This window comes from Carcharhinus amblyrhynchos, unplaced genomic scaffold (assembly GCF_965287045.1).
Source record: "Carcharhinus amblyrhynchos unplaced genomic scaffold, sCarAmb.v2.hapA scaffold_38, whole genome shotgun sequence".
Taxonomy (NCBI): Eukaryota; Metazoa; Chordata; class Chondrichthyes; order Carcharhiniformes; family Carcharhinidae; genus Carcharhinus; species Carcharhinus amblyrhynchos.
In genome coordinates, this window is record NW_027649779.1 from 6271281 (window position 1) to 6415459 (window position 144179).

General features: G+C 43.4%; 1 protein-coding gene and 1 gene segment (V, D, J or C); both read right to left on the bottom strand.

Moving 5' to 3' along the window:
- Nucleotides 1-4362: 4362 nt before the first annotated feature.
- Nucleotides 4363-8891, bottom strand: LOC145362422 (putative G-protein coupled receptor 139). Its single transcript, XM_080218458.1, has 3 exons — nt 8780-8891; nt 7222-7317; nt 4363-5261 (listed from the first exon to the last, which is right to left on the bottom strand). Exons 1-3 carry the CDS (start codon nt 8889-8891, stop codon nt 4363-4365), a joined length of 1107 nt encoding a protein of 368 aa, XP_080074584.1.
- Nucleotides 8892-27589: 18698 nt separating this feature from the next.
- On the bottom strand, nt 27590-115894 carry LOC145362423 (Ig heavy chain C region-like). The segment is given in 7 exon segments: nt 27590-27981; nt 29213-29521; nt 30518-30823; nt 31795-32103; nt 43633-43856; nt 105239-105389; nt 115810-115894. Coding segments are annotated over 7 exon segments (1776 nt in total).
- Between the last annotated feature and the right edge of the window lie 28285 nt (nt 115895-144179).

The following is a 144179-nucleotide window of genomic DNA, read 5'->3' on the forward strand; positions in this document are numbered from 1 at the left end:
AGGGATTAAATCCTGTCTCGAAGAACTTTCTTCAATAATTTCCTGACCACTGACGTAAGGCTCACTGGCCTGTGCTTACCTGGATTATGGTTGCTATTCTTCCTAAACAAAAATCGGCTATTCTCCAATCCTCGTACTTCCACTATAGCCAGTGATGATACAAAGATTTCTCTCGAGGCCCCAGCAATTTCCTCCTGGCCTCTCTCAGTATTCTGTGGTATATCACATCAGGCCCTGGGGACTTGTCTACCGTAATGTTTCTCAAGAACCCCAATATCTCCTCTTTTTTGCTCTCAACATGACTCAAACTATCTGCGCATCCTTTCCCAGACTCATCATGCACTAAGTACTTCTCTTTAGTGAATACTAACATAAAGTATTCAATACCTCGTCATTTCCCTGGCTCCGTGCATAGAATCCCTCACCTGTCCTCGGGTGTGCCAACCCCCTCCCTGGCTAAACTTTTGCCCTTTATATATGTGTAAAACGCCTTCGGATATTCTTCCATCCTGCGGCCAAATAATTCTCGTGACCCCTTTTCGCCCTCTTTACTCTTTGCTTAAGTTTCGTTTTACTTTCCTTGTATTTCATAATTGTTTTGTGCCTTCCTAGGCTAGAAAAAATCTTTTTTTTTTCCACTTTGACGAGGCTCATAATTTCTCTCGTTTTACAATGTTCCCGAAATTTGCCATACCTACCCTTCATCCTCATTGGAATGCGCCAGTCCGGAATTCCTATCAACTTGCACTTGAAAGCCTCCCATGTGCCAGATGTTGATTTGCCCTCAAACATCTGCCCTAATCTACATTCTTCAGTTTCTGCCTAATGTTGTTGTAATTAGTCATCCCCGAGTTTAGTGTCTTCACTTGAGTATTACACTTACTTTTCTCTGTCCGTACCTTAACACTTATTGAGTTGTGCTGTCTGTTCCCCAACTGCTCCCCCACTGAAATGTCGACCACCTGTCCAGGCTGATTCCTTATTTCCAGGTCCAGTTCAGCAGCATTCCTCGTTGGATTACCTACATAATGTTTCGGGAAGCCCTCCTGGATGCTCCTTACAAACTCTGCCCCATCCACACACTCAGCACAAAATGAGTCCCCGTCAATTTTGAGGAAGCTAACTCTCCCACCACAACAACCCTGTTACTTTTCCATCTTGTCAAATTCTCATTCATATCTCTTTCTCAATCTCCCGCTAGTTGTTGGGAGGCCAATAGAAAATGCCGAATCTTGTGAGTACACCTATTCCTGCACTCTACCCATACTGCCTCGCTGTATAAGCCATGCGAAGTACATTGGGTGCAGTCCTCCTGCAGTACTGCTGCAATATTCTCCTTACCAGTCTTGAAAATGTCCTTCCCCTGTTACATCACTCTCTATCCTGCTTGAATCATTTGTATCCTTGTACGTTAAGCTGTCAATCCTCTCCTTTCCTTAGCCAAGTCTCTGTAATAGCAGCAACATCACAGTTACAAGAACAAATCCAAGCTCCAAGTCCATCAGCCTGACCTGTTACACTTCTTGTATTGAAACAAATGCACTTCAGCCTGCCGGACCCGCTTTAATTAGGAGCCACACTATTTCTGCTCTTTCTCTGAGTCTTACTGGCCCTGTTCTCTAGTTCCACTTCAGCTAATTCACCTTTGCTTTATTCCCCTCTCCCTGGTAGATTTCCTTCCCTAAAGGACATTAGTGAAAGAAATTTGTCCTTTCGACAATCAAACATGGTTTTATGGTCATCAGTAGATTTTTATTTCCAGACATTTTTTATTTAATTCAAGTTCCATCAGCTGCAGTGACCGGATTCGTACCTAGAACATTAACAACATGAGGAATCCTTCCTGAAGTTATGACATCAGTAGGAGCTACTCAGAAAATTTCCTCAGTTTTCCTTTCAAAGACTTACTCAACAATCAGCTGCTTCTGTTGGTCCCACGTCACTTTCTGAACTGTAATACCTGATAGACACCTACCCAACTGGACATTGCAGTATGGACCGGGTAGTAAGGGACACAAGACACAGCAACACCTCTCCACCCACTTCCCTAAACTCCCACACTTACCACAACTCTCAGCGTTTCACTCTCTGCAACTTACAGTCTGTGGAGAGCCCTCAATAGGCAGATTTCACAGGCCTCAGTTCCGAAGCACATACTTGGTCATGCCCAACTCATTAATCAATTTTAAGTTATTACACCCCTCCCCATCTAGGTCTGAGCAACCGCCGAGGGCTGACGGGCTTGGAAGACTTTTTTTCTGAAATTTCACTGCTGGGTCTGGTTCCTCCTGCTCAGCCTCGGAAGTGAGTGGGGTTTAGCAGACCGGAGCTCGCCTATTCCACCATGAGCGTTGTGGCCCGAGTTACCTTTATCGGGAGACAATGTGGCCGAGAGGCTAAACCCGCTGTGTCCATTTCAGACTCCGAGTTTCTCACTGGTGGAGATGGAGAGCAGGAGCCGGAGTATCTGGAATTCTTTCCAAAGTTCCGGGTGTGCCGGGAATTGATTTTCCCTGCATGTCTTGGGGTTTCATGGATTGTAGATGTTTGAAACATTCCCATGGGATGGTATCTCCAAAGCGGACTTGAAAGGAAACTGGACCTGCTCCTGACCTGAATGTGCCTCATAACCAGCGTATCCATTGCCATGCTTCTTAACTAATCGCCTAACAACTGCCTTTAAGGGCCTGTCCCAGTTGATGGAAACGGCACTGGGTGTCAGCTCCCGCTTTCAGAGGATCAGACTTAACTTTAGGAAGAGTGATCATGAGCAACTCTGCTTCAGCTATTCCATTTGTTGAACAGGGGAGGAGAGTGGTGATTGTGGGGATGTTGTCCTGTAATTGAAGAGCAATTTGGGTAGTGTGGTGTCAAAGGAGGCAGTGGTTTTTTTTTGAACCTGTTTTTACTGTTTGGGCCGCTCTTTCTGCCAGGCCGTTGGATGATGGTTAATATGGGCACTGTACTAATGTGTCAAATTCAGTTCAACTTCATGCAATGCACAAAGTCCTGGCTCATGAAGGGTGGCCCATTTTCAGAAACCAACAGCTGTGGGATCCCCGGTGTCAAGAAAGAGGAGTGAGGTCTCTCCACTCTTGTCCTTGTGTTTGATGAACTCACCCTCTGTACGGCCATCCATTGTGAATCAGCATCTACCATTATCAGGAACATAGGCCCCATGAACGGTCCGGCACTGTCCAAGTGCAGCCACGTCTACGGCCGTTCCAGCCATTCCCAAGTGTGAAGAGTAGTGACTCGTGACATTCGTCCCTTGTTGATATTGTTAACACTGACATTATCTGCTGCCTAGTTGCCCATGTTCAGAGGGCAATGAAGTGTCAACCACATTGCTGTGGCCCTTCCCTGGGACATTGATAAACACAGTAAAAAGTCTGACAACACCAGTTTTAAGTCCAACCGATTTATTTGATAGTAAATTCACTAGCTTTCGAGGTTACCCACTTCGTCAGGTGAATGGAGAGTTCTAGTGACAAACATTAACTGCCTCAACCAGGGAGCTCATATTCCAAAGCTCCACCTGATGGTTATCGTTAAAGTCCTTAGATATATCTCTCTACCTCTTTCTATGTTTCTTGTGGCTCTCTCTCTGTCACTCTTTCTCTATGTCTCTCTGTCCCTCTGTCTCTCTTGGTGTTTCACTGTGTCTTTTGATGTCTCTCCACCCCTCCCCCACTCTCCCTCTCTCTTCCCTCTTCCTCTGTCTCTCCTCCCCCCCACCCACCGTGTCACTCTCCTACTCCCACTTCCTGTCCCTCTTTAACTTACTTGTCTGTCTGCCCCCCCCCCCACGCACCTTGCTCTGACTTTTGCTCTTGCTTTGTCCATTGTGCTTTCTCAGTCTCACTCTTTCCCATTTTCTCCTGCTCTGTGTCTCTATATCTCTGTTTCTATCTGTCTCTGCGTATTTCCTTCTGTGTCACTTTTTGTCTCCCGTTTCCCTGCCACCCCCCCCCCCCGCCTTGTCTCCCTCTCCCTCTCGTATTACAAACTCCAATCTGTCTTCCTCTATCTCCCTTTCTCATTCCCTGTATATCTCTCTCGCCATTTTCCTCACTATTTCTGTCTTTCTCGTTCTGTGAGACTCTGTCTTTGTCTCTCTTCTATCTCTCTGTCTCCCTGTTTATTTTCCTGTACCTGTTAGAAACTCTTCCAAATTCTGTTGCTCTCCAAGTCTTTGTGCCTTTCCCTTTCTCTGCCACTCTCTGTCTAATAATCTCGCTGTTGCTAACATTGTCCACTCGCTCTATCTGTCACTCTTTCTGTCTCTGTGAGACTGTTTGGTGATTTACAGTTTGAATGCCCAATAGGGAGAGTCAGAGGTCTTGTTGTTGGCATTTCCTCTCAGGCTGTATTGAGTCGAAAAATTGCAGTAAGGGGATATTTCAGTAGATTTTTCAGCTGCTGCCTGAACTGAGTTTGTGTCACAGCATAAATAGCAGTATTTGTACAGCAACTTGTGAGTTGCAGCATGAAGCCCAATTCCATAACATAAAAATCTAATCTAAAATTAAACCCCAAATCATGCATGCGATTCCATACTGAATAAACCATGAATGTTGACCATAAGATAATGAAATTGGCTGAGATAACAAATAGGAAAATGATGGATTTCCTTCGACTCTCCATCTCTGGGTCTCTGGGATTGTCCCCGCTGCTGTGAGCCCGGAGTCTCCTGCGGGCTCTGCTGCTCACTAAAATGTGTCTGACGGTGAGAGCATTGAGCAACAGAATCAGGACGAATGGGGCACACGGGTTTAGAATGTAATGGAGGAACTCGATTGTTCCCCAGACCAGAGAGTACATAACACCAGTTGTGAAGTGACAAAACCAGGGGAGGTTCTGCAGCCGATATGTATTTAATAACATAAAATACCAGATAATGTTCTTTAAACAGCTCAGCACTGTCACTGTTCCCAGAACCACAGACGCCGATTTCTCAGTGCAATATTTACTTCTCAGCTTGGGGCAGCAAATGGCCACAAATCGATCAAAGGTGAAAGTGACGGTGAACCAGACAGAACAGTCAGTGGCTGCATAAAGCAGGACAGCGTGGATGTTACACACGGGGAATGACAGCAGGAAATAAAAGTGTTCCCAATAAACAATGGGAATGTGTCTCAATATCAGGTCAAAGATAATGACAAGCAGATCCCCCGCTGACATGGCAACCAGGTAACGAGTGACACATTTGGACAGACCACAGTTTCTGCTCGTCAACGTCACAATTGTGATTATGTTCACTGTCATGGAGGGAAATACAGAATAAAATTAGATGTGATTCAATGGAAGGAATTGCCATTTAGACTTACGATGGGTCTTTCTTTTAAAAAAGTACATTACCACAACAATTGGAATACATTTTTTAAGCCAGCACGTCTTTCGAAGTGTGAGGGGAAAGTAGAGCATCTGGAGTAAACCTGTACAGACACAGAGAGAATGTACAAACTCAACACAGACAATGACCCAAAACTGGAACTGAACCCAGGTTCCTGATGCTGTGAGTCAGCAGTACTAACCACTATGCCACCGTACTGCTCCTTGGTAGTGACACAAAGTTAACATTTGGGCGAGAGCTTTCCAGGGAGTCCTCAACATTATCCCTCACTCAGCTACAGGTACATATCACCTCTGCCTGTGAAGGATTTGGAGGGTAAGAAGGATGAGACAGTAAACCCTAACAGAAGATGCGGAGTGGAGTCCTGTAGGTGGTAATCTGTTGTCTCTCAGACAGCTCACTGACAACTCCCACAACAGAGCTGGTACCAAACAGTGTTGGTTTGACCCTTTCCTCTGGGCAATACTAACAGTTGGCAGAGGGAGATCCTGATGCCCTGAAGCACAGAATCTCTATTAGATTTACATCTCCATGAGTCCTCTCATGGCAGGAATGTTGTCAATATATGCACCAGGTAAAAACTCAAACAAAGGCCAGTAGCAAAGGAAAAGCCAAGCAAGCTGCCTAATGATTCTCATCCTGTGACTCCGACATCCAATATTATGAAATGCATGAAAAGGTTAGTCATGGCATGAATCAGTTCCGGCTTCCCAGATTTCCTGGATCCACTACAGTTCACTACATCCACAACCGGTCCAAAATCCCATCTCTCTGACACTACAGTCAACCCTGTAAAACCGACGCGTGTTTTTCGACGACAGCTCAGCCATTAACACCATTATTCCTATGCATGTGTCTGTGTGTATGTGTGTGTGTGTGTGGGCGTGTTGTGTGTGAGCACCAGAGTACCTGATGAGTGCTTCTAAGTGTGTGTTATTCCGGAGGCTTACAACAATTTTGGCTTCTGAATTTGTGTGTGAGTGGGAGTAAGTGTCTAAATCTGATTGCTTCTATCAGTAAATGTTTCTATTAATACATGTATGTTTGTGTTTCTGTGACTCCAGGAAAGTTTGTGGTTGTACAGGGGACAGTGTTGTTGCCTCATAGCACTAGGCTCCCTCGTTCAATTTCAGGCTTGGCTACTGACTGTGCAGAGTCTACTCGTTCTCACTGTGTCTGCGTGGGTTTCCTCCAGGTGCTCCGGTTTCCCCCAAAAATCTGAAAGTTGTGCTGGTTTGATGCATTGGCCATGCTAAATTCTCCCTCAGTGTACCTGAACAGGCGCCGGAGTGTGGCAACTCGGGGATTTTTATAGCAACTTCATTGTAGTGTTAATGTTTGCATACTTGTGACATTGATGAATGAATTTCAATACGAAACATGTTTTCTCTTGAGATCCTGCTGTGCAAACATGATCAATAAAATGCATTCTGCAGCGTGGTGACTGGGTGGGCAATTGGCAGTGAGCTGGCGTTACATGTAGATGGTAACAAACGATTCTGCTTTATATTTTTCTCACAAAGGATTAGTGTTAGGTCACATGTCTATGGATAGTCACAGCACACAGAAGACACCCTAGCCCATAGGCCCTGAGACAATTGTCAGCGGCTGAAAGAATTAATAACTGGATATAGGGATTCAACAGGAACAACAAGAGCAGCAAACCCAGTACAGTAAATGACAAGGAAATCAATACAGTTAAACAGCCTTTCTAGAATTAGGAACTGGGGACAGAACTTTACAGCCTCACTTTTCCGAAAACTGCAAAATCCTACCCATGTTCAACAGACCTTCCCATGCTCTGACCCTTGCCTGCTCCAATTCCAGTGGCAGTCAGACTGGTACAATTCCAGACAGGGACTTACCCGGAACTCCAACAATCGCCAAGATGGGATAGTAAACGTACTGAATCACCTTCAGTAGACTTTCAATCCGATAAGCTGATGGCATCCTCCAATCATCTAAGGTAAACAAAGAAATCCAATAGTATAAACCGTTGTCGATGACTGGAAACTTCCAATCCATTGTTCCCAGATTCTGATCAATTGTTGGAACATTCTGGGTCATTGTCCCCAGATTCTGATCTCTCCTCTCGCCCCCTCTCTCTCCACAGCCGCTGATCGCTGTTAGTGTTGGAGTTGTCGCTCCCGCTGACTCAATGGGACAACACACTGAACGGAATCCCTTATTATTAGAAGGGGGAAATCCCTCCAGGCACACTAATCAGATCCATGGAGACTCACATCAATTACAGTCACTAAACAAACAGCCTCACCTCACCCTGTTCAATCCAACACTTTTTACACGCAAAGAAGAGAATTTACAGCCTAGATGCGGCGTTGAAGTTCAGGGAAGTATGGGAAGTTGGAAATAATGGAGAGGCAGACATGACAGTGCAGAAGGAGGCCATATGGCCCAACGAGTCTGTACCGAGTCTCCGACAGACCATCCTACCCGCATTGGAATGATCATAGTATATGTTTCCTTTTAAGATCAATGTAAAGGTTTAAGTGTGGAGACCTGAACGCACCTCTCAATGCACAAATATTATTGGTTTCGAGATAATTGACTTTAGCATTAACATAAACCCATTTATATTATATCAGGATATGCCCGCAAATATTACCGTAAGGATAATATACATCATTGAACTTTTTGCCATTCATCGCCTCCAATAAATTCGTGACTTGATTCATTAAGCGCTAAAATCATTCATCTTTTTTTCAGGCTTTAGAGTAAGAACAAAGAAAATTACAGCACAGAAACAGGCCCGTTTGGCCCTCGAAGCCTGCACTGACCATGCTGCGTCGACTGAAGTAAAATCTTTCCCCTTCTAGGGTCCATATTCCTCCGTTCCCATCATGTTGTTGTCAAGACGCTTGTTAAAAGTCACTACCGTATCCGCTTCCACTACTTCCCCCGGCAATGAGTTACAGGCACCCACAACCATTTTTGTAAAAAAAATCTGCCTCGTAATCTCCTTTAAACCTTGACCGTCGCACCTTGAACCTGTGCCACCGAGTAAATGAGTCTTCCACTCTGGGAAAAAAAAGCTTCTGACTATCCACTCTGTCCATCCCTCTCATAATCGTGTAGACTTCTATCAGGTCACCCCTCAACCTCCGTCATTCCAGTGAGGTCAAATTACGTTTTTCCACCTCTTCTCCCAAGTCTCCAATCAATCCTGATCTTGTTGTATCCTCTTATGGTCCTAACCGTCATCTGCAAATCCAAAAACTTTTGTATCATCCGCAAACTTGCAACCTTTCTGTCATACACAATGTTGCAAAGAGCAAAGTTCTCAGCTTTGATCCCTGAGGAGTGCCACTTGTCATAACCATCATTCAGAACAAAAACAACCTCCCACTGCTACGCTCTGTCTTCTTTGACCGAGCCAGTTTTGTATCGACCTTGCCAGCTCACCTCTGATCCCATGCGATTTCATGTTCTGCATTAGTCTGCTAAGAGGGATCTTGTTAAAGGCCTTACTCAAGTCCATGTAGATAACATCCACTACCTTCTCCTCGTTAATCATCTTATTCGAAAACACTCGATCAAGCTAGTGAGACACAATTTCCCCTTCACAAAACCACGTTGCCTCTCACTAATACGTCAGCTTACTTCCAAATGGGAACAGATCCTTCTCGAAGAATCCTCTTCAATAACTTTCCTACCGTTGATGTAGGGCTCATGGCCTGCAATTAACTGGATTGTTCTTGCCACTTGAAGTATCGAGAGCAAAGTCACTAGCGGCTGCATTGTGGTGGCACAGTAGTTAATAGTGTTGCCTCACAGTGCCAGGGACCAGAGTTTGAGTGCTGGCCTTGTTCACTGTGTGGAGTTTGTGTGTCCGCCCCTGTGTCATCACGGGTTTCCTCCAGGTGTTCCGGTTTCCTCCCACAGTCCAAAAGACCTGCTCGTTAGGGTGCATTTGCCATGCTAAATTCTCCATCAGTTTTGCCCGAACAGGCTCCAGAGTGTGGAGACACGTGGATTTTCACAGTAACTTCATTACAGTGTTAATATAAGCAGACTTGTGACATTACTAAAAAAACTAAACTCCTCGTCTCCATCCAAACCAAAGATATATTCCAATAACCTCAGCATAAGTTAGGGAGGAAATGGCCTAGTGGTATTATCACTAGACAATTAATTGAAAAGTCACCTCATGTCTGGTGGATCATTGGGTCGAGTCCCACTACAGCAGATGGTGGAATTCGAACTGAAGGAACGTGACTGTCTATTGCTCTCAGAATCTGAGGCATTGCTGTCTATTCTTCTCAGGTTTTTATCCAGTATTGGAACATCGTAGCATATTGATCTCAGATTATGATCCAGAATTGTAACATTGCAGTCTATTGTTCTCCAGTGCTGCGGAATTTTTGTTATGAAGTGAAGTTGAATAGACTGGGGAATCCGCCGCCCTTTCTTATTCTGGCCTACATATCACTCCAAATCCTCATCACTATGCTTATTTCATAACTATCCTGTAAAAGAGTTAAGCAAGCCATTGAGTTGATTGGTAACTAGACACAAGCTACAAATGCTAGCCCAGCCAACGACATCACGTCCATGAATGAATGAAAATAAAAATAGTCATTCACATTGTGTTTGCTTTCTTGTGGAAAATGATGACACATCTGGTGTATTATTATTATTTAAAATGGGTTTCCTTTACTTATTAACCTTACCTAACCAGTGGATTGGTGTGATGTCTCACAGCACCAGGGACCTGGGCTCGATTCCTGGCTTGGGTCACCATCTGTTCAGAGACGACATGTTCTTTCCGCGTCTGGGTGGGCTTCCCCCGGCTGTTACGATTTCCTGCCAAATTCCAGAGATGTGCGGGTTAGGTGGATTGGTCATGCAAAGTTGCCCCTTATTGTCAGGGGGATTAGCGAGGGTAAATGCGTGGGGTTATGGAGATAGGGCATGGGTGGGTTTGTGTTCAGTGCAGACTAGAATCGCCTCCATCTTCACTGAAGGATTCTACGATATTCCCTATGTTATTAAGGCAGGTGTGGTTCAGAACGGGAAAACTGAACAACCTTTACCCAAAGACAAGACATTGCACATATTACAAATGGCATTTCACAACAGAACATTTTGTGAAACTGAGGGAAATGGAGAGCATGTTTCATTTCGGTGGTTTTTTATTAGGAAGAATTCAGATATTTAGGTTTTTTCTAACCAGTGCAGAGTCAGGGAAAAGACAGAGGGAGAGGAAGAAAGAACAAATGGTCTTGTGATAAGAGGGAAGGCTGGAGTTTTTTTTATTATTTGACAAAGGGAATGATGCTAAGAGACAATAAGAAATCTCACAACACCTGGTTAATGTCCAAAAGGTTTATTTAGGAATCACAAACTTTTGGAGCGTTGCTCCATCCTCAGGTGAGTGGGACCTGGACGAACAAACACAGCATATATATACTATAAACACACACAGATGCAAATGCAAGTAAGTAGTTGGAATGCGAGTCTTTACAGGTAATTAAGTCTTTAGAGCTACAGAAAATGCAATTGTCGAGAGGATGACTCACAGGTTAAAGATGTATGAATTGTCTCAAGGCAGGATTGTTAACAAGATTTCACAAGCTCAGGCCAAATACTGAGAACGATATGCAGTATAGCAAAAACTCAACGTTGAGGCCGTCGCAGAACTTGGCTATCAGTTTCTGTCCGGTGATTTTGCATTGCTGTGTGTCTTGAAGGCCACCTTTGCAGGACACTGACCCAAAGATCGGAAGTTGAGCGGGCTTGACTGCTGACATTTTCCCCGATCAGCATTGCATCGACCTCCTCAGAATTTAAACACAGGACATGACCGACACATTATCCTTCATCACCCAGTACTTTCCCGGACCAGAAAAGCTATGAGATCTTCTTCGGAGCCTTCAACATGTCATCAATGAAGACGAACATCTGGTCAAGGCCTCCCCATACCCCTATCACTTGCCTTCAGGCAACCACACAACCTCAAGCAGACAATTGTTGCAGCACCGACCTAGCCTTCAGGAGAACAGCGGCCTCGACACCACACAACAACCTATGTAGGACGTACCGGATCATCGGCATGGATATCACCATCACAAATGAGGACACAATCCAGCAGGCACACGATACATGCTCATGTGACTCGGCCTACGTGGTCTACCATATACACTGCAGGAAAGGATATCCCGAGGTGTGGTACATTGGTGAAACAATGCAGACGCTACGGCATTGTATAAATAGATACTGCAGGACAATCACCAGGCAGTAGTGTCCCCTTCCTGTGGGAGAACAGGTTAGCAGTCAGGGGCAATTAACTTCTGACCATTGGGTCAGCGTTCTCCAAGGCAGCTTTCAAGACACATGACAACACCAAATCACTGAGCAGAGACCGATAGCCAAGTTCCACATGTGTGAGGATGGTTTCAACCCAGATCTTGGGTTCATGTCACGTTACATTTAAACCCCAACATTTGGCCTGAGCTTGCAAAATTTTACTAATTGTCATGGTTTGAGGTAATGCATACTTCTTTAACCTGTGATTATCTCACCCTCCATTCGCATTTTCTGTAACTGTAAAGACTTGATTACCTGCAATTCTGTCGATCTCTATAGGCCCTGTTTGTGAACTCTCCATTCACCTGATGAAGGAGCAGTGCTCCAAAAGTTCGTGCTACCAGATACAGCTGTTGGACTGTAACTTGGTGTTGTGAGACTTGTTTCTGTGATGACTCCAGTCCAATGCCGGCATCTCTACTTCATGGCTATCACCAACAGCACAAACCATCGGTTCAAAGTGGAGAGGATCTTCAACGATATCACCCACATCTACACAGACATCATATTCCTACAAAATGCAAGATAGCAAACAAGGTCCCAAAAGGATACAGATCACGAACTCAGTCAACACGGCCTACAATACAGATTATGTCTAGAGACGTTGCTGTTGCATCTCTCTCACACTCCTCACCCACCTTGTACATTACTCTACAGCGGATGTCACAGCCTGGAAACAAAGATAGAGACAATATTGAAGGTGGCAGTGCAAGTGGAGAGTGTGGTGAAGAAAGCCTATGGTATGTTAGCCTTTATAGGAAGGGGTATAGAATATAAGAGTTGGAGTCTCATGTTGCAGTTGTACAGAACGTTGGTTAGGCCGCATTTGGAGTACTGCATCCAGTTCTGGTCGCCTTACTACCGGAAGGACATGGAGAATCCGGAGAGAGTGAGAACATAAGAACATAAGAAATAGGAGCAGGAGTAGGCCATCTAGCCCCTCGAGCCTGCCCCGCCATTCAATAAGATCTTGGCTGATCTGTCGTGGCTCAGTTCCACATTCCCGCCCTCTCCCCATAACCCTTAATCTCCTTGCCTATCAAAAACCTATCAACTCGCGTCTTAAAAATATTTAGCGAGGCAGCCTCCACCACTTCAACAGGCAGAGAATTCCAGAGATTCACCACCCTTTGAGTGAAGAAGTTCCTCCTCAACTCCGTTCTAAGTGCAGAGGAGGTTTACCAGGATGTTGCCTGGTATGGAAGGACTGGGGTATGAGGAAAGATTGAAGAAATTGGGGCTCTTTTCCCTTGAAAGACGGCGACTGAGGTGGGATCTAATAGATTATTATATAAGATTATGAAGGGTATAGATAGAGTAAACAGAGGTAAGCTATTTGCTATAATAGAGTCACGTAGGACAAGGGGCCACGGACTTAAGGTGAGGGGGGAGAGGTACAACACAGATATTAGAGGGAGGTTTTTCACACAGAGGGTAGTGGGTGTATGGAATGCTCTGCCAAGTAAGGTGGTGGAGGCAAACACGCTAGAGTCCTTTAAGAGAAACTTAGACAGGCACATGACGGAGTTGGAGATGGGTGGATATAGGAGATCCTTTTAAATAAGGGTCATTAGCATTGGGGCGTCCCTGGTAACGTAAATGGGTATAGTATGATAATAATGTATTTTCTCTTTTCATTCACAGGTTTAAATCGGTCCACCTCGTGTCCAACGAGGGGCATACACGCGATGGGTCGTACTGGGGCTGCTCTTGGTTGTTCGAGATTGGCCTAGTGCTTCATGTCGTTCGTGTGTGCCTAAACTGGACCAGATACTGGGCAAGACGACAGCTCAGTGACTATCACTGATTGTTGTGCAGACACATGGATTTGGGCCGGTGTCTGTGGGAGTTTGCATATTCTCCCTGTGCTTGCGTGGGCTTTCTCCGGGTGCTCCTGTTTCCTCCCACACCCCAAAGAGGTGCTGTTAGGCTGATTGGCAGAAATAAATCATCCCTAAATCAGTTTCCCTCAATCTTGGTGGCCATAAAACATTAGACAGGGGTCGTGGGTAGAGAGGTGGACTGGTGGTGTTGAGATGGCAGCGCAGGCTCGTTGGGCCGGAGGGCCTGTTTCCCGGGCTGATTTTGTTCTTTTTCTTTGTTCTTATTCTGAACTTGTGCTCAGGACACAGCAGACCAGAAAGTACAGGCCACCAAACAGACAAGACAACAAAACTACACCATCTGCATGGACAACAAGAAGATGAAACTTGAGAAACTAGACATTCCCACCAGCAGCAACCAAGCCTCCCCCATACCACAGTGGAAAACAGTACCAATACAGTGAAGTCCATTGTCAACTTGCCGGACTACACCCTTCAACCAGATGAAATCGAAGTTCTCAGTCGAGGGCCCAATTTCTGCCCCACTAACAAAATGGACCCATTGGTCATGCGGCAGAAGGAGAGAAAAACATCAGTCGAATGAGGCTCAGGCAGCCCTTCGACAAGCCCCTTGAGGCGAACAGCCAACCCAATGAGACAACCAGATTATCACAGCTGATGAAGGAGCAGCCCTCCACAAGTTCACAATCACAAATAAAACTACTGGACTTTAAGCTGGTTTAGCAATCAAATATCTGTTTGACTGAAAAAGTCGTTTAGCAATCCCGCCTCTGATTGGCTGAGGCGGTCGCTCTACGTTCCAGTTTCTTACATGATGATGCGGTCAGTTATGGAATTAGTCTCTGATTGGTTGAGGTGTCTATTTAGCCAACTGGTCCCTCATTGGCCGAAGCAGTCCTTTAGCGATCTAATCTCTGATTGGCCGAGGTTGTCGTTTAGCATTCCCGTCTCTGATTGGCTCTGGCAGTTATTAGAAATCTAGTCTTTGATTGTCTGAGATGGTCAGTTATTGACACAGTCTATTATTGGCTGAGGAGGTCAGTTAATCATCCAGGGCTTACTTGATGTCACTCAGTTTTCTCTCTTCATTAAATTAGTAATTGCTGTAACCGGATATTTCACCGCGATTCTGATCTCCTCCCTGAACTTGGATTGAGTCACTGCATAAATAAATGTGTTTGTGCAGCAATTTAAATCCCGCAGGATAAATCCAACTGTTTGAAATGTATATTCAGGAATAGTGAGGTAAACTAATCCTCTCACATCTGCATAGAAAAATTTTACAACATAAACCGACCAGAGCAGAATGAATGCTCCGGATATGCTAAAGAGTAAAATCATTGACTTCCTTCTGCTCTCCATTTCGGGGTCTCTGCGATTACCTCCCTTAGTCTGAGCCTTCAGCCCCTTCCGCACTCGACTGCTCACTAAAATGTGACTGACTGTTAGAGCATTAATCAACAGGATTAAACTGAACGGGAGCAGTGGGGTTAAAACCTGATTAAACCAGTTAAAACCAATCCACCCAGGATCAGTCCAAGCGCTTGTCTTGGGAGTACAGCCCCACTTGGCATTGTCGATTATCAGTCGATGTTCATATACAAAGTAGAAGGGAATGTTTTTCACAGAGAGCAGCATGCCAAATGTTGCCAGCACTACAGCTGCAGTTTTCCCAGTGCAATATTTAGTTTTCAAGTTTTGGCAACGAATGGCCACAAATCGGTCAAAAGAGAAAGTGACGGTGAACCAGACAGAACAGTCTGCAGCTGCAGTCTCCAGGACAGTTTTAACCCGACATACAGATGTGAGGGTCAGGAAATTCAGGGGGAAATAATAATAATTTATGTAGTTGAGAATGGGGTTTATGATGATGAACAGTAGATCCACCACTGCCATGGCCACCAGGTAGCGAGTGGTGCAGGTGGAGAGGCCACACTTTCCCCGACTCAGGATCACAATTCCCGATAAATTAACTGTCAGAGAGAGAAAAAAAAAACAAGAAATAAGAACCTGAAAATTAGTGAGAAAAAATCTGAATATTTTTCCATGTCTGAACCGACAATAAGGAGAAGATTTCAACATCAATCCAATGGGCAGGAGTTCCCGATGTGGCGCAGTTGTTGGAGGAGTTCAGTTAGAGATTAACATTGCAGACTGGTAAGTGCCAATGTAACACTGCTGGTTAATTGTGACAGGGGATCAGAAAGACATGAATTACACATCTATCAACGTAAATGGAGCAAATCTGCAAATTCTGATCAGGCAAATATTACTGAGAGGTTCGATTTCTCATCTGATCTGTTTTACAGGGTTAATTGACGGGTTTCCTAATTGAAGCCGAAATGGACAGAAGTATGTCAGAGATTGGCAATATAATCTGCTATCCGTTCCTGCACCCAATTGTCAAAGACCCAAGAAGATTGAACACTTCTCTCGACAGGTCAACTGATGGATTTTGATGTCACTTCAGGATTGCTCGTTCCCTTCCCAAATCTCTTCCTCATTCTGTTTCTTTTTTCTCCCAGCTTTTTATGATTGTAGTTTCCAGATGCCTTCTTCTCTTTTTCTTTCTTTCCATTATTCTCTCCCTTTCTCTACACATCCCCCATTTCTTTCCTAATCTGACTCTTGCCATCTTATTCCTTTCCCTTTGCAGTTTTCTTCCCTGATCTCCAGGTTTCTCTCCCATCCAATCTCTTTCCATTCTTAACATTCAATCTCGCTTTCACCCCTTATTTATCCATTTCCCTGCAATATCTCTCTCTCCCACTTTTAATGTTGAATCAAAAAAGAGGAGGAGGCTATTTGGCCCTTCGAGCCTGCTCCACCATTCATCACAATCATGGCTGATCGTCCAACTCAATAGCCCAATGCTGTTTTCTTCCCATATCTTTTCATCCCACTCAGCCCAAATGCTATGTCTAGTCTCCTTTTGAATACACTCCACATTTTGAAATCAACTACTTCCTGGGGCAATAACATTCACAATCTTACCACTCTTTGGGTGAAGAAATGACTTCTCATCCCTGTCTTTAATGGTCTATCCTGTTTCCTCAGGCTGATATCCCTGGGTCTGGACAGTCCCACCATCGGGAACATCTGTTCTCAGCCTGTTAGAATTTTATGAGTCTGTACGAAATCCCCCTCATTCATCTGAATTTCAGCGAAAACAATTCTAATCGAACCAATCTTCCCTCATACATCAGTTCCACCACCCCTGGAATCAGCCTAATAAACTGTTGCTGCACTCCCTCGAGAGCAAGAACATCCTTCCTCTAAAAAGGAGACAAAAGCTGCACGCAATATTATAATTGTGGCCTCACCAACCCACATTGTAACCGCATTCCTGTTCCTGTACTTCGAAGCTTCTCACCGTGGAGGCCCACATTTGCCTTCTAAACAGCTTGCTGCCACTCAGGTAGTAATCTGCCTTCATGTTTTTACTTCCAAAGTGAATAATCTCACATTTATCCAAACTATACTGCATCTGTCATTAATTTACCCACTCACCCAACCTGTCCAGATCATGCTAATGGATTTCTGCATCCTCGTCACTCTTCTCCCTTCCAATTTGGCATCAACTGCAAACTTTGAGATGTTATATTTTGTTCACTTGTCAAGTCAGTAATATATGTTGTGAATAGCCAGGGCCTCAGCACGGATCCCTCTAGCACCACACTACCTTACTGCCTGACAATTTGAAAAGAACCAATTCATTCCTACTCTTTGTTTCATCATTGCCAAGCAGTTGTCTAACCATCTCAATCCAATTCACCATCTATTTAATTTAATCCTGAACGATAATGTCTTATCGGGGACTTTGACAAACGTTTTCTGAAAGCGTTTGGACTGGCTCCCCCTTGTCAGTTCTACTCACGATACATTTAAGGGCGTTTCTCCCCATCTCTCTCTATCTGTCTCAAAAATTTCTCTCTCTCGCACGCCCTCTTTCCCATTCCTGTTCATCTCCCCCAGCATCTTTCTCTCTCTCTCTCTCTCTCTCTCTCTCCCTCACGCAGTATGGCAACACACTGTGTCAATTCCTTTGGTAGATTGTTTCAAAATAAGGCCCCCTGTGCCTAATAATGTGTTAGTTTGTTTATTTATTTATACATTCCTTGCTGTCTGTCAATCCCGGAGGGCTGTTGCGGATGCTTTTCTCCAGAGGCAGACAATTGGGCAACCTGGAGAGCCCAGATACTGTGTCACTTCTCAGCCCCTCGCAGCAATTTGATTTGCGGTTATTGGCAAAGATGGTCAGAAATATTGCATCGCTTCTTTGAAAACAGAGTGCATGAGAGGCAGGGAATGTTGCAGAGATACAGACAGCAAGAAGTACGTAGAAGGAGGATAAAAGAAGAGGTAGTGGGTTGGTTGGTGCGGGGATCACGACCTAGATAAGAACATCCATCTTCACAATTACAGAGAGTGAGCGGAAGGTGAAAAAGGAAGAATGTAGGTGAAACAGAAAGAGGTGGAAGCTAAATTTCAAAACAGAGAAAGGAGGAGGAAGGTGAGGGAGGAAGTGAAAGAGAGGCAATATGTGAAGGTCTCCAGGGTATACTCGCTGGATGCAACTCCAATCACACCCTTTCAGATAGTCTGAACTTGTGGAAAAAAATCCTGGGAGAGTGATTTTAGAAGTGTCAGGAAGGAATCTGCAGCCCCATCCCAAACTGAGAGAGGGAGTTGAGTAGGTTCTGGATGCTGAGAATGGGACAGGAGATGGGGGTGGGGGAGGACGAACATTTTATTCAGTTTTAGAAGATTGTGTTTGGAGATCTCTATCTTTTTTTTCCATTTCAATTTTCTGCCTGATTTGAAGGAATGGGAGAAATGGGACAGTAAGGAGACAAAAAACAGAGAGGTATAGAACGATAGAATCACACAGCGCAGGAGCACTTTGCCCAAATGTGTCTGCACCTGCACGCGATAAACAGTTAAAATCACATTTAACCCCATCTGCCAGCACTTGGCCCATAGCACGCAAGTGTGAAGTGTTCATCCAGATAATTTTTTTAAAGTTTGCGAATCAAATCACTTCTACCAATCTCCAATGCAGGGCATTCGGTACTGTCATTACCTACTGGGTTAAAAAAAAATCTTCACAACCCTCCTTACCCTCACCTTAAACCTTGTATCCTGTGACTGACCATTCAACTAAGGGGAACAACTCTTCCTTCTCCACTCTGTCCCTCTGTCCCACAATGTTGGACAGCACGATCAGATTGCACCTCAGTCATTTCTGTTCCAACAAAAACAACCCAAGCCTATCCAATTTTTTAAAAATAACATTGATATTCCATACCAGGCAGCATCCTGGTGAATCTCCTCTGCATAAGAACATGAGAAATAGGAGCAGGGGTAGGCCATCTGGACCCTTAAGCCTGCTCCACTATTCAATAAGATCATGGCTGATCTTTTCATGGACTCAGCTCCACTCACCCAACCTCTCACCATAATGCTTAATTCCTTTTCTGTTCAGATATGTATCTATCCTTGCCTTAAAAACATACAACGAGGTAGCCTCAATGGCTTCACTGGGCAGGGAATTCTACAGATTCACAAACCTTTGCGTGAGAAGTTCCTCCTCAACTCAGCCCTAAATCTGCTTCACCTTATTTTGAGGCTACGCCCCTACTTCTAGCTTCACCCGCCAGTGGAAACAACTTCCCATCTTATCTATTCCCTTCATATTCCTATATGTCTCTGTAAGATCACCTCTCATTCTTCGGAATTCCAATTAGTATATCCTCAGTCTCTCCTCAGAAGCCAACACTCTCAACTCTGCAATTCACCTAGTGAATTTCCTCTGCACCTTCTCCAGAGCCAGTATATCCTTTGCCAGTACATCCACCTCGTGCAATCACATCCCTCCGAAAAAAGTAGCGACCAGAAGTGCACGCAATACCATAGTTGTGGCCTCAGTCATGTTCTATACAGCTCAACATGACTTCCCCGCTTTTGTAATCTATGTCGTGAGTGATAATGGTAAGTGTTCCATACTTTTTCACTACCCAACTAAAATGCCCGTCTGCTTTCAGAGACCCATGTCAAGGTTCCTTTGTTCCACTGAACTTCCTTGTATCCTACCATACCTTTTGTACTTCCTTGTTAAATTACTCCTTCCAAATTGTATCATCTCAGGCCTTTCAGAGTGAAAAACCATCTGCCACTGATTTGCATATTTGACCATTCCGTCTACATCTTTTTGTAGCCCAATGCTCCACGCACTGTCTTCAGCATCCTTCCGTTTTTGGTGTATACAGCAAAATTATTAATCATACCCCCGACAGAGTCATCAATGTGTTATTTGCATTAATTCCGAATAATAGGGGGGCAACACAGATCTCCACTGTACACCACTGGATGCTGGCTTGGAGTTACTAAAACAACTTTTTATCATCAGCCTCTGCTTCGACAACTGAGTCAATTTTGAATGCATTTTATCAAATTACTCTGTATCCCATGTGAATTAACATTCTTTACATGTCTCCCACGTAGGACTTTGCCAATGCTGTGCTGAAATTCATATGAACCAGTTTGTTTCTTCTGGCATCTTACTGAACATACATACTGGCCTACAATGCAACGCTGACCACACTTGATAAAAAATAGTTACAGATGCAATCACATCCTTCCGACAAAAGATGCGACCAGAAGTGCACATGCCACTATAGCCATTCCCTCACTAATGTTCTATACCCAGAACATTGCAGACATATAATGTCATAAATAGCTGGATACTTAGATCAGATATTCCGCTCTGCTGAAAGAACCTCAAACATTACAATTCGACATTGACAAATAGACCGGGTAATATTTATTCACTGGGGTCATCTATTCGATATGCAAAATTTCAATTTATTCTTATTTCTATAAAATTCAGTGATCACCTTCACTGAGATTCAATCTCTCAATGTACAAAATAAATTTAAGTGCAGTAATTTCATTGATCAGTGAGATGGTGAGTTTTATTTGTTCATGAGAATAATTAAAATCATAGACATAATACAAGACATTTAATATAAATAAATTCCATCATGTACCTGGTATATGTAGAGCAGTGAACAGAAGATCAGCATGGGGCATTTTCATTCAGAATTTAAAATCAGAAAGCCGTTCATACACATTTTGACGTGACTTGACTGGTTATCGTTACTTACCAGGAACGCCAACAATGGCAATGATTGGGTAGATTATTTTCAAAGCTTTCTGAACTGGATAAAGCATTCTCAACGTGCAGTAATGAGTCCCTTTGTACTGCTCGCAGTCCCTCTGTCTTAAACTGTGAGGTTTTCCATTCCCAAAGCCTTTAATTTATACACTATAGAAGCACCTGAGGGACATTGAGGTAGAGCCATGTTATTTTTTAATACATGAACAAACAGATTACAACATTCAGTTCAGTGATGGAAAATATTTATTTGTTAACTGACTGACCTCGTTCAAAACACTGGATTCCATTGATCACATTGTTCAACGAATAACGAGTGGAAATACACTATCTACTCAAACGCCATCAGGCCCATTCGAGGTCTCAGTTTGTTACAGTGATATCTGGACTGTGACCATTCAGTAACTAAGTTGCAACTGTTACCACGTCTCTCACTGTGTGATGTTTAACTGTGGGTATTCAGTTTAATGGCTTAAGTGGGTTATGGGTGACCCTAAATTCCAAAATTCTACTAATCAATAATCTGGAAGTATTAAGGTGCAAAGAGAATTATTTTACCCCTAAATTTAATCCATCTGCTCAAACTGAGAAAACAGTAAGAAACAACGGGACATCACAAAAAATTCAGACAATGCAATAGATACAGACACATCACCTCAAAGTAAAAAAAACAGATTTAACCATGACAAGTAATGCACAGGCTCCAGCTGATATTTGCCTCAAATCTCATCCACAACCTTATACAGGGAGAGAACCGGGTGAAGATTATGAATGGACAGAACTGAGAGAAGGAATCTCTGAGAGATGGAAACGAAAAAAGAGGAAGATAAATTGAAATATATAGGGAGAGGGAGTGTGGGAGAGATTCTGTGGGGATCAGATATTGTAAGAGGAATGGTGTCTATGTAAGTATCTTATACTTGAGGGAATTCAGCTCCATCTTAAATAGAACATGGGACACAGTAGAGGCCCTTCGGCCCACGATTATGTGCAAAGCGTTGTCTAAATCCAAGATCAAGCTATCCCACTTCCTATCATACTGGTGTGCTCCATGCGCCTATCCAATAACCGCTTGAAAGTTCCTAAAGTGTCGACTCCACTATCACAGCAGATAGTGCATTCCACACCCCGACCACTCTCTGAGTAAAGAATCTATCTCGGACATCCCTCTTATATCTCCCACCATAAGCCTTCAAGTTATGCCCCCGAGTAACAGCTAAATCTACTCGAGGAAATAATGTCTGCACGCCAACTCTATCTATCCCCATCACCATCTTATAAACCTGTATTCAATCACCTCTCGTCCTCCTCCGCTCCAAAGAGAAAGGCCCCAGCTACCTCCCCTCAACCTTTCCTCATAAGACCTACCCTCCAAATCAGGCAGCATCCTGGTAAATCTCTTCTGCACTCTTCCCAATGCTTCCACATCCTCCTTATAGTGAGGTGACCAGAACTGCATACAACATTCCAAGTGTGGTCTCACCAATGTCCTGGATAGTTGCAGCATAACCCAATGGCACTTAAACGCAAACCCCGTGTTAATAAACGCTAACACACTATAAGCCTTCTTCACTGCTCTATCCACTTGAGTGACAACCTTTATAGCTTTGTGGATGTGAAACCCAATATCTCTCTCTTCCTCCATATTCCTCAGGATTCTGCCATTGACTCCGTAATCCACATTCAAGTTTGGCCTACCAAAATGACTCGGTGCAGTGCTCACGTTAAATAACTGGGCAGCAGTGGAAGAGTGAACTTTTAAAAGCTGTGACAAGTAGCTTTCCTCAGGGATCAGTGCTTTTCATAATATATGAGTCCCGGTAGCATCCTAGGCAATCTTTTCTGCACTACTTCTAGTTTAATAATATCATTTCTATAATATGGTGACCAAAACTGTACATGGTGTTCCACGTATGGCCTTACCAATACCTTGTAAAACTTCAGCAAGACATCCCAAATCTACATATGGAATAGATAAATACCAGGACACCGAATCACCGTGTCTATTCAGTTTTGTCAATGAGCCGGTGGGAATGTTCATTTTGGCCTCTGGATGAGGGTCCTTAGTTAGACAGCAACGGGGAAGTGAGTTCAGCCAAGATGGGAGTCAGCCTCCGAATTAAATGGACGAATGAGATATTATCATATCGGATTGTAAAATGCGCCTGGCTGAGCACCTTGGCAGACACTATTTTTGATGTGCGTTTACTGAATGAAATTGTTTTTAAGCAAATATGATGCGTGAATGATCGGTAAGAAAATCTGTAATTGATCTGATATTGATTGTACACATTAGATGAATCAGAAAGGTTCTGTTGCTCTATTTCAGAGCTACTTAACATTTTTGGTCATCTCCGAGCAGCTGTTTGTTGTGTTTTTGTTTTAAACGAATGTTATACAGAGATATCTGCCCCGTGAGTTTGTTACTGTCTGTAGTTAAAGATAGCATTGGTCATCGTAAATTATTCCACAATACTACTCATAATTGGGAAATTTGTAATCGATAACGTGCTTATGTGAAACAAAAAAACTCCTCAGTCTCTTCGTTTCACCTCATGGTTTGCACCTATGTTCTGTATGCGTTGTTTTTTCCTTGTTGCTTGCCTGTTTGGACGTATCTCATCGGAGGATATATCGAGAGATTCACTCTTTTAACCTATACAGCAGCAACCTTGATAGTGTTCTTTAAAGGTCAGTGTAAAGGAAACTGTTTTGTCCTGCTTCTGTCTCAGAGCCTTTGCTGTTTCGAATTAACTGAAACTCGGTCAGTGACAGACCAGTTTATGAGTGAAATTACCGAGGTTCTCCTCATTCTTGAATCATTCTGTCTCTGGATTTTATCAGACGAAGGCAAAGATGAAGGTGTCTTTACACGGAAGGGTCACTGGGTGGCGCAGTGCCTCTTTCACGAATGGCTTCCAGTTCAACCACATCCCACACATGGCTGAGGGAACATGCCTGTCTGGGAAAGGGGGTGCGGGGGGGGGGGGGGCGGGGGGAATAGCAGTACTTTAGGAAAAATGGAGCAGAGTTGATGGGTTTGGAAAACGGAATTAAGCCAATCCAGAGATGGTTAAATTTTTATTCAACAGTTATTTCAAAATACTCAGAGAATATTTTACAGCGAAATTATTTTTTAAGTTAGAAAAATGATTGAAAACAGCACAGGGGATCCGTCAATATTTGTACATCTGTTACATACACCAGAAAGAGAAAACAATACCACAACACAAATGTGAATTAGCAAATGTGAATACAGAATGATTGTTTTCTTATTTACACATGAAATTTAAACTATGGGGAAATTATTAAGCACAATTACCTTATAACAAAAAATGCCTCGTACTTTTTACATTAAAAACTGTGATTATCTCAGTTAGAGATTCAGAATGATGCACTGAGAAAATTTTACTGACAGAGTTAGAAAGGACAGATATTATATTTGAGCCATACAGAGATCTTGATAATCAGCTGAGGGAAATCTGCAGCGTTCAACATTCAACCCATCATTTGATCTGTAAAATAAAAGATAGAATAATGAAGCAGATGTTTATGATGCGGGACATTAATGTTAGAGGTTTTAACCAGTGAAACATTGAGAGATTTTTCAAATCCATTCTGCCAGTTTGAAATGTGAGTGAATTGAATCATCTCACCTTCACCAGAGTGACAGCAGTGCTGTAGAAAATGCTCAGGACGAACAGGAAGATGAATGTGGAAGCGGTTGTCCAGATGTTCCTGTTATCATCCTCATTGTCTTCAATCCAGATGCTGTTGGTGGGGTCTACGGGGCGGAGACCAGGAAATGAAATTAGATTAATTTATTTATCCAGGGAATCTTATTGCTATTTTTCTTTCCCCTCTTCTCCTTCATAAATTGTGAATTTATTCTCTATAATTTCCAATATACATCCACTGTCACATTCAGGACACTCAGTAACCGACCTGCAGAACTATTTTCACACCTGATATTTATTGATATTCCCTAGACAATCCATGTCACAAAGCGCTGAAGACGTTTTCTTGAGTTCAGCACATTTTTGAACAATTTGGCGCTATCCATCATTGAAGACATTATGACTGATAGCGAGAAACGTTCACTGATCAATGATATTTTTCACAGATGGTGACTGAGTTGTAAACCATGAATACTGCTGTTCATGAACTGGAATGTAATTTCTGATCCTTTCTTATTTATGGTGGAAAGGTTTAGTATATCACTTGCTTAATTCAGTTTCTCAAAGCGCTTTCAGTGCATTGTACATTGGGATACTTGTCGGTGGATATGTTCATTAAAATTCGTGTTTAAATTTCACTTTCATCATTCACCTAACATTTGTATTTAAGATTTTGCATTTGTGTGCGTCTGCATCAGAATCTCGTACTCTGCATTCATCTTTGGCTCTGAGTTAATATGTGTGCAAGAGTGTTAGTGTACGTGTTCATTTGTGTAGTTGTGTCTGCATCTGTGTGTAGATTTTATTCTTCTGTCATTATATATGTCTGGCTTATTACAGTGTGAAGTCTATGTATATTTATTAATGCCATTCTTAATGGATACACATGTTTTATGTCTATTGCTATGTATTAATTGCTGTCATTCTAGTAATGTTTGTTTTCCTTTCTGTGCGCATCTGTTGCTCCGTGTCTCTGCGTGCATACCTGTTCATACATCACTGTATGTATATCCGCTTTGATAGTTCTTTATAACAGTGTGTTGAAGTATGTTTGTGTTTTGATGTTTATTAATCAGTGGTCTGGTGTTCTGTTCTGTACGAACATGTTTGCGTCTACATGTTTGCGTGTAAATGTTTTGCTGTCTGTTCATCTGTATGCTGTCTGCTTTTTTTATGTGCATTTCCCTGTACATTTGTTAATGTGCATAAGAGTGTGTCTTTCTAGCCATATTCCTGTTAGCGTGTGTGTGTGTGTTTGTGTGCATATATGTGTTTACTTGAGTCTATGTAAGTGTTTGTGTATTTGTGTGGTCTGCATGCATGTGTAACTGTGTTATGTCTATGCATTCATGTGTTTATGTTTGGATCTGTGTATTACTCACATATGTGTATCTATATGTACTTGTGTCTTTTCTGTGTATATGTGTGCGTTTGTATGCATTTGATTACGTGTGTTTGTTGTTGTTTTAGTGCCTGTTTGTACAAGCGAGTGTCTATATGTCCGTTTTACTGTGTGTGTTTGTGTGTGTGTGTGTGCGCGCGCGAAAGAGAGAGAGAGGGAGAGAGAGAGACAGGGAGGGAATGTATGGGTGCCTATGTATAGTTGTGTACGGATGTTTTTCTGCATGGATGTATTTTTGTGTGCGTGTATTTGTGTCTGTGTGTATTGATGCAAGTGTGTATTTTTTGTTTGTGCATATGTTGTCCATGAGTGCATTTGTGAAGGACTTTTTTTCCCCTGCAGCTGTCTTTATTTGTGCAAGAATTAAGTGCACCTACGGTGTTTGAAATTGTATCTGTGATTTCGTGTGCATGTGTATGAGTTGTGGATTTGTGTCTTTCTGTGTCTGTATTTGAGTGTGCCTGTCCGTATTTCTGTATATGTATGTGTGTGGCGGTATGTGCATGGTTTTTTTTGAACATTTATTTGTGTTTTTCTGGATTTGTGTGCATATGTGTACGTGTATTTGTATATGTATTTGTGCATTTGTGTGTGTGTGTGTGTGTGTGTGTGTGTGTGTGTGTGTGTGTGTGTGTGTGTGTAAGCCTATGTGTGTATTTATAATTGTGTCAGTTCTGTGCATTATTGCCAGTGTGTGTATTTTTTAAGTGTTGCTCCAATTCTCACCGGCAATCATTAATTGAACATGATTCAATACGAATAATGGAGAATATTTTCAACCTTTCCTTTGTAAATTTATTTCATGTGAGTGACACAGTGATAAAAGTAGAAAGAATAAAATACTTCAGTGATGCATCTCATAAATCTTAGGGACAGAAGGGTGAAAAGCGGGGAGGATTCTATTATTTGTTTAAATTGTATTATGGGAAACAAATGACAGAACATGTATTAACTGGAAAAAATAATGTCGAATCACTTTTGTTTTTAATTGTGTTGCATAAATATATGTGCATTTCAATGATTAAAATAATGATACTTCAAAATCTGCAGCGAATAAACCGGAAGCTAATTCGTGCTGTTGGCAATTGGGTCGTTATAGTAGAGAGCTGGTCCCTTCCAAACAGACGACCTGGTGAGAGGGGGGAGAGTGAGCTCATAGTTTACCTCTCTCTACCCAGAAATACAATGCCTCTGGTGGTTCTAATCAGTGAGGGGGTGGAGGTGACTGGATCAAACAATGACAATCCTCCTCTTTTCATTGAGGAAGTGGTGGTACATGGGTTAGCTATTGCTCCTCCCCTCTCTTTGTTGGGTGAGTAGGAATCCGGTAGGTTAACAATTTCACTCTCCCTCTCTCTGATGGGGGGATTGTTGTTCCATGTTTCTGTGTGACCCTCACTTCAGTTCCCAGTGGGTGTGGTGTAGCAGCTGAAACCTGACATCATGGATAAAGGCATGGGCAATGAGAGAAGCAGGAACACCAAGATATAATGTTGTTTTTGTTTGTCAGAAATGTTGAAATTGTTGGATTTTTCCTCAGCGGGAGGAAAGTCAGTGAAGATATCTTGCAGAATCCTCTGATGAATGTGCTCTACTCTGTCACTAACACAGGGTGTATCTGAGCAGGGAGCATTGGTTCAACAAGACTTGGGTCTGAGACCTGAAAATATCTGACTCAAACTAAAGATATGCAATGGAAGTAAAACTGAAAAAAAAAATCAATTAAACAATTGGGTATTTCATTTATCATTAGAGGGAAGATATTTTATTCTTTTTATTGAAGTTTTTAATGTAACCGAGTGATACTCATTGACATGAATTAACAGTGTCCATCAGTGCAAGGGAAATGTTCACAAAACTGGGTTTACCGCTGGATTTGTCAACTGTTCTGTTGATGATCTTCAAGGGGATGGCTTCATGTCCCACCACACAGGAGTAAGAAGCGCCGCTGGACCATTCCTCTGCTGCAATGGATAACAGGCTGTACATGAAGAAGGAGCTATTGCCGTTCTCCGCCATCACCTCGGTGTTCCTGTAGTTGCCGGGATTCACCGGCTTTTCGTTGACGGTCCACTTGACGAAGATCTCTCGGGGGGAGAAACCTCTCACTAAGCAGCTGAGGGAGACGAAACTCTGAGCGGAGACTTCTTCTGCCGAGGGCAGGAGGACAGAGACGACCGGTTCCCGCGGATTTGGATCTGCAGAAAATGTACAATAAATATCAATAAACTGGAGAATTCTGGAGGCAATGAAACCGCTGGTTAGATCTCAGGAAAATGTGCTTCGATTTTGATTTTAAATGTTCCCATTTTTGACTTCCAGCTTGGAGGAGAGGTGAACACAATTGTTTTCTCAAATTACTCAGGGGGGCTGACTGGGAAGTTTCAGAAAGTTTACAGCACAGAATCAGGCCATTCGGCCCAACTGATCTACTTTCCTTTTTGGTTTCCTAGTTTTGATGCACCACATCAGACTCCCCCCCTCTTCTTCGATCTAAACACAGTAACATCGACTTCAGTTCACTTTTCATTCATCAACACATCAAACTCCCCATGAAAATATCGATCGGCCCGTAATCGTTTAGTTGCAGTTTTTTTTCCGTTCAGGGGAGACCATTAATGCACGGAATACTAAATATTGACTTGTACACTTCCACTGGAGATAGCCACAGTGATGCATTTACATAGAAACATAGTATAGTACAGCACAGTACAGGCCCTTTGGCCCTCAATGCTGTGCCGAACTATGTCCAATCCTAAGATCAAGCTATCCCACTCCCTACCATTCTGGTGTGCTCCATGTGCCTAACCAATAACGGCTTGAAACTTCCTCAAGTGTCCGACTCCTATCGCAGCAGGCAGTGTATTCTGCACCCCACCACTCTGTGAGTGAAGAATGTACCTTCGACATCCCTCCTATATCTCCCACCATGGACCATAAATTTATGCCCCCGAGTAACAGCTACATCCACCTGAGGAAATATTCTCTGCACGTCCACTCTATCTATACCCCTCATCATCTTATAAACCTCTATTACGTCACCTTTGATCCTCCTCTGCTCTGAAGAGAAAAGCCCCAGCTCCCTCAACCTTTCCTCATAAGACCTACCCTCCAAACCAGGCAGCATCCTGGTAAATCTCCTCTGCACTCTCTCCAATGCTTCTACATCCTTCTTATAGTGAGGGGACCAGAACTGCACACAATATTCCAAATGTGATCCGATGTAGTTGCAGCATAACCCCACAGTCTTAAACTCAAACTCCCGATAAATAACCGGTAAAACACTACCGGTCTTCTTCACAGCTCTATCCACTTGAGTGGTAACCTTTAGAGATCTGTGGATATCAACCCCAACACCTTTCAGTTCCTCCACATTCCTCAGAACCCTGCCGTTGACCCTACATTTATTGTTTCAGTCTCTCAGCTCACCTGTTTCCTTGTGGATAGATGTTCTTAAAGGAGTCGGCAGATCCTGATGGCTCACCACACACTCGAACACAGCCGCACTCAGCCAGGCTTGTGTCGAGATGTTTAATTTGCTGATCACGCTGTCAGGATCCGCTCCGGGCTTTTCGGCAATCTCTGATTTCAAATACTTCCTGTCTCGGATCCAGGACACGTTAACTCCATCAGGAGCATTAGAAATGATGCAGGTTAATGTCGCGGTCGCCTCCAGCAAGACCTGTTCTATTGGTGGTGGCTGTATCTTCACTGTGGTATCAAGGCACTGGAGAGGAACTGTGAATGAGAAATGGAAATCAACCCTAGTTCCCCTTCAGAAGCAGGACAGCAGTCTTCAGCCTGAAGGAGATGAAGTCACCTCCAATACATCAATCTCTAACTATTCCCTTTCAACATCAGTGGACGATGAAAAACCAACTTGTTCTATGAACTTATTCCCTTTATTAAAGTATTGTAGCAGCGGTACCATTTTCATAAATCAACATTGCAGGATTCCCAAACAATACACCATCCTGAACTCAGGGAAAACAGTACTGGGCGTTAGTTTATAAATAGGGTGGATGCACTTTCCGAAATTTTACCCCTATGCTGTGACTTGTGAAAGAGTTCGATCCCCACTGTCTCTCTCTAAATCTTACCAGCTGCCTCAGGGGAAAAAAAAGTTGACATCAAGGCCATCTCTCTCACTATATTACTTCAAAATGGAAGGGGGCGCTCTTTCAGGGGAGGCAGGGACATTTAAGAACATAAGAACATAAGAAATAGGAGCAGGAGTAGGCCATCTAGCCCTTCGAGCTTGCCCTGCCATTCATTTGGTGTTATCAATGGGCTTGTAATCTAGTGCAAAGTTCTGGGGACACAGATTTGAATCCCATCATTGCAAATATTAAATCTGAATTCTATAAAAATGTATAATTAAAAGTTGAAATGATTATCATGAAGCCATTGCTGTAAAACCTCTTCAAGTTCACAAATCCTCTTTAACAAATAAATCCGCTGTCTTTATCTGGCCTGGCATGCATGTGACTCCAGATTCACAGCAACGTGGTTGACATTGAAGTGCCCCCGGGTTTGGGAAATAAATGCACCTCTCATGAAGGGATAACAAAAAATTGTTTTTCTGATGAAATTCTGAATGAGATATTGTCCTAATGCAGCAAACTACATGACAATAACTTGCAAGTTATTCTATGCGTTGTACCAACATTAATAGATCCCTAATTCCGGTGAACATCGGAATGATATATTTTAACCTTTGTTTGAGTCTCTTACTCTGAGATGCGCTGATGTTCAGACTCTGAGTGTTTCCTTGGTGAGTGACCTGGCAGGTATAGACCGCTTTGCTGAACCATTCCCCAGCGGAGACTGTCAGCCGGCTGCTGGCCGAGAAGTTCCCGTTCACTTGACAGGCGGGAGAGGTGACAATTCCTGAATCCACGGGTTCCCCATTCTTCAGCCAGTTCACCGTCAGTGACTTTGGCTGGAAATCGATGATTGAACAGACGATGGTTGCAAATTTGCTGCTTGTGATTTCTTCACTGGGACTCAGGGTGAGGATTACGGTTGGGGGGATTTCACCTTCAACAAACACATGTTTAGACATTACTTGAAAATTCAATTGACAACAATTAAAATTAGTTATTTTATTTTAGCACCAGAGCTGCCGATTTAAGAATTGTGAGCATGGTTTTGTTGAACTGGCAGGGAAATGGCCAATAGAATTCAACCATCAGAAGTGTCACGCAATGCAGTTGCGGAGGGCAAACAGAGCAAGGGAATAGTCAATAAAACAGAAGGTTGAGAGAGATTGAGGAAATGCAAGACCTTGTACTGAATGTCCACTTTTTTTTAGATGGTAGGGCAACTGGACAAGTTGATCAAGAAAGCGTTTCGGATTAATTCCCCCAATGTGTGAGGTATTCAAAACAAAATCAGTGATGTAATGATGGGGCTGTATAGCACACTAATTAGGCCACGTTTGGAGTTTGCTGCATAGTCCTGGCCACCACCTTGCAGGAATGACGTAATGACTCTGGAGAGAGATGAGGTTTACAGGAATGTTGCCAGGGCCTGAACATTGCAGCCATGAGGCGAGATTGAATAGGCAGGAATTGTTTTCCTTAGGATAAAAGAGGAGGCTGAGGTGTGACATAATTGTGGTTCACAAAATTATACGGGACGTAGGTAGAAATAATTCATTCTCCAAGTGGAGGGTTCAATTACCAGGGGGCATGATCATTTAAAATGTGTCTGTATCTGTATCTCAAGTGCTTTAACCGACAAGGCTACGAAGCAAGGACTACAAAGTGGGCTTAAAATGAATGGTTAGTTTCTTTGTTGTCACTTTTGGACAGCACAGACATGATGATCTAAATGGTCTCCTTCTGCACCGTAACATTTCGGTGGTCCTCTCGTTCTGAGTAACTTGTCAGTCAGTAGATATTTACCTGGATTTTGCACAAATTACATTTTTCAAATTGCTACAAATCAGTTATAACTAAGACCTTATACAGTTCAATCACAGCGCCCCTCTCTTACCCAGGTTTCACAACACTTACATGGCATTTCAACGCTCTTGACTGAGTCACGGTGTTGAACCTCACAGTCAATTCTGGGGCATTCTCCCGCTGAGTCAGTGATGGTTAACTGGCTGCTCTTTGTGTAGGTCCCCTTCGTGTTTCTCACTGACGGGTAAGTTTTAAACCCACTGGTGATCTTCTGCCCATTTTTCTTCCAGGTCAGTTTGGCGACATCTGGAAGGTAACCCATCGCCAAACAGCCGTAGGTGACGGAGCCGTCGGAGTTGTGTTGCTGACAGGAGGAGACCAGGCCGTAGAGAGTGGGCGGAGACGGTGTCGCTGGGAAAAAATAGCCGATTGAACAAGTTAGACACTCATTTGCGTTTATTAAGTCATCAAACATGTTGTTACAAATATGTTTCTATATTAGGTGTAGCTCTTGGTGTTATATAGGTTCTAGTTATGATCAGGATATTGATGAGGGATATGGGTAATAGGTATGATCAGGATATTGATGAGATCTGACCAAAGTGAATGGCGGAGTAGGCTCAGAGGGCTAAACGACCACTCCTGCTTCTATTTTCTGTGCTTCTATCCCGAACATTGATTAGAATTATGAACTTATCCCTATATTTCCAGATTTAATCCTATATCTACCTTTCAGATTATGTTATTTCTATCAATTGGGAAAAGTCATCTCTGAAGAAACTCACATCCCTGTCTCCACCTCGAGCAAATTAAGAAGAAAAATACATTCATATAGTGTCAAAATGGCATATCATTCATTGGATTAACAGAGAAGAGCAAAGTTTGTCTCAATTGTTGCAGCAACTATTTATTTCTCAAACAACAACACTTTGTGATGAAGAAGTTGTCTCTTCATTCAAATCATCCACTCACCTGATGAGGGAGTTCCAACAGCTTGTGATTCCAAATAAACCTGTTGGACTTTAACCTGGTGCAGTGAGATCCTTACTGTGCCCACAACAACCTCACTCCGGCATCTCCACACTAGTTTTGGAAATTGCCTGTGTTCAAACTGATTGATGCCCCTTCCTCTCTCCAACTCACTGCCTCTCACTCCACAAAACGGAGATTAATGACTTTGCTTCAAAAATACCTCCGGAATGAGTACTTACTGAATGATCAGGAAACTCTAAATGTGATTATAAATTCAAATAAATGCAACATTGTCTAATTAAAGGATCATACATTAATAGCAGGAGTTGGCCATTCGGGCTCCATCATTCACTGAGATTACAGATGAGCTGATTGTGGTGCTAGCTCTATTTTGAACCTCCTCACTCCGCCCATCCATCACCCGCTCTCTGCCCATTTCCCCCAGCTCTTTGCCCTTTCCACTGGCACTCTGACATTCACGGTGGCTCTTTTTCCATTTTATCCGGCTCTCGGTATTTCCACCTGGTTCTCTACACTTCCCTCCAGCTCTGTGCCCTCTCTCCCGGCTCTCTGCTCTTTTCCTCAGCACCCTACACTTTCCCTCAGCTCTCTGCCCTCTGCCCCTGCTCCCTACCCTCTTTCTCCTTTCCCCCAGCTCTCTGGCCTTTCCCCCTGACTCTCCTGCTCTTTCCCCTGGGCTCTCTGCCCTTTCCCTCAGCTCCCTGGCCTTTCTCCTGCCTCCCTGCCCCTTTTCGTGCCTCCCTGCCCTTTTCCCTGGTTCTCTCCCCTTTCCCTGGTCTTTCTGCCCGTTCCCCCATCTCTCTGCCCTTCCTTTCGGCTCTCTCCCCTTTCACTGGTCTCTCTGCCCTTTCCCCCTGCTTCCTGTCCTTTCCCCTCTCTCTCTACCCTTTCCCCTGGCTTTCCGCCCTGTTCCCCGGCTGTGTGCCCTTTCCCCCGCCTCTCTGCCCTTCCCCCAGCTCTCTGCTGTTTCCCCCGGCTCTCTGCCCTCCCCACACCCCGCCTCTCTGCCGTTTCCCTCGCCTCCTGTTCTCCCCTGACTCTTTGCCATTGTCCCTCTCCCCGAGCCCCCCAGCGATTCCCTCCAGCTCTCTGCACTCCCAGGGCAGCTCCCACCTTTGAACACCAAACTGCCGCTTGAGATCTTTCTTCTCTCTCGTTGCAGACCCTCCCCACACAGATTTAGTGAATGTGAGTGAGAGAATGTGAGTGTGTGAGAGTGAGTGATTAGATGAGTGAAAGTGGATGAGTGATGGTGCATGTGTGACGGAAGGTGAGTGAGTGAAGTTCTTTGAGTGGCGATGAGTGATTCAAGGTGAGTCAGTGTGGGTGAGGGTGAGACAGCGTGAGTAAATGAGGGTGTGTGAGAGAGGGTAGGTGAGTGAAGATGGCTGAATGTGATGAAGGTGGCTAGATGATTGTAGGTAAGCAAGATTGAAAGAATGAGGGAGAGTGAGTGAGGACATGTGAAGGTTAGTGGACGTGGGTGAGTGAAAGTGAGTGAGATTGAGTGAATGAGGGTGAGGGAGTGAATGTAACTGAGTAAGTGACGGGAGAGACTGAGTGAGACAGGGTGGTGTGTGAGAGTGTGTGAGGGAGAATGAATGTGGATGGGTGGGAGAGTGAGAGTGAGTGAGTGAAGGTGTTTGATGAGGATGTGTGGTTGAGGATTTGTGAGTTAGGGTGCGTGAAATTGAGTGATGATGAGTATGTGAGGGTGTGTGAGTGACTGTAAGTGCGTGAGTTTGAGTGAGTTTGAACGGGTGACCTGGCGTAAGTGAGAGAGAGAGAGACAGGGAGAGGGTCATTGAGCTTGAGTCTGTGGGGGAGAGTCTGGGGGATTGAGGGTGGATAGGTGAGTGAGTGAGTGTGAGTGAGAGTGAGTGAGACTGGATGAGTGAGGGTGGGTAAGTGGGGTGAGTGAGTGAGTGAGAGAATGGGGTGAGTGAGTGAGGGTGAGTGAGACTGAGTGAGACTAAGTGAGTGAGGGTTGGTAAGTGGGGTGAGTAAGTGAGAGTGAGTGAGACTGGATGAGTGAGGGTGGGTAAGTGGGTGATTGTTAGTGAATGGGTGAGTGAGTGAGGGTGAGTGAGACTAGGTGAGTGAGGGTGGATTAGTGGGATGAGTGAGTGAGACTGGGTGAGTGACAGTGGATTAGTGGGATGAGTGAATGAAGGTGAGTATGAATGTTGGTGACTGACTGAGGGTCTAAGTCAGTGAGTGAGGTTTGAGTGAGGTTGAGTGAGTGATGGTGTAAGAGTGTGGGTGGCTGAGTGGCAGTGAGTTAATGAAGGCGCGTGAGGGTGAGTGCGTGTGAGGGAGTGCGTGTGAGTGAGTGAATGTGGGTGCGTGACTGAGGGTGTGAGAGTGAGTCAATATGAATGAGTCAGTGAGGGTATGAGAATGAGTGAGTCAGGGTGTGTGATTGAGGGTGAGCGAGTGAGGTTGAATGAGGGTTTGTAGGTGAGTATGGGTGAGTGAGTGAGGATGGATGAGAGTGAGTGAGCGAATATGAGTGAGTGATCGTGAGTGAGTGAGTGTGTGAGGGTGTGAGGATGAGTGAGTCAGGGCGTGTGTTTGAGTGAATGAGCGAGGTTGAATGAGGGTGTGTGAGTGCTTGTGGGTGATTGAGTGAGAATGGATGAGAGTGAGTGAGCGAATATGAGTGAGTGATTGTGAGTGAGTGTATGAGGGCGGCTGACTCAGGATAATCAGGATGGGCGAGTGCGTGAGGGCGAGTGAGTGAGGGCGAGTGGGAAAGAGTGAGTAAGGGTGAATGAGTGGGGATGAGTGAGTGGGGATGAGTGTGTGAGTGGGGATGAGTGTGTGACGGTGAGTGTGTGTGAGGGTGAGTGTGTGTGAGGGTGAGTGTGTGTGAGGGTGAGTGTGTGTGAGGGTGAGGGTGGATGAGTGAGCATGGGTGAGTGAGTGAGAGCGAGTGTGTAAGTGTGAATGAGAATGAGTGAGTGAGGGTGAGTGATTGTGGTTGAGTGAGTGAGGGTGAGTAAATGAGGGTGAGTGAGTGAGAGTGTGCCAGCGAGAGAAGGGGGTAAGTGAGGGTGAGTGAGTGAAGTTGTTTGAGTGAGGATGAGAGATTGAGGGTGAGTGAGTGAGGGTGAGTGAGTGAGAGTGTGTCAGTGAGGGAAGGTGGGTAAGTGAGGGTGAGTGAGTGAAGTTGTTTGAGTGAGGATGAGAGATTGAGGGTGAGTGAGTCAGTGTGGGTGAGGGTGAGAGAGTCAGTGAGCCACCTCCTCCTCTCCCTCTCCATCGATCTTTTCCCGATTCTCTCCATTGATCAGCTTTCAGTAACAGGGCTGTGTAAAGTCAGGAATCAGTGTAGATCACCGGGCAGCTGCTTTAATGTCGGGGCCTTTCTTTCAGAAACACGGATCAGTGAACAAATAGACAGACTGAGGGAGCTGGAAGGGAAGCTTCCAGCAAAACTAGGGTCACACAGGAATCAAACACCAAGTTTACACCAGTATTGGGGAGCCAGGCGGACTTAGTCTCAGCCAGATCCCTTCTTATTGATTGTGTCTTTGTGTCCGGTGTAACACATGGAAATCCCTACTTCTGACCTCATGTTGGATGAAATGTGTCATTGATGAAGCAATAGAAGATTGTTGGTCCCAGAACAGTCCCCTGCCGAACTCCTGCAGTCAGATCTCAACTTAGATGTTTGACCTCCAACAGCCATCACCATCTTGCTTTGTGCTAAATATGACTCCAAACAGAGAAGAATTTCCCGCTGAAACTTATTCACATGAGTTTCACTCGGGCTCCTCGATCAGACCCTCATTCAAATTTTATGGCGGGGGTAGGGGGGGTTGGTGGTGGCAGGTGGGGGGGGGGGAGCGGGGGAGGGGGGCGGAGACACAGTGATTATCGCTGCTGCGTTACAGTTCAATTCCCGATATGAGTCATTGTGTGTGGAGTTAGCAAGTTCACCCCTGTCTGCTTGGGTTTCCTTCGGACGCTCCTGTTTCATTCGAAAGTCAAAAGATGTGTGGGTTCGCTGGATTGGCCATGCCAAATTGCCCCATTAGTTTCACGGGACTAGTTAGAGTAAATACATGTGGTTTTGGGAATAGAGCTTTGGTTTGATTCTGTTGGTGCAGACTCGATGGGCTGAATGGCCCCCTTTTACACTGTAGGATGCTATGATTCTATTCTATGAAGTCAAGGACAGCCACTCCGACATATGTGAGATGGAAAGTGTGTGAGAGTGTGTTTCTGTGTATGTACGCACACATGTGTGTGTGTGTGTGTATCTGTCTGTCTATATGTGTGTGTGTTAGAGAGAGAGAGAGAGAGAGAGAGAGATGGGTGTTCAAGAGGAACTGAGAGAGTGTATGTGAATAAATGTGAGACAACAGCGTTGGTGACGGAGTGTGGGAGAGAGATTGTGTGTACGAGAGCGTGAGGCTGTGCTGATGTGAGTATGTGCGTCTGCGTGTAAGAAAGAATGTGTGAGGGGAGTGTGCGTGTGAATGTTTTTGTGTATGAGGGTATGATAGACGGATTGAGAGAGCGAGAGTTTGTATTTGTATTTGTAGCGTATTTAGACGGTGAGAGAAAGAGAATGTGTATGGGTGTGTGAGAGAGATCATACCAGAGAGAAAGTAAGTGTGCACATCTATGTGCGCATGTGTGAGAGAATATGCAAGTGTGTATGTGTGTATTTATGTGTGTGAGAGTGTGTGATGTGTGTAAGTCTCTATCTGGCTGATTCAGTCTGGAAAAGCACCCTCACTCCGCAAATACTCACCCACTCACACAGTAAGTGGGAGTGACAAGTGAGCACGATATGGACTGCGGGACAAGGGCTGGAAAAACATTTAAATCTTTCACAAGTCAGTCACAATTAAATAATTTCCTCTTTCCTCAATGGCCGAAATTTTTAAAAAGTCAAGAAATTTAGCACAATCCAGGACAAAGCCATCCACAAGATTACCCGCCCTCTCATTCACTCTATTCACTCTCTCCATCACTAACAATCAGTGTCAGCACTGTGTGTATTATATACAACATGCACTGCAGAAACTCACCAAGGCTCCATAGATTACACTGTCCAAACCCGCTGCCTTTACATCCTAACAGGACAAGGGTAGCAGCCACATCTGAACACTATAACCCGTAAGTTACCCCCCAAAACACACACCATCCTGACCCGAAACAATATCTCAGTTCATTCATAGTCACTGGAACTTCCTGCCAAACAGCACGGCGAATGTCTGCAGCATACGGACTGCAGTCATTTAAGGACGCTTCATATCAACACTTTCTGAAGGAACAATTAGGGAAGATTAAAAATTCTGGCCGAGCAATTGACACGAAAATGCCTTTAGAAGACTAAAACTAATGAATTTGACGCTTCAACTGTCAAACGAAACAGTTCAGGGGCTGCTGTAGTACGGAGCACAATATAGTAAATCTCACTTTGTATTTGTTCATCGAACATTCCCAAGGCCGGTACATCACTGCTTAAAAATCTCCCAATTCTCCCTCTACAGTGTGAAGTTACTGCTCTCTCTGATGGTTACAATATGCTTTAGGGATCTCATTTCTGAGACGCCGAATCAAACATCAAATCAAACTGTCACATTTTTCACAGATACAAGTGTATTGAAGAAATAATTCAAATTTCACTCCCTGTAATTCAGCAGAAGGGACCAGAAGATTTACAACCATTCAGATAGATTCCTGGTCCCAACACAGTGACCACACGCCCAGAAACAGAACAGACACAAACGGTGCAACTGCCGAGTTCCCAGCAGAAAGATCTGTTCAATCTGTCAACTTCGTTCAAACTGTGGATTTTCATTGATCAGTGGTCAATTTACAACAGAAACAACAATAACCTATTTTAAATTATACTCATATTCATTTCAAAACTCCTTTCGACTTTCAATTATTTCTTTGTGTCACTTCTCGAAAACTATGTAAAAATGTAACGCTGCAAATGAGCAATCTCAAATAACAGGCTCAGGATAGTTCAATGTCCCTGACGGAGATGCAGTGACACAGTAACATTCAATGTCCCTAACAGAGATACGGTGACACAGTAACGGTTCAATTTCCCTAACAGAGATGCAGTGACACAGTAACAGTTCAATGTCCCTAACAGAGATGCAGTGACACTAACAGTTCAATGTCCCTTGCAGAGATACAGTGACACAGTAAAAAGTAAGCAAACCAAGAAATATTTACATTGAAAATCATTACTTGATTCAATCTCATTTCTTAAATATAATCTACAAAATAATCAAGGCAAAACACTTTATCAAGCTGAGCACCGTTAAGTAAAGAAATGTTTTGTTTTGAATTCATTTTCGATATAATTAAATATTCCCTAAGACGGATGATATTTTGCACACCAGCGCAATATTCAAAGTATTTTGTTTTAAATTAATTAGCACCAATATTATATTTTATGTTATTGCTAACTGCTACTTATTTCTCCTGTCAGCTGATTTGAACTCTAATAAAATTAGTTTTCAATCATTCTAAACGTGTTTCTGACCTCCGACATTGCCAAATAATTAGGTTATAATAAAATCTTTGACAATGTTAAACAATAATTTCATATCATTAAATGGAAACTTTCAAACAGCTGTCATTCATTTACTTAAATCTAATCACATTGTAATATTTTACTTTTTCACTTTTACTACAAATGTCTTATTATAACCGACAAACATCTTAAAAATGCATATTTCTGAGTTTGTGTAGACTGTAACGGCGTGACTATTTGAAATCAATTTCAAATAATTGAAATCTGTTTCCTAGATTTAGTAATTCAGACCGTCCATATAACTTAATTACTGAACACATTATTTAATTAAAGAAGTTCTGAATTAAACAGTGCAAACACGAAGAGGGCAATTGATTCAAATCCTTTGTAACACTAAAACATGTTGCAGAATATAAGTCCAGACGTTTTCTTCACTATAATATTTAATAAAAATTCAACATAAAGTTCAGATAGAATCAATTCTCCTGTTCCGTCATTTACTCTTCGCGTAATTCTATACTGTGTTCAGCAGAATTGGGAGACATGATGTTATTATTAACTGCAAATCTGATATTATTTTTATAATATTTATAATATTATATTTTATATAAATTAATGTTTTTGAATTTCAAGCATTAACTTGTCCCTCACTAACCATTTGCTGTTGACACTTTACTACAGTTGAAACACAATCATATGAACAATTAATTGAGTTTCAGCGAATTCCATGTGTTCAAAAACTCTGTTAGCTCTGTCTATCTTTTTTTCAAACTGTTTCATTGTAATTGATCAAAAGTCAAATTACAGCAACAAGAATGTCAGTAAAAAAATTAAATTAATCTGATGTTCATTTCAAAACTCCCTTCGCCTTTTAATTATTTCTCCCTGTCAGTCTCAAATCCAAAAAAAAACTGGGCAAAAATATATTTTTTTCTCTCTGAAAATGAGCACATCACATATAACACATACTTGGTAGTGTAATGTCTCTAACAGACATACAATGACGGAAAGAATTGCAATTCGTGATTTATTTTAATATCCAAGCATTAGTTAACACGGATAAAAGCTGAAACATCTAATTATTTTGTTTTTTTCTGAAATCTTTTTGCTTTGTCCCGACAAGAATTTTCAAACGCTTATTTATTTTCATTTAGCCTTAAAGCGTGTAACTGCTCAGTATCACTGAGTTGAACCAATACAGAAACAATTGAGAAACACCAAGCCATTTCACAAAATTTGAGATGAGACTAGTAATTAATTATCTCGGTATTGAATTACAAATTACTTGGAAGGGATAATCTGATTGCAACTGCACAGAAAAAAAAACTAATATTCGGATACAAAAAATGCCAAAAATAAAACTCGTATTCAAGTGACTGCGAACTTAATCTGGAATATAACGACTAATGGAAAGTATCTTGATGAATTCAGCGCTGCTGTGGAAACAGCGTGTTACCACTAAAATAGTTTCTGGAATTATCACAAAATATTTTCAGCCTAGAAACTTTTCTGGTCATTTTAATTGTGTGCAAAGCACAGCAGAACTACTCGAGGCGATTAATGAATCATGATATTAATACAGAATAATGCTTGGTGAATATGGAGTTATATTAACGATCAATAATTGTTTGATTTATATTAATTTTATTATCAAATTTGCTAATGAGAATTTTGTGATTGCAGCAACGACTGAATGTCAAAATGAACTTTGTAAGTCATGATTTGTTTTAATTTGTAAACAGTAGTTAAATCTTAGAGAAAAACGTTGTGATATCTTTATTTCATTTTTCCTCCCAAAACCTGCCTGTTTTCTACTACAAGGACTTTCAAACTTATAGATTCTTTGCATTCATTTAGAAAACGTGTAACCGCTCGGTGCCACCAAGTTTAAACAATGCAGAAACAATGCCGAAACACCAAATCACTTCGCAAATTTTAAACATTCATAGCGGCCGAACCACAGAAAATCCTGAACAGAAACACAACAAAGCACATCACTGAGGGAATTATTCCGGTTCACGAAGAAACAGCTCAATTATTCAGTCAACACAATCAAATGCAACATTGCAGGAAAATCTCAATATCGAATCCAGCAAAACAGCTCGTCACCAAATGTATCAATTATTAAACAAAACAGAAATCTGGAATAATTGCAATACCATTGCGAAGAGATAGAATATATCCAAGAATTAATATGGAAACTTTACCACATTTTATTCATATTGGATCATATTTCAAACATATTTAAACGTTTGGATGGTAAAGGCTGCAGCAATTACTCAGATTAAACATTGCGGGTAACCCAAATAGTGAAAGCAGAGGCAAACTATATTCTGAACAAACAGCGTAAGCTGTGATTTAGTTTAATCTGCTATTATCAATTATGATTTTCTAACCCACCAATGGAATAAAGTCCTCCTGATTTCAGCCTATAATAACGCGTCACGTAGTTTCAGACGCGAAGGGTTTTTTTTGTATTCAATCACTAAGTATGCACAGCTCAGTGTCACCGACTTTAAATAATGCAGAACCGCCAAACCATTTCAAACATTTACTTATTCAAAGTCAGCCAGATCCACAATCTCCTCAGTAGAAAAAAAGCATTACTGAACCCCGCTTCATGCAGAAGCAGCTCAATTCTACACACACTTTGAATCTCAAATTTATATCCAGCCATTCCACTCATCACCAAACTAGTCAATAATTCAAATGAACAGAAATATGTCAGAACAACACCAGCATTGTCAGTAAATGGAATATGATCACTCAATTAATACAGAATTTTTTAACACATTTTGTCAATATTGGGTTAGATTTCAAATGTGTGTGCAGTAGACAACCCGCAGCCACTAGATGTCACCGTGTTTACACGTTGCAGAAACGTCGAACTGTTTAATAGAAGTTAGACATTAACTTTTAAAGTAACCCAGCCAAACAATGTCCTCAGCAGATAAACACCAAAATACAACAATCAAGGGCTGAATCTCTAAGCATTGCCTTGTCAATAAACAGTAGAATTTTATAACACCCATAATAAGCAGAGTCACATGAAACATTGTTCAGAATGTTAGTACAAAATCTACCCAACCACATTTCAGTGAACGAATGAATTAATAAAATCGATTTAAAAAAAAACAAAAGCACAAGTAAAACAGTTATTAAATATTGCATGTTCTTACCTGCAGTCACCGTCACCATGGTCCCTTGTCCCCACCAGTCACAGTGTCACATTCCCTTTGCTGGGTCATACAATAACCGCCCCTGCAAAATATAGACAGAAAAAAACTGTCATTATTTTAAATATTCACAATTCAGAGGAAAATCAAAGTCAACTAATATTCATGAAATTATTACTGTATTTGTGGATACCGTTCTCTCCACATAAATGGCCCTAACGTTGTTTTGTATTTCACAGAGTATCACATGAACTTATTATTGAAAACACCAAATTATAACTCGAGTTATCATAAATGTTCCATTTGATTCTCGCTATTGTGCAGTGCTGGACGTAAATAATACAGCACTCCAAGTAATGTTGGATTGTAAAACAGAGCACTGACCCAGACTCGGTCAATTAGTGCTGAGCCGTTTTTTGTATTGACAGCAACTGTTGTGCCATCCAGTTATCACAGTGAGACACAGCATGGCAAATACTGTGCCTGGCTGCTAACTGTAAAACACAGATTTAATTTCACTGTTCTTTGAAAAATCTCATTCTGCCTCTTCTCAGAGCGAATGAGTGGGATATTGTAGCTTGTCCTAGTCATTATATTTATAAAGCATATCGGATTGCTTTTAAACCCTCTGTTTACATTTAGCATATCATTCAACGCAGATTTTACTGTTTTTTAGATTTTTATACCTTTTCAAGAACTAATATTATTTCCTCACATTATTTCATTGAAGCCTCTTTGGAAATCCTGCTGTGGTACTGATTACCAATTTGAACAATCTCTTTCCACGAGGTTTTTGTTTGAGGATGTCGCTGTGCTCAGCACTGTGACCCCCCTGTAGTATCACAGTGACACACACCCGCACAAAAAACTCACTTACTCTCTGTTCAGTATTGCCGTTCAATACTCACTACAAATAGACCAGAATTTCTGATGTAATTTACAATTTATGCCGCAGTTTACAAAACACAATCTAGAAACATCTTCAAGTATCAGAAATATTAAAACGAGCATTATATCCACGTGTGTAATTTCTGTACAGTGAATATAAACGGAGTGAAAAGTAGCATTATGTCTGTGGGTTTGCTCTGTTTATTGTTTAATTTTCTCAAAGTTAGGTTTCTTAGAAGCGGGTTGTGTTTCGTTCTGATCACTGTCTTTAATATGACATTTAAAACAGATACTGACCTTCAGGTTATGCGGGAAGTAGTTGGTTTCCCTGTTGAGCTGTTTTTGTCCGGGTCCAGCCCTGGTTCCTCTCACAGTGGTATCTTGCACAGTAATAGGTGGCAGTGTCTTCGATCTTCAGTCCCGTTATGTCCAAAGCGAAGATACTATTTGAAAGGTCTTTGGATGGAGTAAATCTTCCCTGAATCCCTGGGGCGTAATGATTGCTCGATGAATTTTTGTAGTCTAGCAGCCACTCCAGCCCCTGTCCGGGAAGCTGTCGGATCCAGTCCAGCCAGTTGCTCTCAAGATTGAAGCCGCTGGTTTTACAGGTCAGTTTCAGGGAACCTCCGGGACGCCCGGTCTCTGCCTCTGGCTGAGTCAACACAATCTCCGACTGGACACCTGTAAAAATATATCCAAAATCGCGAAGATTAATCGCGATGCATGGATTTCTAACTCTGAAACATTCAAGAGATAAACTAACACTGAGACAGTAACAGTGAGAGACTTTGGCAATAAATAAACTACTCACCAGATAAGAAGGTCAGCCACAAACTGAGAGAAATGGCCGACCTCATCTTTCTGGTGATTTGGGGGAAATGGTTGTGTCAGGAACTCAGTGAACAAACCAGCTCCCGGACTGTTGGATTCCGGTCCCAGTGAGCGGTATTTAAATACCCGGCAGAAGGGGGCGGCTTTCCAGGCGCCGCCTGTTGATTCCCTGCTGGAGGCGGCGCCTGGATCCACGTCCCACCTTCCACACCCCCAACAGAATGGACTCGGAGATTTACAATAGATTAATATTAAAATGCACATTTTATCTGTATCGGGATATTTGTTTGGCTGAATCTGCTCATTGTATTGTCTCCATTATCAATGATGGTGATATTACAGTTCAGCATTCCTTTATTTAAAAAATTAATTCCATTATAAGTCTGGTGATGTTATTACCACGCACCTAACAAGAAGACGGATCTAAAAATGATTAAACAACATTTTCGGAAAAGTAAAGAGACCGTCAGTCAATTTTGCAACAATTCGGGGTCTCTGTCACATTACAATAATAAAACATCATTTAACATAGGAATTGTTATCGATTTTTGTAACTAATTCCGGGGGATGAAGAAAGTGATTCGATTTGCAGGGTGGATGGCTATCACTGTACAATTTAGGCTTGGAAATGAGAAGAAATTCTCACACAACACAAAGTTTCTCCTTATTTTTGTCAAACTTCCCCTCTCTCGAAGACAGTCCTTTGAAGATAACAGGACTCCCGCCCTCCTGATAATTAAATAGTGAGTTGACAGAGAAACATAAAAATAAATCAACTTATGACTGAGAAGTTAATGAATCAGAACGGACACGGACATCATTAAAGTTCTCCTTCAGCATCTAAATCATTGCAGCTCACGCTATTGGTCATCGGCTGTCTAACATTCGCCGGTATTGTGAATACAGGATATCAGGGCATTGAGGCACATTGCACAATATCACAAGAATAAATGTTGTGTCTTCCATTGAGTCAGGTTACGAACTGATCATTGGCAGCTATGAGAGGAACTCATCAATAACAGAAATCAGATTATACTGTACAATAGAACACGGTGTAAATCAGGTACAAGAGACACTGGTTTTTAAATGAGTTGCAGAACTTCGACAATATTACAGGAACCGCGCTGCTCATGTCAGTTTCATGATGTTCTTCTAATATTATTTCGATGCATTTTTGCTCTGATCTCAATTGCCAGAATTCGGACAATCAACATCTCTCGCGTTTCATGAAGTGGTTAATAAACAGACTTTACTTATTGGAATGACAATTGCTTGAAGAAAAAACATCCGGCCACTTTATTGTTTTGCGATATTATTTACTCCCATAATGAACAGGACATTGAATGGAAATAATTGATTAGAATGATTATGATTTAAAACGTGTCTTTCTTGTCAGATTGAAACATTTCTTGTTTAAATGTCTGAATCCCATTTTTTTTTCCATTCAGGTTCGCGCTAATCTGTCCCACACAGTATTTGGCAGCAATCCAGGCTGCTGTCAAATGCTCAAAGTTATTGACAGGAAGCATCTGGGGGTGTTTGTGCAGTAGATCAAAGATCTGTTTCCTCAGTACTGACCGCTTGGCTGCAAGCCAACTTAAAACCCTTCAAGTTGTCAACGTGGCCTATTTATAAACAAATCGACCCAGCAACAGTGCTGGAGGCACTTCAAGTTTTAAAAGTTGTAAATCTAGATGTTTTTTTCCATCTCGATAGAAAGGAAAGTTATGCAGTTTCTCTGGCAACCTAAGAACATAAGAACATACGAAATAGGAGCAGGAGTCGGCCATCTAGCCCTTCGAGCCTGCCCCGCCATTCAATAAGATCATGGCTAATCTGAAGTGGATCAATTCCACTTTCCCGCTCTCTCCCGGGGGTGGGGGGGGGGGTGGTGGAAACCTGTTAGCAACAATAATGACTTTCCCAACCAATGAGGATATTGTGTTAGATGGATAGAAAGAATTAAAGGCAAACTGAGAGATATCTCAGAGAGACGATACATTAACATACATGTTTGTATTTTCTTTCCATTTACATTTTCATGGGGTGTTTGGTTGGAAAGAGTAGCACTTTTTGCCTGTCCCAAATTCCCTTGAATTGCCTGGTTTTCCAGGTCACTACTGAAGTTATTAAAGAGTCAGCTATTTTGCTGCCCGCCCGGAGTCACATGTTTGTGAGACCAAGTAGCGATGATAGATTTCCTCCATTGGAAATCAGGGAGGTTCCAATGGTCGCCATAAGTATCCATGGCTGATTTATTAATCGAATTCAAACTCCACCAGCTGCAATGCTGCAATGTTCCGATTTAAATCTCTGCCCTTACAACAGCGTCCTGGGCCTCTGGATCACTGAATAAATAACATTAATATTATGTCACAATCTATGCAAACAGTAAAGTTATTAATGTGTTGATGCAGGAATGAATGACAGTTTGAATGACTGAATATTTTGATTGAGGAATCAATGAATGGATTGATGGAAGCAGTAATAAATGGCATTGAAAGATGCTCTCCTGCATTCCCATAATTGTGCTTGATTATTTCATAAATTGAATCAGCTCCATTATTCCTTTTCTGTCAGTCTAATAACTTCAATTCTTCCAGAGTGTCTGGGTGAAATCTATCCCGAGTTTATCGGGAGTTAGCAAGTGATGCTTACGGAGAGGAGAACGAAACATTCTTGCGGTTCGGACGGTTCATTTCTCTGCTGAATGTGAATCTTCATATCCGGGATAAAATGAGTGAAGATGATTAGTTTGAGGAGGGAGGACTGTAATATTTGAAACATGTGGCTCTTTCACATATTGCAAATCCCTCAACATGCCCTGACCCAAATTACTGAAGGTAACAGGGTGAAAAGTGAGCAAGGTTGCAACAGAAATATTGTGAGACTCAGTGGACAACGACAAGTGTAACATTACTTCCCAAAACAGTGTAATAATAAATCGGAATTTAAAGGTTCTGTAACTTCACATGAGATACAGTTGTTTCATTAATATCATCACTTTGATACTCATCACACATTCCAGCTATGTACGAGGACTTTCTGTGTGACTCTGAGGTGATGACTTGTCAATGAAGCGCAGAGGCTGCTGGGTAGCTGTTCATCATCCTCTGTCTGAATTAATTCCACTCCTCATTGAATTTCAGGACAGATTTTATTCCTGAATGACAAAAAGGCCAATATATTGTCAGTAAATGTTGGTATCAATAAATGATATGAAGCAAAGTACAACTGTATGTTGTATAGAATGAAATACTGAAAGTAAACAGAAAAGGCCGGAAAATCTCAGCAAGTCTGTCAACTTCTGTAGAGACAGAATAGAGCCAACGTTTCGAGTCTGGGTGCCGCTTCGGCAGAGTATTCCTGATGCATTGGAGAGAGCGTCATTATTTCTACCTAGGTGTCAGAGGAGCTGCATAATTTTCCTGTGAGATGGGAATCGTTTAAGTAATTACTGTTTGATGATATACACGATTTCAAGCCACACACAAGTTACATCAACTCACTTGAATATAAAAGTAGGGAGGTCTTGCTGCAGCTGTATAGGGCATTGGTGAGGCCGCGGCTGGAGTACTGTGTGCAGTTTTGGGCGCCGCACCTGCGCAAGGATATTTTGGCCCTGGAGGGAGTGCAGAGGAGGTTTACTAGGCTGATACCGGAGTTGAGGGGATTGAGCTATGAGGAGAGGCTGAATAAACTAGGCTTGTACTCGTTAGAGTTTAGAAGAATGAGGGGAGATCTCATTGAGACGTATAAGATGATGAATGGGATGGATAGGATAGAGGTGGAGAGACTCTTCCCGCTCAAAAAAGACAGTAGGACTAGGGGGCACAGCCTCAAGATAAAGGGGAGGCGGTTTAGAACGGAGTTGAGGAGGAACTTCTTCACTCAAAGGGTGGTGAATCTCTGGAATTCTCTGCCCGTTGAAGTGGTGGAGGCTGCCTCGCTAAATATTTTTAAGAAGCAGGTTGATGGGTTCTTGATAAGAGAGGGGATTAAGGGTTATGGGGAGAGGGCGGGAAAGTGGAACTGAGCCACGACAGATCAGCCATGATCTTATTGAATGGCGGGGCAGGCTCGAAGGGCTAGATGGCCTACTCCTGCTCCTATTTCTTATGTTCTTATGTTCTTATGTTCTTACATACAGATCCCAAATATAATCAAATTCTCCATCCTAACTAACTTAATCAACGCCTCAATCAATAACTACATCCTAAAAAAAAGCTTCCTGATCCCTATCCACCGCCATGATTTCCCACTTTCATCATCCTCTTCAAATCTCTCCAAATATAAAAGGGACATCCTGACTCAAAACTTTGGCTCTATTCTCTCTCCACAAAGGTTGACAGACCTGTTGAGAATTTTCAGAATTTATTATTTTTGCTTCAGTTTCCAGAATTATATTCAGTATTTTTTCAAAATACTGAATATAATTGGTGAAATAATTGTTTATCTGTATGAATTGATGATATTTGGTGAATTGGAGCAACCTCGCCTGGAAATTCCCCCCCCAAGTTACTCATCAATCTGATTTGGCCATGTATTACCGTTCCTATACTGTCGCTGAGTCAGAATCCATGACCACCCTCCCAAACAGCAAATGGGATTACCTACACTGCAGGTTTTGCAGCTGTTCAAGAAGGCAGCTCACCACTAATTTACTGGATGCAATTAACTTTGGGGAATAAATGTTGGCCTAGACAGTGTCGCCCACCTTCCATAACGTAATGTTAAATACACTAATCTTTATTAATGCATGAGAACAGGTGAAAACATTTATTAAATTGTGAATGAACGTTCACTGGTGGAAATAATAATTATTTTTTCTGAACATTTATGGCATTCTCCTTACCAGCTGGAAGATTTAAGGTTTGGCGTTTCTTTATTAATGTCACAAGCAGGCTTACATTAACACTGCAATGAAGTTTCTGTGAAAATCCCCGAGTTGCCACATTGTGGCGTCTGTTCGAGTACACTGAGGGACAATTTAGCCTGGCCAATGCACCTTACGTGCATTTCTTTTGGGACTCTGGGAGGAAACAGGAGCGCCCAGAATAAATCCATGCGTAGAGGGGGAGAATGTGCAGACCCCACACAGACACTGACCCAAGCTGGGAACCAAATCTGCGGCCCTAGCACTGTGAGCAACAGAAATTACGACTGTGCACCTTGATACCCAATATTCCACAAGAGATATATAATTCAAATTTATCACACTTTTTGCAAAGTAAGCCATTGGAAGAGACTGCTCCAGCTGCAGACTTAGCTCTGTCATAGCGTCACGGGAAAGATCTTTGCTCGGGTCACACTTTAAATGCATCATGTGCTTGTAGACCAGGTGTTCCTGGTGTGCAGTGTCGTGACTGTGTTGGAACATTTACTCCAGACAACAACTTCTCCATGTTCCATATGTCCATATCTTTAACGTACTTCAGTGGATCTCGCTAAGCCATTCAACGTCAGCACGCCAAGGACTATAGAATTTTGGTGATAACTGGCTCTACAACAAAGCTCCTAATATCTATTCATGATATAAAAATGATAACACACAATGATACACGGTAGCTTAATGGGCAATAGTTGTGGGAGAGCTAACCTTTCAAAAATTGTCCTCCGCAATCATCAGAAAAGGTGACGTATGTAAAGGAAGCCAATCTGAATTGGATGTGTTTACCGTGCACCCATCATGTTCTGTAAATGGAAAGATGCAAGTGATCATTTTGAAATCAATTTCTATAAAACGTGACACATTTCACAAAACACACGCACACCAGGATACTCATGTTTGTTTGTTCCGCCAGGATCACTCGATGGTAGAAATGAGTTAAAATGAGTCCAAGTATGGATACAAATTTGAAATTTAAAGGTTAATAGAAGGCGTGTCCCCTTGGCATCGAGGCAACATTTAACCATTTGTAGCATCAAGGAGCCCAAGAGAAACTGCAGTTAATGGGAACCAGGGGGATAACAGTCCACTGGCTGGAGCACAAAGGGAGATGGTTGTGGTTGTTAATGGTCAATCATCTCAGTCACAGGGATTTGCAGGAATTCTTCAGCTTAGTGACATAGCCCCAAGCTTCAGCCATCAATAAAGTTCATATGTGGGATATTCACTGATGACTGAACAAAGTTCAACACCACTTCCGATTCCTCCCTGTCACATTATTTGTCTATATCAAGCAAGACTTCAAAAAACATTCAGTCTTGGGCCACTGACTGGCAAGTAACATTAATGCCACACAAGTGACCCTCTCCAATAGGGGAGATTGCAATCATCTCCCCTTCACACTAAGTAGCATTACTAGGGCAGAATCCCTCACTATCAACACCCTGGGCATTATAATTCGTGAAAATCTGAACTGCGTTTAAATCATGTGGCTACAAGAGCAGGTCATATGTCTGGAGTTCTGCGGTGAACAGCTCACCTCCTGAATTCCCAAGCCCCATCCATCATCTACAAGGTAAAAGTGAGGAGAATGAAATTAAAAAAAAAGAACAGTACAACACATGATCAGGCCCTTCTGCCCACCAAGTCTGTTCCAACACAAATGAATGAATATTCTCTACTTGTCTGACTTGTGCCATTCAGAAAGCTCAACACCATTCTGGAAAAAGTAACTGTCTCGAAGAATACCCCACCCACCAGCTTCCCAAAGCTTGTCACCACACTCTCAAAGGAAATTATGGTTTGGGAACAAAAGTTGACTTTATCAGTGACGTCAAAATTCCATGAAGAAATGTTAAACATATCATATCTCTGCTCATATTCAACTCGCCTCTGACTCTGCCTGTGTTCCACTAGGCTCTGCCCAGATCACGTTCCAAAAGGCCCTGTTACTATTATAGTTTCTAAGTTATGGCTGCCATGTTTCTGCTAATCTGACAAGAGGCCACACCTTAATTCTTACTGCCTCAGAACACGTGTACTTAACTGGAAATAATGTCTTCATTCATTGCACGTGGTCTGTAATATTGATTTTGCTAATAGTTCATTAAATGTTAATGATCTAGGTCTTGTTTAATTTAATGCTTCACCAGTCCATGTATTTGATTATTTAAGACTGTCATGTATAAGTTTTAATGTACTTTGCAGTACCTCCGAATTGCTTAATTGTCCGAATCTCAGTGTGCGTCTTGTAACAACAATTACTATAAATAAAGTGGGTTCTGTCTCAGTTTATATCAGTCGGGGTACTGTATCAGTAATTATCACTAACGCACTGGACTCTGTCTCAGTTTATACCTGTCTCAGTCCTGTATCAGTAATTATTACTAATGTACTGGGCTCCATCTCAGTTCAAATAAGTCTCGTCCAGTATCATGAATTACTCGGCACTTTCTCAGTTCATGTCGCACAGGTTCCTATGTCAGTAAAACTGCGCGGGACACTGTCTCAGTATTTTTTTCCTTGAAAATGTCATTTTTTAATTTTTTTTTAATGGAATGTCAGTGTCATTGGAATTTGGCATTTGACCATCCCCACATGGCACTCGGCACAAACTCATTTCTACTTTGTTGGATCAGGCCGTGTTCATTTTGAAATACAGTCTGGCTCTGTTAATACTCTGTTAGACTAGAATTCAGTTTACATTGCGCTAGACATTTTATCTGGAAGTGTAATATTTGATACTGACTCTGCATATATCTCAATAAACTGTATCAGTGTTATTTCTGCACTTAACCATGCCTCTGTTTGAATTATGCCAGTGTTACTAGAGGGTTCCGCGAGAAGAAGATAATATGTTGGGATTAAAAACATTGCTATCAGGCAGGATCCTGAAATGGGCAGAATCTGATCAACAGTATTTAGTTGGTTCAATCTTGTAGGACCGACGGGCCTTTTCCTGTGCTGTAATTTTCTTTGATTTTTGTTCTTTGTTGACATTGCATTATACACAGGGCTTGGTATCCATTTTCAATGCAGTCAGCTGAGGTCGATTTCAGATGTCGCTTCTTCTTTTCCAGTGTCTAAATCCTCATAGAGTTTGCACTTGCAGAAGGATGCAGAGAATTGTGTTCTTCCAGCCACTTTAATCATCACTGGCATTGACCAGTGCATTAAAAACTGAGACAATGTCCAATGCAATATAAACGTGCACACGGTCAATTGCAGAAATATGACTGCATCCAGTTTGATCCAAACAGAGACAGATCTAAGATAATATAAACGGAGACAACGTCTCACTTTATAGAAACAGAAACATTGAGATGTATAATATAAACAGGGACAGCGTGTAATTTAGTACAAACAGATAAAAGATTCAGTTTAATATGAGTAGAGGCAGGCAATATTACACTCTACGTGCAAAATAAAAAGAGTTAGGGTCTAGTGAAAAATAAAGAAAGACATGGCCTCAAATATAAGCTGACAGGGGGAAAATGTACTGTAATTTACAGACACAGATTCAATCCCAATGAAATGTGCAGAGATGGCTGACTGTCACACCAAACAGGACATGAGTAGCATGGTGGTTAGCTGCAGAATGCACAATTCCCTCTGCATTGCCAAATTAAACTCTCTCAAGGCAGGAATCGTATGAAATAGTACAAAGTGAATTTCTCTCTAGACTAACTGAATCAAATTTCTCCAGAACAATACACTGTCTAGAAACAGAGTGAACCACCCTCTACAAAGTCTGGTCAAACAAAGTGAAGGCAGAAAGAGAATGGACTCTCTTCTACGTAAAACCTCTCCTGCACTCTTCCTTTAGCTATTCAGGAGGCAGGTGCTAGGTACAGGGGAAAGATTGTCTACACAGTTCAATAAAACATACCCAGGTCAGGTACAACTGAGATTAGATATGGTTTAAATCTTGATATGGACAAATTCATACCAAACATCCAAAAGGCACCTACATTGAATTTAGATGCAGAGTAAATATTCTTCGATATTGTCCAGTCAAATACTCCAAGGACAGGGACAACACCAGCTAAATCTAGGGAAAGATCCCTTAGTGCTGACACATCGAATTCTTATCATTAGGTACAGCCGAGGCTAGATACAGAAGGAATCATAGAATATTCCAGAGATCTTTTACAGTAAATCTCACTGACGGATTCCAATTCATTGAATTACATTATTTTAGAATCCTATAACACTGGCTGAGAGAATACATTGGACAGACATTGACTTTATCTGTGGAGTGAAGACGATGAACCATCGTGGAGAGACAAGACACAGAACCAGACAGGAGAAAGACAGAGAAAGAGCTGAAACACAGGAGATACTCTGTGTTTTCTGTGTCATTTTATTTCGGGATCAAATGTATTATTTCCTAATTCCGAACATAGATATCATCATGATGTTTTTCCTGACATAACTGATGAATAAATAATGTTGAAAAACAATCATTACTGGAATCCGTTGATTGATTTGCATGGTTATCTCTATTTCTGTGCTGTGTTGGTGGGGAAACATTTGTTGTGTTTTTGTCTGTCAACAATCTAATTTGAAACTGCTATTTTTATATTTATTTCCATAAATACCCCACTGTTTATAATGAAATGTTCAAGACAGCAAAACCAGATAAACCGCCACTTATTGATCAGTTTCAACTCAAAATAGCGATTTATTTTAAGAATATTAACAGTTGGTTCAAAATGAATAGAAACTTTTGAACATTCATAACACCAGTTTTATTTAATTAAAAGAAAATGATACATTCCATTTCAGAATTAGAGCTGAAAGTTCTGTTGTCACAATTAATAAAACATCTGTGAACAGGCAGATATTCCACTGAATGTCAATTTGATTGAGGTTTTAGTCTGTTTAAACTAAACAAGTTAAATTAAAAAAAAAACAGAGATCTGATGTCTGAAGTACTCCTGTTACAAATAGAGATCACGCTCACACAGGGAAGAATAATAAAAATAATCCAGTGTGGTTATCACTAAGGGATACTATTAGCTTTATTGCCTCACAGGCGACGGGGAAGCGGATTCGATTCCAACCTTGGGTGACTGTGTGTGGTTATCACATTCTATCCATATCCATGTGGGTTTCCTCCGAGTGCTCCAGTTTCCTTCCACAGTCCCAGGATGTGCAGGTTAGGTGAATTGGCTCTGATACATTGCCCCTTAGCGTCCAATGATGTGCAAAGTAGAAACATCGAATCCCGACAGTGCAGAAGGAGACCATTCGGTTCATCAAGTCTGCACCAGCTATCCAGCAAAGCATCCTTCCCAGGTCCAAGGTGGATTGTCTCTGCTCAATTTCTTATTAATGTTAGACGATGTGTAGGTTCGGGGGATTAGCCTGTGATTATGCGTCGCTGTCGGGATAGGGTGAAGGCTGGACCCAGGTAGGATGCTCTGCTGGAGAGCCGCTGCAGAGTTGTTAGACCGAATGGCCTCCATTTGAACTGCATGGATTCTATGATGTTATGTTGTTGTGATCAGGCACAAGCTTGACCATGTTCGCATTAACCTCAACGCTTCCAAAGAATTACAACGTTCATTGTGGTGGAACTTGCATTTATAGCACACTTTATCCGACCTCATATCGTCCTAAAGTTTGAGTGGCGTAGGCTGGAAGGCCGAAGGGCCTGTCTCCTGTGCTGTATTGTTCCTTGCTCTTTATTTGTTCTTAAAACTCACTGATGTCCTTTTGCTGAATTTAGTCACTGCTGTCATGTTGCAAATACAGCAGGTAATTTGCGTGCAACAAATTACCACAAACCGAGATGTGATAACTTGACGGTAAATCTGTGATTTCGTTTGAAGAATCAGTATTAAGAACATAAGAAATAGGAGCAGGAGTAGGCCATCCAGCCCTTCGAGCCTGCCCCGCCATTCAATAAGATCATGGCTGATCTGTCGCTGCTCAGTTCCACTTTCCCGCCCTCTCCCCATAACCCTTAATCCCCTCTCCTATCAAAAACCCATCAACCCGCGTCTTAAAAATATTTAGCGAGGCAGCCTCCACCACTTCAACGGGCAGAGAATTCCAGAGATTCACCACCCTTTGAGTGAAGAAGTTCCTCCTCAACTCCGTTCTAAACCGCCCCCCTTTTATCTTGAGGCTGTGCCCCCTAGTCCTACTGTCTTGGAGAGAACAGTTTTGTTCTTTAGAATTATATCAATGAGATTTTGCATCCTGGCATCGATCTTTAATGAGAATCTAGTTCTCTCTCTGATGATGCATATTGACCTGTTGAGTAACATTTGCGTTGACTTCGTTTTAGATTTCCAGAATCTGCAGCACTTTACCCTGTTGTTATTGATCCACTGGGTGTGAGCATCACTGACAAAGCCAACATTTAGTTGTCCCTGTGGAGAAGGCGATTGTGAACCACCTTGTTGAAACCTGCCCTCTGGATGAGTTTATTATTTGATTTTCTATAGCAGCTTTGATACAAATGACTGGCCTACCCGACAATTTCAGTAGTGGCTAAGGGTCGTTTCATTACAGTGGAACTGGAGCCTATGTAGGGCAGATAGGATAAATATAGGAATCTTCCATTTCCAGTTATTTCCAAAGTGAAGATGTCGTTTGAAGTATAAAAACAAATTACTGCAAATTAAAACCAAAAGACAAAATACTGGAAACTCTCAGCAGGCCTGGCAATATTTGTGAGGATTGAAAAGAGCTGACGGTTCGAGTCCAGATGACCTTTTGACAAAGCATCTCTCTCCTAACGGATGCTGCCAGACTTGCTGAGATTTTCCAATATTTTCTCTTTACGTTGTTTGAAGTGTCTTTGGGCAGAGTAAATAGTCTCTAAATCTCTGGGGCGGAGGAATTGTAGGTCGTTCCAAGACCATCATACTGAAGAAGACACTGAGACTGGTTATAGGGACTGGTCAGACCCAGACCATCCTGTTGCTGCCAATATTGAACGCTGTGTCTTTACAGATCAGTTTCAGGGAGCGTCAGGGACGCCCGGTTTCTGCCTGTAGCTGAGTCAACACAACCTCCGATTCGACACTTTTTAAAATATGAAAAATAAACTATGAAAACAAAACGTCACGCACCCCGGACATACAGTCTCATCTTTTGCCATCGGGGACAGATACAAAATCTGAGGACACGTACAAACTGATTCAAAAACAACTTATTTACTGTTGCAATCAAATTACTGAATGGATCCACCTCGCATTAAATTGATTCTTTTTTTCTAGGCCCTAGATTTGACTGCAACATAACATTCTTCACTCTCTCCCGTCCTTCCCTATGTACGGTAAGCTCCGTCTGTATAGTGTGCAAGAATGAATAATTTTCACTGTGTACTAACATATATGATAAGAATAAATCAAATGAAATCAAATAAAATAGATCAAAAATACTGAGAATTATTCCCAGTTAATTGATTGCTGGCACTGGAACATTCAAGAGAAAGACTAACACCGAGGCTATGAGAGTGAAAAACATTGTAACGTCTCTGCTAGTCCAAGAGGTGAAATTGCATTTGAGCATCTGTATTAGAGAGGAAAAAAGATTTTAAATTAAGCCCCTTCATTTCTGCACCCCTTCACAATGAATAAACATAAAGAAGACTGCATTTGATTATCAGGATAAATACGTCAGTCTGATTAGCAATAATTTTGTGTCTCTAACACATTGCAGCAAAAATATAATTCATTAGAGGAATTATTACCGATTTATGTAACTAAAAGCTGGGATGATTGTATTTCCGGTGTGAATAGCTATCACTGTAATTTGAGACCGGGTATATGAAGAAGAGAATCAATGGCCTACTGTTAGTGTCACTGACAATTCATCCACAAACTGAACTAATGTATTCAGGAACTGGCTTCGAATCCCAGAACAACAGATGGTAGAATTTAAATTCAGTAAAAACATCCGGAAATAAGAATCTACTTATGATCATGATATCATTGTCGATTGTGTTAAAAAAACTATTTGCTTCACTAATGTATTTTAGAGAAGGGAATCTGCCATCCTTAACTGGTCTGGCCTATCTGCAATACCAAAGCCACGGCAATGTGGTTGGCTCTCCATTGCCCTTGGCAAGAGGTAGCCAATATATTCTGGTCATCCAGCGGTGCCCATGTTCATAGAATCTCTACAGAGCAGAAGGAGGCCATTTGGCCTATCGGGCACGCACCAAACGCTATTTCTAATCAGGCCCTATCCCCAACACCCAACTATATTCACTGCTAAATCCCTTGACATTATGGGTCAATTTATCATCGCCAATCAACCTAAGCGACACATTATTTGACAGTGTGAGTAAATAGGCAGACAACTGGAGAATGTGCAGACTGCACACAGGTAGTGATTCCACATAGACCAAAATCTGGAACTGAAACTGTGTCCCTGGCGCTTTAAGGCAGAAGTGCTTCCAAAGATGTCAGCGTACAACTCACAAATACATTCAAAAAGAAAATCCTCATATGATGCAATGCTACACCTTATATTTCCCCAATAGCTACTTAACCTTGTGAAAATTAACGGTGAAAGAAAATTGGTTGACTTCTGATTACTTGAGTTGACAGAGAAACATGAAATTAAAATCAACTTTGGACAGAGAATTTAATGAATCAGAACGGACACAGGGATCAGGAAAGTTCTCAGTCAGCATCCAGATCATTGCAGCTCATTTTATCAGCCAACCGCTGTCTAACATTCACTGGTAGTGTGAAAACAGGATATCAGGACTTTGCAGCATATTGCACAATATCACACGAATAAATGTTTTTCCTTCCACTGGACCAGGGTATGAACAGGTCATTTCTTCACAGATTAGCAGCTACGAGAAGGACTGGTAATGGTCGAAATCAGATTGTGCTGCACAACAGAACATGGTGCTAATCAAATGTAAGAGAGGGGCAGAGCACTGAGAATATTCCAAGAATCCGCGCTGTTCAAGGCAGTTATATGGTTTCCTTCTACTTTTAATTATTTTCATTTTTGGGCCATTACACATTGGACTGAGGGATTGGGATCATCAAAATCTCCTCCATGCATATCATTCCGTAGCTCACAACATGGCTTTATTTGTTGAAAGGGCATTTATTTGGAAGTTATAAAAATGAAATAGCACCTGGCCAATTTACTAGTTTCTGATATTGTTTAATCACATAGTGAACAGTGCATTCATTTAAAAAAATTGCTGAGAAAGAGTGCCATTTAAAAAGTGTCTTTCTCGTGGAAATCAAACAATTATTATATTACTGACTAAGTTCCGTTCTATCCTGACAGATTCACGTTAATCTGTCCGACGTGGTATTTGGCAGCAGTCCAACCTGCTGCCAAACACCCGAAAATATTTACAGGAAACATCTGACGGTGTTTGTTCAGTAACTCAAAGATCTGTTTACTCAGTACTGAGCGCTTGGCTACAAGCCAACGTCAAACTCTTAACATTGTCAATGGGGTCTATTTATAAACAAATCTGCCCAGCAACACTGCTGCAGGCCTTTTACTCGTTTTTTTAAAGTTTTAAACCTATACCAATGCTTCCCATTTCTTAGGAAAAGAAAGTTTCCAGCTTCTCCGGCACCTTGGTAGCAACAATGATGATCTCTCCAACACAACCAAACACTGTGATAGTTGGATAGAAATAAATACAGGCAGATTGCGAGAGTTGATACAGAGAGATGGTATATTTTATACTACATAAACATGTATGCTTGTATTTTATTTCATTTATTCTTCCATGGGATGTGGGGATCTCTGGGAAGGCCAACTTTTGTTTCCTGTGCTTAACTTATTGACAGCAGAATGGTATTCCAGGGCATCTCAGAAGGCATGGCCCAGTTACACATACTGCTGTCCGTTCAGAGTCACATCCTGCTGATGGTGGATCTTCAAATCGAAGCTGGAAAGAGTGAAAATGATGAGGTTGATGAGAGTGGATTGTTATATTTGGAACATTGTGAAATTGATTTGTGCACAACTTGACATTTTCCAGACAAAGCACTCAGCCAAACACACACCCACACATTCTCTCTTGTTCTCAGTCTGTCTCACATATTGTCTTTTTTTCATATGCACATGCACGTAGACACACACACACACACACACACACACACACACACACACACACACACACACACACACACACACACACATATGAATACACACATTTTCCTTCAACTTAAGACTCCACCTTGCCTTCCTGGAAGTCTTCAGACATAATGACCCCAACTATCATTCAGGTGGAATGATGAAGGAATAAACGTTCCCCAACGCCATGATTGCGGAGCTGGACGTTGAAGGTGCCATGGTCTCCAGCAGAGCCTTGGTCAATATTCTTCCTTCTAACCAGGATTAACACAAATACATTAACATGAATTGAGGTATTTTGCTCTGAGGCTGGCTTGGCAATATAGTAACAGGAGTGGGCCATTCAACTCCACAGACTCGCCCCGCCATTCTTTAAGATCTTGGCTGATCTGTAACCAAAGTCCATGTACCTGCCCATGACCCATATCCCTTGATGCCCCTGCTCAATTAAAAAAAAAGACCTTAGACTTAAATTTAACAATTGAACCAGCATCCACCGGCGTTTGAGGAAGAGAGTTCCAAACTTCGCCACTCTCTGTGTGTAGAAATGCTTGGTATCAACTCTCCTGCATGGCTTGGCCTTTTTTTTAAATATGGTCCTTTATTCTCGAGTCTTCAACTGGTGGAAACATTTTATCCTTGTCAAATCTATCCTTCCCTGTAAATATTTTGTTGATTTCTGTGAGCGCACCCTTCAAACTTTTGAATTAGAGCGATAAAATCTTAATTTGTCTAAATTCTCCTCACAACCTAATCCCTTAAAATCAGGTATAATTCTTGTAAACCTGTATTGAACTCCTTCCAGGGTGAACACGCTTCCAAAGTTTGTTGCCCATTCCTGCTCAGAGTTCTGTAATTGTGGTCTAACAAAGATTTTGCACAATTGCAGCACAACATCTGCATCCCTATACTCCTACCCTTTAGATATGAAGACCAGCATTCCTTTGGCCTTCTTGACTGTTTTCTGCATCAGTTCGTGGCATTTTAAGAAGCTCTGCAACGGAACTCCAAATCTCGCTGGACATTAACTGAATTTAACTTTGTACTTTCTAAAAAAAAATCTTAATCAATATCAGTTGGAAATTTGACTACTTTTGTAACTATTTAAGTCGCTGATGAATATTGTAAATAATTGAGGCCCCGAGATAGATTCCGATTGGACACCACCTCACCTACATTATTCAACAGCGTACATATACAATGCTTTGCACCTTTAATTTTGGCACCTTTCAAAGAAGGGGATGTGGTATTATATTTATGACTGTGAATTCTTGATACATTAGTATCATTGATCATACCTGATAATGATATTGTCACAGTTAACTGTAATTGCAGAGTTTTGCCAGCAGATGGAACTGCAATCTTGATCAGTTGCATTAGATGATTCAGGCACTGCTTCAATAAATACTACACTGGACTCTGTGTCCGCTCATTTTGAATTGGCCTCCATATGTATATATGTTGGAATGGTCCCTGTCTCTGATTATAATACAATATATCATATGGCACCTTGTTTCAACTAATTTGCACCGGTGCATGTCAATGTATACATCACACCATCACTCTGATCCGAATTTTTACCGGCAGGATGTAACGTTGCAGTTCTCCCGCACACAGCCCTGAATGGTAGTTTAAAAAAAACGCAGCAGAAGTCTCAAATAAAATCCCAATTTTTAAGATGGGGGACCTCAGCAAGAAGGAAAAGAAACAAGTCTGGAACAATTGTAAATATCTTCAGCCAGAAGTGCCAAGAGGATGTTCCATCTGGGCCTCCTCCTGAGGTCCCGAGCATCACAGATGCCAGTCTCCGAGCGGTTCAACTCATTTCACATGATAACATAGGAAGATAGGGACAGGATAGGGACAGGACTTGGTCATTCATCTCCTGGAGCCCGCTCGGTCATGCAATATGATCATGAATGATATGTGGCCGAACCCCATGTTAAAAGCATTGGACAATGTAAAGATTGTTCGTCCTGACAATACTTCAGCAACAATAATAATGATTTTTGTTCTGGGACTAGTTGTGCCCCAGCCAATCTATTCAAGTACAGCTACGACACTATCAAAGACACAACATTGTGGAATTTTGGCAAACATGCCTGATCACAAAAGGCAGGACAAATCCAAAACGACCAAATGCCACCCAATGAACGGAACTCCATCAACGTAGTAGAAAGTATCAAGGATTATTGAATAAGCAATAATAATAATGGTAATAATAATAATTTGGTCAGTGATGCTCTGTTGGGTTCCCACCAGGAACACTCATTTCCAGAAATCATTTGAACTTACTCCAAATGTAGTGGAAATAACTGATTTAATAAAGAGAGAGCCTGCCCTCGACATCAGCGCAGCACTTGACCGATAGTGACAGCAAGGACCCTGAGCAAAGCTTCAATCAATGTGGATCCGGGGGTACATATTGCACTGACCGCAGTCATACCGAGCACAGAGGAAGATGGTCCTGGTTGTTTAAAGCCAATCGTCTCAGTCACAGCGGTTTACAGCATGGAAACAGGTCTTTTGGACCAACTTGCCGATGCCGCCCTTTTTTAAACACCAAAACTACTCCCAATTGTCTGAATTTGGCCCATATCCTTCTATACCCATCTTAGCCAAGTAACTGGCTAAATGTTTTTTTCAAAGGCAAAATTGTAACAACGTCTACCACTATCTCTGGCAGCTTGTTCTAGACTCTCACCACCCTCTCTGTGGAAACAAATGCCCCTCTGGAGACTTTTGTATCTCTCCCCGTTCACCTTAAACCTGTTCCCTGTAGTTTTAGACTCCCCTATCTTTCAGACAAGATATTGACTATCTTGCTGATCGATGTCCCTCATCATTTTATAGAAGTCTATAAGATCACCCCTTAGCCTTCTACGCCCCAGAGAAAAAAAAGGCCCAGTCGATCCAACCTCTCCTTATAAATTAAACCGTCAAATCCTGATAGCATCTTAGTAAATCCCTTCTGCACTCTTTCTAGGTTTGGCGTAACTGCAGTAAGGCTTCCCTAATTCTGAACTCATGTCTTCTTGCAACAGAAACCTTCCTAATTGCTTGTTTTACTTGCCTCGAAAATTTCATTGACTGGTGCGTAAGGACACCCAGATCCATTTTTACATCACACTTCCTAATATATGTTGCTTTCGGCTTTACACACCAGTAGAGAACTGTACATTTATCCCCGTTGTAAGGCATCTGCTACGTGCTCACCCATTCACTCAAATTGTCCAGATCACATTGAAGCCCCCTTCCCTGCCGCACCCCCCACCCCACCCCCCAGCCCCTCGCGCTACCCCCAGGACCCTCCTCACAGTTCACAAATTTGTCAAACTTTGTATCGCCAGCCATTTTGGACATGTTACAATTGATTCCCTCATCCAGACCTCACTGGCCACAGCGCCAGGGACCTGGGTTCATTTCCCGGTTTGGGTCATTGCGGTATGGTATCTGCACGTTCTCTCCGTGTCTATGTGGGTTTCTTCCAGGTGCTCAGGTTTCCTCCCACAGTCCCAAAGTCATTCTGCTTAGGTGCATTGGCATAAATCCTCCCTCAGGTGTGTGTACCCGAAAGTGAGCTGGAGTGTGGTGTCTCAGGAATATTCACTGTAACCTCATTGTAGTGTTACTGTAGCGTACTTGTGACGAATAAATAAATAAAATAAATTCAGACCCTGTGGTACCCCACTTGGAGCTGAAAAACCACTCGGGAAAAATCCCCATCTATTTCCACTCTCACTTCCTTATCTGTCAATAATTTATATACCTATGCCTACACGTTACTTTAATTTGGCCTTCTAATATATTATGAGAAACCTTCCCAAATGTCTTCTGAAAGTGAAAATACACCACGTACGGTGGTCCACCCCCCACCCCTTGCCAATTCTATCATTTATACGAACTAAAAAACGCAAGTATGTTTGTTAAGAATAGCATGGCGTTCTTAAGATCATCCTGTCTTCATCCAACTCCGTTGAAACCTTTCAAATATGTTCCTATCGTATCTTTGATAACAGTCTCTGACATCTTCTCTGATACAAAATCAGGCTGTAGTTCATCAATGTTACTCTCCCTTCCATTGTGTACATTGGAGTTACAATCTGTAGGAACTGCTCCAGAGTGTATCGAATTTTAGAAGATGAACACCAATGCATCCAACATTCTCCGGGGCCATTTCCCTTCATATTCTGGGATGTAGATTGTCAGGCCCTGGTGATTTTTCAGCTTTTAACCGTATCAATTTCCCCAACATGATTTTTCTACGAATACTAGTATTCTTCAATGCTGCCTTCCAACTATTCCCTTGGTTCCATAACATTTTTTAAAGGGTACTTGTGTCCTCTTTTGTGAAGATGGAGTCAAACTTTGTTGTCTATTCCACCAACATTTCTTCCTTCCCCATTATAATTTCTCTGGATTCTGAATGCAAGTTTCGAACATTTGTGTTTATTAATCTTTATCCATTCAGATATTTATAGACGTTTTTGGAATTAGTTTATTTAAAAAAAAATCACTGAAAAGGCTGACATTAGAATTGCAATGAAGTTACCGTGAAATCCCCAAGTCACCGCAGTCTGGCGCCTATCCGGGTGAATTCTTCTGACCAACACAGAATGTACATGGAAATCGGAGCACTCAGAGGAAACGCACGCAGACACAGAGAGAACGTGCAAGCTCACCCAAGCAGTCTCCCAAGAGGGCAATCGAATCCGGGCCGCTGTGAAGCAGCAATGCTCACCACTGTGCTACTGTGCCGCCATTATGTGTCTAATGTTCCCTGCAGTTTTATTCTCATAATCTATTTCCCCCCTCAATCATTTCGTCTTCATTCGTTTAATTCACAATCCTCAGGCCTGCTGCTTCTCCTGACAATTGTCTATACTTTATAAGTAAGAAGTAAAATTTCCTCTGCTTAAAGCCACTAGAGAAGATGAGCTTTGATGAAATATGATTGTTATTAATTACAGAAGAATTTTTGTTTCAGTTGAAACACATTAATTGAATTGAAATTCCCCAGCTGTCGGGTTGGAATTTGAACTCCAGTCCCCAGAGCATTATTTCAAAATTCTGTATTACCAGTTTAATAATAATATTGTTACAATTAAGTATCATCACATCTAATAATGAAATAATTGAACATTCATCACTGGGTCACAGGTTGGATCATGAGTTCAGGTATCTGTTGTGGGAATTGAACATATTACTACCTGTTTCAAAAATGATGTTGATTCCTGTGAGATAAGACTGTTAACTGACCACATTTTGTGTTTTGACATTTGGCAATTTAGGTCTCTATGTCTAAAGTCTGAAATCAGCGTCCAATATTACACGGATATACTTAATTGTCAGAGGCAAGTTTTTTCCTAGTCTTCAATCTTATTCTGACTCGCTGGCAATGATTAATGGGAACCCATGTAAAACTTCCATCAATTCTTAAAATAACATCTGGAAACACGCGAGGCACAAGGTCTGAGAGTTTGAAGTTAATGATGCATGAGTTCCACTATCATAACCGCTGAATGCTGAGTTTGTTTCTCTTAGAACTGAACAATCTATGGGAGATTTAGTACAAAATTCAAAGCTATGAATGGGAATGTTTTACTCATTGGGAAGAAACTGTTACCCACAGGCAAAAGGGCCAGTATACAGAAGACGCTGTTTATTAGTTATGAATTAACGGAACCATCTCTCTGATGACATCACACCATTCCATACTTCTACTTATTTTGTACCAGATTCAATATTTAATTATACGTCGGTAGATCCTGACCCTCTTTATATTACATTCGCTCGTATCTCTCGTTAATCTACACGGGACCATCCCTCCATTTATGTGACATTAGGTCCTCTCAATTAGTACTAAAGTCCACCACGGATCTGATTATACTAAATGAGATCCAATCTATGTTTTATATTCCACAAGGTGTGTCTCTTTGCATGACAGAAGACCCTCTCTCTGTTAATTCAATATAGGACAATGAATATGTTTCCTGTCAAGGTATTATCAATCACGATATACATCCGATGCCAGTCATTCTTGTTTGGAAATGTAGGTTTATTCTTTGCTAATATCTATAGGTAGCTGTGAGAAACGCCGAATTGCTCTGTTATTGTATTTAGCGTGAACGTTGTAACATTTTCTAAGTGATTTACTGGCACTGGGGGACAGGTCAGTATCTGAACAATGGTGCAGCATTCGTTGTAACACCGTCAGGCAATCCCTGTTGAGACACATTTTAATAGTTGAATATTGTGTTGCATTGCATCAATTTACCACAGATTTTACCGAAAAATGTTTCGTCTGTCTCATTTTATTAAAAACATTCACTGATACGCTGACAGTGTGAGACTGAATTGTGGACTTACAATATCTCAGATGGATCCAACAGGCTGAATATCTATCTAATCATTAATTGCTTATCTCTTCCCCAGAAAAAAAAGAAAACAAATTGCCACAGAACAAGTCTTGGCAGTTATGTCACGTTTGCATATAATTCAAAACGTATACTTCCTGCAGTTTGTATTGCTATATTTTAATTTTTTTTTTCAGTTTGGAATGTGTTCAACTGCTTCGGCCCGAAGCTCTGATATTCCCTCCGAAATCTACGTATCTCAGTTTCCTTGTCTGAATCAATTTATAAATCTTTCCCTTCAATGACCATCCTTTTGCTAATCTGACTAAATAACTATTGTTCATAAAAAAAATTGCAGATGCGTGAGGTCTGAAAAAAATGCCAGAAACACTCAGCAGATCATTCAACGTACGTGGAATGGCATGAGTGTGCATCTCTCTCTCTCTCTCTCTCTCTCTCTCCCTGCCTCTTTCTCTCTCTCCCCTACTCCCCACCATTCCTGCCTCTCTCCCTCCCGGTCTCCGTCTCTCTCTTTCTCTCCTTGTCCCCCTCTCTCTCCCTGGCTCCTTCACTCTCTGTGTTTTTCTCTGTCTCTCTCTCTCTCTCTCTCTCTCTCTCTCTCTCTCTGTCTCCCTCTCTCTCTCTGTCTCAGATTGTGCCTAAATCGGATGACTTCTCTCACTCAATGTCCAACACTTCAATTTTACAGGCACCCAAGAGACGGATCCAGCTATTAGTTGAAAAAAAATGTTTTTTTTTCGCTGAAGGCATCTTGTGACTGAAAAGATGAAACACAAAAATCCCATCAAGGGAAATTCAGTGCCCGAAACAGACCTGTTCACTCACTTAACCTCTCTCTTGATGTCTCTGACAGGACGCCTAACACACTTAATTTTTTTTATTTTAGAATTCCTCTGCGGGACAAAATGTTGCTTTAGTTTTCCCTCTTTTCTCTCAGTGATAATTTCCAGTCCGTCTTCCCTTCAATTGACCTTTTTAAACACCAAATACGACAATTATCTAGATTCACTAAAATGGCAGTCGACGTGAATGTAATGCTGAGACCAGCATCAATCTGTGTGGCTGTTTTTGATGCTGTAAGTGTAAGTTCAACCTCACAGGCAGGAAAACTGTTCACGGTGATAACATCAAACTGACGCCCGCGGTTTGATTCTCAGGTAACACAACTTCCCGATTCTTGCTGCCGGTTCCAAACCGCACATCTCACTTCTGAGCAGAAAATAAATCCAGAGACCACAATCTGGTGAGAACATCTGTCAGTGCGGCTTATATCTGCCCACAGAGTCAGGGCAGAGTCAGACAGATCACATTGCGGTGACATTTACAAATGAGTCTGTCGTGATCTGTTCAGAGTTTCCATTCCCCGACATAACTGATGGTCAGTGGATCAGTCACTGAACTCCCGGTTTTCATGAAGGAAGGAAATTATAGCTGTTATCTTTCATTGTTGAATCATTTTCTCTCCAGCTGCTATTTATTTTTTGTTCCTCAGTTTTTATCTGACAGTACCCCGTTTTTCTTTCTCCCAAATCTCCAAGTCTCTGTCTCTCTGTGTCTCTATTTCCTTGTCAATCTTTTGAACACTTTTATTCGTACTCAAAATCATGAAGTTTTGATTGGGGGAATTAAAGAGAGAGTATTTCAGCTGGGAGGGCGGTCAGCAACCATTCGGCAAAAGTTTATTTTATTGAGCTGAGAGACAGAAATGAAATTATTTATTTTTACGCAAGATTTGTTATGAACTGGAATGAACAGCTTGAAAGGCTGATCGAATCAGATTTCGCAGTAATTTTGGAACATAAATAAGATATGTCCTTCATGTGTTTAAAATTTCAAGGATTGTCGAGAATGGGAGCATTTTAATTTATATCTATTTAATCTATATCATTGCCCCAGCATCCTTTTTTGTGTCTCTCCCTGTCCTTCACTGAGACTGAATAAAATGCAATATTTATACCACTGTCGTCTTGTGTAAATCTCACCTTTTGACAAAACTTGTGTGTGTGTGTGTGTGTCTGTTGTGTGTGTGTGTCTGTCTGTGTGTGTGTGTGTGTAATTGCCAGGAACCACTCCGAAATTCTATTTACAAACCATCATTTTGAACAACTTTTTACTGGATCGATCTTGATTAGGAAAAGCACAATAACACTTAACATTTATCACACTGTTCTTTCTTCCTTCCGGAGAGGTTTTCATGCTTAGCCTTTTCAATCTTCACATGTTCTAATTCTGTCTGTAAATGTGGAACTGTTTGTAAGAATGAAAAGGAACAGATGATTTTCTGTTCCTCTGATAGATACACCATTGTTATCTCAGATAACAGAAATCTATGGAGTCAGCCATGACTGTCCCCCCTTTGGGAATACCAGCTCTTAGTCAGGTGGAGTCAGTCACTCCTGCGGTTGTCATAGCGTTCCCAATCCGTGTTTGTCACACAAATCCCTGTGTCACTCGTCCTGACAAAGAAACCTGTGCTAAGGCCCTAGAAATGATTGTTTTCTTATGTCAGGTTCCAATCTGACTCCGGGCCCAGCTGTCTCTGTCAGTGATACACTGGGGCCAGTCATTCAACCTATAATGTTCTAATTCTCTATGATTATTTTTGGAACCCGTTACCCAATCCGTTGTGAATTAGAACCTGCATCTGATTTTGCTTCATTTGACCCCTGCCTGTCATTATTGGACAAATCACTTTTTCTAGAATGATCACACGCACAAAAAATGTTTATTTAAATGTTATATCATGTTCTGTCTCTCTTACTCTAGAGTACTCATACGTTGGTTTACGTGATTCTCCCAGCCAGTTTATGTCATCATTGCGCTAGCATATCTGTCTATATTAGATTAGGTTCTTCTGTTGTCAGAGCATTATGTTTAATCATTTATAGGGTGTGGGCAGCACTGACATCTGTTGCCCTTCTCCGATTGCCCCTGACAATGTGGTGATGACCTGCTATCTTGAACCGCTGCAGTCCATGTTCACCAGGTGATATCAGTGTTTATATCCCATAAGGTCTGGCCACTCTTATGATGCACCTGATCCTGATTCATCGCATTACCTAGATTGTACAACCGATACACAGTAGAAGATGTTTAGGGTGGTTACCATGGAATTGGTGAAGGTAACGGTTAAACAGAAATATTGCTCCTTCTCTGGAGAGCAGCAGATGTTTCTATCCTTTGCATCAATAGAAATAAGAAGTCTGAGAATTACAGGTGCAATTATCTCCTGTCGGCTATATATCCACGGTCATTTTCACAATCATTTTCACAAATCAGCACACAATTGAGTCCTATATCAGGAAGTTTAATGAGACATTGAGAAGAACAATTTTCATAATCTCCCCGTCATTCGAGACGTGGTTTATCCATTTTCCAACAGATCTCTAAAGAAAGATAAGTCATCACCGGGAACAAAATAGTGAGGCTGCAATAATTTTATATGCAAGAGCACACAACAGAAGGGTTGTCAGTAAATAATTACATATTAAACGTTCTTCAGTTGAAACACATGAACTGTTTGGTGTTTTCATGCATTCATGGAAGGCAGAGATGGGCTGAAGGTTATCACTGGGAAAACTGAAGGGGAATTGCTAAAAGAGATCATTTCTCCAAAGGGGGTTATTAGAAAATAGAATATTTAAAATAAGTAAGCACGCAAATGTTTATGATGTTTGTTAGCCATAGAACCATAAAATTCCTGCAGTTCAGAAGAAAGGCCATCTGGCCCACCGAGTCTGCGTCTCACCCAGGTCCGGTCTGCCATATCCCCGTTAGCCCCACACATTTACCATGGCTATTCCACATATTCTGAGGGAAAATAACGGGCAATTTTGCATGGCGAATCCAACTAATACTATCCGTTGCAATATAATCGAGAGACTGGTTTCGTGCAGTAACATTGAGACAGGGCCGAATACACCAGATATCAATATAGCACCTGTACTAATATAAATGCAGACTGGGCCCAGTTCAGTCATTACTGAGAGGGTGTATACGGTATCTAACACTGTCTAACCAGCGTGGTGTTTTCTCATATAAACAGAGACATGCCATACTCAAACAACTGGAATTTTGCTGAGCACAGAATCAACTGAGAATTATTGTCATATAATCAGAAATATGATTTCGTGTCATATAAACTGGGTCACGTTTAAGGTGGACAAAGACTGAGTCTATCACAGAAATAACTGAGAAATACCTGTCGTGCCAAAAAATGCAGTTTCACTGCCATCTCCTGGACAAGTTTTGTTATTGCAGGTGTTGTGAAATGCTGATTTCAGTTGCTGTTTCTCATTCTTTCATGGGCTGTATATCCAGCTGGTAAGGCCAGCATATATTTGCAATCGCTAATACACTGAATTTACTGGTTTTCTAGACCATCATAAAAGGCACGTAATAGCCAAGCACGTGTGCGCCTAGAGTCACCTCTGGGCTAAACTGGGAAATGATGGAAAGTTTTCTTTTCTGCAGGGCATTAGAGAATCTGATATATTTCAGGTCATGGCCGCAATCACGGAAATGACCTTTACATTCAAAATTGTAATTGCAGTTTGAAGCCTGTTGTAGTTGGACTTGAACATTTATCTTGAGAAATTGGCCTACCTTCACAGAGATATTACCATTCTGCCACTGTCACCCTTTCAACATTGATAAAGTACTTACAGCAGAGAAGAAAGCCATTTTGAAGCGTCATGTGTGTGTTGGCCCTCGAAAGGAGCAATTCATCCAATAACACTCTGTACTCCACAGTCTAGCATTTTGTTCATTTTCAGACAATTATCCAATCCCATTTTGAACCCATTAATTGGCGCTGCCTGCACCACACTCTCAAACAGCACATTCCAGACCTGGATCACTCACTGTCTGAAAATGTTTTTCGTGATGCCTCCATGTTTCTTCCACCAATTGATTTAAACCCGCGCCCTCTGTGTCAAGATCCTTCTGCCATTGAACAGTTTCTCTCTATCTACTCTATCAAGGCCCCTCAGGATTTTGAATGCCTCGTTAAAGTCACATCAGCAACTTCCTGTCAAGGAAATTAGTCCGAACCTCTCCAAAATATTTTCGTCACTGAAGTTTCTGATCTCTGGACTTATTCTCGTGTTTTCCGTTACATCCAGCCTATTGACTTTCATTCTGCCTGAGTTCGGTGCCGAAAATTGGACCGAATTTTTCGGTTGACGATTTTCGAAGAGTTTTCTACAAATTTAGCACAACTTCCTTGCTTCTGTATTCTTTTCCCCAATAGACAAAAACTATTCACTTCTTTTTTGTTTGCAGCTGTCTCAACCTGTCTTGCATCATGAATGATTTATACACATATTCACTCAAGTCCCTCGGCGTCTATATTCACTTTCATAACTTTTCATCATTCCCATTTTTCTCTCCACATTCTGCTGAACAAAACTGATCATGTAACTTTTCTCTGCAATAAATTAAATATGCAAATTACTCGTCCATTCAACCAATTAGTTCTTTTTGCCCTGTCACCATTTACCTTAAATCACCATCCTCTGCTTTCCAATCTTTCCCCCAAAGTGCCGATTATCTCCAAGCTGATTCCCCAATTACCTTCAATTCATTTATATATGTATGACAAACAGCAAAGGTCTCAGAACTGATCCCTGAGTCACAATACAGCATTCAGAAACACACACTTGCACAGCTACACTCTGTTTTCTATGACTGAGCCAGTTCTCCATCCACCTAGCCAGGTCACCTCTGGCCTCATTTTACTGCACCTTCTGTACCAGTCTGCCATGAGGGACCTTGTCAGAGTGTTTACTGGTGTCCATGTAGACAACATCCACTGCTCTGTCCTCATCAATCATCTTCGTCACTTCCTCGAAAAAACTCGATCACGTTATTGGCACACGATCTGGCCTTCAAAAAAAAGTTACCTCTCACTAATACATCCACTTATTTCCAAGTGGGATTAAATCCTCTCTCGAAGAATTTTCTTCAATAATTTCCTGACCACTGACGTAAGGCTCACTGGCCTGTGCTTACCTGGATTATGGCTGCTATTCTTCCTAAACAAAAATACGCTATTCTCCAATCCTCGTAATTCCACTATAGCCAGTGATGATACAAAGATTTCTCTCAAGGCCCCAGCAATTTCCTCCTGGCCTCTCTCAGTATTCTGCGGTATATCACATCAGGCCCTGGGGCCTTGACTACCTTAATGTTTCTCAAGAACCCCGACATGTCCTCCTTTTTGATCTCAATATGACTCAAACTATCTGCACATCCTTTCCCAGGCTCACTATGCACGAAGTACTTCTCTTTAGTGAATACTGATGTAAAGTATTTAATACCTCGTCATTTCCCTGGCTCCGTGCATAGAATCCCTCACCTGTCCTCGGGTGTGCCAACCCCCTCCCTGGCTAAACTTTTGCCCTTTATATATGTGTAAAACGCCTTCGGATTTTCTTCCATCCTGCGGCCAAATAATTCTCGTGACCCCTCTTCGCCTTCTTTATTCTTTGCTTAACTTCTGTTTTACTTTCCTTGTAATTCATAATTGTTTTGTGTCTTCCTAGGCTAGAAAAAATCTTTTTTTTCACGTTGACGAGGCTCATAATTTCTCTCGTTTTACGCTAGTAAGTTCGCTACAGGCTGGAAATCGGGTGTGGATCTGGTTTCTAGTCCGTTGCGTGATTTGACCTGCAAACCCCACCATCAATGGGCAGGCAGTAGTGGTTAACTCACCCTAACCACTCCTTCCCGTGTGTGTGTATGTAAAATTGTATCTATCAATGTGTGTGTGTGTTTGTGCGTGTGTGTTGTTTGTGCATTTGTGCTGTGTGTTTGTGTGTGTGTGTGTGTGTGATCTCTGTGTGTGTGTGGATGTGCGTGTGCGCATGTGCATGTGTGCAGCGTGCGTGTGCGTGTGTGTGTGCTGTGTATGTGTGTGTGGATGTGCAAGGAAGCAAGAGAGTACTGTACCAGTTTTCCTAAGTGAACTTGATTCTGTGAGTATTATAGCATTTTGGTTATTCTTGAATTTGTGTGTGTGGAAGTAATTATTTTACTCTGATTGCTTTGATCAGCAAATTCTTGTATTGATGTATGGGCGTGTGAGTATGCATGTGTGTCTCTGTTTCGGTGACTGCAGGAGAGTTTTGTAGTGGCACAGGGCTAGCGTTGTTGCCCTAAAGCACCAGAGACCCTGGTTCAATTTCAGGGTTAGCTACTTGGAGAATGTTGTACATCAGCATATAAAGGTGCCAACTAGAGAGGATGCGACATTGGGAAATGAATTAGGGGACGTGATGGATGTGAGTGTGAGGAAACACTTTGGATTCAGTGATCAGAAAGCCATTAGTTTCAACCTGATCATGGATAAGGATAGATCTGGTCCTCGGGTTGAAGTTCTGAACTGGAAAAAAAAACAAATTTGATGACATGAGATGGGATCTGGAAGTGTGGATTGTTCTCTGGTAAGGATGTAAATGGAAAGTGGGAGGCCTTCAAAGGAAACATTCAGAGAGTGCAGAGTTTGTATGATCCTGTCAGGATTAAAGGCAAAGTAAATAGGAATAAGGAACCTTGGTTCTCGGGGGAGTTTGTAACGCTGGTTAAGAGGAAGAGAGAGTTGTATAAAATGTACAAGCAGCAAGGAACAGATCAGATGCTCGAGGAGTGTAAAAAGTGCAAGACGCTACTTAAGAGGGAAATCAGGAGGGCTATAAGAAGACATGAGGTTGCTTTGGCAGACAGAGTGAAGGAAAATCCAAAGAATTTCTATAGGTATGTTAGGAGCAAAAGGACAGTGAGGAATAAACCTAGTCCTCTTGACGACCAGAGCGATAGACTGCGTATGGAACCAAAAGAGATGGGGGAGATACTAAATGTTTTTTTTGCATCCGTATTCACTGAGGAGTGGGCATGGAGTCTAAGGAAATAGGGCAAACAGGTAGGGGATTCATGGAACCTTTACAACTAAAGAAGAGGAGCTGCTGGCTGTCTTGAGGCAAATCAGAGTGGATAAATCACCAGGACCGGACAGGGTATTCCCACAGACCTTGAGGGAGGCTAGTAGTGAACTTGCAGGGGCCCTGGCAGACATATTTAAAATGTTATATGCACGGGGGAGGTGCCTGATGATTGGAGGTTAGCTCATGTTGCTCTGATGTTTAAAAAAGATTCCAAAAGAAATCCGGGAAATTATAGGCCAGTAAGTTTGACGTTGGTGGTGGGCAAGTTATTGGAATGTATGATAAGGGATAGAATCTACAAATATTTGGATAAAGTGGGATTTATTAGGGAGAGTCAACATGGCTTTGCGCGTGGTAGGTCATGTTTAACCGATCTATTAGAGGTTTTTGAGGAAGTTACCAGGAAAGTGGATGAAGGGAAGGTGGTGGAAGTTGTTTACCTGGATTTCAGGAAGGCCTTTGATAAGGTGCCTCATGGGAGGTTAGTTAGGAAGGTTCAGTCACTAGGTATACATGAAGAGGTTATAAATTGGATTAGGCATTGGTTCAATGGAAGAAGCCAGAGAGTGGTTGTGGAGGATTGCTTCTCTGAGTGGAGGCCTGTGACTAGTGGTGTACCACAGGGGTCGGTGTTAGGTCCATTGTTGTTTGTCATCTATATCAATGATCTGGATGATTATGTGGTAAATTGGATCAGCAAATTTGCTGATGATACAAAGATTGGAGGTGTTATGGACAGTGAGGAAGGTTTTCAATTCTTGCAGAGGTATTTAGACCAACTAGAAAAATGGGCTGAAAAATTGCAAATGGAATTTAACGGAGACAAGTGTGAGGTATTGCACTTTGGAAGGACAAACCAAAGTAGAACGTGCAAGGTAAAGGGTAGGACTCTGAAGAGTGCAATGAACAGAGGGATCTGGGAATACAGGTACATAATTCCCCAAAAGTGATGTCACAGTGGATAGGGTCGTAAAGAGTACTTTTGGTACATTGGCCTTTATAAATCGGAGTATCGAATATAAAAGTTGGAGTGTTATGGTAAGGTTGTATAAGGCATTGGTGAGGCCGGATTTAGAGTATTGTGTACAGTTTTGGTCACCTAGTTACAGGAAGGATGTAAATAAGGTTGAAAGAGTGCAGAGAAGGTTCACGGGGATGTTGCGGGGAGTTGAGAAGCTGGGTTACAGAAAGAGATTGAATAGGTTAGGACTTTATTCCCTGGAGCGTAGAAGAATGAGGGGAGATTTGATAGAGGTGGATTAGATTTTGATGGGTATAGATAGAATGAATGCAAGCAGGCTTTTCCCAGAGTCTAGGGGAGAAAAACAGAGGACATGGGTTAAGGGTGAAAGGAGAAAATTTTAAAGGGAATATGAGTGCGGGCAGCGGGGGGGGGGGGGGGGGGGGGGCTTCTCATGCAGAGAGTGGTGGGAGTGTGGAATGAGCTGCTGGATAAAGTGGTAATAAATACGGTATCACTTATAACATTTAAGAAAAAAACTTGGACAGGTACATGGATGAGAGGGGTGTGAAGGGACATGGTCCAGGTGCAGGTCAGTGGGACTAGTCAAAAAAAAAGGTTCGGCACAGACAAAAAGGGCCAAATGGCCTGTTTCTGAGCTACAATTTTTGTATGGTTTTATGGATCTACTGTCCGTGCCGAGTTTGCACGTTCTCCCTGCGTTAACATGTTCTTTTATTTCCAGGTGCTCCCAATTCCTCCCACACTCTGAAATTTGTACTAGTGGTATCTTTGCTAAATTACCCCTCTGTGTACCTGAACAGGCACTGGAGAGTGGCGACAAGGGGATCTTCACAGTAACTTCATTGCAGTGTTGATATTTGCTGACTTGTGGCACTAATGAATAAACTTCAAACTTTTCAAAACATGAAAGATCTCTCTGTGAGATCTTGTTGTGCAGATATGACAAATACAATGGATGCTGCAGCCTGGTGACTGTATGGGTTATTAGCAGTGTGGTCATTTTTTTTTTGCAGAGGGTAAAAAAGAGTTCTGTGGATGGATTATGTGGCCTGGTGACCGGGTGGGCAATCAGCAGTGAACTGGTGTTATATGTAGAGGGTTAAAGGATTTGGTCTCTAAAATTTTCTCATGAAAGAATGCCGTTTGACGCCACAGGTCTATGGAAAGTCACAGCACACGGAAGACATCTTAGCCCATTGACCCTGACAGGCATTTGTCATCTGCTGAAAGAATTAATAACTGCATACAGAGAATCAACAGAAATAACAAGAGCAACAAACAGAGTACAGTAAATGACAAGAAAATTAAACAGCCTTTCTAGAAATAGGAACTGGGCACACTGGGCATACTCTTCTTGAAGCTGCAAAATCCCACCCGTGTTTAACAGACCTTCCAATGCTCACCCCCTTCCCTGCTCTGATTTGCGTGGCAGTTGGACTAGTACAATTCCAGCCAAGGACTTACCTGGAACACCAACAATCGCTAGGAGGGGATAGTAAATGTATTGAATCGCCTTCAGTAGAAATTTAATCCGAACAGCTGGTGTTATCCAGAAATCACTTGCAGTAAACCAATAAGTATAATAGAATAAACTCCAGTCTTTGGTTGGGATATTCCAATCCAATGTTCCCAGATTCTGATCCACTGTTGTAACATTCCAATCCATTAAACCCAGATTCTGATCTCTCCTCTCCCTCCCTCACTCTGCACAGCCGCTGAACTCTGTTAGTGTCGGAGTTGTCGCTCCCGCTGACTCTATGGGACAACACATTGAACGGAATCCCTTATTAATGGAAAAGGGAAATCCCTCGAGGGACACTAATCGGATCCATGGAGACTCACATCAATTACAGTCACTGAACAAACAGTTTAAATTAACCTTGTTCAATCCAACGGTTTTTGCACTTAAAGTAGAAAATTTACAGTCCAGATGGGGTGTTGAGGCTCAGGGAGGCATGGACAGTTGGAAATACAAAGAGAAAAAGAAAATTACAGCAGACAAACAGGCCCTTCAGCCCTCCAAGCCTGCACTGACCATGCTGTCCGACTCAACGCAAAAAAAAAGACCCTTATGGGCACCATATCCCTCTATTCCCATCCTATTCCTACATTTGTCAAGATGCCACTTAAAGTCACTACCGTATCTGCTTCCATTACCTACTCCGACAACAGTTCCAGGCACCCACCACACTCTGTGTAAAAACATCTGTTTTGTAATATCATTTCAGTCTTGCCCCTCACATCTTAAACATATGTCTCTGAGGAATTGTCTCTTCCACCCTGGGAAAAAGCTTCTGACTGTCCACTCTGTCCATGCCTTTCATAATCTTGTCGAATTCTATCAGGTCTTCCCTCAACCTCTGTTGTTCCAGTGAGAACAAACGAAGTTTCTCCAAATTCTCCTCGTAGTTAATGCCCTCCTTATCAGGAAACATCCTGGTGAATCTTTTCTGTAACCTCTCCAAAGCCTCCACATTCTTCTGGCAACATGGTAATCAGAATTGGACACTATATTAAAAGTGCAGCCTAACTAAGGATCTATAAAACTGCAACATGACTTGCCAATTTTTAAACTCAATGCCCCTAGCCGAGGAAGGCAAGCATGTCATATGCCTTCTTACCTACCTTCTCCAATTCGGTGACCTGTGTACCTGTACACACAGTTCTCTCTGCCATAAAGGTTCTGCCATTTACTGTATATTTCCTTTCCGTATTAGACCTTCCAAAATGCATTTCCTCACATTTGTCCAGATTAAAATCCATCTGCTAACACTCTGTCCAAATCTCCAACTGATCTCTATCCTGCTGTATCCTCTGCTCGTCCTCATCGATATTCACAAATCCACCAACCATTGTATCACCTGCAAACTCACTAATCAAAGCTGTTACATTCGGAAAGGTCTCGTTACTGATCCCTGAGGAACACCACTTGTCGCAGCCCTCCGCTCAGAAACGTACCTTTCTACTGCTGAATTCTGTCTTCTTTGACCGAGACAGTTTTATGTCCACTTTGCCTGCTCACCTCTGATCCCATGTGACTTCACCTTCTGCACCAGTGTGCCATGAAGGACCTTGTCAAAGGCCTTACTGAAGTCCATGTAGACAACATCCACTGCCCCACCCTCATCAATCATATTCGTCATTTCCTTGTAAAACGCGATCAATTTTGTGAGACACGACCTACCCTTCACAAACCAGGCTGCCTCTCATTAATATGTCCACTTATTTCAAAGTGAGAATAAAACCTGTCTCAAAGAATCCTCTCCAACAGTTTCCCTGCACTGGTAAAAGTCTCACTGCCTGTAATTACCTGGATTATTCTTGCTACCTTTCTAAAACAAAGGGACAACATTGGCTATTCTCCAATCCTCTGGGACGTCCGCTGTAGCCAGTGAGGATACAAAGATTTCTCTAAATTTGCTCTCTTGCCTCTCTCAGTATTCTGGGGTATATCCCATCAGGCCCTGGAGGCTTGTCTACCTTGATGTTTCTCAGGAACCCCAATACCTCCTCCTTTGTGGTCTCAACATGACTCAAACTATCTGCACATCCTTTCCCAGACTCATCATCCATCAAGCCCTTCTGACGCAATGTACTCATTTAATAACTCGCCTATTTCCCCTGGCATAGATTCCTCCGTTGTCCTTGAGTGGGCCAGCCCTCTTCCTGGCCATATTGTTCTTTACATATGTGGAAAAAAACCTTGTGATTTTGCATAATCCTGCTTGCCAATGCTTTTTCATGACCCTTTTTCGTTCTTCTTACTTCTTGCTGAATTTTCTTTCTACTCTCCTTGTGTTCTACACTTGCTTTCTGTGTTTCCAGCCTCCTGGCTTTGAAAAATATGTTCTTTGCCTCTTTGACTAGGCTCACAATGCCTCTCGTTATCCAAGGTTCCCAAAACTTGCCATACTTATCCTTCATCCTTACAGTGATGTGCCGGTGCTGAATCCCTATCAAACTACACTTGAAAGCCAGATGTGGATTTGACCTCAAACATCTGCCTCCAACCTACATTCTTCATTTCCTGCCTAATATTGTTGTAATTAACCTTCTCCCAGTTTAGCACCTTAACTTGAGGTCTACGCTGATCCTTGTCCATCAGTATCTTAAAGCTTACTGAATTGTTGTCGCTGTTCGCGAACTGCTCCCCGACTGAAACATCAACCACCAGGCCGGGCTCATTCCCCAATACCAGGACCAGTATGGCCCTTCCCTCGTTGGACTATCATACATACTTTTTCAGGAAGCCCTCCTGGATGTCCCTTACAAATGCTGCCCCATCCACGGCCCTAGCACTACATGAGTCCCACTCAATATAGGGGGAAACAAAAACTCCCACCACAACAACCCTGTTACTTCTATAATTTTCCAAAATCTGTCCACACATCTGTTCCTCAATCTCCCACTGGTAGTAGGGTGGCTGATAGTAAACCCCCACCACTTTTACATCCCGCTCTATCAAGCCTGTAACATCTATATCCTGGAATGTTATCTGTCAATCCTGTCCTTACCTTAACCAAGTCTCTGTAATGGCAAAGGTCATAGTTTCTAAAACTAATCCAAGCTCCAATTCCATCTGCCTTACCTGTTACACTTCTCGCATTGCAACAAATGCACTGCAGTACACCAGACCCTCTCTGATTTGCAATTGCACACTGCCGGCTGTTTCTCTGAATCTTACTGACTCTACTCTCTCATTCCCCTTCAGCTAATTCACCTTTCGTTTGGGTCCCACTCCCCTGCCAAACCTTCTCGTGTGACACTAGCAAAACTGCTGGACAAAATATTTGTGCGCCTCCCATATACATACAAGCTGTCTTTCTTGTACAGGTCCATTCTGCCCCGGAAGAGACCCCAATGGTCCAGATGTCTGAAACCCTCCCTCCTACACCAGCTGTTCAGCCATGCGTTGAGCTGCACTATGTGCGAATTTTCCAGAACCCTCAACATCTTCTTCATCCAACATCTAGACTTCAGCACGGGGAAGTTTCCCACAAATGCCAACAATATTTCCAAAATATCCTTCTTCTCGAACACACGGACACCGTTAAATTCAGGTTGAATTTCATTATCACGAGTCAAGGACATTCCTAGAAGATGGGAGAAAAATGCTGCATTTCTCACTCACAGATGGAACTTTACAATGCACGGGTACCAGACCCCATTCCTGGGATATCTGGGATCCAACATGTTCTGGTCTTGTGTATTTGGCAGATTTTGGTCCTATTTGACATGCTTATAAAAAGTGAAGACGAAATGAGAAATAAAAACTACAAAGCTTTTAGTTCATTATTTTACAGTTATTATTTCATAATTTTACAACACAAATTATATATCCACTGAGGATGAGATATCCCCTGTACAGAGACAGTCTGTGAATATTGACGGTTCAGGATCGGACAGTACCGTTTAAACATGTCCTGCAGCTTTTGGATTCTGGTCTCTGTATCGCATGTTTATAAAACACGGAGAAGAAATAGAAACATAGAACATTACAGCGCAGAACAGGCCCTTCGGTCCACGATGTTGCGCTGACCAATTAAGAAAAAAGCAATGACCCTCTAATCTAAACCATTCCCTTTCCATCCATAAACCTATCCACGGACCTCTTAAACGCCCCCAAACTTGGCGCATCTACAACTGCAGCAGGCAGGGCATTCCAATCCCCCACCACCCTCTGGGTAAAGAACCTACCTCTGACATCTGTCCTATAACTACCACCCCTTAATTTAAAGCTATGTCCCCTCGTGCTAGCTTTCTCCATCCGAGGAAAAAGGCTATCACTGTTCACCCTATTTAAACCTCTAATCATCTTGTGTGTTTCAATAAGGTCTCCTCTTAGCCGCCTTCTTCCCAACGAAAACAACCCCAAATCCCTCAGTCTCTCCTCATAGGACCTTCCCTCCATACCAGGCAACATCCTGGTAAACCTCCTCTGCACCCTCTCCAATGCCTCCACATCCTTCCTATAATGTGGGGACCAGAACTGTACACAATACTCCAAGTGCGGCCACACCAGAGTTTTGTACAGTTGCAACGTGACTTTGCGGCTCCTAAATTCAATCCCCCTACCAATAAACGCCAATACACCGTATGCCTTCCTAACAACCTTATCAACTTGATTTCTAACTTTCAGGGATCTATGCACATATACACCTAGATCCCTCCGTTCGTCAACACTATTCAGAATCCTACCGTTAGCCCTATACTCTACACATCTGTTATTCCTGACAAAGTGAATTACCTCACACTTTTCCACATTAAACTCCATCTGCCACCTCTCGGCCCAGCTCTGCAACTTGTCCAAGTCTCTCTGTAAACTATAATACCCCTCTTCACTATCTACCACTCCTCCGACTTTGGTGTCATCAGCAAATTTACTAATAAATGACAAGCAAAGACTTTTATTTCATTTTTGTACTTTTATTATTTCATAATTTCATGACCCAGATTACATATCGCCCGAGGAAGAGAAAGCAGGAATCCCACATTTGCCAATGGATCTTCAGCAACATTTTCTCCCCAGATCGATGAAAAGCACTAAATTCAGGTTTAATTTCACCATCAGTATTTAGGAAGATTATAAATTGCTTGAGGTTGTGCCATCCATTTGTCACTGCCTTGGGTACATTGGTTCAGGCCTTGGCTGCACTGCAGAGTACATCATTCACAATGACGATTTGTTAGAATTGTTTTCCGCCTCAGCCTCTGTCCTATGCACTGAACATTCTGTGCATGAATTCAGCCTTTCATCTGGTCTTGAAAGGCCACAGAAGCTTTGACCAATATTGGATGAGGGACGTACAGCCAGGTGACAAATGAATTCTGAAAATATTCCGGATTTGATGGATTTTGGTCTCTGGATGGCACGTTTATAAAACACAAAGAATGAATGAGAAATGAAGACCAAATTATTTTATTTCATTATTGTACTTTTATTCTTTCATAATTTTACAACTCAAATTACATATTAACCAAGGATGAGATGTCTGCTGTATAGACACAGGCTGTGAAATTTGAAGGTTCAGGATCTGTTAAATGTCTTTTAAACATTTCCTGCACCTTAAATTGTTTCAATTATGAGTGTTTTTCTTTCAGGAACAGTTCTTGTACTCTGTAGACCCACATAATATGCTGCTGTGAAATGAAGCTGTACAGTGATGCCATGAATCAATTCCTCCGTAACCCTTCTTCAGCTGTCAATAGACAATTGTCCTGTTCCTCCAACAGACCATTTTCTCTTCGTCATCACCACTCTCATTCTCTTTATTCTTATTGATGATCATGTCACTAATTCACTGTCTGTGAGTTGGAGATGAACCGGAGCAGCGTTGCCAACAGAGATCATCCTCAACAGTTTCTTCATCCAGCAACTTGGCTTCAGCTTCTTGATTGGTCTTGAATGACCACAGAAAGCCTTGACCGATGGCTGGATAAGGGACGTACATTTCAGTGGCAAATGAATTCCAAAAAAAAGTGTTGCCCTGGTGAGGATTTCTGCAGCAGGGTGTGCAGCACCATTATCAAGGAGTAAAATAACCTTGCTTCCCTCAGGACGTCCCAGAGGCTGACAATGAACCATGGTTTCCGAGAAGGCTGTTGTGCTTATTGGGTTTAGTATTGCTCTTCCTCTTGTTCCTCATCAGAGGTTCAAAGAATTTCAATAGTTATAGTTCAAGGAGTTCAATGGCAAAAAAAATGCAGCATGTTGCTGTGCAGAGGGACCTGAGTGTCCTTGTGCAAATATCTCAAGGGGTTGGTTTGCAGGTGCAGAAGTAATTAAGAAGGCAAATAGAAATGTGTCCTTCATTGCTAGAGGGATATAGTTTTAAAAAAACTGCATGTCATGTTGCAGCTGTGCAAGGTGCTGGTGAAGCCACACTTGGAGTACTGAGTACAGTTTTGGTTTGCTTTCTTGAGAAAGGATATAGTGGCACTGGAGGGGCCACAGAGGAGATTCACGAGGTTGATCCCAGAGTTGAGAGGGTTGGCTTATGAGGGGAGACTGAGTAGACTGGGGCTATACTCATTTGAATTCAGAAGAATGAGGGAAGATTTTGTAGAAACGGATAGGAGTATGAAGGGAATAAATAAGATAGAAGCAGGGAAGTTGATTCCACTGGCGGGTGAAATAGAACGATGGGGCATAGCCTCAAAATAAGGGGATGGATATAGAACTGAGCTGAGGAGGAGCTTCGTCACACAAAGGTTTGTGAATTTGTGGAATTCCCTGCCCAGTGTTGAAGTTGAGGCTACCTCATTGAATGTTTTTAAGGCAAGGATAGATACATTTTTGAACAATTGAAAAAAAGGGCTATGGTGAGCGGATGGGTAAGTGGAGCTGAGTCCACAAAAAGATCAGCCATGATATTATTGAATGGTGGAGCAGGCTCGAGGGGCCAGTTGGCCTACTCCTGCTCCTAGTTCTTATGTTCTGTATTGTGGTGAGGCAGTAGGGAACAGCATGTCAAGGTGATATGGTTTAATTTCACCATCACTAGTCAGGAACTTTGTTAATGCCTTGAGGTTGTTCCATCCATTTAAGAAGCTACGTTGGTGCACACTGGTTCATCCTTGGTAGCATTATAGAGTGCATTGTCCAGGAATACTTCTAGGAATTCCCTCCCACCAGCGCCTCTGTTCATTCATGCAGTGTGTGCGTGAATTCTGCCTGTATCTGGTCGTGATTGCCCACAAAGTGCAATGATCCTTGGGCTGAATGGAGGATGTACATTTGGGCAGAAAATAAATTCTGAGAGCAATGTTCCTGTTGAGGACAAAATAACCGTGCAGTTCACACGAACCCCTAGAGACCGACAATGAGCCCTGGCCCTCGTACCAAACAAGAAAAATTGGTTGAGTGATCCATGTGAACTTATTGATTGGCCTTGTAAACAACAGGGAAGACTCTGATCCCTTTGAAAAAATGTATACTCCTGACTGTTACCAACAACACATGTCCTACTCTTTGATCTTCTTCCAATATTATCATGGACAATTCATCCAAGTATGTCTCTGTAGCTTCATGGTCAGCGGAGGTTTCTTCTCCATGTCCTTTCAGCACACACACACCATCGCAGTTTGTAAACGTGTTCTGCTACCCTGACGCCCAATAACATGGTGTTATTAGACCTAGTTCTTTATGGAGCACTTAGGCCATGTTAATGAATGTGCAATGGATTTGTAGCACTCTGACAGTGTCTGATTCACTCTAATAACACTTTGTCTACACGGACAGTCTTTGACTGATGGGGGGTTTTCCTATTATCCATCAATTTGGGCAAATCTCTATCCGCATAACATTTAATTTCTCTATTTGTTTCTTTAGATCAGAAATGGCTGATGTATCAACACCATTCTATTTGCTTAACCGCTTCCCTGAATTGTCTTTCTCCAGATGCATTAGTAATTCTACCTTCTGCTTTATAGTCAGTGACCTTTTGTCTTGGTGCTCCCACCAGCCGTGGGACGTTTGACATGAAAACAAAAGTAATAACGTGTAGATTTACAGAGAGAGAGAGAGAGATTTTTGAGCGATGGTTAAACTGCCTGTGCAGGTACTCAATATGGGAATCTGGGACTTGACAAATTACTCGGCGCTTCAATTGCAAATTGTATCATGTGGTTTCATCGTCAAGTGTAACCGATTTTTGAGAGCCTCCTGTTTCTGGGGCGCTGGATCAGGTGTCCAGTACCTGTACATGTTTACAAGGGGGATAAATCTCATTCAAATATACTGCACAGAATGCTGGGAAGTAACCAAGCGGAGGTCAAAGATAGTGGAGACACTTGTATGGGAATGGTGACTTGAATCATCTGATAAAATATTAGCCAAGGACTCTAGCATGAATAGTGGAATCAGCTTGTGCTATAAGTTTGACTCATGCTGTCGGTGTATTTGCAACACATGTAGTGAGTGCAGTACTCCTGTTATTACACTGCTGGTGTACAATACTCTGCTAAGAATTCTACCTCAACAGCCAGCCCAGTGTTTCGGAAAATAATGACTCACTCAATGAAAGGAGGGTTGTCCATCAACAACATTCCATTGATATACTTGGCCTCGCAGTACTAAGCTTCATAACCCGGAGTGACAATTAGAACCGTAGAACACTACAGCACAAAAACAGGCCTGTTGGCCCTTCTTGGCTGTGCCGAACCACTGTCCTGCCTAGTCCCACTAACCTGCACCTGGACCACATCCTTTCACACCCCTCTTATCAATGTACTTCTCAAAGTTTTTCGTAAATATCAAAAGTGAGCTTGCATTTACCACTTCATCGGGCAGCTCATTCCACCCTCCCACCACTCTCTGTGTGAAGAACCCTCCCCCCATATTCCCTTTAAACTTTTCCCCCTTCATCCTTAACTCATGTCCTCTAGCTTTTTTTCTGTTTTTTTTCCCCCTAGCCTCAGTGTAAAAAGCCTGCTTGCGCTCATTCTATCTATACACATCATAATTTTATACACCTCTATCAAACGTCCTCTCATTCTTCTACACTCCAGGGAATAAAGTCCTGACCTATTTAACCTTTCTCCATAATACAGTTTTCAAGTCACGGCAACATTCTTGTAAACCTTCTCTGCACTCTTTCAACCTTCTTAATACCCATCACTTTCTTAAATAACCTCAATGGCCTGCCCTCCACAGCCTTGAGTGGCCATGAATTCCACAGATTCACCACACCCCGGCTGAAGAAATTCCTCCTCATCACATTTCTCATGTAAGAAGTCTCACAACAACATCTTATAGTCCCACATTTTTATTTAGAATCATGAGCTTTTGGAACGCTTCTCCTTCATCAGGAGAGTGGATAACTGGTATTGTGAGATTTCCTACAGTGCCCACTCATTCCAACACCGGCATCTCCACATCACAGTTCCAAAAGGCTGTCCCTTTCCTCTGAGGCAGTGCCCTCGGCTTCTAGTCCCTCCCATCTTCCCAAAGTACACTCTATCCAGGCTGTTCGTTATTCTGTAAGTTTCAATGACATCCCCCTCCTCATCCTTCCAAACTGCAACGAGTACTGACCAGGAGTCCGCAGAAGTTCCTCATGTGTTAATCTTTCATTTGCTAGTTCATTTTTGTGAACCTCCTCTGGACCTTCACCAAGGCCTGCACATACTTCCTTAGATACGGAGCCCAAAATTGCTAGTAATATTCTGAATGTGGTCTGAGCAGAGTCTTACAAAACGTTAGCAGCACATCCCTGTTTCTGTATTCTAAACTTCTGGAAATGAACGCTAGCAGGGTCAACTCTGTTTCATCGAATGAATATTGAAAGATTTACAGCCTGACCCTCCATTAGTACCAACTTTCCATACGTCCCTGACCCTCAACAACCTATCTAGGCTGTAAATGTTTTACTTTGGTTATAAAAAGTGTTGGATTGAAGGGGGTTACGTGAAGCTGTTTGTTTAGTGAGTGTAATTGATGTGAGTCTCCGTGGATCCGATTAGTCTGCCTGGGTGGTTTTCGCTTTTCTATTAATAAGGGATTCCGTTCAATGTGTTGCCCCATAGAGTCAACGGGAGCGACAATTCCAATACTAACAGACATCAGCGGCTGTGGAGAGAGAGGGAAGAAGAGGAGAGATCAGAATCTGGGAACAACGGATTGGAATATTGCAATAATGGATCAGAATCTGGGAATAATGAACCGGACCGTTCCAACAATTGATCAGAATCTGAGTACAATGAACTGGAATGTTATAACTATGGATCAGAACCTGAATACAATGTACCGGGATGTTACATCAATGGATGAGACTCTGGGAACAATGAACCGGAATGTTCCAACAATGGATCAGAATCTGGGAACAATGAACTGGAATGTTCCAACCGAGGATAGGAGTTTATCCTATTGGATATCACAGTTTATTGAGGATTCTTCGTGGATAACAACAGCTGATCGGATTGAATATCTACTGAAGGCGATTCAGTGTTTTTACTATCCCCTCCTCGCTATTGTTGGTGTTCCAGGTAAGTCCCAGGCTGGAATTGTACCAGCCCGATCGCCACTGGAATCGACAAAGGTGAGGGGCGGAGTGTGGGAATGTTGTCGAACACAGGCAGGAATTTGCAGCTTGTGGAAGAGTGAAGGTGTAAAGATCCATCCCCGTGTCCTGTTCCCAACTGTAAAAGGGCGATTTAACTGAATTGATGTCCTTGTCATTTACAGTACTCGATTGCTGTTCTTGTTGTTTATGTTGAATCCCTGTATCCAGTTATTAATTCTTTCAGCCATTGGCAGTTGTCTCAGGGCTTATGGGCTAGGATGTCTTCTGTGTGCTGTGACTTTTCATAGACATGTGAACTCAAACACTCTTCCATTGTGAGTAAATGATTGAGAAAGAATCCTTTTTTCCCTCTGCTCACCAGCTCACCACCCAATCACCAGGCCACAGAATCAATTTTGTTGGTCATGTATGCACAGGACGATCTGACAGAGAGGGAATATGTTTCATAAAATTTTAAATTTATTCAACAGTGCCAGAAATACACAAACATGAACATTGCAGTTAAGTTACTTTGAAAATCCCCGAGTTTAGGAAAGCCAACACAACTTTCAGAGATTGGGAGGAAACCCACACACACACAGGGAGAAGTGCAGACTCTGCACAGACGGTAGCCAAACCTGGAATTGATCCATGGCCCCAAGTGTTATGAGGCAATAACACTATACTCTGTACCAGCACAAATTGTCCTAGATTCACAGGAACACAAACACACAGACACATCCAAACGCACATATATTAATACACACACTTAGCGATAGAAACAATCAGATTTAGACAATTACTCCCACTTAAACACAAATTCAAGAATCAAAATTGTTGTAAGACTCCAGAATGACGCACACTTAGGAACACTCGTCAGGTACTATGTTACACACACACACACACACACACACACACACACACACACACACACACACACACACACACACACACACACACACACACACACACACACACACACACACACATAAAATATTGAGACACAACACCCACACACAGTAGGGGGCAGAGTAACAATCACTCCATGCCCAGTGGTGGCGAGCTGAGCAATAAAACCCCGTGTCAGACTAGAACTCAGGTCCACGCCCGATTTCTCGCCTCTTGCAACCTTCATCGACAAAGGATAGGCAGCAGATCCAGTCCGTCACCATTTCTGGCAAGAGGCTGAATAAATTATTGAAATTTATTTTAAAACAAATTTAATTAAGATTAGCCATTTGGAATGTATTCGACCAACACTCTTGTTTTTGCAGCCTCACCAACAAAGGTTCTGTCCAGTGAGGAAAACAGCTGGCCACATGTATGAGGCCTCGCTGGTGGAACCAAAAGCGACTGAGGACACCGGACAAGCTCGAGAGCAAAGTTGGGTGCTCCTTGAGCAATGCCCACTGGTCACTGTCACCTGGGCAGTACCGGGGGTGGGGCCAGAAGTGGTGGAGTCTACAGAATGAGGGCCTGATGGTAGTGGGGCATACGGTCCATGGTGTGCAGGAGCAGGATCTGCAGGGGCCGGAGCTAAAGGAGCGGGAGCTGAAGGGGCGGGATCTGAAGGGATAGGGTCTGAAAGCAGATGGGTCCTTGGTGAGCAGGGCGGTGCTCTCAGGACAGCAGCCCAATGCCACACTGCATGTGCTTGGTGGAGTAGGGGGCGCAGCCCTGCTGCTACTCTGCACAAGATTGGTGAGGGTAGCGGGTCGTACAGCCACTCTGTACACGATCGTGAGGCAGGATGGGGTCTTGTTGCCTTTTTACATGCAGAGTGGCATAGGGAGGGGGTCTCGTTGCCTCTGTACATGCAGAGTGGGTTAGGGAGGGGGTCTAGCTCGCTCTCTGAATGTTCAGTGTGGTAGGGAGAGGATCTTGCTGCCTCGGTGCATGCACCGTGAGTTGGGGAGGGGATCTTGCTTCTTCTCTGTATGCACAGTGGTGTAGGGAGGGGACCTCGCTGCCTCTCTGCATGCAGTTGGTGTGGGGAAAGGGGGGTGATTGGTTCGAGTGGGGGTGGAGTGGGGCTATATCCAATTGGGGGCTGATCACGAAAAGCTGTTGGCACCCACACTATCTGGGGTCAGCTGCTGTGTTGTAGTTAGCTGCAGCAGCAGAGGGCTGACAGTTGTCTCTCTCAGACCGGGCAGCTCACTGCTGGCTGCAATTACACATTTGCAACCACATAGGTTTTGGATTGAGTCGGTATCCCAGCCAGCGCTGTGAGAGCTGCAAGTGATTGGGCCACTGCTGAGGCTGGTCTAACAGCCATTAAGTGTTAATGGCACAAAATGAGGGCTTTTGGCCCTTCATGTGTGAACTGGTCATCAAACCCCTATCCAATCGAATTCCTTTTTCCAGCACTCGATCCACAGCCTTGTATGTTCTGACGGTTGAATTGCTGATCTGAATGCTTCTTGTGATTGTTCCCATTTCTACCACCCTTTCAGGCCCTGAGCTGCAGACCCCAGCGCCCTGTGGATGGAAGCACTTTTTCTGAAATCCACACAGACTTCTGTTCTTTGCCGTAAATCCATGCCCCTCTGGTTAATGGTATCTCTACTAAAGGGAACAAAGTTTCTTCCTATCTATGTGCAGCATAATGTTGTGCATATCACTCAGTTTACCCCCTCCACCTGAAAGCACTCCACCACCACCACCCACTACACCCATCCCCCCTCCAGCTGTCTCTTTCTTAAGGTAAAAAAGAACACCTTAACCAGCCTGTCCTCAGAGCTAAAACTCTCCAGCCCAGGCAACATCCTGGTGAATCTCCTCTCCACCGTCTCCTGTGCAATATCATCCTTCCTGTCGTGTGATGACCAGAGTTGCACTCAGTAATCTTGCTCTGGTGTAACAGGCATTTTATACATTTCCATCATAATCTCCAGGCTCTTATATTCTTTGCTGTAGAATATAAAGCTAAAGTGGCTGCTAAAGGCAAGTGTTCTACATGTTGTCTCAACCACCTCATCCACCTGTTTTGCCGGCTTCAGGTATCCCCATATATTCAGCCCAAATTTATTCTGGTCCTCTGTACTTCCTCACAATTTGCAGCTCATTATGCATTTACTTGCCCTGTTAGTCGTTGCAAAATGCATCTCCTCACATTTTTCAGGTTGAAATACCATTGACCTATCTGACAAGCCTGCCCATTTCCTCAGCACGGTGTCATAGTCGTTAGCACTGCTGGCGCACAGTGCTAGGGGTGTATGTTCGATTCCTGGCTTGGGTTACTCTCTGTGTGGAGTTTGCACACTCTCCCGATGTCGACGTGCATTTCGTCCGGGTGCTCCTGTTTCCTCCCACATTCCAAATATGTGGATTGGCCAGACTAAATAGTCTTTAGTGTCAGGAAGGCTCGCTAAGGTAAATGCTTGGGGTCATGTTGAGAGGGCCTCGTTGGGATTGTGATCGACGCCGACTCGATGAGCCGAATGGCCTCCTTCTGCAGTGTTGGATTATATTATTCCTGTAATTGAAGGTTTTCCTCAATATTTACCACACCAGTAATTGTTCTATCATCTGTGAACATTCGTGTCTAGACCATCTCCTGTAACAAGAACGTGTAGTGTTTTTTTTTCTCTCTGGAAGCGATCCACTTTGACCATGTCCAGTTTCTTGCAGTGCCCATACTGTGTCCTCAATGTCCGCATTGAGCCTTGTAAATTCATCCTGGATCACAACAATCATGTATACATCATCAACCTGCATAAGGTCATTGGTCAGGCCAGGGCACATCGTGCTGATGTTCCAGCCTGAGATGTGAAGGCTGATTTGATTTTATTTGAATTGGTTTGATTTATTATTGTCACATATTTTAGTATACAGTGAAAACTATTGTTCCTTTAGTGCTTTACAGACAAAGCATACTGTACATAGAGAAGGAGAGAGTGCAGACGTAATGTTGCAATCATAGCTAGGGTGTAGAAAAAAAATCATCTTGATGCAGTGTAGGTCCATTCAAACGTCTGATGGCAGCAGAGAAGAAGCTGTTCTTGAGTTGGCAGAATGATGGCATAATGGTTAGAACTGCGGTCTCACAGGGATCCGAGTTCGAATCCCAGCTTGGAACACTGACCAGAATTTGTACATTCTTCATAGGTATGTGTGGATTTCCTCTGGATGCTCTGGATTCCATCCGCACTCCAAAGATATGCTGGTTATGTTGATGGGCTATGCTAAATTGCCCATTAGGGTCCTGGGATATGTATGTTAGAGGGATTATCAGGGTACATATGGGACTTAGCAGATAGAACATCTGTGGGATAGTTGTTGGTGCAGACTGAAAGTGACAAATGGCTTTCTTCTGCACTGTAATTGTTCTATAATTCTATTCGTCAGTTGGTACATGACCTCGGACATTTTCATTTTAGTTTCCGACAGAACAAGTTGGAAAAAATATCTCCATGGTGCGTGGGGTCCTTAGTTAGGCTGGCTGCTTTACCAAGGCAGTGGGAAGTGTAGCCAGTGCCAATTGGTAGTTTGAGTGATGGTCTAAAGCTTTGAAGTTTCTTGCGGTGTTGGACAGAGCAGGAAACCCATCAAGCTGTGATACAACCAGAAATAATGTTTTCTACAGTGCATCTCTAAAAGTTGGAGAGAATCGTAGCTCAACAGAACCATCAAACGATAGAACATTACAACACAGAAACAGGCCTTTTGGCCCGTCTTGGCTGTGCCAAACCATTTTTCCTGCCTATTCCCACTAACCTGCACATGGACCACATCTCTCCACACCTCTCTCATCCATGTACCGTCCAAGTTTTTTTTTATTTCTGGAATGTTAAAAGTGAGCCCGCGTTTACCACTTCACCAGGCAGCTCATTCCACACTCCCAACAGTCTCTGTGTGAAGAAGCCCCCCGCCCCAATATGCCCTTTAAACTTTCTCCCCTTCAACCTTAACCTATGTCCTTTAGTTTTTCGTTTCTCCCACTAGCCGCAGTGGAAAAAAAAACCTGCTTGCATTCACTCCATCTATGCTCACCATAAATTTTATACACCTGAATCAAATTTTCCCTCAGTCTTCTACGCTCCAGGGAATAAAGTCCTAACCTATTCAAACTTTCTCTGTAATTCAGTTACTCAAGTCCCGGCAACATCCTTGTAAATCTTATCTGCACTCTTTCGACTTTTCTTAATATCCTTCCTGTAATTACGTTACCAAAACTGCACACAATACTCTAAATTCAGCCTCACCAAAGTCTGATACAACTTCACTATCGCATTGCAACTCTTATAATCAATATTTTGGTTTATAAAGCCCAATGTACCTGAAACACTCTTTACAACCCTATCTACCCGTGACGCCACTTTTAGGGAATTAAGTATCTGTATTCCCAGATCCATCTGTTCTACTGTATGTCCGACATGCCAATTGTCCTTAGAACTCTGAGAAAGTAGTCTTTCCTAATTATAGGATCGTCATGGAGGAACCAGTACAGGTTGTTGGTGATCTGGACCATAAAAACGTGATGCTGTCGTCCATTTCAACCTCATCCCATTGCTGTAGACAGGGGCATATACTCCACTCTGCTTTCTGAAATCGATGACGATATTCTTTGTTTCTTTGCCATTGAGAAATACATTATTGCGGTTGCACCAGTTCACCAGATTCTCTGTCTCTTCCTTATCCCTGATCTCATCATTGTTTGAGATCCGACCCACTGTTGTGGTGTCATCATCAAACTTACAAATTGAGTTGGAGGGGAATTTGGCCACACAGTCACCGGCTTATAAGAAGTATAGTAAGGGGCTGAGGACGCAGCCTTTTGGGGCACCGCTGATGAGGATACTTGTGGAGGATGTGTTGTTGGCTGTCCTGACTTATTGCTGTCTGTGCTTTAGGAAGTTCAGTATTAATTTTCAGAGGCAGGAACCGATTCCCAGGACACAGACTTTGGACATGAGTTTCGTAGGAATAATGGTGTTAAAGACTGAGCTGTAGGCAATAACCTGGTCTGCAGGGAGCTGTTGGAGGGCGGAGATGAGAGTAACTATGAGTATAAAACTAACTTACTGGCGAAGGTGATTGCTGTTTGCAGTTCACATTTGCATAAGTGCAGTTATTGTGACCAGAAGGTGATTTGTGGAGGAGCTGCTGCGAAGGGATAGTTAGAGGCACAGACAGGCGTTTCTGTGGCCGCAATCGAGACTCCAGGATCGTGTGTTGCCTCCCTGGTGCCAGGGTCAAGGAGGTCTCCGAGTGACTGCAGATCATTCTTAAGGGAGAGGGTGAGCCGCCAGAAGTTGTTGTACATATTGGTACCAACAACATAGGTGGGGAAAAGGATGAGGTCCTGAGATGTGAATATAGAGAGTTAGTCAGAAGGTTAACGTGCAGGACCTCGAAGGTAATTTCAGGACTACTACCGGGATCACGTGCTTTTCAGAGTAGGAATAGGAGAGTTAGGCAGAGGAATGCCTGGCTTGACAGCTAGTGCAGGGGACGGGAATTTAGATTTTTGGATCATTGAGATGGTTTCTGGGAAAGGGCTAATTGGTTCAAGAGGGATGGATTATATTTGAACTGGAGGGGGACTAACATCCTGGCGGGGAGATTTGCTAGAGCCACTGGGAGGGTTTAACTAAGTTTGGCCGGGGGGTGGGGGGGTGCGGTGAGATCCAAAGCTGGAGGGAGACAGAAGAGAAGTTTCAGGACAATACGGAAGTTAAAGAGAACACATTAATTAGTAAAGGCATTATCAGTAATCCCACCAGACAGATCAGGCAAAAACAAAATAGAAAGCAAGGGAAGCCCAGATTAAACTGCATTTATTTCAATGCACGAGGCCTGACGGGCAAGGCAGATGAACTCAGGGGATTCATGGATATGTGGGACTGGGATATTATAGCAATTACTGAAACATGGTTCTCTGAGGAACAGGACTGGCAGCTTAATATTCCAGTGTACAGATGTTCTAGGAAAGGTACAACAAGAGGTAAGAGAGAAGGGGGAGCTGCACTTTTGATTACGGAAAGCATCACGGCCATGCTGAGAGCGGTACATCCGAGGGTTCAGTCATTGAGCCTATATGGGATGAAACAATAAATAAGAAGGGGGAAATCACTTTTATATGGTTGTACTGCAGGCCCACAAATATTCAGCGGGAAATTGAGGAACAAATATGTGAGGAGATTACAGATAGGTCCAAGAAATTAGGGTGGCTATAATCGGAGATTTTAATGTTACCAACATTGCCAGGGACAACCCTAGTATTAGAGAGTTGGATTTGTTGAGTGTATTCAGGAGGAATTTCTCATTCAGTATGTGGATGGCCCGACTAGAGAAGGGACAAATCTTGACCTCCTCTTAGGAAATGAGGAAGGGCAGGTGACAGAAGTGTTAGTGAGGGATCACTTTGGGACCAGTGACAATAATTCCATTAGTTATAAGACAGCTGTGGAGAATGATAGGTCTGGCCCCAAATTTAAAATTCTAAATTGGGGCAATGTCAATTTTGATGGAATCAGGCAGGAACTTGCAAAAGTTATTTGGGGGAGTCTGTGGGAAGGTAAAATGGACGTTTGGTAAGTGGCATGCTTTCTAAAGTGTGTTAAATAGGGTTCGAGGCAAACACATTCCTCTTAGAGTGAAGGGCAAGGCTGGCAGAAGTCGGGAACCCTGGGGGACTCGAGACATTGAGACCTGGTCAAGAAGAGGAAAGAGGCACGTGACATGTATAGGCAGCTGAGATCAAGTGAATCTCTTGAAGAGTATAGGGGGTGTAGGAATAGAGTTAAGAGACGAATCAGGAGGGCAAAAAGGGGACACAGCATGGATTCTCCTTTGCCTTAACTGCCGAAACAAAAGAGGTTCTACAAATACATAAAAGGCAGTAGAGTAAGAATGGAAAGAGTAGGACACCCTACGGGCCAACAATGTCATCTACGTGCAGATCCACAAGAGATGGGTGAGATCCTAAATGAATATTTCTCATCAGTATTTACTGTTGAGAAAAGCATGGATGTTAGGGAACTTGGGAAATTAAATATTGATGTCTTGGGGAGTGTACATATTACAGAGAATGAGGTGATGGAAGTCTCTAAGCACATCAAAGTAGATAAATTTGCTGGACCGAATGAGGTATATCCCAAGACGTTGTGGAAGGCTAGGGAGGAAATTGCGGGTCCCTTAGCCGAGATATTTGAGTTATTGATAGTCATCGGTGAGGTGCCTAGAAGATTGGAAAGTAGCAAATGTTGTACCTTTGTTTAAAAAGGGCTGCAGGGAAAAAGGCTGTGAACTACAGGCCAGTGGGTCTCACATCAGTGGTGGGTAAGTTGTTGGAAAGCATTCAGAGAGACAGGATGTACAGGCATTTAGGGATGCAGGGACTGATTAGGGACAGTCAGCATAGCTTTGTGAGTGGAAAATCATGTCTCACAAATTTAAATGAGTTTTTTAAAGGGGTAACCAAGAAGGTTGTTGAGGACAGTGCAGTTGATGTTGTCTACATGGACTTTAGCAAGGCCTTTGACAAGGTGCCACATGGTAGGAAGTTAAATCTCACGGGATCCAGGGTGAGGTGTGTATATGGATACGAAATTGGCTCCTTGACAAAAGCCAGACTGTGGTCGTAAAGAGTTGATTTTCAAACTGGAGGCCTTTGACCAGCGGTATGCCTCAGGGATCAGTGCTCGGCTCACTGTTATTTGTCACTTATATTAATAATTTGGATGAGAATATAGGCGGTATGATTAGTAAATTCGCAGATGGCACTAAGATTGCTAGCATGGTGGACAATGGGGAAGATTCCTCTAATTCCAGAAGGATTTTGATCACTTGGGCCAGTACGCTGATGAATGGCAGATGGAGTTTAATTTAGACAAATGTGAGGTGATGCATTTTGGTAGATTGAACTAGGGCAGGACTTTCTCAAGTAATGGTAGAGCGTTGGGGAGATTATATAAAAACAAAATCTAGGGGGGCATGTTCATAGATCCTTGAAAGTGGAGGCACAGATGGACAGAGTGGTGAAGAAGGCATTGCACATGCTTGGTTTCATCAGTAAGAACATTGAATGCTGGAGTTGGGATGTCTTGTTGAAGTCGTACACGACATTGGTAGGTCCACACTTGGAATATTGTGTGCAGTTCTAGTCACCCTATTATAGAAAGGATATTATTAAACTAGAGAAAGTACAGAAAAGATTTACAAGGATGCTACCAGGACTTGATGGATTAAGTTATAAGGAGAGGCTGAATAGACTGGGTTTTTTGTCTTCCTCTGGAATGTAAGAGGCTGAAGGGTGACCTTGTAGGGGTCTATAAAATAATGAGGTGCTTAGAGAAGATAGATAGTCAATATTTGTTTTTTTTTCCAAATCCAGGGAAGTCTAAAACTAGAGGGCACAAGTTTAAGGGGAAAGATTCAAAAATGTCCAGAGGGACACACAGAGGGTGATGGGTGTCCGGAACAAGCTGCCAGAGGTAGTAATATAGGCGGGTACAATTTTATCTTACAAAAATCAATTCGATAGTTATATGGGTACGATGGGTACAGAGGGATGTGGGCCAAATGTGGGCAATGGGGGTTAGTTTGGGGGTTTAAAAAATGGATGGCAAGGACAAGTTGGTCCGACGGCCTTGTTCCCATGCTGTAAACTTCTACGACTCTATTATAAATACGGGTCTGCATTACAGGGTTGACTGTATGGCCAGGGAGATGGCATGTATGGACCTGTTGTGGAGGTACATAAACTGTAATGGATCCTGGCAACCTAGAAGGCCGGAATTGTTTCATACCATAACTAAACTTTTGCTGCATTTCATAATATTGAATGTCAGAGTCACCAGACGATAGTCATTAAGGCAGCCTGCTTCGCTTTTACTTGTTAGCGACCTTGGTTTGAGTTTTTCTTACCCGGTGCATAGAGTAGCAACTTTCCTGCTGAGCGAGGACTCACTGAGCTTCATTGGACTAGTAGGCCATAGTGGGGCAGCAGCAAACACACTGGGCACTATGAACGGTAGTTATTCGTTGAACCCTGAAGCTTTCTCTCAGTGTTGAAAGAAAACCCTGGTACTTGAGTTTTGTGCCAGTCGAGTGTGAGATTACTATTTCTTCCTTTGTTGTGCGAATGATGGCCACAAACCTGTGGTCTCCTCTCCAGGGTACAGTTCTGTGTAAGTATAATAGAGTCGGAAACGTTGAGGCATCAGGATCTCCCTCTGCTAACTGTTAGAATTGTCCCGAGGAAAGGGTGAAACCAGTACAGTTTGGTGCCAGCTCTGTTGCAGGGTTTGTCTGCAAGCTATCTGAGACACAGAAGATTACTACCTACAGACTCCACTCCGGAATTCCCATTAGGGTTTAATCTTTCAGCCTCCTTCCTCTCCAAATCCCCCCAAAAGGTACAGAAGCTATTTAGCTGTTGTACAGTGAGAGTCAGCGTTGGCGACTCTGGTGAAAACTGTCTCCCAAATATGTACAATTGTGTTCCAACAATGGAGCAGCACAGTGATACAGTGGTTAATACTGCTGATTCTCAGTATCAGGGACCTTGGTTCAGTTCCAGGCTTGAGCCACTATCTGTGTGGAGATTGGACCTTCTCGCTGAATCTGCGTCGGTTTACTCCAGATGCTCCACTTCCCTCTCAGACTGCAAAAGACGTGCTGGGTAAAGAAAGAAAATATTGTGTGTGTGTGTGTGTGTGTGTGCGTGTGTGTGTGTGTGTGTGTGTGTGTGTGCATTTTTTTATGTTAACCCATCCTCTGTCTAAATGTTAATTTCTTCCCCTCAATGCCTAATTTTATTCTTTATATCTTTCCTTACAGTGAACGTAATCACAATTGTGACACTGATGAGCAGAAACTGTGGTCTGTCCAAATGTGTCACTCGTTACCTGGTGGCCATGTCAGTGGGGGATCTGCTGGTCGTTATCCTCGACCTGATAATGAGACACATTCCCATTGTTTATCAGGAACAGTTTGAATTTTTGCTATCAGTCCCCGTGTGTAACATCCACGCTGTCCTGCTTTATGCAGCCACTGACTGTTCTGTCTGGTTCACCGTCACTTTCACCTTTGATCGATTTGTGGCCATTTGTAGCCCCAAACTGAAAAGTAAATATTGTAATGAAAAATCAGCTGCTGTGGTTCTGGGAACAGTGACGGCACTGAGCTGTTTAAAGAACATTTTCTGGTATTTTATGTTATTAAATGAATATTGGCTGGGGAATGTCCCCTGGTTTTGTTTAGTCATGTATGATGTTTTGGAATCTCCGGTCTGGGGAACAATCGAGTTCCTCCACCACATTCTAACCCCGTGTGTCCCGTTCGTCCTGATTCTGCTGCTCAATGCTCTCACCGTCAGACACATTTTAGTGAGCAGCAGAGCCCGCAGGAGACTCCAGGCTCACAGCAATAGGGAGAATCCCAGAGACCCAGAAATGGAGAGTCGAAGAAAATCCATCATTTTACTGTTTGTTATCTCAGCCAATTTCATCCTATTATGGTCGACAATAATGGTTTATTCTATATGGTTTCGGATGTATGATTTGGGCTTTCGATCGGTACAGTTAGATTATTTTGTTATGGAATTCGGCTTCATGCTTCAACTCACAAGTTGTTGCACAAACACTGCCATTTATGCTGTGACACAGACTCACTTCAGACAGCAGCTAAAAAATCTCCTGAAATATCCCCTTACTGCTGTTCTTCAACTCATTACATCCTGAGAAGAAACTATAACGACAAGACCACTGACTTTTCCCATTGGACATTCAAAATGTAAATAACAATCAGCCTCACAGTGACAGAAAGTGTGATAGATAGAGAGAAGAGACAGTGCGAGCAACGATGAAAGTAATAGAAATGCAAATATTGACAGAGAGAGAGGAAAGGGCTCAAATGCATGGAGATTGACCAATTTTGAAAGAGTTTTTAACCGATACAGGGAAAGAAACAGAGAGACTGACAGAGAGAGAGAGAGAGAGAAAGGGCAGAGACACTGTTAAAGAGCGAGAGAGACAGCAATAGAGATTGGGGGAAATGGCGATGGAGATGTTTAGGGAATGAAAAAGGGAGACACAGGAAGACAGATGGAAAGATTTAATAAAAAAAAGGCGAGGGCTGTTAAAAGTGAAAGGGAGACAGAAAGGTAGGCACTGGGAAATAGACGAGAGAGAAAAACAGGGATACAGGGAGAGAACGAGAGTATCAGTGAAAGGGAAAGAGTGAGACTGAACTAGTACAATGGACATGTTGAGAGCAAAACAGGTCGCGAGATAGAGAGAGAGAGAGAAAGGGGGGCAGCTATGATGATGGAGAGGGAGGTGTTGATGGAACATGAGAAGTAGAATGTGACTGAGAGGGTGGAGGAGAGACAGAGGAAGAGGGAAAAGAGAGGGAGATTGAGGGAGAGTCAGATCGACAGTAAGAGACACAGAGCAACATGCAGAGAGAGAAACAGAGCCCAAAGAGAGAGAGAGAAAGAGAGAGGGATGCACAGAAAGACAGAAGAGACATATATGACTTTAACGATAATCATCAGGTGGAGTTATTTGATTATGAGCTCCCTGATTGAGGCAGTTAATTCTGTCCAATCTGTGAGACCTGCAGATGTATGTAGTATGGTGTCTCTAGCTTACCAGAACTCATGATGTGTCACTCAAGGTGTGGATGTGATGGACTGGTGATTTAATCACTAAACTATTAATACAGAAACTCAGCTAATGTTGTGGCACCCGGGTCCCAATCGTACCATAGAATATGGTGGAATTTGAATAAATATATCTGGAATCTACCCAAGGTTGTGTATGATTTTCCAGAGGGCAGGAGGTTGGCAAGGCATCAAGACATCCAGTGATGATCCCACCGGCTGGGAGAGGCACTGAAAGGCAGTTGGTAGGTTATTAGTAAACAATCATGGCAATTGATCCGTGTAGTTATGAGGCACTGGTCGAATCCAGAACAGGGCCAGTTTCCTATTAAGTCCATTTGGCAGATACCATCCTATGGGAATACTTCAATCATCTACAAGCCATGACACACCAAGTCATGCCAGAAAAATCAATTCCCAGCACACCAGGAACTCCGGAAAGAATTCCAGGCACTCCGGCTCTTGCTCTCCATCTCTGCCAGTGGGGACCACAGTGTCTGAAATGGACACAGTGGGTTTAGCCTCTCGACCACATTGTCTCCCGATAAAGGGAACTTGGGCTACAATGCTCATGGTGGAAGAGGCGAGCTCCGGTCTGGTGAACCCCAAACACTTCCGACGCCGAGCAGAAGGAACCAGACCCAGCATTGAAACTCCAAAAAAGGCTCCCAAGGCCGTCAGCCTTCGGCGGTTACTCCGACATGGGTGGGTGTGGGTGTGGGGGGGGTGGGGGGGGGGGGGGGGTTGCAATTTTTTCAAACTGATTCATGAGTTGGACTTGCCCAAACATAAACTACCAATCTAAGGCCTGTGAAACCTGCCCACTCAGGGAGCTCCACAGACAGAGGGTGAAACGCTGAAAGTTGGGGTAAGTGTGGGAGTTTAGGGAAGTGGGTGGAGAGGTGTTGCTGTGTCGTGTGTCCCTTACTACCCAGTCCCTTACCGCCAGGTCCAGTGTGGGTAGGTGTCGATCAAACATTGCAGTTCAGAAAGTGACGTGGGGCCAACAGAAGCAACTGATTGGCGAGTAAGTCCTTGGAAGGAAAACTGAGGGAATTTTCTGATCAGCTCCTGCTGATGTCATAGCTTCAGGAAGCGTTCCTGATGTTTTTTAATGTTCTGGGGACCCGGGTTTGAAACCTGTCACAATTCAATAACAACAAAAATCTGGAATTAAAAATCAACTGGTGACTACAAAACCATTGTCGATTGTCAGACAAAAATACCTTTCCTTGTTCACTAATGTCACTTGGGGAAGGAAATCTTCCGTCCTTGCCTGGTCTGTCCTGCATGTAGCTCCAGAACCACGGCAATGTGTTTAACTCTCAACAGCCCTCCAGGGGCAACTAGGAATTGTCAATAAATGTTGGCTAGTCAGTGAGGTCCATTTTCCACAAATGAATGAAAACAATAAGAACATAAGAAATAGGAGCAGGAGTAGGCCATCTAGCCCTTCGAGCCTGCCCCGCCATTCAATAAGATCATGGCTGATCTGTCGTGGCTCAGTTCCACTTTCCCGCCCTCTCCCCATAACCCTTAATCCCCTCTCTTATCAAAAACCCATCAACCCGCTTCTTAAAAATGTTTAGCGAGGCAGCCTCCACCACTTCAACGGGCAGAGAATTCCAGAGATTCACCACCCTTTGAGTGAAGAAGTTCCTCCTCAACTCCGTTCTAAACCGCCCCCCCCCCTTTATCCTGAGGCTGTGCCCCCTAGTCCTACTTGAGATTTCTGCTGGTGGGATACTATCTGTGAAGTTTACTGAGAAAATAGCTCCAAGTAGAGTATTAGCAACAAGTTTAAAACAAATTAGAATTGAATTGATAAAATCAAGATGCAGGAGCAGATAATGTGTTGTAGTTGCATGATGTGGGAGCTTGCAGTCCCATTTGTGTTTGCCCATGAACACATCTGTAGGAAGTGTCAATTCCTCGAGGAAGTCCAATTCAGATTTGATGAGCTGGAGTCTGAGCTTTGAAAACCGCGGCATATCAAGGAGGAGGTGCGTTAGCGACATGCTGTGTTTCAGGAGGCAGTCACAGCCCTTAGATTACTACATTAAATTTGGTCAGTGGTCAGGGATAGGAGAGTGTGACTACAAGCAAGTCTTGGTGAAAAATCCAGGAGTAATGTTGGATGAACTACAGCCCAGAAGCTTGCCTCAGCGTACATAGAACATAGAACATAGAACATTACAGCGCAGAACAGGCCCTTTGGCCCACGATGTTTCGTCGACCAATTAAAAAGCAATGACCCTCTAACCTAAACTAATCCCTTTCCATCCATAAGCCTATCCACGGATCTCTTAAACGCCCCCAAACTTGGCGCATTTACAACTGCAGCAAGCAGGACATTCCAATCCCTCACCACCCTCTGGGTAAAGAACCTACCTCTGACATCCGTCCTATAACTACCACCCCTTAATTTAAAGCTATGTCCCCTCGTGCTAGCTTTCTCCATCCGAGGAAAAAGGCTATCACTGTCCACCCTATCTAAACCTCTAATCATCTTATATGTTTCAATAAGGTCCCCTCTTAGCCGCCTTCTTTCCAACGAAAACCACCTCAAATCCTTCAGTCTCTCCTCATAGGACCTTCCCTCCATACCAGGCAACATCCTGGTAAACCTCCTCTGCACCCTCTCCAAAGCCTCCACATCCTTCCTATAATGTGGGGACCAGAACTGCACACAGTACTCCAAGTGCGGCCGCACCAGAGTTGTGTACAGTTGCAACATGACGCTGCGGCTCCTAAATTCAATTCTCCAACCAATAAACGCCAAGACACCGTATGCCTTCTTAACAACCCTATCTACTTGATTCCCAACTTTCAGGGATCTATGTACATATACACCTAGATCCCTCTGCTCATCAACCAGTGTAGGTGAGGAACTAATGATATTGTCACTGGACTATTAATCCAGAAACCTGGCTAATGTTCTGTGCTCCCTGATTCAAATCCCACCACGGCAGATGGTGAAATTTGAATGCATTTTTTTTAATCTTCATTCAGAATCGACTAATGGCCACAAAGCCATTGTTGCAAAAGCTGTCTGGTTCACTAATGTCCTTTAGGGAATGAGGCCCCCCGTCCTTACCTGGTCTGGCCTACATGTGACACGAGAGTCACATCAATGTAGGTGACTCTCAATGTCATCAAAGGGCAACTAGGGACAGGCAATAAATGTTGGCCAGCCAGGGACACGGAATGAACCTGTTGGACTTTAACCTGGCATTGTGAGACTTCACACAGGGAACCTCAGGGTGGGGAACTGGGAAATCCTGCACCCAAACACATCCCACTTTTTCGTAGAAGTGGCTGAGGGACTTCATTGGTGCATTCTGGGTGAAGTCGGACCAGCAACATTTACCAACAAGTGGGAAATGAAAGATCACCTCCAGTGATAAACAAGAGTTAAAGCATCTGGAAGAGATGGTTGAGGGACTTCACTGGTGCATGATATGTTGCCTTCCTGGTGCCTGGGTCCAGGATGTCTCTGAACGGGCAGAAAGCATTCTGAAGGGAGCGGGTGAACAGCCAGACGTCGTACCATCTGCATGGCTTCCCAGTGTCGCATGCCTCGAGACATCCTTTCCTGCAGCGTATCATGTAGGCAATTTTAGTGAGAGTATGTGCCATGTACCTGGTGGATGGTATCTTCACGTGAGACAGGGAGTTCCCAGAGGATTGGGGAATAGGCAATATTCCTCCTTTGTTTAAGAAGGGTAGCAAGACTGATCCAGGTAATTACAGACCCGTGAGCCTTACATCAGTGGTAGGGAAATTATTGGAGAGGATTCTTCGAAGTCAAGATTTATTCCCACTTGGAAATATGTGGACGTATTACTGAGAGACAACACCGTTTTGTGAAGGGAAAGTTGTGTCTCACGACTTGATCGAGTTTTTCGAGGAAGTGATGAAGATGATTGATGAGAGTAGTGCAGTGGATATTGTCTACATGGACTTCAGTCAGGCCTTTGACAAGGTCCCTCATGACAGACTGGTGCAGAAGGTGAACTCTGGATTAGAGGTAATGTGGCAAGGTATATACAAAACTGGCTGAGTCAAAAAAGATAGAGGATAGCAGTGGAAGGGTGCGTTTCTGAATGGAGTGTTGTGACAAATGGTGTTTCTCAGGGATCAGTGCTGGGATCTTTGTTGTTTGTAATGCATAACTGATTTGGAGGAAATGCAACTGGATTGATAAGGAAGTTTGTGGAGGTCACACAGGTTAGTTTTTTAGCGGATACCAATAAGGGCTTCAAAGGATAGAGCAGATGTAGAACAACTGGAAACTTGGGCAGAGAGATGGCAGATGGAGTTTAATCCGGACAAATGTGAGATAATGAATTTTGGGAGATCTACTACAAATAGGAAATGTACAGTAAATGGCAGAACCTTAAAAGTATTGATAGGCAAAGGGATCTGGGTGTACAGGTATACAGGTCACTGAAAGTGGCAATGCAGGTGGAGAAGTTGGTCAAGAAGCACAGGCATGCTTGCCTTCATCGGCCGGGGTATTGAGTTTAAAAAACAAATGGCAAGTCATGTTGCAGCATTATAGAACCTTAATTAGGCCATACCTGGAAGTCATGTTCAATTCTCATTGCCACAATACCAGAAGGGTGTGGAGGCTTTGGCGAGGATACAGAAAAAAAAAACACCATGTTGTCTGGTATGGAGGGCATCAGCTATGAGGAGAGGTTGGAGAAACTAGGTTTGTTCTCACTGAAGCGACAGAGATTGAGGGGAGACCTGATATAAGTCTATACGATTATGAGAGGCATGGACAAGTGGATAGTCAGAAGCTTTTTTTTCCCAGGGTTGATCAGTCTAATACTTGGGGGGTGGGGGGGGGGGGTAGGTTTAAGGTGCGATTGGCAAGATTTAAAGGAGAGGTACGAGGCAGATTTTTTACATGGAGGGTAGTGGGTGCCTGGAACACATGGCTGTGGGAGGTGCTGGAAGCGGATTCAGTAGTGAATTTCAAGGGGCGTCTTCACAAGTACCTGAATAGGATAGGAATGGAGGGAGATTGTCCGCGAAAGGATAGGAGGTTTTAGTTAATTGGGCAGCATGGTCGGTGCAGGCTTGGCGGGCCGAAAGGCCTGTTCCAATGCTGTAATTTTCTTTGATCTTTGTTCTTTTCACACTAAGAATCTAAGAATGGGAGCTAGGACATCCTATCTCCGAACAGATTCAATCCTGTTTACACTGAGACTCCCAGCGTGGGCAACTGGGGCACCCTGTCTCCAAATGCATCCTATCCTGTCCACATTGAGAATCCCTGGGTGGGAAACTGGGGCATCCTCCCCAAAAACACATCCTACCCTGTTCACACTGAGAACGTCAGTATTTGCGTGGGTGCTGCATCTTGAACAGTGTGGGCATGAGACTGACGGTGGAGGTAGGGCACTAGTTTGCAAGGATGATAGGTTAACTGTTTTAGTTTCGGAGACGGGATGGTGAATGAAGATTTGTGTGTGAGGTACAGCAATTCAGGAGAGAGAAGTGTCAACAATCTCACTCAACCTGGGGAGGTTGGGTGTTCAACTGATTAATGAAAATAGAGTCAATGGAGGAAGTGAAGTGTCTCATGGACAAGGTGATCTCAGAGGGGAGGAGGGGAGATAGGAGAGAAACTGGAGAAAGATGTGCTTTCAGACAAATGGGATCTTTCCAGACATTTTATCCCAGTGGGCTAGTGGAAGGGAAGGAAGCAGCATTGACAGCTGATGGGATTCTCTCGATCATACTGACAAAGAAGCTCGATCAGCTGCTCATATTTGTTGTTAGAGGTGGGGATGGGGGAGTCGGGGAGCGGGAGAGTCACTCAAAAGGAACGAATTGTGTTTGAGATAACATAAATACTCAACAGTATGCACTCAACATAAGGCTGATTTATTTTGAAGCAGAAAATTTGAGGCAGTAGTCAGGATCAGCAGAAACAGATCCCAGTGAACAGGTTCAGTCCCGGATGTGATTAACAGGAAAATTCACCTGAATTTTCTGGTGTGTCCGCGGGGTGGATGAATCACTCATCCCACTCAGAACAGGAGAACAGCCTCTCTCCAGTGTCAATTTGCTGGTGTCTTAGTAGGTCAGGTAACTGAATGTATCCCTTCCCACACTTGGAGCAGATGAATCGTCTCACTCCAGAGTGAACTTACGGTATATCACCAGGTTGGATAACTGACTGAATCCGTTCCCACACTGGGAGTGGGTATGTGGTCTCTCCCCGGCGTGAACTCACTGGTTTTTCAGTAGGTAGACTGACTGAGCGAATCCCTTCCCACACTGGGAGAAGGTACATGGTTTCTCTCCGAGCACTGATAGACAATTGAATCCCTTCCCACAATCCTCACGTGTCCATGGTTTCGACCAGTTGAGGTTGTATTTATGTTCTGAATGTTCAGATAATTAGATAAATGCTCCTCCACACACACACCACTGTGTATTTTTCCCCCACTGTGGACAGTGCTTTTACCTTCCATGTTCAAAGTCCAATGATATTCAGGTTATAATAGAGTGAGTGTCTCTGTCAGATCCTGATATGAGGCTTGGTTGCAGTTTCCTGATTGCAATTCCTCCCCTTCTGATACTCTGTGAAACTGTTTGGAAACAAGAAAACAAAATGTGTGCGAGAGAACGCACCAAAACACAAAGGCAAGTTGTGAAATTGAGCTGAATGAATTTGGTATTTTGTGGGGTCGGCACTAGGATGAAATGGATTGTTGTAAAAACCCAAGTGCATCACTACTGTCCTTCAGGGAAGGAACCCTGTGACTTGGACTGAACCTACACAAGGTGGAGGCTTCGATGGGAGGATGGAGCAAGTGGGAGGTGTAAGAGAGGTGGGAGGAGGAGATGACAGAGAGAAATTTTATGTATGTACTACCAGATAGAATCTCTCAAAACCTCAAAATCCCCCCATCTAGAATGACCAGGTTCATGTGTATGTGAACAACATCACCTCCGAGTCCTGACACTAGTCCTGGATTAAGGTCAACTTCCTCCATTTAAACAGTGAGAAACATGAAGTCGTTGTCTTCAGTTCTCGCTTCAAACTTCACCAACACCAGCTCACTCCCAGGTAACTGTCTGAGGCTGAATCAGAATGTTGACAACAATGGTGATTTGTCTTTTTTTCTAAATCTGACTTTGGAGGGTACACAGGCTCGATAGGCCAGATCGATAGGCCAGACCCTCATCGTTCTTATGATCCTATATTCTTTATCCCTTTTTAGTAATTTTGTGGCTGCTTGAAATATCGGAGTGGGTTTAAAAAAAAAACAGATTGCTCCAGATCTGGAGATACATCTAGGCCAGACCTGGTGAGGACAGCAGATTTTTTTTCCTAAACCGCATTAGTCAACCAGCTGGACTTTTAACAATAATTCCTATATTTAATCTTTCTCATCATTAGACTTTCAATTTCAGACTGGTATTAACTTCAAATTCCACCACTAGCCGTGGCAGGATTTGAACCTCCGTCTCCAGAGCATTGTCCTGGGTCTCACCCCAAGATGCTCTTCCAAACACACATCTGTGCCATCTCCAGAAATGGGTTTCCACAGGTGACAGGACTGAGAGCTCACACGGTAAAATACAATTGATATTGACAACGGATATTGGTAAAATTTTCAAAACTGGACAACAAAATTTTCAAAATCCCGAACTTATTTCCTTCTGTGATTTCTGAACAAAGAAAAATATCTGGCAAGGGCAGGAAACACACAGTTCATTATCCCTGAAGAACATTGTGATTCCGGACTGTGGAACCATATGTAACACAATTGTTTTCTGTGATCTCTGCTCTGTAAATCTTTCCCTTCTCTGTCCAGCATTTACCTATGAATTCACATGGTTAATGTCGAGACCCGGTTTCATTGCGTGTGAATGAACAACCTTTTGAGTTCACTCTATCTCAAGGGGTTGGGAAATATGCCCCCACTTATAGAAGAGTATTGAAATCAGAAACATCTTTCTGTTCACGGTGATAGGGAAAAAAACAATGTGGTTTAAATTAACTCCCTTCCTGTTCCTAACATATCCCAGTAACAACGCTCAACATGACCCTTCCCCAGCTCCTGTTTCTGAAACTTTTATTCGTTCCATTATTTCCTTGAGCCTTCCATAGTCAACCCGCTATAAATATGAATCTATCTGAATGCCTGTACTCACTGATCTACACAGATCCTGGTTAAGAACATAAGAACATAAGCAATAGGAGCAGGGGTAGGCCAACTAGCCCTTCGAGTCTGCCCCGCCATTCAATAAGATCATGGCTGATCTGTCTTGGCTCAGCTCCACATTCCTGTCCTCTCCCCATAACCCTTAATCCCCTCTCTTATCAAAAACCCATCAACCCGCGTCTTAAAAATATTTAGCGAATTAGCCTCCACCACTTCAACGGGCAGAGAATTCCAGAGATTCACCACCCTTTGAGAGAAGAAGTTCCTCCTCAACTCCGTTCTAAACCGCACCCCCCCCCCCCCCACACTTTATCTTGAGGCTGTGCCCCCTAGTCCTACTATCCTTTCTGAGCGGGAAGAGTCTCTCCACCTCTATCCTATCCATCCCATTCATCATCTTATACGTCTCAATGAGATCTCCCCTCATTCTTCTAAACTCTAACGAGTACAAGCCTAACTTATTCAGCCTCTCCTCATAGCTCAACCCCCTCAACTCCGGCATCAGCCTGTAAACCTCCTCTGCACTCCCTCCAAGGCCAAAATATCCTTGCGTAAGTACGGCGCCCAAAACTGCACACAGTACTCCAGCTGCGGCCTCACCAGTGCCCTATACAGCCGCAGCAAGACCTCTCTACTTTTATATTCAATCCCCCTCGCCATGAAGGCCAGCATCCCATTCGCCTTCCTGACCACCTGCTGCACCTGCAAGCTGGGTTTTTGCGACTCATGCACAAGGACCCCGAGGTCCCTCTGCACCGTCGCCTGCTGCAGTTTTTCTCCACGTAAGTAATAATCCTTCCTACCATTATTCCTACCAAAGTGGACCACCTCGCACTTGCCAACATTAAATTCCATTTGCCATTTCCTGGCCCATTCGCCCAGCCTACCTAGATCCTTCTGTAGTCTCTCCCCACCCTCCGCACAATTTGCCTTTCCACCAATTTTGGTGTCATCAGCAAATTTCGACACCCTACACTCGGTTCCCTCCTCCAGATCATCTATATAAATGGTAAATAGCTGAGGCCCCAGCACCGAACCCTGGGGCACTCCACTAGTCACCATCCGCCAATCCGAATAGCACCCATTGACCCCCACTCTCTGCCTCCTATTTGACAGTAAAAAGTCTGACAACACCAGGTTTTAGTCCAACCTATTTAAAACCTGGTGTGTTTACGCCAGTCCAACGCCGGCATACCCACATCATGACTCCTACTTGACAACCAGTCCTCTATCCACGCTAACGCCCTACCCCCAACTCCCTGTCCCCTGACCTTGTGCAATAACCTCTTGTGAGGTACCTTGTCAAATGCCTTCTGAAAATCCAGAAAGACCACATCCACCGGCTCTCCTCTATCCACCGCAAAGAGCAAATCATTTTAAAATTTTCATTCCTAATTTCAAATCTCTTCATGACTCACTGACATTCAGGTACTGAAGAATTGAGTGAATCCGTTAGGTTCCAATCTGATGTTTGGTTTGATTTTTAATACTGATCTTCAAATAGCCTGTAAAAAGAAAGCCAACATCGTCAGTCCAAGATAGAAATTGAGAACAAGGAATAATACAGCACGGGAACAGGCACTTCCGACCTCCAAGCCTGCACGAATGATATGTTCAGAACGACACCACCTGTTGTATCCCTCGATTCCCAGTCTGTTCGTGTGGCTATCTAGATAAGTCTTAAATGATCGTAGCGTGTTTGCCTCAACCACCTTGATTGTAGAGTATTCCAGGCTCCCACCATCCTCTGTGTAAAATATGTTTCCCGCATATCGGTATTCAACCTCGCCCCCCCTCCCCTCCCCTCCCCTCCTCCTCCGCCCCCCCCGCCCTCCCCTTACCTTGAATTTGTGACCTCTTGTGTTTGCCATTTCCGACCTGGGAAAAAGCTTCCAACTGTTCACCCTATCTATGCCCTTCATAATTTTATAAAATTCTATTAGGTCGCCCCTCAACCTGTGTTTTTCCAGGGAGACCAACCCTTGTTTACTCAATCTCACCCCATAGCTAAAACCCTCCATAATATGCAACATCTTGATAAACCGTTTCCGTACTCTCTCCAAAGCCTCCACATCCTTCTGGCAGTGTGGCGACAACAAGTGGGCGCAGTATTCCAAATGTGGCCTAGCCAACTTTCTGTATATTTGCAAAATTATATGCCAATTTTTATAATCTGTGTCCCGTCCTATACAGGCAAACATGAGATATGCCTTCTTCACCACCTTTTCCACTTGTGATACCACCTTTAAGATTTGTGGACTTGCGCACCCAGATCCGTCTGTGTGTGTATACTCCCGATGGTTCTGCTATTTATTGTTTTGCTTCCCCCTGCATTAGGTTCGAGAAGAAACATATATATATATAGTGAGTTTTGTGTGAGTAAATGCTTGCCTTCTAATCCCCTGTAACAAAAAGTTTCCAAAAGCCATCAGTAAGAGTCAATATTTTTATTTCTCAAAGAGTTTACAAATACAAAATACAACACACTTTCAAATTACAAACTAGAATACAATACCAATCCACAATAATAAATCAGAGATGACACCAGGTCGTACACAGTATCAATAAGAAATATGCCATTGTTAATACAATAGCAGAAACAGCATAGCTGAGTAACACACAGCTAGTATGCATTGTGAGTATCCACAATGAAGCTTCGAAGGTGGCAAACAACTAATAACGACTATAAACCAGCAACCTATAACATGGACACAATACCGGCAGCTAACACAAGGCCCTTTAACATAAAACAAACAACTCCCTAACAATAAGGTTAATTGGAAGTTATCTACGACTTTCCAGGACTTAGACTTCCATGTTTTCCTTTTCTGCGGATTCCTCCTCCGAGGCACTGCTCTCCGGACTACATTTTCCGAGGCTGCAACTTTCAGGGCTTATACCATGAAATAGTAAATCAACAAACTTATATTAAAATGATATAGAAAGTAATATACCCTAAACACAATCGCAAACATCTCTTGTTACACTAAAATGGCCATTGTGAGTTTTCTGCGATCCTCCAGGGTTTCACCCTTTGAACAAAGGGGTTACTCTATCCGAGGGTACACGGTCCGGGCTACAGATAATCCAAAATGATAAATTGTAAAGCATCAATTAGTATGAATACAATCCCGACGTAATAACATACCTAAGGCTACCGGGGGGACTTTAAACTAGGAAGGATGGGGGGAGGGAATTGTGATGGGGAAACTGGGACGGAGGAGGTTAGCTCCCAGGTAGGGGAGGACGGCAGGCAGTTTGGGAGGGAGGTTAGACAGGGGGTGGAGATGGGAAATGCCCAGACTGAGGGGCTGAAGTGTATATATTTTAATGCAAAGAGTGTAGTGAATAAGGTAGATGAGCTTAGGGCGTGGATTGCTGCTTGGGATTGTGATGTGGTGGCCATTACGGAGACTTGGATGTCTCAAGGACAGGACTGGGTACTTCAGGTGCCAGGTTTCAGATGCTTCAGGAAGGACAGGGAAGATGGCAGAAGAGGTGGTGGAGTGGCACTGTTGATCAGGGACAGTGTCATGGCTGCAGAGAAAGAGGATGCCGTGGAGAGACTACCTACAGAGTCTCTGTGGGTGGAAGTTACGAACAGCAAAGGGTCGAAAACTTTGCTGGGTGTATTCTATAGGCCACCCAATAGTGACAGGGAAGTTGAAGTGCAGATAGGGAAACAGATTCTGGAGAGATGTATTAATAACAGGGTTGTCGTGATGGGAGACTTCAATTTCCCAAACATTGACTGGAATATCCCTAGGGTAAGGGGTTTGGATGGGGAGGAGTTTGTTAGGTGTGTTCAGGAAGGTTTCCTGACACAGTATGTGGATAAGCCTACGAGGGGAGAGGCTGTACTTGACCTGGTACTGGCGAATGAACCAGGGCAGGTGATGGATCTTTCGGTAGGAGAGCATCTTGGGAATGGTGACCATAATTCTATCTCCTTCACAATTGCATTGGAACGAGATAGGATCAGGCAGGCTAGGAAGGTATTTGTCTGGAGTAAGGGGAGATACGAAGAAGTCAGGAAGTTACTTGGACAAATAAACTGGAAGGAGGCGTTCTTAGGGAAAAGTACCGAAGGAAGGTGGCAGATATTCAAGGAATGTTTGTCTGGAGCTATGCATGACAACGTCCCGATGAGACAAGGGGGTTTTGGTAGGTCGCGGGAACCGTGGTGCATGAAGGCTGTGTTGAACCTAGTCAGGAGGAAAGGGAAGGTGTACAAAAGGTTCAGGGAACTAGGAGAAGTTAAGGATCTTGAGGAGTATAAGGACTGTAGAAAGGAGATTAAAAGGGAAATTAGGAGAGCCAGAAGGGGTCATGAGAAGACCTTGGCGGGTAAGATTAAGGAGAATCCCAAGGCCTTCTATAAATATGTGAAAGGTAAAAGGATGAGAAGAGAAGGGATAGGACCTATAAAAGGTGAAGGGGGAAAGGTCTGTGTGGAACCAGAAGAAATGGCAGAGGTGATCAATGAGTACTTTGCCTCAGTATTCACGGTGGAAGCTGATCTGGGAGATTTTGCTACGGATTTGCAGCAGATGGAAAAGATTGAGTTTGTGGATATTAAGGTGGAGGATGTGTTAGAACTTTTGAATTCTATCAAGATAGATAAGTCGCCGGGACCAGATGGGATATACCCCAGGATACTGTGGGAGGCGAGGGAAGTGATTGCAGAGCCCCTGGCGATGATCTTTACGTCGTCAATGGAGACGGGAGAGGTTCCGGAAGATTGGAGGATTGCGGATGTAGTCCCTATTTTCAAGAAAGGGAACAGAGATAGCCCGGGAAATTACCGACTGGTGAGTCTGACCTCAGTGGTTGGTAAGCTGATGGAGAGGCTTCTGAGGGACAAGATCTACGAGCATTTGGAGAGGTTTGACATGATCAGGAATAGTCAGCATGGATTTGTCAAGGGCAGGTCGTGCCTTACAAGGCTAGTTGAGTTCTTCGATAATGTGACTGAACACATTGACGAAGGAAGTGCCATGGACGTGGTGTACATGGACTTCAGCAAGGCGTCTGATAAGGTCCCCCATGCAAGGCTTCTTGAGAAGGTGAGAGGGCATGGGATCCAAGGGCCTTTGGCCTTATGGATCCAGAACTGGCTTGCCTGCAGAAGGCAGAGAGTGGTTGTGGATGGGTCTTTTTCTGAATGGAGGTCAGTCACTAGTGGAGTGCCCCAGGGATCTGTTCTAGGACCCTTGCTGTTTGTCATTTTCATAAATGACCTGGATGAGGAAGTGGAGGGATGGGTAAGTAAGTTCGCTGATGACACGAAGGTCGGTGGTGTTGTGGATGGTCTGGAAGGATGTCAAAAGTTGCAGCAGGACATAAATAGGATGCAGGACTGGGCGGAGAAGTGGCAGATGGACTTCAACGCGGATAAATGCGTAGTCGTCCATTTTGGCAGAACCAACGGGATGAACGAGTACACTATCAAGGGCAGGAGTCTTAGTAGTGTTGAAGAGCAGAACGATCTTGGGGTCCGGGTCCACAGGACTCTTAAATCGGCCTCGCAGGTGGAAGAGGTGGTCAAGAAGGCGTATGGTGTACTGGCCTTCATTAATCGAGGGATTGAGTTTAGGAGTCGGGAGGTAATGCTGCAACTTTATAAGACCCTTGTCAGGCCTCATTTGGAGTACTGTGCGCAGTTCTGGTCGCCTCACTATAGGAAAGACGTAGAAGCTATTGAAAGGGTACAGAGGAGATTTACAAGGATGTTGCCTGGACTGGGAGGCATGCCTTATGAAGTTAGGTTGAGGGAGCTGGGTCTCTTTTCCCTGGAGAGACGAAGGTTGAGAGGCGACCTGATAGAGGTTTATAAAATGTTGAGAGGAATGGATAGGGTGGATTCTCAGAGGCTATTTCCCCGGGTTGAAATGGTCGCTACGAGAGGACACAGGTTTAAGGTGCGGGGAGGAAAGTACAGAAGTGATGTTAGGGGTAAGTTTTTCACTCAGAGGGTGGTGAGTGAGTGGAATCGGCTGCCGTCAGTGGTGGTGGAGGCGAACTCGCTGGGGTCTTTTAAAAGACTTCTGGATGAGTATATGGGGTTTTATGGGATTGGGGGTTATAGATAGGTGTTGATGTGATCGGCGCAACTCGTGGGCTGAAGGGCCTGTTTGTGCTGTAGTGTTCTATGTTCTATGTTAAATCCCCTGGACGTGATGAAGAGTATCCCAGGACATTGTGGGAGGCTAGGGAGGAAATTGTGCGTCCCCTCGCAATGATATTTGGATCATCGATAATCATAGATGAGGTGCCTGAAGATTGGAGGATGGCAAATGTTGTGCCTTTGTTTAAAAAGGGCTGCAGGGAAAAGCCTGGGAACTACAGGCCGGTGAGCCTTTCATCTGTAGTGGGTAAGCTGTTAGAAGATATTTTGAGACAGGATCCACAGGCATTTATAAACGCAGGGACTGATTAGGGACAGTCAGCATGGCTTTGTGAGTGTCTCACAGGTTTGATTGAGTTTTTTGAAGGGGTAACCAAGAAAGTTGATGAGGGCAACGCAGTTGATGTTGTCAACCTGGACTTTAGCAAGCCAAAAGAGAAAATTCTGGAAAATCTCAGCAGATCTGGCATCATCTGTACAGATTAAAAGGACTTTAGCAAGGCCTTTGACAAGGTACCGCATGGGAGGTTGTTGCACAAGGTTAAATCTTACGGGATCCACGATAAGGTAGCTAAATGGATACAAAATTGGCTTGATGACAGAAGCCAGGCAGTGGACGTTGTTTCTCAGATTGGAACTCTGTGACCAGCAGTGTGCCTCAGGGATCAGTGTTGGGTCCACTGTTATTTGTCATTTATATTAATTATTTGGATGAGAATATAGGAGGCATGGTTAGTAAGTTTGCAGATGACACCAAGATTGCTGGCATAGTGGACAGTGAAGAAGGTTATCTAGGATGGCAATGAGATCTTGATCAATTGGGCCAATGGGCTGACGAATGGCGTGAGTTAGCCTTGATAAATTGGGGAGAGTTACTTAAAGGGATGACAGTGGATAGGTGGCACAGGGAGCAATCCTGTGATTACAACCGAAGAGGTCCTGCTTTTTAACTTTCTACCTAACTCCCTTAACTGCTGTTGTAGGACCTCGTCCTACCTTTGTATCAATATGTACCATGACCACTGGCTGTTCACCCTCTCGTTTCAGAATGCTTTCCGCCCTTTTAGAGACTTCCTGGACCCTGACATCAGGGAGGCAACACAACATCCTGGAGTCTCTTTCATATCCACAGAAGCACCTATCTGCACCCCTAAGTATAGAGCCCCTTGTAATTATTGTTCTAGTGGTCTTTGTACCTCCCTGCCTAACAACAAAGACAGCCGTGTTATTGTTCTACTGGTCTTTGTACCTCCCTGCCTAACAACAAAGCCAGCCGTGGTGCCAGGTCTCTAGCTTCTCTATTTATCCCCTGATAAGCTATACCCCCTCCCAATAGAATCCAAACAATATATTTGTTAAAGAAGGAGATGACCACAGGGGATTCCTGTACTGACTGCCTGCCCCTTCTAGCACTCACCCATCTATCTGCCTGCACCTTGAGTGTGACCATGTCTCTAAAGCTCCTAACTGTGACACTTTCCGCCACCTTCATACTCCTAAATGCATCCAACTGCTGCTCCAACCTCTCCATGCAGTCTGTAAGGAGCTGCAATTGGGTGAACTTCCTTTAGACGTAGTCATCTGTGACGCTGGAAGCATCACAGATCTCCCACATCTCACAAGTGCAGCACTTAACCCCACAGACTGACATTTCGAGTACCATTTATTTAAGAAAATTTATAAAACTCTTACCTTCACTTTTACCTTCTTGCAGTGTCTTTTTTTTAAGATAAATCGGGGTTGTTCTTCTTGGAGCAAAGTAGATTGATAGAGGTATACAAAGGTACATGGAGGTATTGAAGTTTACATGCTCTGTTTACACATGTACAAGCTTTATGGGTCATCCAGTCTTGAAATGTTGGTTCTATTTTCTCTGAAGTGGGGATGGTGGTGTTGGACTGGGGTAAACACAGTAAGAAGTTCACTGCACCAGATTAAAGTCCAATGGGTTTATTTGGTGGCAAAATCCACGAGCTTTCTGTGCACTGCTCCTTCGTCAGGTGAGTGGGAGTTCTATTCACAAAAAAGGCATAGAAAAACACAAACTCAATTTCCAAAATAATGACTGGAATGCAAATTTTCACAGGTAATCAAGTCTTAAAGGTACAGACAATGTGAGTGGAGAGAGCGTTCAGATGCTGTCAGATCCGCTGAGATTTTCCAGCATTTTCTGTTTTTATTTCCCTTTATTTTTCCTTCTCTGTCACCGCTCTGCCTCATCAATGAGACATTGGGACTCAGAGGGTTGATGCAGTTTGATGGACAAGTTGTCTCCATTCTGAACAATGGGGAACAAGCTCCTCCCACTCAATGACATCATGCCCCCTACAAACATGGCGACCGCGCGTGCGCACCTTTGCATATTGCCCCAATAAAGATGGCGAACGTTAACCCGGCGCGAACCTGAGGAGCTACGGCCCTGCTCGGTACAGACTTGGTCCGAGAAGACCTCTTCCGCGGTTTGCTGCTTACACCACATGGTTACGCAGCGTTTTCACCCACCTGGGCGATCCATTGCTCTCTCCGTGCCGCCAATCACCTCCAACAGATTTCCGAGCCCAAAACAAAAGCCGATTTCCATCGCCATTACTCACACTGCGCATGCTCCAGTCAAAGCTGGCCCCGCCCCCGTTCGCTCCTATTGGGTGGAGGACCGAACGCTCCCGATCAGTACTCCAGCACCTCCCCCTCTTCCCATTGGTCTGCGTCGCTGTCAATCAGCCCAGTATTGTGACGGTGACTTGCTGCTTGTCGAATAATAACAGAGTGTCAGTGTATCAATGACACACACACACAGGCTCCAGTCCAATCAGAGTGGAGATGGAGCACAGAGAAAACCCAGCAAAACACTGACTGACTCTGAGTGTAACATAAACAGTGTTTGTTCACATAATAAGAGTCACATTGCAGTATGTTAGTGAACACAGCATTAGATCCAATGCAATGATAATACAGTCAGTATCCAGTGCACCATAACCAAAGATTAGGTTTCATTTGATAGTGTGTGAGTTATGGTCTATTGATATCATGTATTTAAATTCCACTGTGTGTGACTCTGCCACTATCAGTATCAACCAATAACCTGTCAGTTATTCCAACTCTGCTGTATTTTACAACGTCGATGGTAGTCATGACATAGAGATGCTGGCGGTGGACTGGGGTAAACACAGTAAGAAGTCTCACAACACTAGGTTTAAGTTCAACCAGTTTATTTGATAGTAATCCCACAAGCTTTACTATCACATAAATTGTTTGGACTTAAATCTGGTGTTGTGAGACTTCTTACTGTATTTTACAACTGCAGCTCCTGGGGGTGACTGGAGTCTGGTATAATAATAATCACAAAGGTCAGTTTCAGTGTCTCTGAGGTCATTTGAACTGCAGGTAATCTGACCTTAAGGGAGGCAAGAGGCCCAACAAACATCCGATTACAATAGGAGGACAAGTTGTAAGGGAGCAATGATATTTTAAAGTGTCTGTGTTATGGTGAGTGTCACTGGGAAGTGAGTGATAAAATAGAAGTGGAAACATCATAACAGAGACACATGTGACTGACTCAGCCTGACTGAGAGCTGTTATATTCGTGGCGAGATTAATGAGGGCATGAGGATCTCCTGAAATTTCTGATATCTGAGGTGTATCTGTTAGAGGAACTGAAAATAATCAGTTCTTTCTCATGGTTATCTGCAGTTCTCAAGTTACACAGACACATAGGAAACAGATCTGACAGCTCATCAAACCCAATGGTTTAATCTTCTGTTTCAGACACATTGTGAATGAAAAGATCAAATATTAAAACCTTATGGGGAAAACATTCAAAATGTCACAAAGATGAGTGAACTATTTCATAATCCAATTCACAATCACTCTGTCAATATTTATCCAATTTCCTTTTAAAGTTATGATTAAACCTGCTTCTAGCACCTGTCAGGTTGTGCATTCCAGATCATATTGTGTAAAAAAATCTCCTTTTCACCCCCTTCAATTCTGTTGTCAATTATATTAAATCTTTGTGTCCTCTGCTTAAGGTCTAGATTTTAATAACTGAGAGAGGTTTAGGGCAGAGATTACTGATACAAGGCCCAGATTGTAACAACTGAGAGAGGTTTAGGGCAGAGATTACTGATACAATCCCAGATTGTAATAACTGAGGGAGGTTTAGGGCAGAGATTACTGATACAAGGCCCAGATTGTAATAACTGAGAGAGGTTGAGGACAGAGATTACTGATACAATCCCAGGTTGTAATAACTGAGAGAGGTTTAGGGCCGAGATTACTGATACAAGGCCCAGATTGTAATAACTGAGAGAGGTTTAGGGCAGAGATTACTGATACAAGGCCCAGATTGTAATAACTGAGAGGGGTTTAGGGCAGAGATTACTGATACAATCCCAGATTGTAATAACTGAGAGAGGTTTAGGGCATAGATTACTGATACAAGGCCCAGACTGTAATAACTGAGAGAGGTTTAGGGCAGAGATTACTGATACAAGGCCAAGATTGTAATAACTGAGAGAGGTTTAGGGCAGAGATTACTGATACAATCCCAGATTGTAATAACTGAGAGAGGTTTAGGGCAGAGATTACTGATACAAGGCCCAGACTGTAATAACTGAGAGAGGTTTAGGGCAGAGATTACTGATACAAGGCCAAGATTGTAATAACTGAGAGAGGTTTAGGGCAGAGATTACTGATACAAGGCCCAGATTGTAATAACTGAGAGGGGTTTAGGCAGAGATTACTGATATAAGGCCCTGATTGTAATAACTGAGAGGGGTTTAGGCAGAGATTACTGATATAAGGCCCTGATTGTAATAACTGAGAAAGGCTTAGGACAGAGATTACTGACACAAGGCACAGATTGTAATGACTGAGAGGGGTCCCCTTCGCTACATCAGGGTGTGGTGTGAGTTTGCATCTCTCGGTTATATTGGGAGTCAGTGGCAATGTCCAATTTCAGGTTAAATGACTTTTAACCTTGGATTGCACCATTGTTTTAATGTAGACCTGGGCAATGACCATCATTGAGATTTACCTGAACATGTCAACAAATATCCCATTGATTTCTGAATAATTACCCCAACATTTGCAAAGTCTGTGTTTCTCATTTGTGTGTAAAATCCCTACAGTACAGGGGGAGGCCATTCGGTCCATCAAGTCTGCACCAACCACAATCCCATCCATGCCCTGTCCCCGTATCCCACACATTTACCCTGCAACTCCCCCTGTCACTAAAGCATGACCAATCAACCTATCCCGCACATCTTTAAACAGTGGGAGGAAACCGGAGGACCCAGAGGAAACCCAGGCAGACATGGGGAGAACATGCAAACTCCACACAGTCACACGAGGCCAGAATTGAACCAAGTCCCTTTGAGGCAGCAGTGTGAACCAGTGTGCCACAGTGGTGCCAGTATCTGGTGGTTGTTCACAGTTGGCGAGGGGACAATGTTAAATGGACAGTTTAGTCGGATTGGATAACCATTTGGATTTACAACAGTGTTGCCAGGGCTGGGGAATTGTGGTGATGAGGAAAGACTGGATTGGCAAGGTTTGTTTTCCTCAGAGCAGAGGAGGCTGAGGGAGACTGAACTGAGGTGTCCAAAATTATGAGGGAGCCAAGACAGGGTGGATAGAAAAGGCCTGTTTCCCCTGAGCAGAGAGAGGTCACTTATTGTGGGTGGGTGGGGATGGGGGAGGTGGGAGGGGGGTTAGTGGGGGCTGCACAGATATAAAGTGATTGGTGGAAGGATTAGAGGGGGCATTAGGAAGAAGGTTCTCATTCAAGGGACGGTGGGTGTCTGGAATTTGCTGCCTAAACTGATGGTTCAGAAATCTCTTGGCTCACTCGCCTCACACACAGATCTATAGCTGAAATGATGGAACCTGTAGAAAGGGGGGCTAGGGGCTGGATCGCTGGAAACTGGGGTTATAATGAAGGGCTAGTCTTTATTTCCCAAGCAGGTGAAGGTGTGATGGGCTGAATGGCCTCTTTCTGTGCCACAACCTTTCCCCTGCTTTCTGTTAGCCCTATTGATGGGCAGAATGGAGGAGTGAGCTGGTTTTTAATTAGTAACAAGAGCAGGAGTGATGGAAAATGTTGAGGCAAAGCTGTTTTTTTTTTCTGATTTCCACCCCTCCTCTCATCAAAGTGAGTTAGAAATCATCCCACCTGTCCCCCACACCCACCTGTCCTGTGCTCCCTCCAAATACACTTGCCTGAGTGGCAGCACATTCACACAGTGGTTAGCACTGCAGCCTCCTAGTGCCAAGGACCTGTGTTCAATTCCAGCCTCGGGTCATTGTCTGTGTGGGGTTTTCATGTTCCTCCCATATAGAGTCATAGAGGTTTACAGCATGGAAACAGGCCCTTCAGCCCAACTGCTCCATGCTGCCCTTTTTAAAAACCCCTAAGCTAATCCCAATTGCTTGTATTTGGCCCATATCCCGCTGTACCCATCACACCCATGTAACTGTCTAAATGCATTTTAAAAGACAAGATTGTACCCATCTCTATGACTGCATCTGGCAGCTTGTTCCAGACACTCACCACCCTCTGTGTGAAAAAAATGCTCCTCTGGACACTTTTGTATCTTTCCCCTCCCATTTTAAACCGAGACCCTCTAATTTTAGACTCCCCGAACTTTGGGAAATGATATTGACTATTGAGCTGATCTGTGACCCTCATTATTTTATAGAACTCTATAAGATCATCCGTCAGCCTCCTCAGCTCCAGTGGAAAAGTCCCAGTCTATCCAGCTTCTCCTTATAACTCAATCCATCAAGTCCCAGTAGCAACCTAGTAAATCTTTTCTGCACTCTTTCTAGTTAAATAATATCCTTTCTATAATAGGGTAACCAGAATATCTGTGGGATCTGAAAGATGGGCAGTTAGGTGGATTGGCCATGCAATATTCTCCCTTAATGTCCGAAGATGTGAAGGTTAGGGGGATTAGAGGGTATTGTGGGGTTACGGGAATCGGGTAAAATGTTCTGTTGACATAGACTTGATGCACTGTCGGGATTTTATGATTCTAGTCGGGTGGGGGGGGTAGTAGTTTGATATCTGGGGGAGAGTGTTGCAACACAGTGGCACGGTGGTTCGCATTGCTGCCTCACAGCACTAGGATCCCAAATTCAATTCCCGGCTTGGGTCACTGTCTGTGTGGAGTTTGCACATTCTCCCCATGACTGCATGGGTTTCCTCCAGATGCTCTGGTTTCCTCCAGCAGTCCGAAAGACGTGCTGGTTAGATGCATTGGCCATGCTAAATTCTCCATCAGTGTATCCGAACAGGAAAGTGGTGACTCGGGAATTTTCACAGGAATCGCATTGCAGTGTTAATGTAAGCTGACTTATTAGTGACACTAATAAATAAACTTAAACTGCAGGTCAAGGTGCTGCTGTGACAATGCACCCTCTTGTTTAAGAACAAAGAACAAAAAAAAACAAAAACTGCCCAGGAAACAGGCCCTTCGGCCCAACAAGCCCGCGCCGCCATCTTAACACCACCAGTCCCCCCCTCCATCCATGACCCTTATCTATTGTTTTATGGCCATCCACATTGAGGGAAATTAATTTAGGGACAACTTATTACTGCCAATCAGCCTAATAGCACATCTTTGGGGTGTGGGAGGAAACCGGAGCACCCAGAGAAAACCCACACAAGCACGGGGAGAATGCACAAACTCCCACAGATACCGACCCAAATCCATGTGTCTGCACAGCAAACAGTGATAGTCACTGAGCTGTCATCTTGCCCAGCATCTGGTCCAGTTTAGGCACACAGTAATGACATGAAGCTCTAGGCCAATCTCGAACAACCAAGAGCAGCCCAAGTACGACCCATCGCGTGTATGCCCCTCGTTGGACACAAGGCAGACCGACTTAAATCCAGTGAATGAAAAAGAGAAAAGAAAACATTATTATTGTACCAGATCCATTTACCCTACCAGGGACGCCCCAATGTTAATGACCCTTATTTAAAACAATCTCCTATATCCACCCATCTCCAACCCACTCATGTGCCTGTCTAAGTTACTCTTAAACAACTCTAGTGTGTTTGCCTCCACCACCTTACTTGGCAGAGCATTGCATACCCCCACTGCCCTCTGTGTGAAAAACCTCCCTCTAATATCTGTGTTATACCTGTCCCTCCTCACCTTAAACCCAACTCCCCTTTCCTGTGTGTCTCTAAACACTCTGCAATGCTGAGACTGGGGAGAGGAGTGAACAACAGGGAGCAGCATTGCAGCTTCTCTTCCCCCATTGAAACTGGGATTGTTGCTCCATCTGCTGCACCATCCCCACCACATCCACTGGGGGGCAATCTGGACAATGGGCTGCAGGCAGACCTCACTGCGCCTGCGCCACAATCACACCCACCGCCGGCGGCGGCCATCTTGCGTTGCCAAGGGAGACGGCCAGCGACCATCTTGCGTTGCCAGGGGAGACGGCCGGTGGCCATCTTGCGTTGCCAGGGGAGACGGCGTCCCGCGCGCTGCACTCTGGGGGAATTCCCCTCCTGCACATGCGCCCAGACAGTTACATTTGAATCTTTTGATATGTTGAATCTTGATGATTATTATTCACATCCTCACCCGTCAGACTTTCGGTTCCTTCTCCATTCGGGAAAATCGTTTCTGTTTTTTATTCCGTCTGTTTTTCAATCACACCCGCGCGGTGCGCTCTGGGAAAATACTACAGCACATGCGCGGTTCCGCCACCTGCCTCTTTATAAAAATATGTATTTTATTTAATTTTAATTCCGCTCCGGGCGGGATTTCCGGGTGGGAATTTCTCTCACTTTCTACATTTCTGAACCGTCGCTTTTTCCTCAACGGGGGGAGGGGTTAATGGTGACGTCACGGAAATATGGCGGCTGGCCCCGCCTCTCTACAGGACCCGGATCTTCCGCCAACGAGCAGCGGCTGGGCCGCAGTGGGCAAGAGGTGACACTGGGCGGAGTAGCGTCCGGGCGTGTTACACCGACCTCCGGTGGTCAGGAAGGGAAATATCAGCAGCGCAGTCTCTGCCCAAAGGCTTCCCCAGTTCAGCTGCTCAGAGACCCTGGGAACCCCTTCAACTGGAAACTTCTCACATTCACCCCTATCCATCTATCTACCCCTCCATCCATCTCACCCTCCCTCCTTCTCTCCATCCAGCTCTCTCTCTCTCCCATCCACGCATCCCTCTCTGCAACAAAACCATTCACTCTGAACAGCCGCTTCAATCTCATTACCTCAGTCTGTCTTCCAGTCTGTCTCAAATCCACTCTCTTCCCAGACACTTTATATATTAGATATTACAATTCAAATATTATAATCTCTCCAATTCTGTTTTTGTTCAAAGATCATGGACAACCGAGAAATCATTAATTGCACTCCCATTCTGAGCTATGGGGTATATTTATACATTTTCTCATTTCACGAGCTTTAGATTAACTTCTGTTATTATTTTAGTGATGACGTGGCGATGCCGGCGTTGGACTGGGCTAAACACAGTAAAAAGTCTCACAACACCAGGTTAAAGTCCGACAGGTTTATTTGGTAGCAAAAGCTTTCGGAGTACTGCTCCTTCGTCAGATAAGTAGTAGTTCTGTTCACAAACAGGGCATAGAAAAATGCAAACTCAATTTGCAAACTAATGGTTGGAATGCGAGTCAAAGAACAAAAGAACAACACAGCACAGGAAACAGGCCCTTCGGCCCTACAAGCCCGCACCGCCCATTTTAACAGTGCCTCATTCCAATCCTTCTCCTACCTGCGGCTTTTGTCTACATCTAGTGTGCTCCACAATAAAGGGGTGCAAATTTAGGGAATTATATATGTGCCAGATTAAGGGAGATCCAATTTAGCCTAAAAACACGTTTTGGGGATGTGGGAGGAAACCGGAGCACCCAGAGAAAATCCACGCAAGCACGGGGAGGATGTGCAAACTCTCACAGACACTGACCCAAGACGGAGCTCTGACCCCGGTCCCTGTAACTGGACAGCAAACACTGATAGTCACTGAGCTGTCGTGTTGCCTGTTAATTGGTCCAGTTTAAGCGTACACTGACGACGTGAAGCACTAGGCTACTCTCGAAGCAACATCCAAGAGCAGTCCTCGCGCAACCCACCACGAGTCTTTACAAGTAATCAAGTGTTAAAGGTACAGTCTCACGTAGAACACCATCCACCCGGCACATGGTGCATATTCTTGTAACATTGTCTACCTGATACGCTGCAGGAAAGGATGCCCAGAGCATGGTACATTGGGGAGATGATGCAGATGCTACCACAACGGTTGAATGAAAACCACTCGACAATCACCACTCAAGAGTATTCTCATCCTGTCCGGGAACACTTCAGCGGTCAGGGGCATTAGGCCTCTGATCTTCGGATACACTTTCTCCAAGGCGGCCTTCACGACACACGACAGCGCAGAGTCGCTGAGCAGAGACTGAAAGCCAAATTCTAGACACATGAGGACGCCTGAACCGGGATCTTGGGTTCATGTCACACTATCTGTAATCTCCATGGCTTTCCTTGTTCTTGCAAAATCTCACTTACTATCCCGGCTGGAGACAATGCACCGCTCTTTAAACTTGCTTAACCCTCTCCAAACTTATATTGTCTGTATCTTTAAGACTTGACTCTCTGTAAAGACTCAAATTCCAACCATAATTTTGTAAATTGGGCTTGGGTACTTCTATGCCCTGCTTGTGAACAGAACTCCCACTGACCTGATGAAGGAGCACCGCTGTGAAAGCTAGTGGCTTTTTCTACCAAATAAACCTGTTGGAAATTAACCCGGTGTTGTGAGACTTCTTACATTATTTTAGTTCCCAGCAGGTGGATTAGAGATTAACATCAACTGGTCATTGTTTCAGTTTATCTCTGTGTTTGTGAGGGTGTGTGCGATAGTTGTATGTCTGCGTGTGTCAGTTCTTGCGTTTATGTAAGTCTATGTTTTTGTGGGCATGTCAGTGTGTATTCGTGTATGTGTTTGTGTGTGTCTGTTAGATTGTCTGTAGCTGTTTGTCTGAGATTGTGTATATCTGTATATGTGTCCTGGCAGCATCCCAGTAAATCTTTTCTGCACTCTTTCTAGTTTAATGATATCCTTTCTATAATAGGGTGACCAAAATTGCACACAGTATTCCAAGTGTGGCCTTACCAATGTCTTGTGCAACTTCAACAAGATGTCCCAACTCCTGTATTCAATGTTCTGACCGATGAAACCAAGCATGCCCAATGCCTTCTTCGCCACTCTGTCCACCCGTGACTCCACTTTCAAGGAGCTACGAACCTGTACCGCTAGACCTTCTTTGTTCTATAACTCTCCACAAAACCCTCCCATTAAATGAATAAGTTCTGTCCTGATTTGATTGACCAAAATGGATCACCTCGCATTCCTCTCAATAAAACTCCATCTTCCGTTCACCAATCCACTGGCCCAATTGATAAAGGTCCCGTTGCAATCCGTGATAACCTTCTTCACTGTCCACTGTGTCACCAATCTTGGTGTCATCTACAAACTTACTAACCATGCCCCCTATATTATCATCCAAATCATTAACATAAGTGACAAGAAACAGTGTACTCAGCACTGATCCCTGAGGCACACCGCTGGTCACAGGCCTCCAGTTTGAAAAACAACCCTCCACCACCACCCTCTGTCTTCTGAAATCAAGCCAATTTTGTGCCCATTTGCCTACCTCACCCTGGATCCAGTAAGAGTGTTTCCAGCTGCTGCTCCAACTGAACCATGGGGTGTGTGAGGAACTGCAGCTGGTCACACTTCCCGCAAACATAGCCGCCAGAGACACTAGAAAGTTCCCTAATCTCCCACATCTAACAGGAGGAGCATATCACTGTCCTAACTGCCATCTCTACACTTGGACACTGAAAAAAAGTAGAATCTTCCTTACTTTTGACAAAGAGGGAGATTCACAAACTCTGAGTGGCAACAACCAGAACAGTCACAGGATCAGATCCTGGGCTCGGGAGCTCCGAGGCCCAGATAACTGTGGAGCCTCGACTGAATGTTCACAGCTTTCTGCCACCTTTCCATTCTCGAGTTTTATTTGAAACAATGGGCGTGGCCTAAATTAACAATGTTCAGGCCTGAGGTATTTCAGTTCAGTTCTGAGATCCAGTGTCCCAGAGCAGTCAAACTCTGCAGTCTCCAGCTCCCCGTCATATAAACCATCAGCTCCGGGCAGCAGAGAGATGGGAATCCTTCTTGTTTTCACCCTGTGTGTCTGTTTGCTCCGTGAGTACCGATCAAACTAACCCACATTCTGTGGATTGGGTATAAAGCTGTCCCAGTCCATCCCAGTTACAGACACTGTTTGGGGTTTTAGCTCCATTGTGTGGTTCAGCTCTGATGGTCCATTAAACTCTCTGTGTTTAATTTCCAGGATCTTTCAGTCAGTCAGTGACACAGAGCCCAAGAGAGGTGACCAAGCAGGAGTGTCAGTCTCTCACCATCACCTGTGTTTTAGATGGTTATTACGATGACTTGCAAAACGGCGAGTTCTTCAAACAAACCCAGACCGGGAAGGAGTGGGAGCGGATCTCCAGCGGAGGGAGATTTATTGTGTCTGCGAATAAAGCAGGAAAGACATTTTCGCTGGAAATTCGCGATGTGAGAGTTGAAGATGCCGCCACCTATTACTGTAAAGCTCGGTACTACAGATACACAGTGATGGGCCTCGGTTTCCCGTGATACAAAAACTCTCCCTGCAGATTCTCACAGAACCAAATGAAAAACCAGAGTTAATCTACCCTGAATAACCCCCCACCCCCACCCACCAATCCCCACAGTTGTGCCTCACATTCCCAGCACCGCTGTTTATTTTTAATAAGACCTGATTATTACCGTTGACAGTTTGAGTTTTATAAATACGGAGAGTGAGTGCATGGGGGTATCATTCCTGGGAGTGTTTTCGGTGAATTGAGAATGGAAATGATTGATCCCAGTTACAAACCCTGACACCAGTTGGGATCCTACGCTCACAGCCGGAACTGGGAGCCACATTCTGCGCTGTTTAATTCTTGTCCCAACATCCCACCCAGTACCAGAGGTTTTGATGCTGAACTGTAACACTGTGTAACTATTGGGGCAGCCACAGTGGAAAGAAGCTGAACAAATACCTGTGCACAATTACACTATAAATTCTCAGTGCCCAGACTTTGAATCATTGGTTTGATGTTATTATCCCTGTGATCTGGATTATTTCTACTGTAATCTCCACCTCTCACATCTTTCTTTGATTTTTTGCGATATATGAAGTTAATATTTCCTTCCTGCGGCCATTTACTGAGAGCTCGGGCCTCACAAAATTACAATTTGAACCGACAGAGACGTTGAAACCTTGAATATTATTTATTGATTTTAAATCCCCCGAATAATTGGACATTTCCGAGTGGCTGGTGGTGGCTTTCCGTCAGATTGAGATATCGGTGTTTTTTGTACCGAGGAGACTGAGGGTGGAGTCACTGTGTAAATATCATTATGTGGATGGATCCGGGACGGTGGTGACTGTCACAGCCGGTAAGTGACTCCAAACCCCGCCTTGTTACAGTCTGTCTGGTTTAATGTCCCCCTTCACTTTATCGTTGTGATCTTTCTCGTTTCAATCCCATCGAATCTTCCTGTGGAGAATCATCCGGTACAGATTCCGAGTTGGGAGCAGGGTGTGATTCTGGAACCGGCTCCAGTCAGTCCCGGGGAAAGTGTCTGTGAGACCCGCTGGAGTCGGCGGTCAGCGGGACATGGATGGTGGGGCGAAACCTCGGGGGGAGACTGGGGGCGGGAGTGGAGTGGGTTCGGGGAGAGGGTGGTGAGGCGCGGGGTGCGGGTGTTAGTGTTCAGTGTTCTGAGAGAGTTTACAGCGTCTGGGCGAATATTGCTTTAAGGGGCACATCAACATCAAGAGCGCAGACACTCCTGATAGTTTTTTTTTCAACAAACTTAAATTGAGGACACTCTCGAATCCACTCTGGATGTGAAATGTGACTGGGAGAGACCTGTCTGCCGTTTACAGCCCCACAGCGGGGTCTCAGAGCTCTCTCCTGGGCAGTAGATTTCAGTCCCAGACGTGTAATGTCAATAAGCTACCGGCTGAATGAGATCAATGTCACTGCGGCCAGTCCATTTAACCGCAGCGACTCCATCAATACCTGACCCAGGCGGCAAACAGGAAATTAAACAACGGTCTTCAGGTATAAGGAACCTTGTTGTTGGCCCGCAGGAATTTTGTAATAAAGAAATCAGTGACTAGAATCAGTGACATTGCACCTGATATCTCCTTAAATATCTTCCATATAAAAATCACTTTTTTTCTAATTTTCCCAAAGTCACATGGAGTGAATCAAATTGGATGAAGACTATCATCAGTGATACTGTGGACCTCCGGCGGAAGTCGGGATGGATCATCCATTCGACGCCTCTGGAGGAAAATTGTTGCCAATGCAGCGGATATTTTAGGCCACAAGGTTCCAGATTGTGTTTGAGTTCAATGCTGCAGCTGATGGCCCATAGAGCCTTATGGATGCCGACTAATGAATTGTTAGATCTATCTCATTTAGCACGGTGACTGTGTCATACTACAGGATGGAGCATAGCTCAATGTGAAGACAGGATTTTGTTTCCACAAGGACTGTAAGTGGTCACTCCTGCTGATACGACTCTGGTGATGCATCTGCAGCAGTCAGTTTGCTGAGGATGAGGTCAAGTATGCGTTTTGCCCTCTTGGCAGTTTTCTCGCTCTCTGCCACAGCTCCAGTCTAGCAGTTATCTCCAGCTGTATGCTATCGAGCCAGTCATAGTGATGGATATTGAAATCTCCCAACCAGGGTTCATTCTGCACCCTTGCTATCTTCAGTGCTTTTGAACACAAAATGGAGGATTTTAGATACATCAGCGGAGGCACACGGTAGTCAGCAGCAGGTTTCCTTGCCCATATCTGACCTGATGTCAGGAGAGTTTGTGAGGTTCAGAGACGATATTGAGGACTTCCAGGGCAAGTGGTCCTCAACTATACCACATCGTGCCGCCAGCTCTGCTTAGTATGTCCTACCATTGGGTCAGGACATACAGAGATTGGTGATGGTTGTTTCTGAGCTATTGCTGTAATTGATTTGTATGCCTGATTCCTGTTAATTGAAATCACACAGTGCAGTGAGAGAGTAAGGATGAAGTGAAAATCGTATAAAGGGAAGCAGGAACAACAGCACACAATTGTGAAGGAAATATTCCATAAGAATAAGCAATCAATTGACAGACAGAGAAGGATTGGATTGTCTCTGGAGAATACTGAAAATACAACACCCTAACACCCAAAGATTGATCGTGGGATTTGTGGAGATTCGGGTTGTAGTGTAATATTTGGTCTCTTTGTTTAGGAAGGATCTACATACTTCGGAGGGAATTTAATGAATGTCCTTCAAACAGAATTTTGGGATAAAATGCTTGTCCTTTGGGAGGGGACTGTATACCCATTGCCTATTTTCTCTAGACTAAGGAGTGAACTCACTAGATCTTATTATATTCTCAACGGACTTGACAAGACAAATTCGGGGTGTTTGTTTCTCTAGATTGGAAAGTCTGCAACTTGGGGTCAGATTTGCAGAAAACCTGTTCAGCCATTTGGGCTGAGAAGAGGGGAGACTTCATCAGTCAAAGCCATTGTGGTGAATGTGGGAATTATGTGTATCAGAGAGCTGTGGATAGTCAGTGTTGAACGCATTCAAGATAACGTTTGACAAAGGTCATCTGGACTCGAACGTCAGCTCATAGAACCCAAGAGTGCAGAAAGAGGCCCTTTGAGTCTGCACCAAATACAATCCCACCTAAGGCCCTACCCACATATCATGCCCACTAATCCTTCTAACCTACGCATCCCTGGACACTAAGGGGCAATTTATTGGCATGGCTAATCAACATAACCGGCACATTTTTGGATTGTGTGAGGAAACCGGAGTACCCGGAGGAAACCCACGCAGACATGGGGAGAACGTGCAAACTCCACACAGTGACGCGAGTCGGGAATCGAACCCCGGACCCTGGAGCTCTGAAGCAATAGTGCTAACCATTGTACTACCGTGCCGTCCTTTTCTGTCCTTATAGATGCTGTCACACCTGTTGAGATTTTCCAGCATTTTCTCTTTTGGTTTCAGATTCCAACATCCGCAGTAATTTGCTTTTACCTATCAGTTGGAACTATTGCTTTGATGTCTGTTTTTCTCAGGAAAGAAACCAGTAACAATTCACTTATCCCTTGAAAGGGGGAACATTTTGGGTTGCATTTTGTTTCCAGAAATTAGAGAAACACGAGGAGGATTCAGTAAAGTTTACTTTTTAGACACACGTAAGGCTTACATTAACAGTGCAATGAAGTTGTTGTAAAATTCCCCTAGTCTGGCGCCTGTTCGGATTAATGCCCTGAACCAGCAGGTCCTTTCAGAATGTGGGAGGAACCCTGAACGCCGGGAGGAAACCCGAACAAACAGGAGGAGACCTTGCAAACACCACACAGATAGTGACCCATGCCAGGAATCGAATCACACTCTCTACTGTCGCTCTCTCTCACACACTCTGTACCCGCTCTCGTTCACACATTCACTCTCACGCACTTTCTCTCTCTCTCTCTCTCTCCCTCTCTCTCTCTCTGACACCTACACACTCTGTCTCACCCACAAATGGCCTCTCTACACCTTCAGTGAAATCATTTTTTTTCAATAGTGAGGCGACCAGCACTGTACACAGCGCTCCAGATGTGGCCTATCGAAAGATTTGTACGGCTCTAACATAACCCCGCTGTTTCAATATGTTTTTTTTTGCCTCGACTTATAAAGGCACTTGTCCCGTCTGCCCCAATTATCATGCCCTATCTCCTTCAGGGATTTGTGGATAAGGAATCAAATCTTTCTGTTCATTTGAGCTTTCCAGTGTTCTGCCATTCATTAAATACTCCCTTATATTGTTACTCCTCCTAACGCACATCCACTCGCACTTTTCAGGATTAGGCTCTATGTGCCATTGACCTGCCATCTGACCAAGCAGCCAATATCACCCGACAACCTTTGCTCACTCTTAGCCATTCTGTCAGTCTTCGTGTCATGAGAAAACTTACCTACCATCGTCCACAAACAGACACACACAAAGACACACAGGTACACACACACACACGCACACACACACAAACTCACACACATACGCACACACACAAACTCTCGCATACACACACAAACTCTCACATATACACACACACACACGCACATACACATACAGACACACACAAACTCTCACACTCACACATACACATAGACACAAATAAACACACACACACAAACTCACACACACACACACACACACACACACACGTACACACACACACACACACACGCAAACTCACACACACACACACACACACAGTGCAGTGAGAGAGTGAGGAGGTTCCCTGTTTACCCCAGTGAGTACCATTCAAACTAACCCACATTGTGTGGATTGGGTATAAAGCTGCCCCAGTCCATCCCAATTACAGACACTGTTTGGGTTATAACTCTGTTGTGTGGTTTGACTCTGTTGGCCCATTAAACTCTCTGTGTTTAATTTCCAGGATCTTTCAGTGGGTCAGTGACACAGAGCCCAGCAGCGGTGACCAGGGAGGAATGTCAGTCTCTCACCATCACCTGTGATTTCAAAGGTGATTCTTCTAGTTTGGAGGGCGGACATTTCTTTAAACAAACACAGGTCGGGAAAGAAAGGGAGCGGATCTCCAGCGGAGGGAGATTTATTGTGTCCGTGAATAAAGCACAAAATAAATTTTCGCTGGAAATTCGGGATGTGAGAGTTGAAGACACCGCCATCTATTACTGTAAAGCTCAGTATAAACATCAATGTCGGAGTAGCATTTATGCAGACGGATCTGGAACGGTGGTGACTATCACAGCTGGTAAGTGACTCCAAGCCGAAATATGTTACAGACTTACTATGTTCATGTCCGCACTGTGGAGTTGCTGAGGTGGTGTTAGTGTAATTGTGTTAGTATTTCTGTGACCCAGACCAGTGCTCTGTCTGCACACGGTCAAATCTCACCAGGGCAGCTGGTGCAATTTAAAGGAAATTTATGTGAGCAACTGGAACTAAAGGCCAATCTCAGTGTGGCGATGATAAACTGTTACAGATGGAAATCTGCCGTTTTCAGCTGGTGAAGTAAATATGCCCATCAGTATAAAGCAATATGGTTTACTTTTATATGCTGTCTGAAATGAAGCTGAGCGGGGCACTGAGTAGAAACAAATTGTTGTGGCTCCGAATGTGGAATACCCAGGTATTCTCCTTGGCTGTGACATGGCACCGGAAATGACCATGGCAAAACCAATCCTCCCATTGCCCCTGACTGACCCTTTAAGATGTCAGTTACTTCCAAGGCCATTCCACTTATTAAAGATGGCTACTTTTACTTTTTCCTAAGATGAAGAATGTTCCATGATGCCTTCCTTGCCCGCTGGTACAGCATAATTGAAATATGCTATCATAGAGTTATATAACATGGATTAGGCCCTTCAGCTTATCAAGTCTGTACCAACAAAATCTTCACTAATTCCACCTTCCAGCACTAGGCCCATAGCCTTAAATGTTTCAGAAGTTCATCCACATCCTCCATCTCCTTATCTAAACATATGCCACCTGTTTATTGACCCTTCAACTATGGGGAGCATTTGTTTCCCATCTACCCTGTCAACTCGGGTATAAACTTATCGACCTCAAAGAGGTACTCTGTTCTGAAGAACACAATGTAAGCCTATCCAGGCTGTCCTCGGAGTTCAAATGTTCCATCGTAGGCGACATTACGGTGAATCTCCTCCATTCCCCTTCAGTGAAATAACATTCTTTCAATAGTGAGGAGACCAGCACTGTACATAGTACTTCAGATGTGGCCTATTGAAAGCGTTTATATCTCTAACATAACCCCGCTGTTTTAATAGATTATACCATGACTTAGAAAGGTAATTATCCTGTCTGTCCCTATTGTAATGTCCTATCGCCTTCAGGGATTTGTGGACAAGGAATCACATCTTTCTGTTCATTTGAGCTTTCCAGTCTCCTACCATTCATCAAAAACTCTTTTGTTTTGTTGCTCCTAATAACGGTCATCCACTCGCAGTTTTCAGTATTAAGTTCCATGTGCCATTGATCTGCCATCTGACCAAGCTGCCAATATCATCCGACAGTCTTTGACCTTCTCCCTCACTATCAACCATTCTGTCAATCTTGGGCCATGAGAAAACTTACATAACATCCATCCTCCACACACACACAGACACACACACACACACACACACACACGCACACACACACACACGTACAGACACACACACATACACACGCACACACACACAAACTCACATACATACACACACACAAACTCACACACATACACACACACACAAACTCACACACACAAACTCTCACATACACGCACACACTCACACATACACACACACAAACTCTCTCACACACACATACACACACACACAAATACACACACACACACACACACACACACACACACACACACACACACACACACACACACACACACACACACACACACACACACACACACTGCAGTGAGAGAGTGAGGAGGGTGCCTGTTTACACCAGTGAGTACCATTCAAACTAACCCACATTGTGTGGATTGGGTATAAAGCTGCCCCAGTCCATGCCAATTACAGACACTGTTTGGGTTATAACTCTGTTGTGTGGTTTGGCTCTGTTAGCCCATTAAACTCTCTGTGTTTAATTTCCAGGACCTTTCAGTGGCTCAGTGACACAGAGCCCAGCAGCGGTGACCAGGAAGGAATGTCAGTCTCTCACCATCACCTGTGATTTCAAAGGTGATTCTTCTAGTTTGGAGGGCGGACATTTCTTTAAACAAACACAGATCGGGAAAGAATGGGAGCGGATCTCCAGCGCAGAGAGATTCCTTGTGTCCGTGAATAAAGCACAAAATAAATTTTCGCTGGAAATTCGAGATGTGAGAGTTGAAGACACCGCCATCTATTACTGTAAAGCTCAGTATAAACATCAATGTCGGAGTAGCATTTATGCAAACGGATCTGGAACGGTGGTGACTATCACAGCTGGTAAGTGACTCCAAGCCGAAATATGTTACAGACTTACTATGTTCATGTCCGCACTGTGGAGTTGCTGAGGTGCTGGTAGTGTACTTGCGTAAGTATTTCTGTGACCCAGACCAGTGCTCTGTCTGCACACGGTCAAATCTCACCAGGGCAGCTGGTGCAATTTAAAGGAAATTTATGTGAGCAACTGGAACTAAAGGCCAATCTCAGTGTGGCGATGATAAACTGTTACAGATGGAAATCTGCCGTTTTCAGCTGGTGAAGTAAATATGCCCATCAGTATAAAGCAATATGGTTTACTTTTATATGCTGTCTGAAATGAAGCTGAGCGGGGCACTGAGTAGAAACAAATTGTTGTGGCTCCGAATGTGGAATACCCAGGTATTCTCCTTGGCTGTGACATGGCACCGGAAATGACCATGGCAAAACCAATCCTCCCATTGCCCCTGACTGACCCTTTAAGATGTCAGTTACTTCCAAGGCCATTCCACTTATTAAAGATGGCTACTTTTACTTTTTCCTAAGATGAAGAATGTTCCATGATGCCTTCCTTGCCCGCTGGTACAGCATAATTGAAATATGCTATCATAGAGTTATATAACATGGATTAGGCCCTTCAGCTTATCAAGTCTGTACCAACAAAATCTTCACTAATTCCACCTTCCAGCACTAGGCCCATAGCCTTAAATGTTTCAGAAGTTCATCCACATCCTCCATCTCCTTATCTAAACATATGCCACCTGTTTATTGACCCTTCAACTATGGGGAGCATTTGTTTCCCATCTACCCTGTCAACTCGGGTATAAACTTATCGACCTCAAAGAGGTACTCTGTTCTGAAGAACACAATGTAAGCCTATCCAGGCTGTCCTCGGAGTTCAAATGTTCCATCGTAGGCGACATTACGGTGAATCTCCTCCATTCCCCTTCAGTGAAATAACATTCTTTCAATAGTGAGGAGACCAGCACTGTACATAGTACTTCAGATGTGGCCTATTGAAAGCGTTTATATCTCTAACATAACCCCGCTGTTTTAATAGATTATACCATGACTTAGAAAGGTAATTATCCTGTCTGTCCCTATTGTAATGTCCTATCGCCTTCAGGGATTTGTGGACAAGGAATCACATCTTTCTGTTCATTTGAGCTTTCCAGTCTCCTACCATTCATCAAAAACTCTTTTGTTTTGTTGCTCCTAATAACGGTCATCCACTCGCAGTTTTCAGTATTAAGTTCCATGTGCCATTGATCTGCCATCTGACCAAGCTGCCAATATCATCCGACAGTCTTTGACCTTCTCCCTCACTATCAACCATTCTGTCAATCTTGGGCCATGAGAAAACTTACATAACATCCATCCTCCACACACACACAGACACACACACACACACACACACACACGCACACACACACACACGTACAGACACACACACATACACACGCACACACACACAAACTCACATACATACACACACACAAACTCACACACATACACACACACACAAACTCACACACACAAACTCTCACATACACGCACACACTCACACATACACACACACAAACTCTCTCACACACACATACACACACACACAAATACACACACACACACACACACACACACACACACACACACACACACACACACACACACACACACACACACACACACACACACTGCAGTGAGAGAGTGAGGAGGGTGCCTGTTTACACCAGTGAGTACCATTCAAACTAACCCACATTGTGTGGATTGGGTATAAAGCTGCCCCAGTCCATGCCAATTACAGACACTGTTTGGGTTATAACTCTGTTGTGTGGTTTGGCTCTGTTAGCCCATTAAACTCTCTGTGTTTAATTTCCAGGACCTTTCAGTGGCTCAGTGACACAGAGCCCAGCAGCGGTGACCAGGAAGGAATGTCAGTCTCTCACCATCACCTGTGATTTCAAAGGTGATTCTTCTAGTTTGGAGGGCGGACATTTCTTTAAACAAACACAGATCGGGAAAGAATGGGAGCGGATCTCCAGCGCAGAGAGATTCCTTGTGTCCGTGAATAAAGCACAAAATAAATTTTCGCTGGAAATTCGAGATGTGAGAGTTGAAGACACCGCCATCTATTACTGTAAAGCTCAGTATAAACATCAATGTCGGAGTAGCATTTATGCAAACGGATCTGGAACGGTGGTGACTATCACAGCTGGTAAGTGACTCCAAGCCGAAATATGTTACAGACTTACTATGTTCATGTCCGCACTGTGGAGTTGCTGAGGTGCTGGTAGTGTACTTGCGTAAGTATTTCTGTGACCCAGACCAGTGCTCTGTCTGCACACGGTCAAATCTCACCAGGGCAGCTGGTGCAATTTAAAGGAAATTTATGTGAGCAACTGGAACTAAAGGCCAATCTCAGTGTGGCGATGATAAACTGTTACAGATGGAAATCTGCCGTTTTCAGCTGGTGAAGTAAATATGCCCATCAGTATAAAGCAATATGGTTTACTTTTATATGTTGTCTGAAATGAAGCTGATCGAGACACTGAGTAGAAAGAAATTGTTGTGGCGTCCGAATGTGGAATACCCAGGTATTCTACTTGGCTGTGACATGGCACTGGAAATGCCCATGGCAAACCCAATCCTCCCATTGTCCCTGACTGACCCTTTAAGATGTCAGTTACTTCCAAGGCCATTCCACTTATTAAAGATTGCTACTTTTACTTTTTTCTAAGATGAAGAATGTTCCATGATGCCTTCCTTGCCCGCTGGTACAGCATAATTGAAATATGCTATCATAGAGTGATATAAAATGGATTAGGCCCTTCAGATTATCAAGTCTGTACCAACAAAATCTTCACTAATTCCACCTTCCAGCACTAGGCCCATAGCCTTAAATGTTTCAGAAGTTCATCCACATCCTCCATCTCCTTATCTAAACATATGCCACCTGTTTATTGACCCTTCAACTATGGGGAGCATTTGTTTCCCATCTACCCTGTCAACTCGGGTATAAACTTATCGACCTCAAAGAGGTACTCTGTTCTGAAGAACACAATGTAAGCCTATCCAGGCTGTCCTCGGAGTTCAAATGTTCCATCGTAGGCGACATTACGGTGAATCTCCTCCATTCCCCTTCAGTAAAATAACATTCTTTCATTAGTGAGGAGACCAGCACTGTACACAGTACTTCAGATGTGGCCTATTGAAAGCGTTTATATCTCTAACTTAACCCCGCTGTTTTAATAGATTATGCCATGACTTAGAAAGGTAATTATCCTGTCTGTCCCTATTATAATGCCCTATCGCCTTCAGGGATTTGTGGACAAGGAATCACATCTTTCTGTTCATTTGAGCTTTCCAGTCTCCTACCATTCATCAAAAACTCTCTTGTTTTGTTGCTCCTAACAACGGTCATCCACTCGCAATTTTCAGTATTAAGTTCCATGTGCCATTGATCTGCCATCTGACCAAGCTGCCAATATCATCCGACAGCCTTTGACCTTCTGCCTCACTATTAACCATTCTGTCAATCTTGGGCCATGAGAAAACTTACATAACATCCATCCTCCACACACACACAGACACACACACACACACACACACACACACACATACACACGCACACACACACAAAATCACATACATACGCACACACAAACTCACACACATACACATACACACACAAACTCACACACATACACACACACACAAACTCTCGCATACACACACACACTCACACATACACATACACACACACAAACTCTCTCACACACACATACACATACACACAAATACACACACAAACACACACACACACACACACACACACACACAATGTAGTGAGAGAGTGAGGAGGGAGCCTGCTTACCCCAATGAATACCATTCAAACTAACCCACATTGTGTGGATTGGGTATAAAGCTGCCCCAGTCCATCCCAATTACAGACACTGTTTGGGTTATAACTCTGTTGTGTGGTTCAGCTCTGTTAGCCCATTAAACTCTCTGTGTTTAATTTCCAGGATCTTTCAGTGGGTCAGTGACACAGAGCCCAGCAGCGGTGACCAGGAAGGAATGTCAGTCTCTCACCATCACCTGTGATTTCAAAGGTGATTCTTCTAGTTTGGAGGGCGGACGTTTCTTTAAACAAACACAGATCGGGAAAGAATGGGAGCGGATCTCCAGCGGAGGGAGATTTGTTGTGTCCGTGAATAAAGCACAAAATAAATTTTCGCTGGAAATTCGAGATGTGAGAGTTGAAGACACAGCCATCTATTACTGTAAAGCTCAGTATAAACATCAATGTCGGAGTGGCATTTATGCAGACGGATCTGGAACAGTGGTGGCTATCACAGCTGGTAAGTGACTCCAAGCCGAAATATGTTACAGACTTACTATGTTCATGTCCGCACTGTGAAGTTGCTGAGGTGGTGGTAGTGTACTTGCGTAAGTATTTCTGTGACCCAGACCAGTGCTCTGTCTGCACACGGTCAAACCTCACCAGGGCAGCTGGTGCAATTTAAAGGAAATTTATGTGAGCAACTGGAACTAAAGGCCAATCTCAGTATGGCGATGATAAACTGTTACAGATGGAAATCTGCCGTTTTCAGCTGGTGAAGTAAATATGCCCATCAGTATAAAGCAATATGGTTTACTTTTATATGCTGTCTGAAATGATGCTGAGCGGGGCACTGAGTAGAAACAAATTGTTGTGGCGTCCGAATGTGGAATACCCAGGTATTCTACTTGGCTGTGACATGGCACCGGAACTGCCCATGGCAAACCCAATCCTCCCATTGTCCCTGACTGACCCTTTAAGGTGTCAGTTACTTCCAAGGCCATTCCACTTATTAAAGATTGCTACTTTTACTTTTTTCTAAGATGAAGAATGTTCCATGGTGTCTTCCTTGCCCGCTGGTACAGCATAATTGAAATATGCTATCATAGAGTTATATAACATGGATTAGGCCCTTCAGCTTATCAAGTCTGTACTAACAAAATCTTCACTAATTCGACCTTCCAGCACTAGGCCCATAGCCTTAAATGTTTCAGAAGTTCATCCACTTCCTCCATCTCCTTATCTAAACATATGCCACCTGTTTATTGACCCTTCAACTATGGGGAGCATTTGTTTCCCATCTACCCTGTCAACTCGGGTATAAACTTATCGACCTCAAAGAGGTACTCTGTTCTGAAGAACACAATGTAAGCCTATCCAGGCTGTCCTCGGAGTTCAAATGTTCCATCGTAGGCGACATTACGGTGAATCTCCTCCATTCCCCTTCAGTGAAATAACATTCTTTCATTAGTGAGGAGACCAGCACTGTACACAGTACTTCAGATGTGGCCTGTCGAAAGCGTTTATGTCTCTAAAATAACCCCGCTGTTTTCATAGATTATGCCATGAGTTAGAAAGGTAATTATCCTGTCTGTCCCTATTATAATGTCCTATCGCCTTCAGGGATTTGTGGACAAGGAATCACATCTTTCTGTTCATTTGAGCTTTCCAGTCTCCTACCATTCATCAAAAACTCTCTTGTTTTGTTACTCTGAACAACGGTCATCCACTCGCACTTTTCAGTACTAAGTTCCATGTGCCATTGATCTGCCATCTGACCAAGCTGTCAATATCATCCGACAGCCTTTGACCTTCTCCCTCACTCCTAACCATTCTGTCAATCTTGGGCCATGAGAAAACTTACATAACATCCATCCTCCACACACACACACACACACACACATACACGCCGACACAAATACACACACACGCACATGCATACACACACATGAACACCTACACACTCACACACATGCACACGTACACACACACCCTCTCACACACACGCACTCGCACACGCACACATACAGTTACACGCACACTCACAAACGCACATGCAAACACACACACACATACTCACACACACAAGCACACACACACACACACTCAGGCGCACACAATCCACACACACACAGACACTCAAACATGCACACACACAGAAACTCACAATTACACACACGCACACACACACTCCCTCACACACAAGCCCACACACACGCATATACTCACACCCACGCACACACACAGACACACAGATACACAGACACACAGATACACACACACACTCACGCACACACACAAACACAGTATATATGACAAATAATGAGGGATGGTGATGATGGTTTCCTCGCTTTGCTGTAATTTAGTTACATCCCTTTATTGACATTACACACTGTAGTGAGAGAGTGAGGAGGGTGCCTGCTTACCCCATGAATACCATTCAAACTAACCCACATTGTGTGGATAGGGTATAAAGCTGTCCCAGTCCATCCCAATTACAGACACTGTTTGGGGTTTTAGCTCCGTTGTGTGGTTCAGCTCTGACGGTCCATTAAACTCTCTGTGTTTAATTTCCAGGATCTTTCAGTGGGTCAGTGACTCAGAGCCCAGCAGCGGTGACCAGGAAGGAATGTCAGTCTCTCACCATCACCTGTGTTTTCAAAGCTGATTATTCTAGTTTGGAGGCCGGACATTTCTTTAAACAAACACAGGTCGGGAAAGAATGGGAGCGGATCTCCAGCGGAGGGAGATTTGTTGTGTCCGTGAATAAAGCACAAAATACATTTTCGCTGGAAATTCGGGATGTGAGAGTTGAAGACACCGCCATCTATTACTGTAAAGCTCAGTATAAACATCAATGTGGGAGTAGCGTTTCGAAAGCGGGTTATGCAGACGGACCTGGGACGGTAGTGAATATCACAGCTGGTAAGTGACTCCAAGCCGAAATATGTTACAGAATTAGTAGGTTCATGTCCGCACGGTGGAGTTGGTGATGTGGTGGTAATGTAATTGTGTGAGTATTTCTGTGACCCAGACCAGTGCTCTGTCTGCACACGGTCAAATCTCACCAGGGCAGCTGGTGCAATTTAATGGAAATTTATGTGAGCAACTGGAACTAAAGGCCAATCTCAGTGTGGCGATGATAAACTGTTACTGATAGAAATCTGCCGTTTTCAGCTGGTGACGTAAATATGCCCATCAGAATAAAGCAATATGGTTTACTTTTATATGCTGTCTGAAATGATGCTGAACGAGGCACTGAGTAGAAAGAAATTGTTGTGTCTCCGAATGTGGAATACCCAGGTATTCTACTTGGCTGTGACATGGCACCGGAAATGACCATGGCAAACCCAATCTCCCATTGTCCCCTGATTGACCATTTAAGTTGGCAATTACTTCCAAGGCCATTCCACTTATTAAAGATTGCTTCTGTTACAGTTTTTTCTAAGATGAAGAATGTTCCACGCTGTCTTCCTTGCCCGTTGATACAGCATAGTTGAAATATGCTATCATAGAGTTATATAACATGGATTAGGCCCTTCAGCCTATCAAGTCAGTACCAAAAAAATCTTCACTAATTCCACCTTCCAGCGCTAGGCCCATAGCCTGAAATGTTTCAAAACTTCATCTGCGTTCTCCATCTCCTTGCCTAAACATATGCCGCCTGTTTATTGGCCCTTCAACTATGGTGAGCATTTGCTTCCTATCTACCCTGTCATTCCGGGTATAAACTTATAGACCTCAAAGAGGGACTCTGTTCTGAAGAGCACAATGTATTGTGCTGTTCAGCCCAGGCTCTCCCTGAAGTTCAAATGCTCCATCGTAGGCGACATTACTGTGTACCTCCCCTGTTTCCCCTTCAGTGAAATCATATCCTTTCAATAGTGAGGTGACCAGCACTGTACACAGTACTCCAGATGTGGCCTATCGAAAGCTTTTATAGCTCTAACATAACCCCGTTGTTTTGATAATTTATGCCATGAGATATAAAGGCGATTGTCCCGTCTGCCCGTATTATAATGTCCTATCGCCTTCAGGGATTTGTGGATGAGGAATCACATCTTTCTGTTCATTTGTGTTTTCCAGTGTCCTACCATTCATCAAAAACTCTCTTGTCTTGTTACTCCTAACAACAGTCATCCATTTGCACTTTTCAGTATGCAGTTCCATGTGCCGTTGTTCTGCCATCTGACAAAGCTGTCAATAATATCAGACAAACTTTGACCTTCTCCCTCACTATTAACCATTCTGTCAATCTTGGGCCATGAGAAAACTTACATACCATCCATCCTTTATACACACACACACACACACACATACACACACACACAAACTCACACACACACACGCATGCACACACACACACGCATACACACGCACACACACAATATATATCAGAAATAATGAGTGATGGTGATGATGATTTCCTGGATTTGCTGTAATTTAGTTACATCCCTGATAACAGTTTATTGAAATCACACAGTGCTGTTTACCCTATGAGTACCATTCAAACTAACCCACATTGTGTGGATTGGGTATAAAGCTGCCCCAGTCCATCCCAATTAGAGACACTGTTTGGGGTTTCAGCTTCCTTGTGTGGTTTGGCTCTGACGGCCCATTAAATTTTCTGTGTTTAATTTCCAGAATCTTTCAGTGGGTCAGTGACACAGAGCCCAGCAGCGGTGACCAGGAAGGAATGTCAGTCTCTCACCATCACCTGTGTTTTCAAAGCTGATTATTCTAGTTTGGAGGGCGGACATTTCTTTAAACAAACACAGGTCGGGACAGAGTGGGAGCGGATCTCCAGCGGAGGGAGATTTATTGTGTCAATGAATAAAGCACAAAATAAATTTTCGCTGAAAATTCGGGATGTGAGAGTTGAAGACACCGCCATCTATTACTGTAAAGCTCAATATAAACATCAATGTGGGAGTAGCATTTTGAAAGCGGGTGATGCAGATGGACCTGGAACAGTGGTGACTATCACAGCTGGTAAGTGATTCCAAGCCGAAATATGTTAGATTCTTACTTGGTTCATGTCCGCACTGAAGAGTTGGTGATGTGGTGGTAATTTAATTGTGTTAGTATTTCTGTGACCCAGACCAGTGCTCTGCCTGAACACAGTCAGATCTCACCAGAGTAGCTGGTGCAATTTAAAGGAAATTTATGAGGGCAACTGGAACTTAAGACCAATCTCAGTATGGCGCCGATAAACTGCTACGGATGGAAATCTGCCGTTTTTTTCACCTGGTGAAATAAATATGCCCATCAGTATAAAGCAATATGGTTTACTTTTATATGTTTGAAATGATGCTGAGCGAGGCACTGAGTAGAAACAAATTGTTGTGGCTCCGAATGTGGAATACCCAGGTATTCTATTGGCTGTGACATGGCACCGGAAATGACCATGGCAAACCCAATCCTCCCATTGTCCCTGACTGACCCTTTAAGTTGTCAGTTACTTCCAAGGCCATTCCACTTATTAAAGATTGATCCTGTTAGTTCTTCCTAAGATGAAGAATATTCTATGTTGTCTTCCTTGTCCGCTGGTACAGCATAGTTGAAATATGCTACCATAGAGTTATATAACATGGATTAGGCCCTTCAGCATATCAAGTCTGTACCAACAAAATCTTCACTAATTCCACCTTCCAGCACTAGGCCCATAGCCTTAAATATTTCAAAAATTCATCTACATCCTCCATCTCCTTATCTAAACATATGCCACCTGTTTATTGACCCTTCAACTATGGGGAGCATTTGCTTCCCGTCTACCCTGTCAATCCCTGTATAAACGTATAGACCTCAAAGAGATACTCTGCTCTGAAGAACACAATGTAAGCTTATCCTGGATCTCTTGAAGTTCAAATGCTCCATCGTAGGCGACATGATGGTGTATCTCCTCCATTCCCCTTAAGTGAAATCATATTTTTTCTGTGGAGAGACGACCAGCACTGTACACAGTACTCCAGATGTGGCCTATCGAAAGCTTTGTACAACTCTAACATTACCCCGCTGTTTTAATAATTTACGCCACGACTTATTAAGACGATTACCACGTCTGCCCCGATTATAGTGTCCTATCGCTTTCAGTGATTTGTGGACAAGGAATCAAATCTTTCTGTTCATGTGAGCTTTCCAGTGTCCTGCCATTCATTAAATACTCCCTTGTTTTGTTACTCGTCCCAACGTGCATCCCCTTGCAATTTTCAGGATTAAGTTCCATCTGCCATTGACTTGCATTTCACCCCACCCGTAACCCTCGATATTAAAGCATTACTCCTCTATTTTCAACACCACTTGGAAGAAGAAATGATTGTGGTGATAAACGCAATGGAGCCCAATCTGGAACATTCTGAAAAGATTTTAACACAAACATAACAAATGACTTATATCTTTGAAATAAGTGAACCAAAGATTACCATACCAGATTTCATACTGAAAGTGATTGCCCTGTGAGAAGACATTTACTATCCAAATACCAACTTCTCAAGAGTTCAGAAGCATTCAACAGAAAATATTCTCCGGAGGTTTGACGAAGGAGATTCTGAGCATGTGTCCAGGCAGGGACGCCTTTAGCTTTGGGTCACAGCGTTTAAATAATTGTCAATAATTCAGAAGAAGATAAATTCCTTTGGTCATTCCATTTATGAGAATCGCAGAAGGGTATATGTCAGAGAACTGTGAATGCTCAGTGGTTTTGTGTATTCAAGGCAAATACGGACAAGGTTTTGCAAACTTAAAGGATTTTTTTTTAACTGGGTAAGTTCAGGAATGTGTTGGTGAGTTAATCCCAACTTTGTTGACAACAGGGAAGTTTTTAGAGTTCCCTCTTTGATTTCATAAATGTGTATCTCTCGAAAGTTCAAAGAGCCTAGGTCACATTTTCTCTGGAAGGTAAAGAGAGAAGG

What these genes read in the sequence shown, in the direction of transcription:
- LOC145362422 (XM_080218458.1), bottom strand. Translation starts at nt 8,891, where the DNA reads ATGATTAACGAGGAGAAGGTAGTGGATGTTATCTACATGGACTTGAGT. An exon ending in GAAATCGCATGGGATCAGAG is followed by an intron (nt 7,318 to 8,779) that starts GTGAGCTGGCAA and finishes TGTTTACCTTAG; the next exon opens with ATGATTGGAGGATGCCATCA. An exon ending in GGCGATTGTTGGAGTTCCGG is followed by an intron (nt 5,262 to 7,221) that starts GTAAGTCCCTGT and finishes CCTCCATGACAG; the next exon opens with TGAACATAATCACAATTGTG.